Here is a 144,179-nt window from a genome sequence, read left to right on the forward strand (position 1 = left end):
ATGAGTGAGCGAGGAGCGATCCTGCGGAGGACAAGGGAGTAGCTGGGGGGCCGGCCGAGGAAGTCTAGCGCTTTCCAGACAAGGTGGGTGGATAAGAAGCGAGAGGGGATTCCTCTCTCCGCCTTCCCTTCCCTTCCCTTCCTCTCCGTCTGACTCAAGAGCGGAGGAAGGCTCCGACTCAACGAGACGACGAGCGGCTCTCAGGAGCAGAGACCGAAGAAGGGCGATCGCGGCGTTGCTTTTTTTAACGCATCCTCCTCAACTCTTGACTGCAACATCCCGAGAGCTCGGGGCGCCCTGCTCCGGCGAGGAGGGGCTAACGGGGACGGGGACAGGGCTCATCGCTGTCTCCTACCTCCCACCAGTCCACCCAGTGATGTCAACCATGCAGGACGCGGAGGGGCTTCTTTGTCTTGGCGAGTCTGCTTGAAATAAGGTACCAGCCAGAACGAATCGCACACACAACACGCACGCACGCACGCACGCACACACGCCCCATCGCAGCCCTGAAGCCAAGCCTCCCCCCCCCCGCTCCGCAACCGCCCAAGGTCCAGAATTTTCCCACTACTTTGTGGGTTTGGGGGCTGCTTAAAGAGAAGCCCCCTCCCTCCCTCCCTCCCTCCCTTCTTCTAGCGCCTTCTTCTTTGCTTATCCTTGTCTCTTCTCTTCCATACAGCAGGGAGGCTGAGCAAAGAGCTGCTTCTGCCTCCTGCCTCGGGATACGGACGAGTCCATCTTCTGGCGGCTGCGAAAGGAGCAAAGAACAGGAGCGGGAAGGGGCGGCGGGGGGAGAGAGGAAATCCGTAGATTTCCAGACAGCCCCCCAGCGCGATCCGGCGATGCCTCTCCCTCCACTTTTACTCACCCATTTCTCATTTAGAATATATAAGCTCTTCCCATTTCCCCGTGCCATCTGCAGGATGTAAAGGAGGGAACAGGCTCCGACACGCACACCTGTCTCCACAGCCGCCCCAGCCCACCCGGTGCCCCCACCCCATCGCTCCCAGTGAGACGCGAGCAGCCAGGGAGCAGCATGGAAACTCTGACTACGATGGGAACCCAAAGTCTCCAGCAGCTGGGCGCCCCATCCTTCCTACCCCGGCGGGTCTTCCGCATCTTTCTTTTGACCATCCGCCTCTTTTCCATCTACAACCGCCTTGCCAAAAAAGCCACTCGGAATCTTCTCCGCTTTCTCCGTCTTCCCCTCGAAAAGCAATTTCCCCTCTGAAGAGGTAACGGAGAGGCGGACTGAATGAATAACCACCACCTTTTTTAAACCAGCCACCGACGCATCCCAAAGAAAGCTGGATTGTACGCTCACTTCTCCTCCTCGGCCTGCCCCCCTCCGCTCCACCTAGCTAAGTTTGTGGCTCCGAGAAGAGGTTCTTCTCCCTCCGTGATCCTTGCGGCGCCTCCTGGAACGGCAGGGCTCCTCTCCGCCCAAAGGTCACCGCTCATCCTCTCCTAGGGTTTTGATCGCAGAAAATCCTGGAGCGGCAGCCTGCAGGGGAACATCTCCGTCCGTCCGTCTCTTTCTCTGAGCACCCGGCTGGGAAAATTTGCATCTCCCCCCTCCCCGTGTGTGTGTTTGTGTGTGTATCTGTGTGTGTGGAAAGGCTTAAGGGATCCCTGGTGATTGCAACCTGGCCGGTTTCCTTTACCACTTACCGGAAGTTGCTCCTTGTTCCCTCCACCTCAAAAGTCCGGGAGCGTGGCTGCTGATGCCGTGCCCGCATCCTCCGGGGGCACATCTGGACTGGCCAGAGCTGGAGACCAGATTCAGCAGTCCCAGCCGGCGTTGGCCTTTACCAGGAGAGGAGCCCTTGCCTTGCAGGGTTGGGTAGGGGCGCGCCTGTGCGCCGTTCTTCTGATGGGACCCAGGCCTCTCTGCCCCCCTTTAAGCATTTCCGATGGGACCCCCGCATACTCTCTTCCCTCCCGGGGCTTGAAAATTGCCGAATAACCCACGCGCCAGCCAGCCGACCAAACAGGACACTTCCCCGGGGCAATTTAGGAAGAGAAAGGTGGAGAGTGTGTGCCGGGCGCGCGCGCGGGCGCGGGCGCGCGTGTGTGAGTGGGGAGCGAGGTGAACTTCTTTCCCCAGCCAACTCCGCTTTCCTCTTGGCGAGGGGATCCGATTTTAGGGAGAGAGAGGGAGGCGGCGGCGGAGTTGGGAGAGTTGGGAGAAGCGTGGGCGGTTGGGTGGGCTCCCCGCGGCCTCCGCGCTCCTCGGTCCGCGGAGCTGGTCCCCGAGCCGCCCTCCGGCTCCTGGCAGGCGAGTCCGGGCTGCCTGGGGAGGTGCCGTTGATGGCCCTGCGCGCCGGGACAGCTTGGTTTGGGCAGGTCTTGCGCAGAGTTTGCCAGCTGCAGGCTCCGTGGTCCCGGCGCTCCAGCAGCCTGCTGTGCTTGTCTGCCTCCTCGGAGCCCGAGCAAGGGGGCGGCGAGCCGCTTCACCAGCCGCCGCCGCCGCCGCCACAGCGGCAGAAGCAGCCGCGACTTCAGCACCAAGGACAGCAGCCTCGCGGAGGGAGCCCCGGTCGCCCCGCGCAGCGCGCCTCGCTGGGCGGCTGCCCCTGCTGCACCCTGTCGGATCCGCGGGCAGCAAGGGGGGGACATGGTCCCCTCCGTGGGCCCTTCCTGGCGGCTATGAAGAGGCAGAACGTGCGCACCTTATCGCTCATCCTCTGCACGTTCACCTACCTGCTTGTGGGGGCGGCTGTCTTCGACGCTCTGGAGTCCGACCACGAGATGCGCGAGGAGGAGCAGCTGAAAGCCGAGGAGACCCGGCTCAAGGGGAAATACAACATCACCAACGACGACTACCAGCAGCTGGAGGAGATCATCATGCAGTCGGAGCCCCACCGGGCTGGGGTCCAGTGGAAGTTCGCGGGGTCTTTCTACTTTGCCATCACCGTCATCACCACCATAGGTGAGTCCTCCCGACGGGGCTGGAAGGTTGTGGGGTGCCAAGAGCGGGAAAGGACGTGGATGAGACAGGATGCGAAGAGGGGAAGGTCTTATGGGTGGGCTCCCAAAGTTTGGAGGCCTGGCCTTCTCCGGAAAATCAGAGAAAGTGATAAGAAGAGACAGATATCTGCGATCTGTTGCTTCCAAGAGTTTGGCTGTGTGAGATGAAAGGGAAGTATGCACTAAAAGATCCGTGTGTGTGTGTGTGTGTGTGTGTGTGTGTGTGTGTGTAGGCGTGTGTGTGGAGTTGGACAATTGTAGGATTTCCAGGCTTCCACAAGAAAAGGCTTAGAAGTCTATCCAAGGGAGGGCTGATTCCAAAAGTTGGGATACCAAAAGAGAAGTAAGTTGCTCTTTTGACAGTATGATGTCACTTGAATCTTTCTGCTTATACTTGTGGGACTTTCCCCCCTGCTCCAGATCAGGTTCCTTTACAGAATTGGAAGGAGTTTTGAATGTAGTAGAGAAAAGTGGCTGGGAATGAACCTTGCACAAATCTTTGGAGCAATTGCACTTGGAATACTGTGGTCATTTCTGGTCACCTTACCTGAAAAAGGACATTATTCAGTTGGAAAAGATACAGAAAAGGGCAACAAAAAAAATCAGTGGACTGAAACAGTGGCTACCACAACTGGGACTGTTCAGCTTAGAAAAAGGGTGAGGAAGAGGAGATATGCTAGAGGTGTTTAAGATAATGCATTGTGTGGAGAAAGTGGAGAATTTTTCTTCTCTCGCATAGTACTTGAACCCAGGGTGATCCCTTGCAGCTGATGGATGGGAAGTTTAGCACAGATAAAAGGAAGTCCTTCTTCACACAGTGTATTATTAAACTATGGAATTCGCTGCCATGGGAAGTGGTGAGGGCCGCCAATCTGGATGGCTTCAACAGGGGATTGGACAGAGTCATGAGGGAGGAGGTGATCTGTGGCTACTAGCCCTGCTGGCTATGTGCTACCTTCATTACCAGAGGTGGTGTGCCTGCATATGCCAGTGTCTGGGGAGCCTGGATAGGAGGAGGTCTTGCACCCCTCCTGCTGGAGGGATCCTGTGGGCAGCTGCTTGGCCACTGCATGGATGGGGTGCTGGAGTAGCTGGATCTTGCGTCTGATCCAGCGGGGCTTTTCCTTTGCTCTTATGGAACTTTTGCAAGGGAATTATGTGCTGCTAGTAGCTCTTCCACCTATGACTGGGGGACAGTAAGGTAATGTACGAGTTTTTAATAGGAATTCTCAGGGCAGGCGCAAGCAATCGTTAGTAGCTTTCAAACTTTAACTTGGAAGTCCGATGGAAAAATGGCATTTCAAGGATGATGATGATGAGTCAAGGTTTTAAAGAACTGCAGTCCAATGTACATTTACTTAGGAATCGCTTCTTTTGAATTCTCTTGGGGAAAGTGCATACAATGAGCTTCAGGTATCTTTTGAAACTCAGTTTCAACCTAGGGAGAAATAGCCATGATTTCTAATCTTCCAGCCACTTAATCAGGAAAGTCCTAGTGAACTAAACTGGAATCTCCACAAATAAATAGTTTGAGGACTGAAACCTACATTAGTATACTAGAACCCAAACAACTTGACAGACATTTTACTCTTTCTCATTCTTCGCTATGGAAATGGGGAGAATTTTCTCAGAGGTTTTCTTGACAACTGCAGTTGTAACAAGCCACTAAATGTGCTGCTTTTCTCCCATCTGCTCATACATTCTTTGGAGTGTGCACCTGACTTGGCCACAGCTAAAAACGAGACTTGCCAAACTATGAATAGCTAGTCCACTCAGCAAAATGACCATCAATGGAGAATTTGCCACTCCTTAACTTTATCTAGAGCTCTCAGAAATCTTTTAAACCAGTGCAGGGCAATTTGTGACCATCCATATGTTTTGACCTACAAATCCCATGATTCCTCATTGTGGAATTGCCTATGGCGGCAAAAACATCTGGAGGGGCAAAACCTGCTCACACATGTTCAGAGATGACAGTTTTGTTGAATACCTGAAGGAGGTTTGGCAATAGAGTATTTTGCTTGTGGTAAAAAGGTTGAATCTTCCAGTGGAAGTTTTCTTCTCCCTTACAGCAAAAGCCAATTTGATTGACTGACCAGTTCATCTCTAAGGTTCCCAGTAGGGAGTGCGGAAACAAACTTTGCAATCACAGCTGATGAATAGAAGCCAGTGCAGATAAATAGGGTGTACTAAATGAGGCCTAAAGAAAGAAGGAGCAGCATGAGCTGGCCAGAGAATGGCTAGTGAAGGAAACTAAGGCAAAGGGCAGAAGGTGTTGGGGTCAGAGGGGAGGATGTTTTGTTGCTTAGCTATGTAGACATCAGCAGAAATGGATGTTAATGATGAGATGAAGAGTAACCGACGGCTGAATCAACTTCTTTATTTTAAAAGACTGTCTCCTTTTTATGCTTGCAGATAACCTTTGTATGCCTCTAAACTCTGCTCTGTAGTCTCAGTTATAAAAAGTCTGTGTAAGAAGTGAGAGGGTAGACATTTTCCTGTCAAGTACTATCTAATAAATGACTGATGGTCTGAACCTTAACCATTGTTTTGGGTTTCTATTTTTATGGATTGGTTTTTCTTCAACAATAGGAAACCCAACTCCAGAAAAAAATGTATTTGCTGGACTTTTATCTGCATTGATCTTCTTGCATTGATCTCTTCAGTGCTTGCTTTATCACTTTCTAGTCTGTACAAATATTGTGTGTGTGTGTGTTTATTTGATGAACTAATGACAATGTCCCACAAGATACCCTGAAGGGCCACATAGGGTCAAATCAATGCAATAGTTGATTTATTAATTAGGCATCGGTTGCATTTTATGGGGTAGGGTTTGAAGTAATAGAACAATGTTGTGAGGAGAGATCTACAGAACTGGGCATGTTGAGCCTTGAGAAGAGAAGACTGAGAGGAGATAGGGTAGTGCTTTAGAAGTCCTTGAAGGGCTGTCACACAGAAGAAGGCCAGAATCTCTTCTTGGCCATCCCAGAGTGCAGGACATGGAATAACGGGCTCAAGTTCCGGGAAGCCATCAGGAAGAACCTCCGGATTGTTAGAGCAGTCTGACAATGGAACCCATGGCTTAGCGAGGTTGTGCGCTCTCTCACCCTGGAGGCCTTCAAGGTGCAACTGGGCAGCCAACAGAGAGGGATGGCTTAACTTGGTGTCCTGCACCAGCAGGAGGTTGGGCCTGATGGCCTTCTTGGCCCCTTCAGACTCTACTATTCTATGATTCTATAATCAAGAGAGGTGCTATCATTTAAAATATTAGCTCTTGTTATCACCAGTGTAAATATTATCCTGCAAAATGCTGTCAGTTTTTGTTAGAAAGTCCATTTTATGTTCGGAACTGTCAAAAATGTCATTTTTGCATTCAGATTTTGAGTTTCTTACCTGAGGCAGTACATTGGTTGCCGAACGGATAGCATGACACATGTATGGAGAATGTCTTCATCTGGATAAAAAGAAGAAAGGCATGTTTTCTATGGTCTCTGTTGTTTATCTTGTTAAAGCCTTTCCTTGCACTTCAGCTTACCCACATTCTTACAACAAGGTTTCCTCACAGAATTCAAAATCTAAATGGTTTTTATTATTAAGAATTAGCTATTTATAAGCACTGAGTTGGAGTCAGATTCACCCAGTGAAATATAAATCACGTTGATGTCAATGGGACAAGTCAGCCACAGCTTAGCTTCCGTCCCATTGATTGCAATCAACTCTAGCCTGTATGAGACCACGTGAAAATATATCAGCTATTTATCAGTTTTGGGTTAACGGTTATCTTTTTAAGTGTTATCTTTCTGTTTTCTTAATTCCAGTTCAGCAATTTTAGACCTGCAGAAAAAAAATATACTGAAGTTTTAAGAAAATATCCTGCAGTGAAATGAAGTGTGTAGCTTTGGCTGAATTTTTTTTGGCATTGTTTCTATTTTTAAACTAACCTTGAAGACATTGCTCTCTCACACTTTGTTCTCTCTCTTTCTGAAATCACCCCAGTACAATTCATGAACGATTCATGCTTCGTGTATTAACGGGAGACCCACAGTGTCTCAGTGGGGTAGAGCTGGGGGAATGTTTCTTGATATTGGAATCTGAAATGCCCTTGTTTGACATCATAGTCAATATGGCACTTCATTGTAAGATTGGCGTCTTATGAAAGTTTTCCAGGTAGGTGGGGAAGGCCGACCTCCAAGTAGTTTCCCAAAGCTGAGCTGATCCAGGTGCTGAATTTGACATGAGGCAACAAGAGAGCTGCTTAAATCTTCCTGATTGTTTGCTCAAAATAGTTCCAAGCCTGTCTGGCATCCAAAACATTCAGCTTCTTCCAAAATGCTGTGTGTGTTTTATTATCTATGGCACCTTTTAGAATTGGATTATCATTAAAAAATATAGGATGGCATCAGTGTGTATTATGCTACTTTACAGTATAAAGGGAAAAACCATGAAGGATGTTGCATTGTAGCTTTCGGCAGGGAATAAAAGAGAGTGCAGGGAAGTGCATAACGAATTTGAGCAAATACTTGTATTCTATTGTACTCTTGTTGAAGCTGGGAATCAACCATTCAAGGTTGCTGAAATTAAGGGTTAAGGACTGAAATGAATACTTCATGAAGCAAAACCTGCAGTCTTTCATGGCTTGGGGTCCTCCATGTGTTAGCCAAGTGAAGTTTCCTCAGCATGATGTTCTGTTCAAATGATGGGTTCAGAAGGCAACAGCCAGAAACAAGTTTTCCCCTGTGCTTGTCCCCAGAGGATTCATATTAACATATGAAGCTCTCTTGGGTATCTTTTGTGAGGAGTTGTAAGGCACCTCTTCTCTTTGGGCTTTCTATGGCTGTGTGACAAGCATCGTAGGGTACAGATGAGATGCAGTCCTCAGTTTTTAAGAGGTTAGATCTAGACTTAAGCAGGTTTAAACACGTCAAATAATGTGAGACTTAATTATTTAAATCACTACACCTGGACTATTTAGTCAGTAGTTTTTGAGGAGAGCTTTGCAGGAGGACAGAGAGAGATTTATGGGATCATATTTTGGAACTTTATACAGTGCTTAATATATTCTTATTTCATATCCCAAAAAGATAGCGGCAAGGAAATCTGTATTAAGCTCAAATGAATTTTGAGTTCTGTGACCTGCAGATTCCACAGCAGTCTGGATTTTTCCAAGTTGATAAATTTTGTGGACTTCTGAATTGGATTGGGGTTTTTTTTGGCACTTTGGGAGAGAATTTGTGCAAATTTGTACCAGCACCAGTGTGGATTAGTGCATTTGTGCAGTAATGATCATTTGTACTAATGCAAATTGTTGCTGTTAGTCGCGAAGTCGTGTCCAACCCATTGAGACCCCATGGACAACATTCCTCCAGGCCTTCCTGTCCTCCACCATCCACCGGAGTCCACTTAAGCTCACATAATGCAAATTAGCATTACTGTAAATTTGCTCACATACAGGAAAATTCCAGCAAAAAGTCTGATTCTTTCTATGAATGGATGAGGGAATGGATGATTGCTGAGAATCCACAAATTACAGGCAGAACATATATTTAGCTGTATATGCTCAGTATATCCCTACTACATTTTTACTCTGTGGGTTTGTCACTGAACATGTATTTCACAGGTGCCCAATCCCCAATCCCTATCAGGGCAGTATATTTGCTTCCACTCAAGGGTTTCCTGCATTCACATACCACAGATCTAAAAGAGCAGCATGTGAAACAATTCCACATATATGCTTGTGCCAACTCTGTAAGCTCTTTGATAGTCACAGAGTGCATTTCTCCTGGGAAAGCAGTTTTGGGATGGGGCAATCTGATGAGGTAAATTGCTGGTTGGATTAGGAATTCTTCCCGCCCCCCGCTCACCATACATCCATTGATTTCCTCCCTTCAATTCCTTTCCAATTCACCTTCTTTTTCATCAACTGGAAATCCAGCTGTTTTGATATCCTGGCTATCAGTAATGGAGCCAGGGCTGGACTTTGGGGCCAAAAACCGGGACCCCAAAACCCATTCCTGCTCCCCCTGCAATAAATACACTCTCTGAGCTGCAGGTGATGAGAACAATCAGGGCAGCAAAAGCAACCTTAATTTTTTTTCTTGTCATCGTGATGAGGCTTTGATTTAAGTGTTTTTAGAATGCAGAATTGTACATGCCCAGATGTGATGATGATGGTTAAGTGGGAAGCAGGGTTGGAAAACTGCTGCTCTTGTTCTGAGAGATCTGGCAAATAGAAGCAATTGTAAAAGCAGTTGCAGGTGGAAGGGTGGAGACCTATTTGCTCTTTGCTTCATGGTTGGTGATCAGCCAACTGCACCACGGTGGGCTCTGTAGGCATGTTAATGGCAAGAAATAAAACCAAGGTTACAAGTAACTCTCATATTTTCTGGACACCAGTTTCTCCCCCCAAATTGTCTTGTCTTATTGTTGTCTTGCAGCCAAGGTGTGGCACATGGGCATTTATTTTCATGAGTCTGCTGGCTATGTGCATTTTTGGAGTGAGTATTAACTGCAGGTTCAAGCTCAGCTGCGATTTCAACCATATCTTCTTGCATGGCGCATTCTGCATGTGTCAACTGTTCTATGGGTTGGATGTGATCCTGAGGTCTTTATTATGGACCACAATCCAAATTCTTCCAATAGCTGATTAGAGAGCATTCGGCTGGAAAGCCATGCAGATGGGATAGGACGTTGGCCAGGTTGTGTTTCTTGTTGAGCCTCGCTTTGTGCTGCTTGGGTATGAGTAATACAGTGGATCTGCCTTCGCTGCAGCTTCCATTTGCTGTGCAGAAGCGATCCAGTTCCACAGATATTGACTCTCCAGTTGCTAGACATTTCCTGTTCATCAGAAATGATGAAAGACCCTGGGAAAGTATAAAAGAAGTGTGTGTGGGAATCAGAAGGCTTTCTAGCTCAAAAGCACTTGCCCATGTTTGGGGATTCATCCAAACAGAGTTCATTCTTGCATGCATTAAGCACAAGTAGAAATTTTTCCATGTGGTAAGAAGTTTGGCTAATTTGTCAACTTCAGCACTGACACAAGCCCCGAGTATTTATTTCATTTCCAAAATGATCCTTCCAAAATAAGAAAGAATGTGTGTGCATTTTTGTAGAGATGTTCGTGCAAGCTGCTTTCTAATGTTTTCCTCCTGTCACAGTATAGAAAATATATCATTGTATTCCACTGGGAGTTTGAAATGTTCTCATGAAATTTTCATTATTTGGAGGTTCAGAAAAGTTTCCCAGAAATTAAGAGAATTTGTTTCTTTACTGCTTACTTCATTTGTTTTTCATTGTTCCAGTTCTGAACATTCTGAATCATGACACTGGCTTGTTACCAAGCAAACCATTGGTTCTGTCTCGGTTCCACCCCTGCATACCTTCATCAGCTTTTCCTATTCTGCTGCTGATAAGAAGTTCATCTTGCATAAGAATTGCATGACTAATTTAGGCAAAAGCTCAGCCATCCCACTACTGCAGTTTCTATCAGTTGCAAGTCAGAGGCTTTTGAATGGGCAGCAGCGTGGAAATATGGGAGTCTAGGGTATATTGCCTCTCAACATGGATATGTCATTAAGCCAGCCTGGCAAATAGCTCTTGATAAGCTTAGATTTCTTCCTCTCTCCATTGCTCTGTGCTGAGCTGCCCTTTCTCATGCCCTGTTTCTTTTGAGCTTTTCAATCATCTTTAGGATTTAGAGCAAGATGGGGGTGCCTGTTGGTTTCTTCAATACCGGCCCAGATTATTGCCCAGGATTGTCTCCTGGGATTGACAGCAGCTGTCTGAGGTCCCCTGTTCAAGGTCCTTCATCGAATCATAAGATTACTGACTTGAAAGGGGCCATCTGGGCCAGAAGTCCAACCCCTGCTGAGTGCAGAAATTGAGTTTAAAGCACCCAGGGCAGATGGCTGTTCAGTCTTTGCTTGAACACTTCCAGTGACAGAGAGCCCAAAGCCTTCATGTTCTGATTGCTCTGTCCACTAGGAAGGTTGTCCTGATGTTCCTCAAAATTTCTGAAACTTAAGTCCATTATTTTGCACCTCACAAATCAGAATGATAGAAGGTAGGAGGCATCCTCCATGCCATCCCTTCATACAGCCTTCTACGATTTGGTGCCCCACAGATGTTTGGGATTTAACTCCTGTAGTCCCTGACCATTGGCCCACAAGGGGTCCCAAGCAACTGGAGGACATCAGGTGGGCACCAGTTCCTTTTAACTGTAGTGGCCTTTTGTGTGCAGAAGCTGTGCTTTCCTGCTGGACAAGGCAAACTCCTGGTGTGTTGTGTGTGCTCTGTGTCCCAGCTCCAGAGAGCTTCTGCTACCTTTATGGATACCTGTGTAGAGCAAAGCAAGCAGGAAGGAAGCCAGACGCTGGCCAGGATCAGAGCTATGATAAGGAGGGACACACAGGTATGACAGTGGAGGCAGGCATGGGGTTGATCTCACGGCTGCTCTTCAAATGTGGCTGCATTCAGAGCCACTTGGTATGTGTTATGGACTGGGCTGGCAGGATCGCGGAGGGCTCAGAAAGAGCCAGGCTAGACTCAGGGTACCTGTGGGGAAGTTGGGGAGGCCTGTGGGTGGCTGGATAAGAATGCTTTGCATTTGAAAAGGGCATTCTTCAGGGACTCAAGATGGATCCACGTGGGTTGCATGTGGGGCAATATTTTGCATGGATATCCATGGGAACACAGCAGAAGCTGCTTCCCGCCTCTCAGCACTTGCAGGATTTTTGTTCCTGAGCATGGACGACTTGGGTCCTTTTATGTGCTGGTATGGAATTCTGCAATCTCGAGATACAAACAAGAACCCAGAAAGGTCCCTAGAGTCAAAGTGAGCAAGCAAAGTTCTGGAAGGCTGAAGCTTCAGGAACCTTGGCTCAGCAACCTTGTGATTGCTCATAAACTGTAAGAAAGCCAATCTCTCTTTCCCCTCCGCCCTGCCTCCATAGCACCCTCCCACACCCTGATCTGCAATACCGGGGGATAACAATATTAACTTATCTCACAGAGTTACTGTAAGGATTACTGAAAATCTTAGGGAGAACTTGGCTGCTTGTCTTGAGAACACAGAAAGCTGCCTTAGAGTGAGTCAAACCCTCTAGCTCAGGATTGGAGATATGGAGTGCCAGATCTTAAGCAGGACTCTCTTCTCCTGCTGGAGATGCCGGCAACTGAACTGGGACCTTCTGCATGGAAGTTCTGTCCTCTCCCACGAAACTGGGCCTGGGTCTCCTGATGACCCCTGAATCTGTGAATGTTCCTGAACTGAGGACTCCTGCGTAAGCATTCCAGGAGAGCCTTCCACTTGGCTTGCTCGATGCTGAAATCCAGTGGTGAATGGAAGATTGGAACCCCTTATTTCAGCTGAACAATTCCCTGGCATCTGCAGCTCTACTGGAGGTGCTGGGATCAAACCTGGGACTTTCTGCATGGAAATCAAGCCCCCTCTGCTCTTGCTCCTTCCTTCCCAATGAATTCATTTCCTCCTACCAGAGAACTTCAACTGTGGGGTGGTATAGAAATGAAATCTTCCTCTTCTTATTAGGAAGAACAAAGCATTCCTAAGCTGCAAAGAGGAGTACCCTGTTCAGGGTTCCTCTGATAGTCCAGAGCAGGAGTAGAGCTTTCCAAATTCACAGGGTAGAGGTGATTTCAGGCTGTTGCTGGTGGGGATGTGAAAAGGATGCCTTTTCATTCCCCATCTCTCCCCCTCCCATGCTAGCCTATCTTGGTCATGTACCAAGCCTTTAATCCCAGAACTAGTGCATTCCACAATGGTGTTTATTACGATTTCTAGTCCACCATTGAGGGTGGTGCGCTTTTGTTTTATAACTATCTCCCAGTGGGTTCTGGAGAATAAGAAAGGAGGCTGGGTCCTTTTTAATTTTCCTCCTCTAGAAACATCCCAGAAATACCACCGCCATGGGGTAGAGTTGTGTTAACCTCACCGCCTGCATCACTTCAACGTTAATCCGTTTTCTAGGGTGCTTACTAGAAAGAGTTTGATTTTATCAGTTTACCCACTGTGTATGACAGGTAACCTAATATCTCCCAATTTGCAATTAGCCATGGCCTGATTGGATAGACTCACCCAACCTGTCTGACTTCTGGTCCTTCTAGACTCAGCTTTCTTCCCTGTCTGTGTAGGCCCAATTGCTAGCAGCATCTGCAGGTTTTGGGATCTCCCGGGTCTTTTGTTGGTCGTCTTAGTTTTTAAGCATGCCATCCTATTTATGCTTAGACTGAAGAAGTCCCAGGACTCCCAGTGTGCCCCTCCCAGCAAAGCTGCCTGGGAAATGCTGGAAGTTGTAAGACATATTTTCTATGTAAACAATTACAGAACCGTGCCCTATCTTTTAAAAAACAAATGTACGTAGCTGTGTAGCCTGACTGTGCAAAGAACGCCATTTATTTTGGATCCAGAATTGATAGACACTCCATCTCGTGGGCTGGCTATTAGAAGGAATGATTAGTAACCCCTGCAAAGCCTGAGAACACATGTGCTGCTGTTATGTGCCACTCACCGAGAGAAGAGAATGATAGACACATGCAGCTTTTCAAAAAGATACAAGGGAAAGAAAATGGGATGCCATTGTGCCTGGTGGGATTTGAAGTGGCTCCTGGGTCTTCCAAGGTTGAAGATTCCTGATTTGGACAATTTGTTTGATGCTCCTATTTCCATAATGTATTCTGATTGCAACATCTGCTCGCTTATATGTGCCCACAAAATTTCGCTTTCTGTATCAGGGAATTAGGAGTATTTTGGGAATACAGTCTACAGGAATAGCTGCAAATAAATTGGTCCTGTCCCCGTCCCCCCTGCTTTGAAGTGAGCAAGTGTCAGATTGTGTTCCTACTATGGATACCATCACTCGATCATTTCTCAGGCTTTTAGAGGTGATAGCCATACTTGATTTAACATGACAGAACTCTAGTAAACACTGAATATTTCGGGAAGAGAATGCGAGGAGGAGATCGCTATTTTCCTCTTACTCCAAGAGCAACTGAAGCAACTAATGGACTGGATAGAATATGGTTTTCTTTGATCTTTCACATGTGTGGCCCAAGGATGACTGATGGTGGATTTAGATGGGGTGCCAAAAGCAGGTACCTCTGTAGGGCTTTCATGCAGTGAATGTCGTGCTTCATTTTCTGAGCAGCAGCTACCTTGGGCATCAGAAAAATATTCTGCTGTTCTAGCCATTTCCAACTTTCAGGAGCTCTCCAAGGACCCTCCAGGATCAGCATCCAGTGATCCCTCAAATGCAGATGCTTGTACTTTTATTTATTTATTCGATTAAAAAAACTGCATCCAATAGTCCCAACAGAGACTCTCTGGATGATCTAGATCCATGAACAATATTATACATGTTTATACAATAAATAGCAATTAAAAACTAATTACAGTGTAAACTAAAACCAATAAACCTTTGATATTAGTATTTTACAAAAAATTACTTGAACCTGGGCCCACATGTACTCAGAGTATATGCTCTGCTGGTGCAAACTTCTTCATAGGTTCTCAGCTTCTGTGCCAGACCTTATTTGTACTATGCTTGGGATCCTTGAAGTACCCCCTGACCACCATGGGGATGTTTGACTGATGATTTTAGAAACTCCTGCTCACCACCAACAACTAAACGAAACCCTTAGAGATTGGAAGCCCTACAGGGAGATCTAGTATCCCCTAGCTGGGGGGTGAAGAAGTCAAAGGAACTAACATTTATTTATTCATTGTATTCGTATTCTTTTCTTGCATGGAGCCCAAGCTGGCTTTCAAAATCCTCTGTGTACTCTCCATTTTTTTCCATCACAAGAACTTTTAGACTGAGATATATTGGCCCAAAGCCAACTTATGGGCTTCATGGCAGAATGGGGACTATGGGGAGACGATGGGGAGAGGTTGGGTGTCTTCAGTCCAAGTCCAACCTACAACACACTCAAATGATTTTCTAATGAAGGCCCCAGATATGGTCTGAAGGCACAGAAGGCATCTGCCCTGTCGAAGCTAAGCAGGTCTGTGACTGGCCTGAGCTTGGAGGGGGACCACCTGGAAACCACATTGTAGCTCCCCTGAGTTCCTTCATGGGAGGAAGGTGTGGAATAAATATAATAAATTGGTCTAGGTATATCATTAGCTTTCTAGCCCATGTTGTCTACTAGCATGTAGCTCCCAGGCCTTCAGCTTTGGCAGCCCTGCTCAGATCCAGGTGAGGCTTTCAACACTTACCGGAGACTATGCTTCAAGGTAAATATTCTTGAATCCATGCCTTTGAGGAGACTTTAGGCACCTTGGTTCAGCCTGCTCCATATCTGTTCCCGGGAGGTGATGGTGATGACTACGGAATGCATAAACTTGAAAGCCCCCAGAGTCTTATGTGTACAGTGGTGAACCTAGGTAATTCTAGACCCTGGACCCTGAACTTCATGGTCTTATGTCCCTTCCTTTAGAAAGCCACGTGTATTACTTCTCTTGTGAAGCGTGTGCTTACCATTTCTCCTCTCTCTGCTGTCCTTACATGTTTTACAACTGCTTCTACAACCCTAATACATTAAATAAATTAAAAGCCAGCCCCATCATTTGTCATCAAGCTTGTCCCAAGCTTTAAAGTCGACCTTTGGATTCCAATAATAGCATACCAGTTGTCTGGCTTCTGTCATGTTTGCTGACCTCCTTGGGTGGCACCGGCAGGACCTTGGCAATTGTACAATTGATGCAGCACCAGCCCAAGTGACTTCTACCAGCACGTCCTAGAATGAGCTGGTGTGACGTATTTTCCTGCAAAATCCGTCACACCACCTTATGCTGCAGGCATTGCTTTATGGCACAGCTGTGCAGGGGCTGCAGAAATTATCCCAGTGCAGTGACCCATTTGATCACTGCCCCCAGAAGATAAACATGTGACTTTGAACAGCAAAACATGCATGCAGGGGAGAAGAGGACTAGCCAGTGGTGCAGCTAAGGGCTAAAGTCAAGGTCCCCATAGCCCAGGGTGGGCCAAGGTGGCCACCAAACAGCCGTTTTTATCTTAAAAATATATCCCATCCTGTAACCCAGGGGTGCTTATTCCCGTATAGCTCTGTTTAAGCGTCAGGCAGAAGAAGTCGACTCCTGTAATCACAACAGTGTCAAGATTTAAGTGTAAGTAAAATGCAAAAGTGGGCATAATTTGCAGGGTGTTGCTCGGAGGAAGGTGTGGTGAAGCATGGAATGGCCCTGTGGGGTGGAGGAAGAGAAGGGGATGCACTGAGAGGGAGTGTGGCATAGTGGTGAAGAGCGTGGGACTGGGACTCAGACGATCCGGGTTCGAGTCCCTGCTCGGCCATGGAGCCAACTGGGTGACTTTGGGCCAGTCACAGACTCGCAGCCCAACCTACCTCACAGGGGTGTTGTTGTGGGGATAAGATGGAGAAGGAGAATGATGCAAGCTGCCTTGAGCCCTTTGTAGGAAAAAGGCAGGATATCAATCAATCAATCAATCAATCAATAAAATAAATAAGGGGATTGTCAGTTGTGCACCCCATAACTAGGGCCTTCTAAAGCACCTGCCTCTAAGACCATGCAGTCCAGGGTCTAAAATTACCTCCCTGCATCATTGGGATCTGCAATCCCAGGTGGGGTTTGGCACATTTGCAGGTTCGTTTTGCAATTCTGGTCTCACTAAGGCAGTAAAGTTCATTGGGAGTGTCTATAAGCACACAGACAGGGTCAGTCAAATCGTCAATGTTTTCCTGGACTTCCAAAAGGCCTTTGACAAAATCCCTCTAAAGACCCCTGAACAAAGTTAGCAGTCGTGGAATAAAAGATCATGCCTCTTATGGATCAGTCACTGGTTAGAGAACAGAAGGAAGAGAGAGTGAATAAATGCTCATTTCTTCCAATGGTCGCTGGGATGCGACCAGTAGGGTTCCACTGGATGGATTTTTAGGGCTTGAGCTTTTCAACCTATTTGTAAATACACTGGAATTAGGAATAAGTAGTGAGGTAGCCAAATTTGCCGATGGCACCGAACTATTTAAGGGGGTGGTTACAACCAGAAGGGATTGTGAGGATCCCCAAAAGAACCTTTCCAAGCCTGGAGAATATGCATCAAAATGGCAAACGCAGCTGAATATAAGCAAGTGTAAAGTAAGGCATGCAGAGGAAAGGAAAAAACCCATCTTCAAGTATAAGCTGATAGGATCTGAGGTAGCAGTGACTGATTGAGAAAGGGATCTTGGGGTAGTGGTGGACAGCTCATTGAAGGTGCTGACCCAGTGCTCAGCTGCTGTGAAGAAGGCAAGCTTCATGTTAGGCTTCATTAGGAAACAAGTTGGAAAAGACCTGTTCCAAGATCATATGCCCCGTATACAAGTCTTTGGTGCAACTACACTGAGAATACTGTGTACAGTTCTGGTCACCTTACATGGAAACGGACATTACTGAGTTGGAGAAAGTGCAGAGAAGGGCAGTGAAAACGAGCAGGAGGTTCAAACAACTCCTGTAGGAAAAGCAGCTGTAAGTGGGACTGTTTGGCTTAAGAAAAAATGAGTGAGGGGAGGCATGGTAGAGGTGTTCATTTCCTCCCTCTCTCTCCCTCTTGATGGGTCGTCCCATGAAGCAGAACAGATAAATGGAAGGACTTCTTCACACAGCACCAAGTTAAACTGTCTGACTTCATGAGATGTTCTGATGGCCACCCATCTGGACGACTTTCAAAGAGGGTTGGACAGATTCATGAGCGAGGAGGTTCCTGCTGGCTAAGTGCTGCCTCTCTTAGCAGCAGGGCTGGGCCTGCACTCACAGGGGTTGCTGAGCAGCTTGGGCAGGAGAAGGTCTTACGCCCATCCTGCTTGGAGGCTCTGTGGCCAGCTGGTTTGCCACCATGTGTACAGGGTGATGCACTGGGATTGGATTGATCCTGCATGGCTTTTGTTATGCCAATTCCAGATTCGAGGGACCTACCAGAATCCCCCCCCCCCACTTGGGTGCAGGAAAGAAAGACAGAAATACTCCCGGCTATTTCTTCACATATTGACCCAAGCTCAAAAGGCATCTGTTGAATCCCTGTCATTTCTGGGATTCAGCTTTTCTTTTCTGGCACACCTATAGCACCTCTTAGATTGTTTTTGCATCAATTTGCACCAGTTTTAATTTTATTAACTTAAGGTTTATTCTTGTTGATTATTTAGGTTATTTTTTGTATTTTAATTGTATTATTTTATTTATATCACCTACTGGTAATTTGATTGGAATGGCTGCCCAGAGAGCTTGATGCTAGTAGGGTGGCCTTTAAATAAATTTAATAAATAAAGTCCTACAGAAATCATGCCAAATGGCAGCAGCAAATTCTTTTTTTTTTAATATTCATCCAATTAACAGTCAAATGCTATCATGCCTCTTAGCAAAGTTTTGCCTTCTTGCTCTTATATCATAATCATCATTTCACTAATGTAAGCACTGTTTTTTTTTAAAGCCAATATCCCATTAGCCAGCTGAGCATTGCATAACTTTCTTAAGGCAAGCTTCCAAATATTAACAAAAGAATATGTAATGGTGCGAAAAAAGAAAAGAAAAGAGTGAGATGGAGAGGGAAAGGAAAAGAGCAAAATCCTTGCAGACCTTTTCTTTGCTGATGCAAACATGCAGGAAGAAAAAATGGAAAATATTAAATAATTTTACTGCAGCGTAATTGAATTGAATGCTAAATCTTTTGCCATAAATTGTTAAAACATAAACTGTATGAGCAGTCTTCTTCAGAATTCCCTTTCTTTTAACAATCATTTATTTCATAGCTTTTGTTCTGTGTATGAGTTTGTTTTTAGGAGACAGAACCACATGTGAACGACACCTTGGGATCTTAAGATCGTCTGCATATTAGCTTTATTATGCTGAGGGGGGTGACTTCTCACACGTTTTATTCTTTTAAAAATGTTATTACACTTAACCTTTGCAGAAACAGATTTCTAGTCATTTGACATAAAATCAGTCTCTGTTCCAGAGGATAAAAAATGGTGTCTACTTATCTCCCAGAACAACCAATGTAAATTCCATATCATCTCCAAATGAAGTCCTTGAATTTATCTGTTTCTAAGCTTTCATCAGCCCTTTGTTTATTGGAGGTGCAATTGAAGACTCTCCCCACTGAGCTCAACCTAATATTATTAGGTTCATAACTATGGGTACCATCCAGGAGGTTCTCCATCACCCTCCAAACTCCAAAGGTTATGGGGAGCCAATAGAAAGCCTCATCTGCTCTGCAAAAGAAGCAGAAACCCTAGTTTGGATGTCTATGTCTTTTGTCCCTGCTCATGAGAAGGAGGGTTTGAGGCACCACTTTTGGCTCCCTTGAAGAATGAGGAGTCTTTGCTGCTCCACTGTCCACCACCCGCAATGCCACCCCACCCCAGCACCTGCTCCAAAGATGGCCTTCTGACTGCAGGGCCCAGATGGCATGGAAAGAACTATACCAGCTGCAAAGGGGGAGGGAGGGCCTTCCTGAGATGGACCTCCTGCCACCATCTCAGAGGGCTTTTACAAAGTCCCAGTGGAGAATCCAAATTTTTGTATGGTCACCAGCCAGAGACTACCAGTGCTGGGTTTATGCCTTGACGTTCTTACCAAAATTTCATCTGCCTGATGTTCAGACTATGTGGTAAGACAATCATGAGGTTGATTAACTATCACATTCTCAAAATTCTTCATAACAAAGAGGCAAAGAAGTTTAAATTAAAATCAAATATGTGATTAAGTGAAACTAACAGACTGCCCCAACTGGGAAGTTGCCTCTGATAACTTAGCTTGTAAAAACCTGGCTTTGATATCCATATCCAATCATATTTGTGGTGCTGAATTAGGGTTGGCTCCTCTTTCATCTGACAGACTCCCCATTTTTTTAGGATAACATGGCAGGTTGACACAATATGGTCCTATCCATGCCATGAATAACCTTTATGTAAAAACAAAACAAAACTGGGACAAAGTGGGACTGCAAGATTGTTGCTGTTGTTGTTAGTTGCGAAGTTGTGTCCAACCCATCGCAACCCCATGGACAACACTCCTCCAGGCCTTCCTGCCCTCCACCATCCCCCGGAGTCCACCTAAGCTCACACCAACTGCCTCAGTGACTCCATCCGGCCACCTCATCCTCTGCCGCCCCCTCCTTCTTTTGCCATCCATTGTTCCCAGCATCAGGCTCTTCTCCAGGGAGTCCTTCCTTCTCATTTGGTGGCCAAGTACTTGAGTTTCATCTTCACTATCTGGCCTTCTAATGGACAGTCAGGGTTGATCTCCTCTAGGACTGACCGGTTTGACCGCCTTGCGGTCCAAGGGACTCGCAGGAGTCTCCTCCAGCACCACAATTCAAAGGCCTCAATCCTTTGGCGCTCAGCCTTCCTTATGGTCCAGTTTTCACAGCCATCCATTGCAACTGGGAAAAACATAGCCTTGACTATGCGCACTTTTGTTGTCAGGGTGATGTCTCTGCTTTTTAGTATGCTGTCTAGATTCGCCATAGCTTTCCTCCCCAGGAGCAAGTGTCTTTTAATTTCTTGGCTGCAGTTCCCATCTGCGGTGATCTTGGAGCCCAGGAAAATAATTAAATAATTATTAATTATAATTTATAATTATTAATTTAATTATAATTAAATAATTAAAGCAGGGATGTTGCGTCTCTTTCAGCCTGAGGGCCAAATACAGTGGCATTCTCTGGGCCCACATTCCCATGGTGAGTGGGGCAAAAGCAAAAGGGATGGAGCTAAAATACTAGCATATTGTAGCCTGAAGCTCTTCATGCCAGAACTAAGCCTCCAGGGGGCACTTCAAGCTTTCCAAATGGCGGGGACATAACCTAGGAAACCACCATGCGATTGACCTGGAATAGAGAAAGGGGGCTAGGCCCTCTGAGCAGCTGGATTTGGTCCCTGGAGCTGAGGTTCCCCACTCCTGATATAGAACCTACCGTTCTACACTGTATGGATGAAAAGAGCGTCAGCCCAAGCTGTATTGCCACCTGGGCCAGAACTGTAATGGCTACCCTCTAGCCTCTTACCAGGAGTAAAGCTTTAAGAGGTCTTCCTGCAGCTTTCAGACACCAGTTCCTGTCCTCATTTATCCCTCTCTTAAGTGTTGCCTGAAGAAGGAGGCTTTGTGTTGCTGGATGGCTCCCCCAGCCCTTCGTGGAGGTACCACTATGAGACTGGAAGGTCTCATGGGACCTCCTTTGCATGCCAAGTGTATCACTTCACTTATGAAACACACAGCTGCTCATGTAGTTCTTGCATGCTTTGCAACTGTCTTTACATTCCTGATACGCTAGAACAAAACCCACAAAACCAACCTGACCCAAAACAAACAATGAAAACAATTCCAGCATGTGCAGTTTTGTATTTGAACTCACTTAAGTCATAACAACCTCATGAATGAAAGGAGAGCTTGCTTCTGCTACCCGAGTGCTACGACACCTGCCCCTCTGGGTGGTCATTTGGGTGTCTTTGAGATGTGAGACCCTGACCTTTTGCCCCATGGTGCCACCCTAGTTGTGAGATCCTGCACCACTGGCCATGGGTGATAGATGCTGCCTTCTGAGGCTCAGTTTTGGCTCAGTCTGTAAGAACCTTGGAAAGGCTTGCGAGATCAGGCCACAGGTCTGTCCAGTCCAACACTCTGTACACACGATGGCCAACCAGCTGCCCACAGGATCCCTCCAGCAGGAGGGGTGCAAGACCTCCTCCTGCCCGGGTTCCTCAGCAACTGGGGCAATGCAGGTGTCCCACCTCTGCTGAAGGAGGTAGCACATAACCAGCAAGACAAGTCATCCCTGATAGCCTCCTCCTCCTCCTCCATGAATCTGCCTGGTCCCTTTCAAAGCCATCCAGATTGGTGGCCATCACCACTTCCAGTGGCTGAGAACTCCATCGCTTAACTGCATGCTGTCTGGAGGAGTCCTTCTTCCTATCTGTCCTAAAGCCCCCACCCATCAGCTGCATGGGAGGACCACAGGTTGGAGTGTTACGGGAGAAGGAGAAAAATGCCTCCCTCTCTACTGTCTCCTCACCATGTATTATTTTAAACACCTCTGTCATGAGGTGGTCATCCCATGCATCTCAGCAACTGGGGCAATGCAGGTGTCCCTTCCTTGCCTTTTTCCCAAGCCGAATGGCCCCGGTTGTTGGAGCTGCTCCTGATGAGGATTACACTGGCTACAAGATGTTTCGTTCCCCCGAAGGCCAGCTCCTCCCTTCCAGCTGATGTTGAAGTACACACTCTGCTGTGAACTTTGCTGCAAATGACACTGTCCCCACATTATCTCTTTCTTACCATGTGTCATCTTAAGCTTCTGCACCACTGAGCAGTTGCTATGGTTAAAATGAGATAAAACTCGTTCCAGGCAACAAATAGTTGAGACACAGCTCTCGCTTTGCCAGGGACACGTTGCCGCTTCAACTGCATGAAGCCCAAGAGCAGCACGCAAACAGCTGAGAGTAGCAATTTGCCGTTAATGCTTGGCTTGACCTTATTCTTCGTGGAGTGTATTTGTGTTTGAGAAATGAGAAGTCTCGCTATCAGATGAAGTCTGTCCGACAGGAGACAGGATTCTGCTCACTTGTGCCCTGGGAACCTCTGTGAGCTGCGGAGAACTCTCAGTTGGGCAAGAGTGGCTGGAGCCAAGAGTGGACAGAGCACAAATCCTTACAGGATGGATGTGTTCCCTCGTTCAGAATCCCAGCACCTGGAGACGGTGGCTCGCTATGGAGTCTGCAGTGGTGGGAATCAGGCTTCTGGTTTAATCCAAAGCAGGCTTGTTTAATCCAAAAACTGCACACAGCCTGTCAGTCACAAGCGCTGATGCTGCACCTGAAGTCAGGTCAGTGTCCAGACCAAAGCGAAGCCAGTTCTCTCAGTCCTGGCTTTAGGCCCAATTCAGACGATGACATCCTCAAAAGGGGTTTGTACGTGGATCAGAACTGCAGTACCCTAGAGAAGAATTTGAGAGCAGTTCTCAGGGCAAACTTCTTTTGCTGGTATTTTGGGAACTGCTGCAAGAAAGAGTGTTTGCTTTGTTTATTCAGGAACCATTACTCTCACTCAGAATCGGCTTTCTTTTGCCCACAAAGGTGATTTTATTTGATGTGTAGCATCACTGCGTGGTCCCTGATCGCTCCAGGAAATGTAAAGAGATGCGAGCCAGAAAAGAATTAACGGCACTGAAGCGGAAGCAAGTGGGGAAACAAATGACAGTGAACAGCCCTGGAAAAGCAGGGATATTAATATCATGAGGCAGTGGGGCACAGTGGTCAGAGTCCTGAACTGGGCCTTAGGAGATCCAGGTTCTAGTCCTCGCTAGCCATGAAGCTCATTAGGTGACCTGGGGCCAGCCGCTGACTCTTGGCCTCACCTACCTCACAGGGTTGTTGTTGTGAAGATAAAATGGGAAAAAAGAGAACCTTGCCGGCTGCTTTGGGTTGCTTGCAAGGGGGGAAAGGCAGGTACGAATGGAATAATAAAGAAAGGGATTAATCTCCCTGAATAATAGTGGGTGATCACTTGGCACAGTGCTGCTTTAACGTTAGCCTTGTGTATTGCATTTTATTGGGCTCTCTAGGCAGGTAACAAAAGTTAAAATGAAACAAACATTAAACACGCACACAATATTAATTTAAAAGGATAAAACCATCATAGCAATTGCTGTTGCTGTGATTTAGCACAGAAACATGGCAGTGACACAGAATAAAAGGGAATATAGGTAAAAGTTAAAAAGTCAAAATATTAAAGTACTGGGAAAATGAAAAGGTCCTCGCCTGGCCAAGAGAGATACCAAATAGGTGCCAGGAGCACCTCTGTGGGGAGCTAATTCCAGAATGGGAATGCCACAATCCAAAAGGCCCTTCTGATAATTCCCTCTTTACTTCCTTTGGAAGGGGCTTCTGGGGAAGGACTCCCAAGACAACCTCAGGTCCAGGTAGGTGCATATATATGGGAGGAGGCGAAAGATAGCAGGGTACCAGCCTCCTTAAACTGAAATGCCCAAGAGGGAATGTGGTTCACATGGTCAGTATCTTTTTCCTCCTACAGGAGGAAGTACTTACTTGCTGGCTGTGAGTGGCTTGGCTTTAGCACATATTTCTCAGTGGCTGTCCCTAAAATATGGCATGGCCTGCCTAGAGGGATATGTCAGATATCCCAGATTGCTACTTTTAAGAGGGAGTTAAAGACATAACTCTTCCCACAGGCCTTCCCAGATTGGTTCCCAGATGAGTCTTATTTAATATGCTTGCTTTTAGTTGAAATATTAATTCAATAATATTGTTGGCTTTAATGTCTTGCAAACTGCCCAGAGCCTATGGGAATGGGGCAGCATAGAATCATAAAAATAAATAAAAATATTATTTCTCTTTGAATGCCAGCACTCAGGTGGGGCCAAGGTATGGGGACTGCCTTTATATGGGTCTGCATTTTTTTGGCAACCTGGAAACCTGCATTTTCCTCTGATATTTGGAATTTATTTATTTATTAGATGTATAGCCCATCTTTTTCTTTTTCAAAGAACTCATTCTCTTCCTCCTGCTCTCCATATCCCCACAATATGTGCTAATAACCCTGTGAGGTAGGCTGGGCTGAGAGTCTGCGACTGGTGGTTTCACCAACCCATTTCATTGCCCTGTGTCTGCACCGTGTTCTGGTGGCCACGGTTGCAAATGCCTGGCAGGAGATGCTGATGAAAAGATTGGTCTGGTTATTACAAAGACTGGCCATTTGTTATTCTTGTTGTTGTCCCAGACAAAAACCCAGTAAGGCGAGGGCTTGGGGCAGTTTCAGGCGATCTAATTTGTTGTGATTCCTACAGGTTTACGTTATTGTCACATCAGCCACCATATTGCTGAGCCCACGACCGATGCCCACTGGACTGCAATAAACCCAGAAAACCCCATGGACCCATCTATTGGCACAAACTAAGTAGTCCTTTTGCAAGCCAGTTGTGTTTTGCGGCTGGAATAATGACAGCATTGCAACAAAAATTAAAATCATACCCGCTGAAACGGCATGAAAAGCACTTGGGTAGAACCGGCGTGTAATGTTTGCAAAGCTGGCAAAAGAGAGATTGTGAATCAGCCTTTGATGGTTGGATAGATAATGGGCAGGTTTGTGTTGTCAGGCAGCGGGAAGGCAAGCCAGTCAAAGGGGCAGGTGAGGAGGAGAAGGGAAGCCGAGGTCAGGGCAGATGAGGCGGCAGCAATGTAGACGGTCCAAAAGCGGCAATGCTGATCGAGAGGCCAGTCTTGGGGAGAAATGGAGGCAAGGCAAGGTGAGAACAGGAGCGACAGGGCTGCTGCAGCTGCCGGCAGAAGAAACTGGGAAGTGCAGATCATCGGCGAAAAACACAGAGCGGGAGATTCTGGTGCAAGCCAGGAGCACGCTAACTCTGAGCGGGTCCTGCATCCCATGCTTCCCACCTCCTTCTACATCCCTGGACAGTTTTCTCCCATGGGCACGGAAGCAGGCAAAAGGTTCTTGAAGGCCACTCTCTTCTATGGCCGTCGGGTGGAAATGACAACAGAGCCTTGAGAAGAGCACTTAAGCAGTACCGTGATGGGGTGTCCTTTGCCCCAGGCACAGCCCAGTCATTGCGGCTTTAGAGGAGCTATCCAAGGTGCTGAACTCCACCCCCAAAATAGGCTCACCAGCGTGGCGCACGAGGGACAGCTCCTATACAGCTCAGAAGACAAGCAGCAAGGGATGAGCGTCTCGCCTCACCTGAGAGGCCCCAGCCCTCTCTGTATGGCTGTCCACCTGTCATCCATCTGTCAAGCAGGAAAGGTTCTTCTAACTCTCTTAAAGAGAGCCACCTGGAGGAGGAAGGGGTGAAAAAGCCCTTTAACCATGGATGTAAAGGCCTTCTGGGTTGAGTGATGTGTGCAGTGTTGGATGACCCACGTACCTGTGGCTATCCCAGCTGTTGAGAATAGATAGGTAGGAAGTCAAACTGTTTAATGTTTTGGTTTTCAGTTTAGTTGGTTTCAAGTTAGTTTCAGCTTTGGTTTGGTTCTTCTCCTGGCCAAGGTAGTTTCAGGAAATGGTTTGGCACTGGTAACCCATCCATTCAATTCCAGTTCACATGAGAAAATGTCAATATGAAACATTTTCCTTATATTGACCATTTGTACAGGGCAAAAGAGTGTCGGCAACACATACTATAAAGCATGCCATGATAGAAAAAATAATTTTCTGTGGGGGCATCCAGATTTAAACATACTTAAAGCAGACCCATTGGAGTCAACGAGACTGACGTTATCCATGTCTAAATTGATTCCCTAGGGGCTAATGCAAGCATGGCTTAAGTCTAACCCCCAGAATTTAAAAATGCATACTTCTTGTATTTCTACCATACACCTTTAATTGTACAAAGAAAGCCATGCAAAACAGGTGAAGAACCGACCAAATCAAATCCAAAAAGGAAGGAAAGAAGAGAAAGGACTCAGCAAATAATCATAAAACTGTCAATGTGGTTAACTAACTCCAGATGTTTGGAACTTCAATTCCAACATTAAAGAAATAAAAAACTATCAACCTTAAACAAGTGGATCTGGGGAGCAGAGATATAAGTTCATTGTCATTTTAAAGTTCAGTTGGACTCATTATGTAAGTAACTCATTTCCCTCAGTTAACATCAAGCCAAAGACATGCTTCTCCGGTTGCTCAGATTCATTCTCTGCCCTCTTTCCTCCCTGTCCTTGTTGCCTCCTCGGACAGAATTCCGACTGTATGGTCACTGGGGCATGGACCTTTCCCACACTTTCTCTCTGCAAAGCCATGTGTGATGTTGATGCTGATAACAGTAGGACCCTCTAGTTTCTGTTTGTGTTTCCTGCACAAACATGGCCAATTGTTCATGGTTCATGGACTGAAATATGTTCTCCTGTGAGTCTTGTCTCCATTCACTTCCATAGGCCTTTTGGCCAGCTCAGGGCAGTGTTGTTCTGACAACGTGCTCTTTCCTTCCTAGCCCCTTTGGTGTGCCCAGGTCTGTGGCAGGCCTGCACCCCAAACCCCAGTCTTGGTCATCTCTGACTCCCCAAAATGTGGGCCTTGCTTGGCCTGGATGAACTCTGGTTACCATGTTTCAATTAAAATGTGGCACTGTAGTTATCCTGGCCCCACCTGAGTGCTTTCGCGATAGAGAGACATCCTCTTGGCTTGCTAGATGGACACAGTATGAACACGCCTCTGTGTTCACCTCCTTGACTAGCATCTTTATCAGTCCTGCTAATACTCACAGAGGAGGCAGCTGATGAGCTTAAGCTCTGCTGGCCAGCTGACTCAGGCTATGCCCCATTGTCTTGACCCCCTCAGTGGAGGAGAGACCCCCAGTCCAGGGAGGGACCCAGGGAGGGACAGTCCAGGGAGGGACCCCCCTCATCTATTTTGCCTTTCTGACTCCCTGCATCTAAATGTGCAATGGCTCCTGGGAAATCAATGTCTATGCTGCTCCCTCTGCCAATGATTCACGTCTCTCGCATATAATTCGCTGCATGATTGCCGTACGCTTTGCTGTGCGCATGTAATGTATACAAGCTTGCCGTTTCCATGTGCTCCAGTTTGGGACCAACCTTGCATGCAGCCTGACTCTGTATGTGCAGTGTGCGCGATCTGCCACTAAAGTACTTGGGGATGCTAATGAGCGTACTTGTATTTTGTTGCAAACCTGGGCATGGGCATAAGCATTTCCTTGGGATCCCAGAAACCTCTTGCTCCTTGCCAGGGCAATATGAGTTCCCAGGACTGGCAGGAAGGGATGGAAGGCTGGGAGGTGGCAGAGGGGGCATTCGTGGGTGGTCCACCCACCTCTTTCATCTGGAGTACTGAGTCTCTGGGAGCTGCCGCTGTACTTGGAAGGAAAGGTGCAGGGCCCTGGAGCCAGGGCTGTCTGAACAGCATTATGGGCCCTGGGCAAAGCAGTGTACTGGGGCCCCTACGACAACTACAACTACTGTTAATTTTGGAAGTTTTCCCATTTTCCAAGGGTTAACATACACAGATTAGTATGGGGCCCACGGGCAAGTGCCCATCAGGCCCATGCATTAAGACGGCCCTGCCTGGAGCTCTCCATAGCACTGGACCTCGATGCCCGGAGGAGCTGGATTTTGGCTCACACGTGCCTTGCCCCCGGCTGTCTCCCCATTTTGACTCTTTCAAGCTTGACTCTTTCTAAAGGAAGCATGACCTGAGGAGGCAAGGCCCTTTAAAGTCACGCACAAATGTTAGTGCAGACATTAGCATAAGCAGCGCCCGGTTTTGTCCCGCTCGCCTGAGATCTGGACTTTATCAGTCCCTAGTACTGCCCCAGCAGTGTGCTCCTGTGCAGGGGATTATAGCTATATCTTATAAATATCATGCACTGTATTATGTATTGTATTATATATTGATATGTATTGCATTATATATTATATAATTGCATATACCATAATTTCACTAAGCTTTGTTTTGATTTTGTATTACTTGCAATGACACATCATATTTCTTGACTGTATTGCTCTAATGTATTATTGTATTTGTTTGGAATACGTTTTTTTCTCTGTTGTTCTATTGTAAGCCTCCCAGAAAGCCCTACAGGCTACGAGGTGGCATACAAATGCAAGAAGTGCATGAAATGGACGGATGTACATCAAGAGCCAAAGGAAATACATCCTAGGTACAGATCAGAATGAGATGGGCTGAGTCTCAGCTCCGTAGCACCTCCAATGGGGCCACCAATCCCCCCTGACATCTGACCCAGGCTGCATTTCAAAGGTAGCACAGCTGTTCTGCAGGAGATGGGGTTGATTTCTTGTCTATCTTCTGCTGCTGCTATTGGCATATGCCCTGAAGCATAGGATTTGATTATCCTTCTCATTATCTTAGCGACAAATGTTATTAGGAGCCATAAAATTAGCCATAAAAGCAGGGGGATTACATGCATGTACCACCAAGGGAGATAATAGATAATTTACTAAACTGGTTTAGAACTTGAGATTCAGCCTTTTTGAAAGAGAAAGAGGGATTGAGAGAGAGATTCCTATTGATGCCTCTTGCACTCTCCAGTGAACACTGTGGATACGCGTATCCTTGATGTTCCTGCAATGATTATAGTGCCTGAGACGTGAGACCAGCTAATTTATCTCCAGATTTATTTCTGTGGTGTTTTGGAGCATACCAAACACTCCACAGATGCAATCTGGTTGTAAGCCTGTGGGGTGGACCTTTGTAGTTACCCTATGTTGCAGAGCTGAGGGCAAAAGAGAGAGTGGCTTGCCTCTGTTCTGGAGACTTCTGAATTCTGGACCGAGGAATAACTGAAACAGGGACTTCCTGATTTGTCGCTCTCTGCCAATCTGATGCACATTTACTCAGAAGGAAGCCCTGCCATGCTGCACAGGGGTTGCTTTTGTGCGGATGAGCAAGGCACTTTAGCCCCTCAGTCCAAATCCTATGCGCGTCTACTTTTCTCGCTGGGTTAATTGCAACCTCTTCCCAAGTAGATGCAAGATTCTCATTTCATCTACGTTGCAATGTCAGTCCAGAAAGCACACAATGGGTCTTTTGCCCCAGAATCCTACTCTAAAGTAAAATGGTGGGCAATTATGCTGTTTGTTTTTCTCCACTCTGGGCCCAGTGGGATCATTCAACCCAGGGTGGGGAAAAGCCCCAGCAATCTCCCACCCTCTGGGGTGGCTTTCTGTCGCCACTCTGTTTAAGTAGCTGTTCTAAGCAAGCCTCATTCCAATCAGAACAGGGACTCATGCAGAAAAAAAATGGGGGGGGGGGGCTCTACTAAGAGTGCATTGCTTTGATTCTGATACACTCAAGTCAACTTTCTGGGCTTGAAGCCCAAAGCTGGCCCCTAATCTGAAATTAGGGTACCAAAACCCCAACAGAAGAAATTTTCCTCATAGGTCAGAAAACTGGAGAATACCAGTCTCAACCAAGCTTGATGGCTGCCCGTCCACTTTTTTTTGGTATTACTGATTGCAGAAAAGAAGGGGTCCAAGAGGCTTCTCTGCTTCCAGGTGAAGGGAAGAGTGAAGCACGGGGAATGTGGTGCGTCCGTTTGGGTCCACACAAGGCAACAGCTGTGTTCGGCACCGAGCGCCGGTCTGTTGCTGCAATGACTTGCATGAACCAGTGATGCAGTCAATGGTCTGCTGGGCAAGGGCATTTATACAAAAACACGAGGCTCCCTGAATTATTCAGCGGGCTTGTGAATCACCCCATGAGAACTATTTCATAGGGAAAAAAACAAGAATGGTGTAATTTACCTCTCCTGTTCGAGGCAAGCTTAAACACAAATATCTTTAGGGTTTATTTTTTCCTTCTGTTGGCACTAGATAGAGCTAGGCTCGGCAAGCAAAGATGGAAAAAGAAAAAAAGAGAGGGCTGGAAGCATACTTCCATCTCAAAAGCGGCAGCTCAGATTTTCAGGTGGGTGTGCCGTGCTCTGGTTCTGTAACAGAAAGGTCAGTTCTCCTGCTACAAAATTGGCATTCTTGGTGCTGTGTATTTCTTGATTTCCCCAGAATAAAAGCTGGAAGAGGAGGGGCTCTTCAAAGACCAGTTTCTCCCATTCGTATCTTCCCAGGGGATCGTTGGCGTGTCAAAGCCATTTTTGTTGGGGACATGGGAGGGCGATTGCTCCCAAGCCGTGGAACTCCCTGCCAAAGGAAGCTGGATTCTCTCTCTCGGTGTTGTCCTTCTGCTGGCAGGCAAAGATGTTTTTAATTATCTTTGGTCTGAAAGCTAATTTGTTGGCCCGAGGGCTTTTCATTCTTTCATTGTTATGTTTTTAATCAAGCTTTACTGTATTTGCTATCATTTTAAGTGACTGTTTTATTTTAAAAAATGTTTTGAATTATTGTTAGCCACCTTGAGTGCCATTAGGTTTCGGTAGAAAGGTAGAATATAACTCAAATAAACAGATACTAATCTGTAATCCACCTTAGAAAGGACAGGATGGTGCTGGTTTGTAGGAGCAGGCTGGAATTGGCTTCCAGCTGTCTCCTGTTGTTCTCTTTCTGTCTTGTTTAATTAAAAATAATTCAAGTGTCAATGACAAGTTCTTTAACAAACAAAACTCATCCCACACACCCTTTTTAGCTATCTAAATGAATGTCAAACATTTCTGAAAAATCATGTCTTAGGTCTGGTGCACTAAACAAAGCCGTCAGTTCTTTGAAAATTCTCTCCAAGAAACCAAGCAATAAAAATAAAATGCCTGGATACAGCTGATTTCTAAAACAAGTGTCAAGCCTCTTGCAAGTGGAGAATAATCTATTAGTGCCGACGGATAACTTGTCTGCTGTCGGACTGGACTGGGGCTGATGGTGTCTTTAGATATAACCAGGGCAGTGTCTAAGAGTGCACAGAGAATGTTGGCCTTTTGGAAAGTGCTACTGGTTGATTTGTTTTAAGGGAATAAAAGCCTCCACTGAAGCTGAAGTATAAACAGGGTTTGATTGGATTACCGCTAGGTGGTCTGAACATCTTGCCTCTTGTCTATGCTGAACTGGCCTTTGTTTGTGGTGCCCTAGAAGGAAAATCCCCTACCCCCTTGTAATAAATAGCGCCCCTTGGCAGATTCTGTTTAGCACTTTTCCATCTGGCTTTCAAGGTTGTTCTTAGGCTCTTGCTAGTGGTGGATCCCTCCCCATGGTCAGGTCAGCATCAAAGAAAGGTCATAATGGACACCAGTGGCTGGTATCATCCTTATCCTCATCAGGATTAACCACAACTACAGATTATGAGTGGACAAAGAGCTTCGGCTGTGGGGAATACCGAAACCAATTAATGAATTACTAATGCATACCCTGAAAGGGGAAGTGAGTCATCATTGCCTGGAGAAGTGTATAACCTTCTGTAAGGGATGATACCAAGATGTAAAGGAAACCACAAGGTATCGGAAATATACCAAAGAAAAGTATTTTAGGTCTCCTGGGCTTTGACCTGTAGATATTTCATAGGGCGTAGCACCTGATCTTGGAAATACTAATGGTATCAAACAACGATGGTTACAATCGAGATGGAAGTTTCCTGATCTGTCTGTCTGTCCACACGCACACAGACACACATTTTCCTAATGCATATATATCATTCAGGATGCTTACATCAATCAGAATCCCATTCTCACCTAGTTATCATCATGAACCAGTAGAAGTAACAATAACAATGTAATATACATCTTCCAAACATGACAAACTTCCTGAATGTCGGTGATTTTTTTTTAAATCAAAAGCCAAATTAAATTCTTACCCATCTATACAGTTTCAGTTCAGTAGGTACTGAACAGTTCAGTAGGTACTGAACAGTTCAGTAGGCACTGGGGGGGGGTGTCATTTATGGTATAATTTAGTATTTATTTTATTATTTCCGTATTTATGTGTTGTGAGCCGCCCTGAGGCTTTGTTGCGATGGGGCGGCATAGAAATGTTTTAAATAAATAAATAAATAAATAAATAAATAAATATTACGGGATCGTACTGCCTAAATTTTGTATGGCCCTGCATATGGCAGTGGGAGAGAGAAGAGTGAAGAGCTTACTTCAGCTCATCAATTACCCTTCAGAGGAGAGATGGACATCCTTAGGGAGACTGCAGGGTAGTTCTGCCTCCAGACCTCCTTGAGGGCTGCTTCCCCTCTTTGGGGGGTGGGCAATGGAAGGGGGGCATTACAATGCATAAGCAACATGCCTTCTTCAGAAGGTGTAGAGCCTCCGAAAGGGTTGAATTTGGCTTCCAAGTGAACCAATGTTCATCTTTTTTGGTACTGGATGCCATTTAGCTTGCAATTTTTAAAAAGGGTTTTTGGAGGTACCCTCAATTTTGGGGAAGAAAAAGGGCCACAGTGGGGAACTGCAGGGACTGAAGTGTTGGTCTTCCACTAGAGGTTGAGGATTTTATACACAGTTCATGGTTGTATGTGAGGTGAACTTTATAACCATTTTGGCCTCCTAGTAAACTGAATTGAATGTGCTTTACAGTGGTGGTTCAATACAAATTGGCTTCTGTCACTGTTACTTCCCCTCCCCTTACTCCTTCTTTGAGAGAAGTAAAAGGCAGAGAGGGAGTGGAAGATGGTAGGCATGTCATGAGCAGAGCTGGCTGGAGCTGGAGGTCAGACTAGATGACCCTTCTGACTCGCTCTGTTTCTATGTTCTCTGTTTCTAAAAAGGGATAGTATGTGTTCCCACATGAAAAATTCACATCCATTCTAGTTCTGTGCTAGTTTAAGAGGCAAAAAACAGCAACTGGGAATTATAATTTGTCATAGAGAATAATGATTCTCTCTCTCTCTCTCTCTCAAAAAATCTCTCTCTCTCAAAAGATCTCTTTAAAGACCTGTATCCCTTAAGATGCAATACTATGCATTTTTCAGCTAGGAAGTCTTTAAACCTTGTGGTTCTTGTAGGTTTAGCCAGAACGGAGTCCCATAGCTGCCTGGAGAGTGCAGAGAATCAGAGAATAATAGTCAGAAGTGGCCAAGAAGGCCGTTGAGTCCAACCCATTGCTGGTGTAGGACACCCGTTACACCATCCCCCTCAGATAATTGTCTAGCTTCTTCTTGCATGCCACTAGTGTGGAAAAGCACACAACCTCTTTTGGCAGCTGGTTCCACTGTAGAATTGCTCTGACAGTTAGAAAATTCAGCCTTGTGTCTAGCCTCTTGTGCTGTGGTTCAAGTTTGTGTTCCATGTCCTACCATCTGGGAAGGGCTTCCTCCTTCTTCATGGCAGCCTTTGAAGCACCTGTAGAGTGCTATTATGTCACCTCATAGTCTTCTTTTCTCAAAGCTGAAAAGCCCAGCTCATCATAAGACTTATTTTCTAAGCCCTGTTTCATCTTGTTGCCTTCCTCTGAACTCTCTCCAGAATTTCAGCATCCTTTTTAAACCTGGGTGCCCAAAGCTGAAGACTGTATTTCAGGTGAGGTTTGACTCATGCAGAGCAGAGGGGAGTTTTCTCTCTCTACACATATATAGTCCTATGCCCTTAAAAACCAAAACAAAATAAACCAGAACTGCAGTCTCTAGTGTTCCTTTGGGAGGAAGAATGCTTTTGTAAAACTACTTGTCAGCAGTGTAGATTTGTTTCAGGAAAGAAAGAAAAGGCAAGGAAGAGGGAGGAGAGGGGGAGAGAGGGGATGGAGGGCGCACACGTGTGCTAAAATAATTAACAGCTACGGACTTCTGCTTTAGTGAAACAGTTCTCTTAATGAGAGTGAACAGCACATGAAACTCTTCTTGAGCTTGACCATAGTGCTTGTGCATATGGATGCACATAGTACAGTCTCTCTCTCTCATTTCTGTTTGTTCTTCAAGGGTGGGTTGAGATGTCCACAAGCTTAGTGGGCAGAAGGCCAGGACAGGTGGCAGCAGAAAAGATGCAGTGATGGCATGCAGAGATTACTCCGGTGCAAATGCAAGCTGGTGGGCCAGCTCGCTCCCAAGCTAGGAGGCTTCCTCCAGAATTTCTACGCCTACAGTTTCCGCCTCCACTGAGCTTTCCTTGGCATGGAGGAACTTGTTCCTGGATCCAGTTTGGACTAAGACTTGGACTTAGAGCCAGGAGAATGAGAAGCATCACAGAAGCACAGGGCGGTCCAAATGGTGCTTTCCCACGCTGCTGTGAAGACAAGCGCGCCATTTGCATCGGACAGCTTTGCAAGTGGACTGTGCTCTGTAGTGTTCCCAAGTCGTAATGTTTCCTCCCAAGTCAGTTCTCTCCCCCAGCCCCAGTCTCCCGCCACCTCCCCTCCATCCCCCACACTTCTGGTCAGTGTGTTTCCTTCCTTCCTTCCTTCCTTCCTTCCTTCCTTCCTTCCTTCCTTCCTTCCAGGTGATTCATCCCACCCAAACTTCCCTGCTGTGGGATGGCTGGAAGCACACTCACAGCAATGTATCTCATTTGGACTTGCTTGCATGCACAAGACTTTGGGGGCGGGACCCCACCTACTCTTCTGCTAGGTATAGATCTGGTTGCCAGAAAGGACAGCAAGTCAGGGAACAGTCAGTTCTTCCCCAAGGGTATAATCTAATAAACCAAAAGGAAGGAGAAAATTATAGATTAAAATATTTAGCTCCTTCATACTCACGCCTTCCTCTTCATTAAAATTTATAGTTAATGCCAGGCAAGAATAAAGAAGCTCTTTGGTGGGTATATATAGTCACCTGTGTTTCTAAAATTATCCCTTTTGCTCAGGATTTGTCAGGTGCAGAAGGATGTGGCCATTCCCATTCAGGTGCCAAATGATTCGTTAGCTCATGGGCATTGAAACTCGTTCAGTGCAAAGGCCAAATTAAGTTTAGGGAAGGGACTCTTTTCATTGGAAGGTAATTCCATGGGCAAAGGTGGTGGGGCAAAATATGGGCACATTTTACCTTAAAGCAATTTGGCCAGTCTTTGCCCACCTAATGAGAAGGAACAACTCACTGGAGAAGACCCTGATGCTGGGAACGCTTGACAGCAAAAGAAGGGAATGGCAGAGGATGAGGTGGCTGGATGGAGTCCCTGGGGCAGTGGGTGTGAGCTTGGGTGGACTCCCAGGATGGTGGAGGACAGGAGAGCCTGGAGGGATGTTGTCCATGGGGTCATGATGGGTTGGGCACAACTTTGCAACTAACTACAGCAAAAGTCTTTCGGGAGGTATTTCAACCATTCAGAAGTTGGGAAGTTTAGTACCAATGAGTAGTAAGCACTGGAAAGATGATGGGATATGTGGGAAGTGCATTTGGCCACATCAGGAATGGTTGGCTTTGATCCCTAGGCAGGCCAGATTTGGGGTAGTCTGAGTCTAGCTCACAAGCCTGAGTTTCTGCACTTGAGTTACAGTTTTGCTCCATTTCAACTGCAAGGCTGAGTTCACACAACACAACAAGCAGCTCTGTGTGGTTACCATGGTGCCCAGTTTTTTTTACCATGACCTACCCAACAGGTCATCAGCTGGTTTCTACATATTGTGATTTCCATCCTCCCTCCTCAGTCCTCCCACTGTTGGCATGTATCCCATCAGCCATTTTCACCTGTAATTCAGTCTCCAGGTGTATCACTCCTCTGTGCTGGCTACCTCTTCCTCATTGGTCCACACACAGATGCTGCAGCTGCTGGTACTGTTGCCACTCCTTCCAGGAGACTCTGTGGTGGTTGCAAAGCAGGACTGCGGAAACTATGACCCTGGGTTCAGACAACGGGACAAGGCATCATAGTACAGAGGAACCATAGAACAAACGGTTGTTTCTTATAGTATCTTGAGACTAAAGTATTTCAAGACTGGGTTCAAACAGCATGAAGATGAACAACGGTAAAAAACCATCAGGGCTTCTTGTGTTGCCTGAACCGAGCCATTTTGTCTCTAGGACAGTCTATTTATTTATTTAAAACATTTGTATGCTGCCCAGTTGTGCCACAGCACCTCTGCGGGGCTCACAACCACAAGATAACACATAATAAAAACTAGTAACAACAATAAAATACAGCAAAACATAGAAAACAAAGGTTGTATAAAAACTTTAAATAAATAAATAAATAAATAAATAATAGTTATTAGAATATTCAAGGAAGGTTTTTACCTGGTGCCAAAAAGAAAGTAAGGAAGACGCCAGGCGAATCTCCTTGAGGAGAGCATTCCAGAACCAGAAGCTCTTATTTCCTGTCACTTGAATGTGAGCCCCATTAATACATTGGCAGAACGGCTCGGATGTTATAGAATGTTTGTGAATATTCAGACGTCTCAATGGACTGCTGAGTCATTCAGTGGCAAACACAGTAACTGAAGGAAGTTTGTTTTGGATGGGGAAAATCTCAAAAAGGGTGCAGGAATGGATGGGGGCCTTATGTTGGGTGATAGCCAGAGAAGGAAGGCAAAGGAGTGAACTAGAATGAAATGTGGAATATTGTACTGTATTGGCTACACTCTGACAGAACTTTTTTTTAGTGTGCAGAAAAGCCCAAATAGTTGTGAAAAATAACCTGGAAATGTGACGTTAACAGCAGGATGATTAGATGAATGCAGTGAGATTGGGGAGGGATTTTGCAGGTCTTCCAGAGGTTATGGGCTGGATCTTCTTTGCTCACTGGTAATTTAAGTTTCTCAACCTCAAAACACAGTCTGCCTGCCTTTCCCATTCTGAGCCTTGAAAAGCAATTCTCACAGTTTATGAAGCTGCAGTTCCCAGAGGCAGAACCAAGTAGAGCAAGAAATGTGCATTTTGACACATTTGCTTAATTTAGGCACAGTTCTAACTGAGGTGGCAAAGGAAACCTGTTGCTCCATATATCTAAATGTGTTTATGTATCAGGAAGAAGCCAGATTGGAGCTCTTTCCTCTGATATGTGAGTTTTCAATGTGCATGTGTATATGTGCGTGTCTTTTCCCCATGTGGAAGCATTCAGCCAAATAACCCATCAGAGCTGACGTGGTTCTCAATGAACTGTGGTCCTAGGGATGGTGGGTCCTGTTGGGGCCCTTGGAGATGGGGGATGTCAGAGAGCTTGCAGTACCTTCCTCTCTTTCTGATGCTGTTGTGGTAGTTGAGTTATTTCTGGAGCACTGATGGAGAAAAGTGATGTCCACCATGAAAACATGGTGGCTGCAAGACATGACTACACCTGTTAAAGGAAACAAGGGCAGGCATCAGCAGTGGGTTCTACCAGGGCATTGACCACCTGAGATTCTGATGCTGGACGTGCATGCCTGACCTGAAACCCAAATCCAAGAACAGAGTTACTGTCTCATCTGCAGTTTGCATGAAAGAGAGGGCAGATCCTAACTTAGGTAAGGCAAAATTGGAACCTCTTCCAACCTTTAAGTTCTGCAGCATGGAAAGTCTGTGCAGCTTTGGTTCTCTTCAGCCAAGGGTCTCCTCAGCCACTCTGGTATGCCCGCAGCTGGAGTATTGTGTTGAGCCCCTGATTACTGGAGGGATATAGCAAGATTGGATTCAGTGCAATACAAGGGCCACAAGGATGGTGGCTGGTTTGTAGGGAAAGTCATATAAGGAGAGACTGAGGCAACTGGGTCTCTTCAATCTTGAGAAAAGGGGATCTGCTGGTGACATACAGGCATGTGAGAGGGTGTCACACGAAGGTGGGTGGAGACCTCCCCTGCAGAGGTAGGCAGGACACGCTCCAACGGAGCAAAGCTCAGGGAACCAAGATTCAAGGTGGATGCCAGAAAGCACTTCCTGATGGTTAGGACCTCAAGGTCATGGAAGGGGCTTCCCCGGGAAGTGGTTGAGGCCCCATCGGTGAGGGTGTTCAAGGATAGGCTGGACATGCACATGGTGGGCATGTCATGAGCGGAGCCAGGTGGAGGCAGGGGACAAACTAGATGACCTGGGAGGCCCCTTCTGACTAGCTTTGTTTCTATGTTTCCTCAGCCCTTGTTTCTCCTCAACCCTTGTTGGGCAATGCCATCAGAGCAATGCCAGGATTGTAGCAGTCACCCAGTACTAGAACCAACCAGAGACAGTCCATCCATTCCATGCTCATGATTTCAAGTAAAGCATTCGTTTTTCTGAATCCCTCTGAATGCTGCTCAATGTTTCAACCATCTTCCACTCATCCTCAAGATTAATGATTGCTCAGTTTTTAAGGCTGTGTGGGAAGCTGGCTGGTCCATAGGAGCTACTGAGGGATTCTTCTGGCCCTTGGAGGCAAGACTATGAAACTGGGCAAGGATAACATGGTTCTCTGAAACATGAAGCATAAATCAACTTGGGCTTTTGCACAGTTTGGACTTAGCATCTAGAACTCAGATGAACAATGCTTGTGATTTGTTTGCCATTTCCTTTGCTCTTTGGGGAACTGCTGTCCTCACTGAACAGGTGAACTTCAGTGTGAACATTGCTGTTCACAGACAACGGCCTGCTCATGGCTGGCCTTGATCAGGCACCTCAAAGCCATTTCAAAGGGGAAGGTTTCCTTTCCCTTGAATGCATGTCCTGGATGTCTTTGTGCAGCTGATTTTACGTAAATCAGGCCAACCTGATAGGTTCTCAACCCTGCGTATGTGTCCCTGTCTTATGCGTACAAGAAAAAAATGGAATATGTGATGTTCCAAAGCTGGTCCTGCCATTAGACAAAGCCTCTCTGGGGGGCAGATGGTGGGGGCGGGGGGAAAGCAGCAGCAAGGAATTGGTGGACCAAGCTGTGAGTACCACGAGAGTCACTCTTCACTCCCTACACCAGCCTGTTGTCCTCTGTACTCCTCTCACTAGAAGAAAATACGATTTAACAGCTAGACATGACATTACCTGGCATGTCACATCCATTCTTTGCTTATGGCAGCAGGAGCACTTGGGCCATCCTTGATGTGAGTCAGCTAACCCTTGATACATATGGCAACTAACTCTGTGGCTGTGGCAGCACTTGTCTGAGGTGTCAGGATGGGGTCTTGCCTTTTTGAGATAGGGCTAAATTTGATTAGAGTCAGGAGTGAAAGCTTATGGAAGAATCCCTTTATCCTTCCCTTCCCATTTAAGCCTTGCATGATTCTCTGGTCCCTGCTTCTCCAGGTGAGGGCATTTCCAGAGACAGGTGAGCCAAATAGATGTCTGAACCAGCCCTGCATTTCAAACCAATCTGAATGACCAGTTATCCATAAATTGTCCTCGTACAGCTGAGAAAGCTGATCCTGATTTTCCAAAAAAGAAGAAGAAATCATTGTCTTTACATACAGCTCTGAAAGCAAAGGAGATCTATTTTACTTCTGTGGAAACATCATAAGCTTGAGAGTCTGTGTATATTGAGATTAAAATGACACTACTTTCCCCCAGGGGGATGAACTATGATTTCAGAGCTCCCCCTACAGGCTTCAGGGAGAATGGGCACAACTAAACTGACCTGCCTGAACACCTGGCTAGGAAGAGAAATCCAGAGAGACCACAACAATGTCCCAAGCCTGTTTCCTCCAATGTCAGTCTCATTTAATTCAATGGGACATACTCTCGAGTAAGTGTGCCTAAGGTTGCATACTATGTCATCTGGTTTCATCCATATACTTTTTACAGCAAACACCAGACTGATGTGGCTAATCAAACAAGGAGGCTGGTTACTATTCCTAAGAGTCTATCTCTCTTTGGCTGGCAGAATAATGTGCTTATCTGTGGTGTTGATTATCTTACCTCAGACTTCTCTCTCTGTGAAAGCATGGCGGAAACCTGAGCTTTCTTAAGAAGCAGGTTCATTGCGCTCACTTGCATCTTGCTTCCTTTTTCTACATTTGATCTCTTCTGCCTGATAAGCACATGCAACTTGGCACGCTGATCTACAAGTGCCACTGGGCCAGACAGAACTGTTTCCCCAGTGCTTCTGAAGGAAATCTGTAGGAATGCTACCTAGAAAGAATCTAGTCCTACAGTCGTACAATCCCAGCATGGCTGATTCCCACCCTCCCATAGGCATAAGACTGCACCCTGTGAAATTCTGCAAATAGTTCAAATATGAATGCAAACCAACCTTTAAGGAGTGTGTGAACTGACTGATAATGGGAGATGGAGTGCTTCTAAAGATGGAGGTTCCATTTAGCAAGTAGTAGCTAATTGACATAGGCACCACCAGCTTGTTAAATCCCTGAAAAACAAAATGCTAGTCTTGAATGTTAAAGCCCTCGACGATGGAGGCAGAATATAAAATGGAACCCTGCTTCTCATTTGTCCCTGAGCAGAGCCTGAGACCTTCAGAGGTACTCCTCTGAGTACCCTTGCCAAAGGTCTTTAGGTGGGGGGCAAGGAGAGAGAGCTTTGACATCTGCTTTATGCAATTCACTCCCTAGGGAAGCTAGCCTGGTGCCACCATCTTTTCAATGCCAGGTGAAGCCCTTTATTTTCTCTAAGCCATTTTAGATTTGACAGCAGAGTACTGTCTGCTCTAATTTGTACAGCTCTTTGCTGACTTCTGTCTTGTATTTTATTCTTTTAGCTTTCTGTAATCCACACAGATAATGTCTATTACTGGGTAGAGTAAAAATGGAATGCATTAATTAATTAACTAATCATCTCAGAACTGCCACATTTTATGGATCCCTAAATCCATAGTCTAAAAACCTCACACAGCTTTTTAATGAGTTTACCATCAGGATACAAAGGAAGAGGCCTATGAGAGAAATTGGAATCAGTGTAAATTCAGGCAGAGACTCTGGCATGCTGGTCATCAACAATTCAGTCATGTCCAAACCTTGGCCACTCTATGGATCATTGCTCTCCCTGCCTCTCTGTTTCCCAGCGCTTCCTTCAGTGCCTTTCTTTATGGTGTCCACCAACGGGTGCTGGGGCAGCCCCTTCTCCTTTTCTGAGGCAAAACTGTATCAAAGATAGCTTGCTTTTGGGCTGTGCTGAGGCTGAAGAACTGGATGTGAGGTGTGTCATGCAGAAACTTTGTCACTGATGGAACATGGTCACAATGACGCTTCCTCTTGGGGGCGAGGAAGTTAACAGATGGGCTTGGTGGGATCCTCAAACATCTTAGGTTTGCGAACACAGTGGGAATTTTGAAGGCATGTTGTTGGTACTCTCACAACGTGGCTACCATGGTGCGCATGCCCACAAAACCCTCACTTTTCTGGAAAGTGAGATGATGAGTCTAGACGAAAACTAACTTGCTTAGGAATATAAGGCAGAGGTGGGATCCCAGTTCCAAAACTCCTTTTAAGCCCTAATAAAGGAGATGCTGAAGGCCTTTGCTTTGCAACATGCTACTCTCCTAGCTTTTTTTAAAACTGCAAACTTTAAAAAATGCAAAGTAAATCAGGATAGCCAGGACAGCAAGAGAGGCACCTTCAGGCACAATGGTGTCACTCCCCGTGCCAACGGGGTAGGATCTGGGGAAAGAGGGACAGTGCGCCATTCAGTAAGTCATCAACTGTTCGGTCTTGTCTGACTCTTGGCCACTGCATGGATCATGCCCTCCGTGCCTCTCTGTCTCGCACTGCTTCCTTCAAGGCCTCCACGTCCATCCCGGGGTCTCTCTTTATGGTGTCCAGCCAACGGGTGCTGGGGCAGCCCTTTCTCCCTTTCCTGCTGGTCACTCCCAGCAGGATGGACTTTTCGAGTTCTCATGACACGACCCAGGCATGGCAGTCTTTGTTTGGTGATCTTGGCTCCAAGTGATATTTTTGGCGAGGCTCGGTCTAGGACTTCTTTGTGATTTTTCCAGACCATGGGATGTGCAACAGTTGCCTCCAGAACCACAATTTGAAAGCATCCCCCTTACTTCTATCTGCCTAAAGAGACTCCAGAATGCAAAAAAAGAATAGTAATTTAAAAAAGATGGCATGGTCATCTGAGGTGAGAGCATCTTACCTATCATAGAAGCTCATTAACCGCAGAACCTGACATCACGTATGTGCATCACCGTAGTTTTGGTTACCTTATCACTCCATCTTTCCTCCTGCATGACAAGTGGTTCTCATGTTCCTGCAAATAAAGCTAACAGCTTCAGACAGGGTGGAGGACAGATCTGATTTACGTATCATTTCTGCATACTAATCATTAAGGCAAAACAAACTGATGCAACTGACTAATAAGCAAAGGTGATCACGGTTGTTCCTTTTTAGTTATAAAAAAGGCAAGTATGGGGAGCCCTGATTGAAGTACATAAAATACCCACCCTTTGTAGAAAGTGGATAATACTTGAACGCAGGGTGATTGCACGGAGCGAAATGGCGAGCGATCGAAACCAGACAAAAGTAAGCCCTCCTTGGTTAAATTAGGGAAATTATGGGGTGGTGCTGGGCACCAACTTGGGGGACTAGGGGATTAGGGCATGTCAAGGAGGATGAAGCTATCAGTGGCTTCTACTCAGAATGGCTATGTATTGCCCCCACGACCATAAGCAGGAACTGGAATAGGACGGTGCTTACTCATTTTCTTCCCATGGGTTTTTCAAAGGCATTTTCCCTGTGCCAGCAGGACTCTTCTTATGTGCGTCTTTTGAGCAGACAGGCAAGCAAACAGAAAGCCCAACTGAGCCAAAAAGCCAGTTGCTGGGTGCTGAAATCTGATTAAGTTAGGACTGTTTGTTGCCTATAAAGCCCCAGAAGACAAAAAGTCCTTTTTTATATGTCTCTGTTATTTTTCTGATGTCAGTGGTTTAATGAGAATTAATCTTGTTCACGATATATGGAAATTACATTTATTCACCACTCATTAGAAAAGCTTGCAAAACTGACCAGTGTAATATGAATTTACTGCTTTTAGGAGGGGAAAAGGGCCATTTTAATACGAAAATAAAAGAGACAAGACAGTTTATTATCATTTATTTTTAATTTGCTTCTAATTAAGTCAGCTCCTCCAACAAAAAGCCTGCCAACATTTGCTTCTATTGCTGCTACATTAATAGATGAAATCATAATGTTTTCTGTATTGTAGGATTTTTTTTGAAAGCGTATCAATTCCTCCCCTCCAACCCCCCTGAGATGAATGAAATTATTTCATGTAATAGATACCCTCATTTGAAGTATTCATGAGTTCATCAACAGACTTCTTTCTCCCCTTTATGCCTTGATTTGACTATTCAAAGATTGTCACAGCCGAATCTTAATCATAATGGAGATTATTATTCTGTGTGCCTGATGCATTGAAAGTTTGGCAGGACGAGATCATACAAATATCGATGACTGGCAGGGCATAAACTGAAGGATTCCTTCTGTTGCCTCTAGAGAGGTAAGATGGAAAAAGTGTTGCTATAACAGGGAGGAGAAAATCTATGGATCCAATAAAACTATTTCTCCTGGTAATGTTGCCAGAGTTCATAAGTAGTCAGCACATTGATCAAAACTCATCCATTCATAATACTTACCTGTGCAGACAGCCTGGACTGATGTATTGTGAATTTGTGTTTAGATTCAGAATTGATTGTGAGCTTTGGAACACATGTTGATAAGTAGGATCTGCTTTTCGGTTACCTCACCCCATAGACCACCACCAAAACTCGCTTGGAAGCTACCTTCTTAGCTTCTTCTCTCATTAGCAGTGGCAATGAAGCAGAGGACAACTTTGAAGGTCCTTCTTCCTATTGGAGATGGATGTGCAGACCTCAGATCATCAAACAGGCAGACCAACAGGAAATCAACCAATCAGAAAGGGGGCTTAATGTGGTGTCACATGATGTCATACTCCATTACATGACTTCAAACGATAGCTCCCAAGGTGCATTTTGAAAATGTGCCTGTGCAGATATTCAAAGGCACAGAACAAGAGTTCCTCCTAGATGAATTCATACAGTGATGAATTCCTTATTTTCTGCGTAAATAAAGCATTCACCTGGGATAGGTCCCTCCATGGCAAATTCATACAGCACTGCTGGGACATCTAGTTTGCAGTTCTGTTTGTTTGTTTGTTTGTTTAAAACATTTCGATGCCACCCCCATCACAACAAAGCCTCGGGGCAGCTCACAAAGAATACATAAATACATACATACATAAATAATAATATAACAATTAAAAAAAACCTTTAAAAAACCCCCGGTGCATTCTCGGTTAAAAATTTTAAAATCCTAATTAATTCAATAATTTAACAATTAAAATAAGTTTTAAATAAAAAGGTCTTAGTTTAACAGATGTCTGACACAGACAGTTGTGTTAGACCTGATTCATAGTCTGATCTTATGAGCTGCTCCTCTGGCAAAGCGATTATGTTGTGATGCTTGAGAAGAAAACAGTGCCGTGACTTCTGATACAAGCTGACCAGGTTCTCGCCTCCCAGACTTCACCTATGCCCTGCCTTTTATTCTGCCCGAATGTTCCGACAAAACCCTTGGCTCAGAATACATACCATGCAATGTACTTAAATATCCAGACTTGGAGCGAAAATACTTGAGAAGTGAATTTTTGTGGGAAAATAAATGTAAAATACATGTACCTGAAGGAGTGCTTACGTCCATATATGCCTGCCCGCCCCTTGAGATCAGCGGGAGAGGCCCTTCTCCAGGAGCCCTCCGTGAAGGAAATTAGGAGGGTGAGTACTCAGAGGAGGGCCTTCTCGGTGATGGCGCCCAATCTATGGAATGCGCTCCCCAGAGAGGTCCGCCTGGCGCCATCGTTATTTGCTTTTCGGTGCCAGGCGAAGACCTTTTTATTCAAATGTTATTTTAATTGTTAATATTATTTATTCATTTTATTCTTTGGCCAGGGTGACTTAATTTATATTGTTAATTTATATTGTTTTATTGAATTCTATTTATTTATGGTTGTGAACTGCCCCGAGGCTTTGGTGAATGGGGCGGCATAGAAGCCCCCTAAATAAATAAATAAATAAATAAAAAATATAAATACAATTCATAGACTCATAGAATAGTAGAGTTGGAAGGGACCAAGAAGGCCATTGGATCCAGTTCTATTAGTGCTGGACATCAAGTTACATCATACCTCTCAGATGACTATCCAGTTGAATCTTGCTTGGAGTTATTTATTTATTTATTTAGAATATTTATATGCCGTCCTGTCGCGAAGGCCTCAGGACAGCTTACATCAATAAATAAAAAATTTTATAAAACATAGTACAAATGTATTTCAGGTCCACCCTGGCTACAGATTAAAAATGTATTAAACCAATATTAAACGTTATTAAAATATTGTTGGACTAAAAAGGTCTTAGCCTGGTGCCAAAAAACAAATAACGACAGCGCCAGGCGGACCTCTCTGGGGAGCGCATTCCATAGATGGGCCGCCACCTCAGAGAAAGCCCTCCTCCGGGTACTCACCCTCCTAATTTCCTTCACGGAGGGTTCCCGGAGAAGGGCCTCTGCTGCCGATCTCAGGGGGCAGGAGGGCAAATACGGAAGAAGGCATTCCTTTAGGTATCCAGGTCCCAAGTCGTTAAGTTCTTCCTGATGTTCAGCCAGGACCTGGCTTTCTGGAACTTGAGCCCATTATTTCATGTCCTGCTCTCTGGGTGATCGAGAAGAGACCCTGGCCTACCTTTTTGTGACAACTTTGTAGAGGGCTATCCTATCTCCGCCCAGCCTTCTCTTCTGGAGGCTAAGCATGCCCAGTTTGTTCAAGCGCCTGTGCCATGGAGCGGGTAGAATGGTGGACTGAGGCTTGGGAGATCCAAGTTCTAGTCCCCATTTGACCATGAAACTCATGGCGTGACTCTGGCCAGTCCCAGACTCTCGGCTGAACCTTGTGAAGATAAGAATGGAGATGAGAAGGACTATGTAAGCCTCCTTGTGTTCCTTGCAAGAAGAAAAAGGGCAAGATATAAGTGTAATCAAACATAATAATTTTTCTGTGCAGATTAATGCCAAAGCAGAATGATATGGGCTTACAGGTGGGCCAACATCAGACATGGATTGGAAGGAAGCCTGTTTTGCTCCTCAGTAATAAAACCACGGAACTTTGTCACAGCTGCAGCTGCACAGCATCATTACAGCCTCTGAAATTACCTTTGACATTGATCATTATTCTGGTGCCTCAGCCTTTCTTGTTTGCTGCATACAAAAGCAACCCAGTTCTTCTGTCCAACTCAGAATCAGAGAAGCTGCCTTGAGGACCAGGCCACATCTTCACCAAGCCTGTTGTCTGACTGGCTGGCTGACTGGCTAGGGCTGGAGAAAAGGTCCTTTTCTAGGGCTGGAGAAAAGGTCCACAGCAGGCCACTGAAGGAGCCCATTTACCCTTTCTTTGATCTTAGTACTGGTGCAACAGCCCACAGAGAATGAGCCTCCTCAGTTCCTGAGCAGTGCTGGGATCTGGCCAAAGACTACAGGAAGTGTTTGGGGATGTTTAATTGGGGGAGGGGGGTAGCTAATAGGGAAGCCGACAGGGAGTTGCAGAATAATTTCCCCAAGTGCAATACTGGAATGACGGTTCATCAAGGGATTTGGTTGTTGGGTGAGAACTAGGAAAAGCAAGTTCTCACTCATGCAATATGAGCTGAACTTTCCTGTCTGAAGATATAGGGAAGCCATTTGCTGAAGTTGCAGAATGAGTAGATGAGGCAGAGTTTGAACCTCAGTCTGCAGGTCCATCTTGTCAACTTCCCAGGGTTGGATGTCACCGTTGCACAAAGCTTTTCCCAACCTTGGGTCGCAGATTATGATGGTTCCCAGCATCTCTAGCTGGTATGGCCAATGGTTAGGAAGGATGGGTGTTGTAGTCCAACATCCGAGGAAACAAGCTTGCAAAAAGCTGGACTAGAAGTCCGTTGGACTGATCCTGCAACCTATTTCTTATGCACTGCGGCACTCTGAACCCTGCAGCTTTTCTAGGTTTTAGGTTTCATTCTCAGGTTCCCTAGAAGCTCCTGTAATCCTGCAAAATCAAGTCATGTGTCCAGACAGCACAGTTGGGTGTTCAAGTGCTAATTGCTGTCATAGGCCACGAATGAAAAACTCCAGCCCATAATCCATTTTTCTGGTGGAAGAACTGGTGACTGGCAAATTACCTGATGTTCAAAGCAGCTTCTTCCGAAGCGGTTTGTGTGTGTTTGTTTTTTTGCGAGCTTAGTCTTATCAGTGACCACTTTGTCATAATGCATTATTCAATGAAAGTATCAACCATATGTGCCTCAAACTGCTATTCATAGATGGGGTGTGCACTCAGATGCTGCACAGTTCTTACAATGGGAATCAATTACTTTGCAGCGATTCTGCTCTTCACACCCCCAAATTTCATTTTATTTCTCCAAAGAGTTTCACTTAAAACACAGTGCTTGGCCATGGTATGAGCAATGTTTATCCGTCTGTCCGTCCATCCGTCTGCCCTCTCTCTTTCTTTCATATCTATCCATCTAGTATTAAAGTACTACTTGTGCAATTCTACGCAAGAAACTTGCACAGGATTGCAATGTAGCTGGGTAAAATGCAGAGAAAGAGAACAGGGAGAGCAGGGAAAAGGAATCAATTTCATACAGAGCCAGTCAAACAAGATTAAGAGTCTTGGTTGAAAAAGAGAGGGCAAAGTAGGGGATAAGATGGAAGAATGTGAGAATATAATTGAATCTGAAAACAGGGGCTGGAAATGTATACATTCATTCCTACCGTGCTTGACTCCAGTGCTTAATCTGTTGAAATGAAATGGGAGTAGAATGCATCCTTTCTTAGACTGATAATACCAGATGTGTGGGGAAAGGCAGTAGATAGTAAACAGAGAAGGGATGTGCTTTGCATGCCTCCAAAGGCAGCTCTTTTCTTCCTTGTTTTAGGGGTTTTGGGTGCTTTTATCATGAAACCAAGGGAAGGATGAAGGAGTTGTGTATGTTTAGTCTGGAGAAATAATGACATGGTAGTCATTATCTGATCTTTGGAGGACTGTTTGTGTAGCTGAAGGACCACATTTGTTCTCTGTTGCTCCAGAAGACGGGATCTGAACCAACAAGTGGAAATTATAAGAAAAGAGATTTTAACAGAACATTAATGATATAAGTTGTTTAACAGTGGAATAGACTGACTTGCAAGATGTCAAGCCACCCTGCAGATTACGAATTAATTCCACACCCAGTTAGCTCCAGTGATATTTCATTATTTAGAATTTCCAACTAATTCACAGGTACAATTTCAGCTGTGATAAATCAGTGGGACAAGCTGGTCATGGCTAAAGCCTTTGATTCAGTCGGATTCTTCCCTCTCCTTTGCTGTGCTTGAAACTGATCTGCACAAGGGAGTCCCATCTTACCCCCCTCCCCTCCATATCCATTAGGCTTCCTATTTTGCATGCGGAGAGTTGAACTTGCCAAGAGAAATATGGCCACGTAACCTCATGCTGGCCATGGATGGGAGGTTGTTCAGTTTAATCAATATTCAATCTATTGCACACACGCAGTAGCTGCAGAATCTCTCACCCCTGGTGCATGTGGGTTACAGCCCTGGGAGACAGCTTTGGCTAAGGGGAGCTGATTCATAGCCCATGACTGTAAAGTGGCTTAATGGAGCCCCACTGTGGAGGTGTGGGCTTCATGGTCTCCATGTAGAAGCAGTGTGTTCAGTTCCAGGCATCTCTCGGAAAGATCCAGGTAGCAGAGGATGGGAAAGACTGCGTCCTGGGAGGATTGCTCTGGATACATCTGGATTTAGGCTTCTGCTATGGAAAACAACTGATAGTCATGAAATACAAAAACAGCATCATGAAATACAGCAGGTTGTGATTGTTCTTTGCTTAGGCACGTCCCTGTGCCCGAAGACTGCCTTTTTTGTCTTACAGTTGTGCAATACTGTTTGTTAGTGTTTGAGGTGTTGGACTGGAAACCTGGGAGATCTGGGTTTTGGTTCTCCTTCAGCCATGAAGCTGACTGGATGACCTTGGGCCAGTCACTCATTCTCAGCCTCACAGAGTTATTGGTCTGAGGATAAATTAGAACGGAGGACTTCATAAGCCATCTTGGGTTCCTCACAAGAGGAAACCATGTGGGATTGTTGCTGTTAGTCACGAAGTCGTGTCCGACCCATTGTGACCCCATGGAAAACATTCCTCCAGGCCTTCCTGTCCTCCACCATCCCTCAGAGTCCACTCAAGCTCACATAGAAATGCAATATAGCAGCAACAATAAGGATGACATGATTAAAACCAGCCTAGAAAGAATATAGACTAATTGCAGGACCATCCTAAAATGCACATGCTTTGGATTTTTCCAGAACTCTTCATCAGGGTAGCCCTTTACAAGGGACATTTTTGTAAGATTTTGGTTCATGCTAATAAAAATTATGGGGCTTGGATTTTTTCCCTCATGGACCAACATGGTTATCTTGGCTTTTTGAATGCTCATTTGGAATTAGAAGTTGATGGTTCTGTGTAGATAGTTGTGTGCTCTATGAAGAGACCTACACAAGCTACAGGTTAGGGTAAAAAGCTTCTTTTTATTATTCTCAGCATGACTTAACTTCTTTTAGGAGTTATCAATGTAGACGGAGCTTAGGTCAGGGAAATATTGCTCTATTTTCTTGCTGTGAAATCAGAGATCACTCTTTTGTGGCATACTTAAAGTGGTTAGATCATGAGTTCAAAACACCATGTGTAATTTGAAATTATCAGTTTAGAATTGATATTTAAAGTTGCCATATACATTCTGTCATAGATTGGAAACTGGTTATTGTGCTTCTGTTTTGCAGTTGCATGGAAGGTAATAATATATTTTTAAAAGTTTGCCCATGTCCTTCCCACTGTCCTTGGGCCACAGTAATATTAGAAGTGCTTGTCAGTCATAACGGATTCTACCAACAAGCAGCTAAGGATCAATGGATACATCTATTTCTGTTCCATCTCACTGAAGCATAAATCTGTTCCATCCTATTCCTCAATTAATTGGCATTTTTAAAAGCACAAAAATTTGCACTTAAACCTGTATGCTCAACAGAGTAATCCTGTGGTTCCCCTAGAGACCAACCTGAGGATCATCTGGCTTTTTGGACTGGCATTCTCTTGCCAAAGGCCACGGACACTTTTATGCCTTGGGGGGAGGGGGGAATCCAACAGCAGCCCCCTTCTCCCGTCTCCTTCCCCATCCCTTCATGACCATCTTGCATAGGACCACGCCGACTGCTTTCCTAGGTCACAACAGTGACCTTGGGCAACTCCACAGAGGTCAAAAAGGGGACATTCCAGGGAGAGAGAAGGGAGAGGCCAGGAACTGCAGAAACTTGGAAGTTCTTGGTTGCCTAGCCCATTGTCAGACTCTCTTTACTAATGGCCAGAATGAATTAGCAGGAGTTGCAGGGAAGATTGAATAACCTTGAACCCCAGCATTTTTAGTGGTGAGATCACCTCGGCCCCCTGCCGTTACTTACGACAGCATGCTACTGGGTAGTGGTCTCCACCACCAATTACAAGCTTTGAGAACATATACAGAGTGTTTTATAGATCCTGAGTCACATGGGCCCAGCAGTTGGGCAGCTGATGACAAAATAAGGGGAACACAGTCAGAAGAAGGCGAGGGGTGTGCAGAGGGGGCTCAGTAACATGGCATTGGATTGCAGGAGATTAACATAATGATCATGGGATTATTGTGAGCGTTGGCATGCAAATGAAGGTGAGTGCAGTGCTGGTAACCTGGCAGCCTGAGCAGTTCTTACTGATCAGCAAAACAACAGCCCTGGCAGCTTCTTGGGGAAGCCATCAAGTCCCACTTCTTCAAGTAACAGCAAATGCTTAACAGTAACCTGGCTTGGAATTGGGGTGCTTTCTGAGAAAGGGATGCAGTTTGATTTTATAACACAACGGCACATATAAGCAACATTTTTCTGCCAGGATCTATCTGAATTTTCCCAACACCATCCATTGTCTGTAAGTGAGCTAAGAAGGTGTAGAGAGTTGTCAAGCTGTTTTCTGTTTGCCTCCACCCTCCTCCCAGCCTGCCGGGCATAAGATTTTCAGAGACTTCCAAGCCCAGGGACTTCCATCTATCACACTGGATCGTACCCCAAATGTATTTTCTCTCAAAACATGCGTATTAAAATGCCTTTTGATATTTTGAGTTGAAAACTGCATCGTAACATTCAGGAAGTGAGGAAGCCAGTACATAACTAAGACCTGATCCACACATTAGTCTGGGAAAAGTGGATCATGTAACTGTATCAAATTTGCAAAGATCAGATTCCTCATGCATCCCGCTAGCTGGTCACTCAGCACCCCCCATGTTACATGCACCTGTTGCAGATATTCTGTTCATCCTGGGGGTACCTAGGTCTAGTGAACTGGATTTCCGTTTTGGTTGTAAAGTTGACCTGGTGAAGTGTTATTCAAATGTGACAAATTTGTTCATGACTAAGAGCTGCTTCAAACATTTATGTATTGACATTATTTTCACTACAGATGCGCTTTCCATGTAGAAAATGAACCAACTGTCAAAAAAGGCCCTAAAGGGACATACTCATTTTGTCTAGGTTTTTTTTTTTTCATGAGGGAGGGCACTCAAAATCTTCTTAAATGTTGGGGAAAGAGCTTGGATGCTTGCTGAATATTTTATCCTTCTCAATTTTGTGGCCCATGTAAGTTATCAGAGTCAGCAAAAATATGGTTTAAAGCTTTTCCTGAACTCTGTCATTTCTCCTCCCAAGTTGAGATTTGTGTGTTGGAAGGAATTTCATAGAAAACCTTTCCCTCCGTACTAGAGACAGACATACCTTGTCAGAGAGAAACAGCATGTCGGCAGGATGATCTCGGCAGATTTGGTATGTTCTTTTTCTAAGTGTGTGGAGGGAATATTGAAACACTAATTTTCCTTTGACCATCCTAAATGGTATAGTTTAGGAGGAACTCTGATTCTTGATTTTGCGGATTGTAGAAACTGGTCCTCATTAGTCAGGTTGTGCCTGTAAGAACTGGAACGGCTGTCGGATGATTTGGTTCTTGGTCAATTCCATGCTAGTGGATTCTGCCATGTTTCCACCGTCCCTTCTAATGTCCCTTGGAATTCCTTCTGACAAGGTATAGGAGCGCTTTCCTAGTAATGAATCTGTTCATTAATACACTGCAGGCTTGCCTGGGAATTACAAGGCCACTGGGCATTTTTCTTCATTTGAGGTTTTCAAAGAGCCTGCATTTTTGTCTGAGTCAAGACAATGTTTCCATTAAATCAAAATGGAACAAAGATGCTCCCAGATGAAGTGTTCAGTACAGGCAAGGATCATTCAGACTTGATTTGCTTGAAATTATTGAGCAGTGCAGAGCTAACTGTAAGAAAGGCTTGACTGACTGCAAAATGGGATGCAAGGAAAGCCAATCCTTCAGCTACGGGGCCGGATGTGGTGCCAGCTTTGAGCACCCTAGGGCAGCTGCCTGGTTCCAGGGAAGCTAGGAGGGGCCACTGGTGCTGATGGAGCTCACAGCACCACTAGTAGCTCTTCTTCCTCTTCTTCTTCCTCCTCTTCCTCTTCCACCTAAAGCCAGTGACCGGGACTCTAGGCACTCACTGTATCTGTCACACATGAATGTAGAGCTAAATGTAGAGAATGTAAAACTCCACCTGCAATTTCACCAGTCCATTCGTGGGCCACCTTTGCAGTGGCAATCACTACCTTCTATTATGTTTCTATATTAGGGTGATTCAGGAACTGGAGGCAAAGCCCTATGAGGAAAGATTGAGAGAAGTGGGCATGTACAGCCTCGGGAAGAGAAGACGAAGAGGTGATTTGATAGCACTCTGCAAGTACCTGAAAGACTGTCACAAAGAGGAAGGATAAGATCTCTTTTTGTTCATTCCAGAGTGCAGGACACAGAATAATGGCCTTACGTTAAAAGAAACCAGATTTAGACTAGACATCAGGAAGAACTTCCTGACTGTCAGAGCAGTATGACAATGGAACCTATTACCTGGGCTCTCCCTCACTGGAGACATCCAAAAAGCATCTAGTCAGTCACCTGAATGGGATGGTGCAAAAGCAGAATTTGCATCCCGTGGCCTACTGGCCACTTCCAACTCTACTATTCTTTGATTTTTAGCCATGGCCACAGGCGAGAGCAGCAGCACAAAAGCGGCTCTTCCTTCTTGGTAACCCGTCTGTGATTTTGCTCTTCCTAGAATATTGCAGGAGCAGTGTTGCTCTGGGTGGGAGAAAAAGACAGCTGCCATTGCAGCCTGGTGGCAGTCTCTTCTCTCTTCACCCCACTATGCCCTGGAATGACACCGGCCTATTGTGCCTGGAACACTCTGGGTGAAGCAAAATGGTGGCTGGGCTGCTGAGCAAAGGACACCGTTCTTTCCAGCTGCAGTGGCTGGAAAAGGAAGCATGAAAGGAAGCTGCTGCTTCTGGAGGGGCAGTGTGGTGCAGTGGTTAGAGTCCTGTGCTGAGACACTCAAGATCTGGGTTCCGATTGCCGCTTAGCCGTAGAGTACACTGGGGGACTTTGGGCCAGTCACAGACTCTTAGTCTGACCTATCTCACAGGGTTCTTGTTGAGACGATAGAACGGAGAGGAGGGGAACCACATAAGCTCCCTTGGGTCCAAGAGGATGAAGAGTGAGGTATAAATCAGGGATGGGACGATCCCACAGAATCAGTTTAAATTCGGCTTCTTGGACTCCTTTCTTGTGCTTGGCCCTGGCTTAGGAAGCGAGCCAAGCTGAGCGGAAGGCCACGATTGCTTGTGCACGCTAGCAGGACTCCTCTTGTGCAAGCATGCTGCGTGGCACGTGCGGTGCAAACAAAACCTGTGAGGCACACTCACGGAAGAGGGAGGCGGATTGTTCAGTGTTTGCGTGGGCTCAGTTCCTGGGGGATGCCCACGTGAATGGTAGGCATGTCATAAGCGGAGCCAGCTGGAGCCTGGAGGGGTCAGACTAGATGGTCCAGGAGGCCCCTTCTGACTCCATCTGTGTCTATGTTTCTGTGATTGCTGACAGCCAAGTCAGACTTAGAAAAAAAGCGAATTGGAAGGGGTCTCCTGGGTCATGTGGTCTGATCTCCCTCTCCAGCCAGCTTTGCTCATGTAATCCCCAACATATTGTTGTCCAATCTTTCCTTGAACACCCTCCCTGATGGGGCCTCAACGGCCTCCCTTGAAAGCCCATCCCATATCCTAGTGGTCCTACCTGTCAGGAAGTACTTCCTGACATCCAGTCTGAAGCCTGGTTCCTTGAGCTTTCCCCCTTGGAACATGTCCTGCCCTCCACTGCAGGGAAGAACAGGTCATGGCCCTCCTCCACATGACATCCCCCCACATACCTATAAGTCACTAAAAGATCCCCTTGGAGTCTCCTCTTCTCCAGGCTGAAAAAACCCAGTTCCATCCATCTCTCCTCATAGCTCATCCCTTCCAACCTGTCTACCATTCTTGTGACCCTGCGCTGAACCGATTCTAACCTAGCTGTGTTTCTCCTACCATGTGGAGCCCAGAACTGGATGCAGCACTGCAGCTCTGGGTGCACCAGAGTCAAGGAACACCTCCCTAGATCTGGAAGCCTAGTGCTGAGACAAAGCAAGCTGGAGTTTGGTGAGCCGAACTGAGGTAATCTGATGGATTCCCACCCCAAGAGAGATTCTTCAGGCATCCCTAGTAATGTAACTCTTTACTACTAATCATTCTTATGATAAGACTGCCCCAGTGTGGCGAGGCATTTTGTCGAGGCCCTCTTCCCAGACAAAGGAAACAACCCTCTCTTTTGCAGACCTGAACTGTGCCTGTCCACTAAGGTGGCCATATGTCCTCTTTTATGGAGGCCCATCCTCTTTTTGAAGGGATGTCCGAGCCTGGACGTCCAAGGGGAAAAAAACCTCCTGGAAGGAGAGTTGCCAGGCTTCCAAGTTGCCTGTTTGAAATGGTACACTGAGCAAAGCCCCATGTTTCCCACTACAGTGGAATGTACTATATTCTCATTGCACTGAAATAATCATCCCTAAGTGTGAATATTTCCCTATAAATTAGCATAGGTCAATGTTATTCGGATTGGCGCAAGAAAAGTGTGGGTGGTTGCAAAGTGTGTAGTCAATTATTCAACCAGGAGGCCCAAACTCTTGGGTTCGATGTCTTTCTGTCTGTTCACCTTTGGGATCTTCACTTCGACCAAGCTCCATGAGAGAAGAGAAGCCCAAGCGTGTCTCAGAAGATGAGACAAGTGTCCGGAGAAACCAGCTAATGCTGCATCGCAGCATCTTGCACTCAAATATTTAGCTGCAGTTTCTCTGGCATGCGCTGAGTGACAAAGTTGGAAAAGGAATGTGATTCACGCAGTGGCTTATCGCAGATTTCTAAGCCGCTGGGCTGTTGGAAGGTAGAAGGAAAAAATTCAGTTCTTGACAACTTAATAAGTATTTTTGGGAAAATAGAGTGCATTTATCTGGACATTTCAAAGGAAAATCTCTCCTTCTCCTGTGCTTCATTCTTCAGGTATTTCTCCTTTCTTGGACTTTTTTTCCCCCTTGCACTTTATCACCAAAAGCAGAGCTACCCAGAATTGTAACTGTTCTTATACCAGCTGAAAATCATAATGATGAGGCTGAAGCTCAGCTCACTCAAATCCAGCATCCAAGATACTGTATTAAGCCTAGGAAGGGCTGCTTCACATATTTCAGGAAATAATGTCCCCATGTCTTCACAGAGAATATCATGGGATAGATGGAGGCCTCATGCAAACCACCAGAAAAGAGGAAATGCGTAACCAAAAAGGGCATCAATCTGTGTGAAATTTGCATACACTTATGCACGTTTAAGGATGGAAATGTAGAAATGTTACTGCATCTCCTTCTACCGTGGAAGGCTGCGGCTGTGGGCCTTGTTTGCTTGCTGTGCAGGCATTAACCTTGGATGGGAAATGACTGTTGCAATTCGACCTGAGGCCAGGATTGGGCCGGATTCAGATGCTTCTGATAAAAACATATCAGTGCAGGAAGAGCCCTGCTTGGACCAAAGCAAGAAGTCATCCAGTGCAGGATTCTTTCTACGCAGTGCTGCCTCCATGATCCACACACAGCTATGAGTGAGACAGCACATCTGCCCAAGCTCTGCAGCAGCTGGTGTGCAAAGGCACATTCCTCTGCTCCAGATCAGAGCATTGTCCTCTGTGTGGCCATGTGGCCACAGAAAGAGGGGATTGGGGCAAACGTGCTGGGCCAGATCCCTGAGGGGACGAAGCCCAGCACACATACAGCCTGTGATTCCAGGCCCACATCTCCCTGCAGCGTGTGATGGCTTCCACTGCAGTGAGCAAGGAGGAAACGCTTCCAGAAAGATTCCAGCTGAGTCTTTTTGTTCTGCAACAGGATTGAACGATGATCTTCCATCATGAGGGATCCACCCTCAAGCCCCAGTGGCCACGACCTGGGTATCTCATGTAGGAAATGCACCACCAGTGCATCTCCTGTTGGGATACAGGATTTCAGAGACGGCTCACCGCCCATGGGCAAGCCTCTTGCCAGTGCCAGTGTGGAGTCTCAGTCAATAGGGCTGGCTTTCGAGCAGCTGCGAAGTCTGCTGCAGGGGAGACACGGCCCCCGCTCTTGTCTCTGTATATTCAAATATTTTGCTCATGTTGGATACTTGTCCACAACATCCTCTGACAATTGACTTCCTCTTTCATATCTGACAGCATGGGATCGTTGCCATGAAAAGATAATGAGTGATTGATAATTACCTTCCCCTGCAGCTGAGTTTTACACATGGTGGAATTTAGAATATGTCATGGAAAGGTGCTTGGTAGCATTCATAACTCAGGTATTTAGTGGATGACAAACCAAAGCTTGCAGGATTTCATATTTGATGTCAGCCAAATTCTAAATTGCGGTATAGTCGTTGGTTGGGTTCTAGTCCTCACCTGGCCATGAAGTTTACTGGGTAACTTTGGCTGCTCAGCTTAACCTACCTCACAGGGTTGTTGTGAGGGTAAAAATGAGAGCAGGAGGACTGTGCTTACTTGGGCTCCTTAGAGAAAAGGCAGGGTATCAATGTAAAGAGTCAATAAAATGCTTTTGGGGAAGCTGAGCTGAATTTTCCCATTCCAAACCAGAGCAGCACAATTGAAAATGCCAGCAAATTTGAGAATGGTAATCTCAGTTCCTGTAACAGCATCTGGAGCACTCTGCTTTTCATTCCCTTTGCTGTTTCGTTCTATTTTGTTCTCTTTTCACTCTGCCTGCTTGGCATTCTGTTCGGCCCCAAATGTAGGATACACAAATGTGTGTCTTCTTCCAGGTTTATAAATCACTTCCAAGTAATACTTTATGCCTTCCCACAAACTCATCTTTTCATAATACTTTTTTGTACATTTCCATCTATGGTAGATAGAAATGTCGTATCCTCAACAAGAGGAAGGACTCTGCAGTCTACTGCATTCCAACAATTTAAAAGGTTTCAGTGAAGCCCCTTTCCAGATGCTGCTTGAGAGTTTTAGCACTCACAGGGTGAGGGGTGAAACACAGCCATAGATTTTAAACAGTGGCTAAGGGGCAAGAAACAAACAAAATGAGGAATAGTTCAATTCCCAGCAAGAGGGGAGGTTAACAGATAGGCACCCACAGAGATCAGGAAACTCTGGAAAGATCTAGGAACCCTCAAGAGCTGCGGATACCCTGTTTGATGGACTTTAGCCTAGGTGAGTGCAATGTAACCCATTTTGAAAGGAGCAACTTCATGAAGGCTCTCATACCAAGGGGTTCAGCAGGTCCCCTGGCGTTGAACCCTCCTGTCCACTCATTGAAAAGATCATTTCAGAACACAGTGGAAAGATGAATAGGTGACTAAGAAGCTCCTTGGAGGAAGGCAGAGAAGGGAGTAAAATTACCGCTTGCCCCTTGTCCTCAGATTGGCTTCAGATTTGAACAATCTTGCAAAGGAATTTCTGGAAACAGTTCAGAATTTTAAAAGAATGAGGAATGGACTGCTATGGGTAGATGCCATTTCCACCCATGCAAAGGTGACAATTGGTAGAAGAAGTGAAAATGGCGACACTTCACTGCATCTTATGGGAGTGTGAATGTCAAAAAACCGGTAATCCTGTGAGGCTGTGTGCAACCCTCCGAGCGTTGGGAATTAAGAACCTTCTATGGAGGGTGGAAGGAGAGCACAGACAACAGACATCTCCATGCTTCTCCTCCCTTGCAAGTTGCTTAGATGGCAGATTTGCCCCAGAATGCAAGGGGAGGAGGCGGATTCCCCTCCAGGAACCTGCCTCCTCCACTTCCCATCCACATAACCCCACTGAGCTTGCCCTTGTGACCTTGCTGCCTTGGCCAGGTAGTTCTTTCCACTCTGAACTGAGTTGCCACTGCGACCTTGGAGTGCGCTTCTGAGATTCGAGGTGGGACTCCAAATTATCCTATGGCCCTCTAGACTCTGTCTCAACAGGCATAGGATTGCACCCTAAATCTCTGTGTGCTCCGTATTTGTCTAAATGCAGATTGAGTGCTCGGAACACGGGCAAGGGAAGAGGAGAGCTGCGAGCCTTTCTGTGCTGTGGGCAGGTCTTCTGGGTGTTAGATGCAGGATCTGTGACTGGGTCTGAATCCCTCAAGTGAGCCAAGCTGCATAGACGTTTGTGTAAGATAACTAGAGCTAGTGTTGGGCAGAACATCATAAACTTTGATAGAAAACTCCTGGGAGAATAAGAATCACACCAAAGATGGTGACCTAAGTACTGCAATTCATGCCTATAGGTTAGGTCTGTAAAATCTTAAAGATGCCTGTTCTGCTGGTCGAGAAGAAAAGCAACTCAGATTTCTTCTCGATAGGCAAGCCATCCTTTCTGTTATGCTTCATTTCATCCTGATTGAACTGCATGCAGTGAAGTTGTCTTGCTTGTTTCCTGATTACAACTTTTTGTTGGTCTTGAAAAGCATCTGAGCAATAAATATCCAGTTCATGGGCCACTTGCTGTGCAGTCCAGTACCACCCCCATTCTTGGTGCCTAAAACATTTTGGTGGGATTTCTAAAACTTCTTGAGTGTGGTCTGTCTGTGTCATTGTATTTATTGATTCGGACCAGGTGAGGTGAGGGACATAAGCTAATTGAATAGAGCAGAATTAATTGACCTGTTTCATAGGGGCTATGGAAGTAGTATATCCGTAGTTTTCTTTAAATGGAACATTGGATTTTTATCTGTTGGTTTCATTCATTTTTATCTGCTTCTTTTATGGTCTTCAGTAAGGATGTCCCTAATTGTGTGGCTTGAGGCTGTTTAGAGACAAGATAGAGTATAAATAGCTTCTGTATAGACTGAAGTGCCTGATCCTGCCCAGTCATGGAAACTAAGCAAGTCCAGGTCTGGTTAAAATCTGGATGAATGACTTGAGTGTATGATTCTATGACTGTTGTTGTAAACCACCTAAAGAGCTTTGGCTACTGGTTGTACAGAAATATAATAACAATAAATATTATACTCGGAGTTGTGTTCAGAGATGAGTGTATCCAGGTGCGTCTCAGGAGCCAAAGTCTTTGTTCACCTTCCTCAATGCACATAACTACTCTGAAGTTCTCCACACTAGCCAACTAGGCTCATGGAAAGTTATGGGGACTTTCTGCCAGCTGAAATGCATTGTAGGATGCAGTGGAGGGAGTTATGATACAATCCTATGCAAAGCCCTACTGCTTCCAGCATTCCACTTAGAGGAGAGAAGGGGCAAGGGGTTTAATTCATGTTTGGATTACGATTTTTGGCCAATGCTGGAGACTTCAGTTTAGTCCTTGTCCAAATCATTGGGCATTTTCTTTTCTGAACCTCCAGATGTTATTCAGAGTATGTTCCAAGGTTACCTAAGGTAAAGGTTGTGCTGAGGGACCTATGAAAGTGAACAGCTGGTGCTGGCTAAGCAGAGCAGGAGTTCAGCGATAGCGTTTTTATCCTCGTGATGTACTTTCCCTTGTATTTTGTCAGTCAAGATAAACGAATGCAATGAAGCATTTGGAGTCCGTTGCCCTTCTATGGTCCACATACCTCAAAGCTTCCCTACTTACCCCTTTTAAAGCTTTTTCTGCAGACCCAGTAGAGCTACTGGGCTGCATCCCAACCATCCTTAAATGAAAATGAGGGTGGATACAGGTGACCCTCTTGACAAACGAGCTGTCGAGCTCTCTTCACACTTTCCCTACTGATGACCCTTTCGTGCTGCTCCGTGTTCTCACTTGGTGTAAGTGTAGCCAATGCAAAGGCTTCTGTCCAAGTGGCAATTTCTGCACCTGTGGACACGACTGAGAAGTGGGGGCTCCGAAGTTGGGTTCAAGATGGTCCTTTGATATTATTATTATTATTATTATTATTATTATTATTATTATTATTACTACTACTACTACTACTACTACTACTACTACTACTAATTTATATGCCATCCAATTCTAAAAGTCTCTGGGCGGCTTACAAAAGACAAAAAAACTAAGCAATCATCTATAACAAAAACACAACACACTGCATCCAAAAAATAATGATCAAATCAAGGATAAAACCAATTAACGGTTAAAATATTGGGAAAATAAAAAGGTCTTTGTCTGACATAGAAAACAATAAGGTGATGGTAGGCCAGGCAAAGCTCCCTGGGGAGCATGTTCTACAGTTGGGGTGCCATCACTGAACAGGCCCTTGTCCGGGCAGTGACCCTTCCTTCAAAGAGGGCTCCCGGAGAAGGGCCTCTGCCTCAGATCTCGAGGCAGGCAGGCACATAGGGAAGAACAAGGATATGGCAGTTGAATTGCGTGGGCACTAAAAGCAGAGCCAACAAACTGACAACCTCTTAAGTGGGAATGGTTATAGAAACATAGAAACAGAGTGAGTCAGAAGGGGTCTCCCGGGCCATCTAGTTTGACCTCTGGCACCAGCCGGCTCCGCTTTGATGAATGCCAGACCAAGGGGCTGGTTCTCAGTGCTGCAGCAGAATCAAGGCTCACAGGGTCTGAGTCTCAGGACAGTCTTATGAGCAGGCCAGTGATGCCATCTGCCCACCACCTCAGACACCCCTGTTCTCCGCTGTAAGGAAATGTGTTTTCCTTAACCTCTCAGGTGGCTAGCTCCTGAGAGGGCTATTAGCTTTACAGAAGGTCTGCCCTGAAGGAGATGAAAACTGCTAGAGGGAGTTGGTGGACTTGGAAGGAAAACGCTTCTTCCTGATGCTGGGAAAAAAAACTCCTGGAAAAACTTGATCTTGTGGGTTTTATGTTGTTTCTGCTGTGAGCAGGTTCCTTCCCTCTTTCAGGTTCTGAAAACCATCCTTCGAAATGCAGTTCTTTCCCTGAGACTCCACAGATAACAGAACTGTCAGCAATAAATAGCCTTTTAGCAAAGCTGGAAAGGGAAGCTTCTGCTCATATAAAGAGTTGAATCCCAACTGGAAACTTTCCCACAATCCTTTTCTTTCTGGTCCCACCCTCGGGGTGGCTCTCTCAGGTTGAGGGCCAGATGGCTTGAACAGCAAAGGCCTTCCAAAGTGAGTAACTTGTTTCTCCTGAAGCTTCCAAACTGCTTCAAGGACTGGGCCTTCTGCCTGCTTCCCCTCCTCTCCTGAAAACTCTTCCTCCCCTTGTGAAGTTGACTGATTCTTACAATCAGCCTGAGAAACTTCTCTGGGCTCAGTTGAAGGAGCTACTACGGCGTTGACTCCCCAGCCCCCCTCCCCCTCCCCCATCATCATCTTCTTGTGACTCCCACTGAACCGTCTGCAATGGGTGGGAGACCGGCTCACTCTCTACTGCTTTGGGCCATGTTGACTGGGCTCCAACTACAAGGATTCAGCATGGCTTGAGTGCAGCCCTTGAACTGTGGTTATTATTGAAACTTGGGTGATCGTGTTGTCTGAACCCAGCAAGCCATGGTGAACAACCCACAGTTCACAACACAATAACAAACCAGGGGTTCTCTTCAGAGGTTGTTTATAGTGAACAAGCCATAGCTTGTTAGCTCAGCTGTATTCAGACAACGCGTTAAGCCATGTTTTGACAACAATCCTTGGATGTGGGCTGTCGTGCTGTCCAAATCCATTTGTTGTGCAGCTCTCTTTCCTTTCCTTTCTCGTGCACTCACAGGTCTCTCCATGACCAAGGCCCATCATGCGACTCTCTGGTCGGCCAGTTCACTATGCTGTGGCCAACAACCGATGCTGATGATATTGGGATAATTCATTTGGCTCAACTATCCTAATAAATTGGCTACAAGTTAGGAATAAATGTGGTATGTAATGCTGCTGCTTGTGATGAGGGATAAGTATGACTCGCCTGCATTTTTGGAGCCATCCTTGGCGTGTGGCTATGCCTGCACGTCTGAATCACCGTGGCACCCCCAGTGGTTCATTCGCTTGGCAAGTTCAAACTGGCAGCTCCCAGAGACATTGGACCCTAGCACCAGTGAGGCAGATGGAAAGTGGTTTGGAGCCATTTGAAGGTGCTTGGCACATACTGGGGAAATGCCATTTAATAGGAACGAACGTTGAATGACAGGAGAGAGAAGGAAAGTGCAGCAAAGGGCATGGGGTTTCCTGAGCAGCTGTGCAGCCAGACAGCTTAGGGGAAATCCTTGGCTATTTACGGCAGATTATCTGAAGAGAGACTCATTCTGGCTTGGTGAGGATCTCAGACATTAGTAGGCTATTGTGCAATGAGCTGTGGTTCCTGTTGCTGCTCCTGATCGTCCGGCCCTGGCTCAGTGCCACCGTCTCTCCCCGTGTTCGCTATCAACGTTTGATACATTCATAATCATCGCTAGATATAGATGCATCTGTCTATTGAACAGGACAAGGAACAATTTCATGGAGCTCTGGTCTTGCTTTCTTCAGATGTTCAGGTCAGGAAGGAATTCATCACCTGTTGTTTAATAATGATTGCTCATTGTCAGATAAGAAGAATGGTGATCGTCTGTGTGCGGGGTGGCTTCCAAAACGCGTTCATGACAGAAGTCAGGATTGGAGCGGCAGCAAGCACGCTCCCATCCCAGCTTCAGGGGAAAACATTTGGGCAGGATGGATGTCATGCCCCCTCCCCTCACCGGGACATTTGCAGTGGGCAAGTATATTTCTATGCTTAAGACACCTGCTTTGGAGTGGTTGTTCTCCCTGGCTGGAGCAGCACAGGTGCTGTGGTTTGCTTGGCAGGGTGTCATTGTCTTCTCCAGAATCCTCACACAAGCAGCTTTCGGAAGAGCTTCCCCACCATGCGTCCAGTGAACCAATGAGTGGGGAGAGGAATCATGCTGTCTAGCCATGTGCCTGATGCATGTGCCGGCTACATACCCTTGAGGCTGCATGTTCAATGCCAGGTGGTTTACACATGTGTTGGTCTGTCTGTAAGGCTTGTCCATATGAATGAGTGCCCTGGACAACCGGGTTTCTTCCTGGGCACACGATCTCATTGCAGACTCCATGACTGTCTTTGTGCGTGGTGCAAATTCCATTCTGGAATGCTCTGTAGGGATGGTGGGGGTGAAAGCAAAGTGGGTGGGAGGCAGACACTGGAGATGATACTTGAATGCTGAGAAGTCTATAAAAAGCAGCCTTGGAGAGATAATATTTTATTTTAAAGCTCTCACTGCTACTAACTATGTGTTAGGAGAGGCATTTCATCTTCTAAAAAAGAGGGGGGATTCTGCACTTTATTGTCTTACCTTTTTTCTTTTCGATAGGAGTTTTGAACCATTAGCCAAATGGAAAAGAGCTGCATCCCACCCCTCTATGCTCACTACTGGAAAAAAAATCCATCTCAGATCAGATTCTGATTTGGGGAATCAGTTGATTTTGCAACTGCTATTATGTCAATAGTCTGGGACATATCCTGGAAGCTCATGGGACAGGAGCAGCTTACAGGTGACTGGTCAGCACAACAAACAAACACAACAAAACAAAAACAAAAAGCAACCCAATCAAATACAACAACCACAACCCAACAGCGAAAACCAAAATAATGCAAAAGTATTTTTTATTCTTGACACGTTTCCAGTAAAAACAAAAACAAAAAAAGATACTCTTTCAAGGGAAATTGTCTCAAACAAGAAACAAGAAAAGCTGTTTCATCTGTTCATCCACTCATGTTCTTCCTACTGCAAAGCTTCTGCATAGCTAAAATAAGGCAACAGACACCCTTAAAAGCAGTTCAAAAGTTGTGACTGCCTGAAAAAGGCAAAGGTGGGATCTTCTACACATATCTGGGGGTGGGGTGAGTCCTACTGAACTGAGTGGGACTTGCTTCTAAGATGACAGGCCTGTGTTTGCAATCAACCTGCTGCGAACATCAGCAAATTTCCCTTTAAGAAGAAAATTACTCAAGCACACTTAGAAGAAAGAATATGGTCTTGTTCCTGCAGAGCTTCCCCTGTTGCTCTCCTCCTCCTCCTCCTCCTCCTGCTGGTTTTGACCCCTGTTGCTATTACTGAGTAGGTTTATAGCCCTTGGTTTTAAGTACCCCAAAGACTGAAGTCTGGGAACTTTACCAGGAAGCTGTGATTGGGCTTTAAAGGCTATCTTTAGGATGCAAAAGAGTGTCTGATTCCTCTTCCTTTCCTTAACTACCACAGTTCATTGGCACAACAGTAATCCTGATGGCTCAGGTGCCATGACTTTGTTTGGCTTTGTTCATGGCAAGGATTTGGTTTGGAGGGGGGGTGTTTCAGGAAGGGTGGAGCAAGTACAGAACAAAGCCCCACGGTTGCTTTTTGTAGACCAGGCGGCACTTGGCCACAGAAATGTACAGCAGCTGTGCCCACACGTGGTCCTTTACAGGATCTGTGGACCTTTGCTACGCTGTAGTTGCTATGTGCCATCAAGTCATCTTCAACCTATGGCGATTCCATGAAAGACAGCCCTTCATAATGTCCTGTCCAGGACAGCTCCATTCAGCTCTTCCAAGTTCAAGGCAATCGGTGTCTTCCTTCACGGAGTCAATCCATCTCTTATTCCTTTCCCTTCCCCTTTCAACTCTCTCTAGCATGATTGTTTTCTCCAGTGAGTCTGGCATTCTCATGATGTGTCCAAAGTATGACAGCCTCAGTTTTGCCGTTGCTGCTTCTGGGAAAGCTCTGGGCTTATTTGATCTAGGACACACCTGTTTGTCTTTCTTTCTGTCCAGATTGTTCACCAAGCTCTCTTCCAGCACCATGTTTTGAATGCGTCAGTTATCTTCTTTCAGTTTTCTTCAGTGTCTAGCTTTCACACCCTGACATTGTGACTGGGAATACAGTGGTGTGAATGATCGTGGCCTTGGTTGACAGTGATGCATCCTTACATCTGATTCTCTTTTTAAATTCCTTCATTGCTTCCTTTCTAAGGCTCATTTTTCTTTAAATTGCTTCGCTGCAGTCTCCGTTTGAATTGTTGATTGAGCTGGGACAGTGGTGGCGAACCTATGGCATGCATGCCGCAGTGGGCACACAGAGCCCTCTCGGTCAGCACATGAGCCAAGTTGCCCCAGCACCACCCCAGAAGCCGAGCATCGGATAACAGCACACATAGGGGCCATGCGCATGCTCGGAAAGGAGTAGCGGTGTCAGGAGATGATGTCACGAGCCACGACTCATCCGAGCTTTCGCATGGCTGGTCAGTGCGCTGCCAAGGATGGATGGATGGATGGATGGATAGATATATTTGCTTAGACTGGCTGTTGAGTTGTTTTTTCTAAACTAAAGCCTCAGTATTCAGGTTTTATTGCAGTGTTGGCACTTTGTGATAAATAAGTGGATAATGGGTTGGAGTTTGGCACTCGCTCTCTAAAAGGTTCGCCATCACTGAGCTAGGGTATGCAGAATCTTTCACTATTTTGATTTCTTCATTGTTGGTGGTTATGTTCTATAATTCTTCTCTAATAATGGTTTTTGTTTTCTTAATGTTGAGCTGCAGTCCTGCATTTGTACTTTATTCTTTCACTTCCATCAGGAGTCCTTTCAATTGATGGTTGCCTGCTGCAAGTAATATGTGTCACCTGTATATCTTGCATTACATTACATCTGCCAATTTTCACTCCTTCTAATCCAACTTTAATATGTTCTGTGTACAGATTGAATAGATAGGGAGATAACATACAGCTTTGTCTGATGTCTTTGCCTATAGGAAACCATTCTGTTTCTCCATCATCCTTCCGTCTTGTCCATAATATGGGTTCTGCATCAGGACAATCAAGTGCTGAGCACAGCCGTTTCTTTCAGAACCATCCATAGCTTCTTGTTATCCACCCAAAGGATTTGTCGTAATCTATAAAGGAGAATGTGACCTTCTCCCAAATTCTTTGGTGAGCATCAGTAGCCAACATATATTTGCAATATGATCTTGAGTGCTTCTTCCTTTCTGGAATTCAGCCTGAACATCAAGCCACCCAAAATAAAAGTATTTTAACAGTCCTGACAAACAAAATGATGCTCCAAATAAGTTATGAAGTGCTGCAAAGGTCAAGCATGCAATGGAGTGGTTTGCCACCACATTTTGATGACAAATCCTCTTTTTAAAAAATTGTATCTTTATTGTTCCCCTTGTGTGGCCTGCTAGTGTGATTATGTGTGTGTCGGGGCTGGGGGCTGGAGATTTCCATGGGTCGACCCACCATTGCAAATCTCTGCTTACCTGGGAGTAAGTCTATTTGAACAGAAAAAGAAAAGGAAAGGGCAAACCTTCTCACCCACCCAACCCATCCCATCCCAATGCTCTGCGCAAGCAGCCCACTTTGCTTGCAAAATTGTCTCTGGCAGAGTATTCTTGGATGAGATCTCTGTCTGCATGCCCTGTACCCAGTTCCTACTGGTTAGGGCTGCACAACGGCACTTTCTTGCCCAGACATTTTCCCTCTTCTGCAATTTCCGCAGCCGGAGCTCAGCATCTCCGAGCTAAGATGTTGCTATTGTTCAGTCAGACTCAGGAGTGAGCATAATGTCCCTCTCATTTTTCAAGTTGAAATAATGCTGCATGAGGGAACATGGCATGTTGCCGGTTTGTCAGGCAGCCAGTCACTGAGAATAACAGTGGGGATCAGCCGGTGGTTCCTCAGAGGCTGATTGTCTGGTGGAAGGAGACTTTGCATGGCTGTGCTGTGGTCCAAAGCCTGGCACTGCAGCCCTGTCCCACCTTGAAGAGGAACACTAGGCTCTCTTTCCAGAGTGCAGAACATGGAATAACAGGCTCACGTTACAGAAAGCCAGATTCTGGCTGAACATCAGGAAGAACTTCCTGTTACAGTGGTATGACAAGGGAGCCCATGACTGATGCAGGTGGTTGGATCTCCCATGCTGGAAGCACTCAGGATGTAGCTGTTCAGCCATCGGAGAAGGATGGTTGAACCTGGAGTCCTGCACTGAGCAGGGAGGTGGACTCAGTCGGTTTTCTTGGCCCCTTCCAACTCTACTGTTGCATAATTCTATGAATCTGCGATTGATGTAATCTGTCCTGGTGGCCTGCATGCCTCCTTCAACCACCATCAGTTAGCACATGTATAAAGGCACATCACAGGAGAAAAGAGCCAAGACTCTGCCAGACAAGCTAACAATAAGTTATCTGCGATGTATGCAAGTTCAGAATGGTAATACAGTTTTCCTGGATAGGGCATGTACAGCAGAGGCTAAGACATCACTCATGATTATGAACCTGTTCCAATCCCGTGCCAGTTGAGATCATCAGAATCATCTATGCAGCAGTAAAGCTACAAATCTTTCTTGTTGTTCTGAAAGAAAGGTTGTCTAAGCACACTCATGAACTGTCTTCATTTGTCTTTATTCCCACGCCCAAGCTGAGATAATTTTGAGTTCTCTTCCTTTTTATGCAACCGAAGCTCCAACTGTTTCATCAGCTTAGTCAGACATAACCGGAGCAGATTTGGTTTTCAGGTTAGTTTGACTCTCAAGATGATTTAATAGGTTTGGTCTCTGGGCTGGATCAAAATGACCCAAGGGGATATAACCTAAGTAGGACAGTGAGGTGGGAGAGGGGTGTTTGGCTCATCTGGAAGAGTCCTATAGGTGAAGGGCTATGGCGGGCATGCCCGATCTCTTTTTGTGTGTGAGGAGAAGGTGGAGGCCGTTCCAAGGAAAGTGAAATTCCAGTGATGGATGAAGTGCTCAGGATTCTGTGTTTGGCATGGCTCACCACGACTCCGGCCTCAACCAGTTACCTGCTCTTAAACTACAAAAGAGGTTATTTTTAATCCATCAACTTGGACTCCCAGTTCAGACTTGTAGAAAAGGCAGTGGAGAAAGGCTCAGAGAACTGCTTTTGGAATGATTCAAGATTAAATTGCAAACAGGACCTGACTGATTAAATCAACAGGGCTGGGCTGTATTTTAAGGTGGCTGGAGGATGCTGGAAGTCGTGGACTGTTTTCTGCCTAAACACTTGTGCCTTTAATTCCTGAAGTCAGACTTATTTTTACACCTATTATTGTAGAGCTGGATATACCTCTTACCATAATTGAAAATGTTTAAGCTGTTTATAGAGAAATAGGTGAAAATAGAAAATAGAAGTACCCACAGTGTAACAATGAACAAAAGGAGCAGTGCATTCAATCCAGAAGGCCTGGCTGAAAATATGTGTGTAAAACTGGTGGCTAAACGTGACGTAGTTGGCCTCTCTCAAACCCTGAGGGGTGTGTATTGCCTACCGCTAAGCGGAATGCTTCCAGGTGAATGTACAACACTTCCAGGTTGACATATGACAGTGATCCACTGGTTGCTTAGCTCGCTTTGCTATAGATTCAGATACTCAGAATCTGAAAGAAGAAAACAGGGAGAAAATTCTAGCATTGCCTGTGAAAGAGGCTTAAGGGATGTCATAACTGTGTTTCTGTTCATTGTACAGTGGTGTAGCTTTACTGGTTTGTTGCTGCAAAACTCAAGCATTATGGCATAAGCTTTCAGGGACTGTGGTCCACTATTCTCTGTGTGCTTGAGTGTGATTCATTAAAGGTCTATTCTCACAGAAGCTGTTATTGTAAAGAAACCAGAAAGGACAGGCGTTGATCGAAAGACTATTTTGGCAACTGCCATGTAAAACTGTACTCTTGTGCTAAAACTCTTCTTTGGATTTGTTGAGAAGGTGAGTTGTTCCATTGATTTCTAAATTGCTTTCTCGAGAGGCTAGCTGGGAGAAAGGACAGTTCGGGCTACATGCTTGCGCATATCTGGTCATGTATGATTTGCACATTATTATTGGTTATGTTCACCTCCTAACCTTCCTCCAAGGAGCTCAGGGTGGTATACAGCTTCTTAGAAGCATGGAATAGAATCACAGAACAGTAGAGCTGGAAGGGGCTATGAAGGCCATTGGGTCCAAGACCCTGCTCAGTGCAGGACTCCAAGATAAAGCATCCCTGATAGATGGCTGTCCAACTGCCTCTTGAATTCTTCTAATGTGGGAGAGGCAACAACCTCCTTAGGTAATTGGTTCCTTTGCTGTATGGCCCTAACACACTTGCTCACAACAACTCTGAGAGGTAGCTTAGGCTGGGGAGTCAAGTCACGTGAGCTTCTTACCTAAGTGGAGATTGCACTTTAGTGCTATTCTGACCCAGCCTTCTGCAACTTCCCCATCTTCCTCCTCTCTTCTGTTCCCTCCCTTCTTTTTCATGGTCCCATGGTCTTTCGAAGCACCTGGGGGAGATGGCCTTGAGACAACCACCCCTTCCACTGCCTTCTCGATTCCCACATTCCCCATTTCCCAGCTGTTACCATCCCCATTGGAAGAATTGGTGCTACTCGGACCTTGGAAAGTGTGCCAAAAATAACTGCCTAGTCCACTCCCTATGAAGTCCTCCACCCCTTGTATTATTGCGGGGTGCGCAATTATCCTTCCAGTGCTGTAATTTTAGCTGTCAAAAGGACAGGGAGAGTCCATTTACATTGACCCTGCAATAAATTCCAAAAGACTGGTAGATATTTGAGAAGAATGTGCGTATCTGTAAATATTAAAGAACTTTCCATCTCAACATTAATCTGAATTATTACCTCCTCCCAAAAGGAAGCAGCCACTGGGCACTGCCAAAACATATGACTAAGAGAAACATTAGCTGTATTGCACCTCCAACAATTGGCTGATTTAGTTAAATCTTTATTGAAAAGACATTGTGGCATCCACTATACTTGAAACATCATTTTTTGCTGGATTAAACATAATCTAAGATCTGTTACCTCTTCTGAAATAGATGCCAACAAAGCACTCTGTTGATTGGGCAAACAGGGTTCTTCAGTTCATTGTTCCATTGTTGCTTTAGACTCCGTGTTCAGCAATATATTTGTTCAGCTATAATAGATATTTATATACATGGATTGTGGGTCAGTGTAGTCTCAAACAGTGCTTCTAATAACAAAGGGGCTCCGAAGTTGCACAAAGAGGTACAGGTGAACCTTGATTCTAAGAGATGTTTCACTTGCATGAAAAGTCATTCAACTGTAGCTTGCAAATTATTTTTTGCACACAATAGAGAGTATGGCAGGAAATGATAATCACGGCCTACAAACTAATCCATGTCCACCACAGAATGTTTCCTTGCCAACACTGAAGCTTGTGTTTGTTTCTCAGAATTAATTTTGCATGTGAAGATAAATCAAAGTGAGAATAGTTATGTAAGCAAGGGCTGCATCTCTCGTATTTCTGGGACCCTGGGAGGCAGCCTATCTGCTTTGGTACATCAAGAGGACAGTACAATCCATTTGGGGAGATGATCCGAGCATGGGAATTCCAAAACTGACCCAGGGAAAAGTCTAATATGAGCAAAAAAGACCAAAATGTAGTGCTAGTCAACAAATAGCCCCAGTGATATTAAGAGAGACTGGAGAAACAAAACCTACCCTGTTTAATCAAAAGTTGCAACTTTTTCCAAGGATATTTGTCGGGTATTAGAATCCCATGGGAATTTATGAAATGAAGCATTAAGTTTTGGAAATACTTGCCAGGTATAAATAGAGGAAAACTACATAAATCATAAACAAAGATAGTACATTAATTTTAAGTGTATTTAACCTAGCTCGTAGATGTAACTTTGAAGATGTTCATCTGTCAATGTCGCAGAAGATCTCATTAATCAGCTTACTCGAATTTAGTTTAATCATTTGAGATATATCACTAGGGAAAAGTGACAAACTGTGGGCAAAGTCTAAATAGCTAGTTAATTAGCACACTAAGGGGTATAGCATCCAACTGACAACGGTTCAGACTTTGACCAGTTAACAGACTATCTGAAATTATGAATCATCTGCATTAAAGCTGAAACAGACGACTGGAGTTTTGAGATAAACAAGATGTTTGTCATTGTTAATTCCTTATTCTTGATTGCTGCATGCACAGAAGGACTTGCATCTCCATCTCCTTCTGGAAGAAAATTCCATTGATTGGTATGAATCACTTTTCGTTTTGTGAGCATCTTCTTTCGTTGGATCAGTTTGCAGAATCATAGAATTTTGGAGTTAGATCTTGACCCCAGAGGTGGTGTAGCTCACTCCATACTCAATGTAGAAATGTTGCAATTACAACTTCTTTGAGAGATGGTCTTCCAAAATATCTCCTTTGATGGAGACCCCACCACCTCCTGGGGCAATTGTTTGTTGTGGTCCTTACTTTGAAATCCAAGGATATTGAGGTTTTTCTGGAGAAAACCTGGAAACCTGCAAAACCAAATGGGCCAAGTATACATTTCCCCTTCCCCTGGAAATAAACTTATACCTAAGAAGAGGTTAAGTGTCAGGAATCAGCCTTAGGCTAGCTATATCTCCTTGGTTCCAGGACAGGTCCTAGACTTTGTTGTACCTTGGCATGGAGTCACCAATGGGCCTGTCTGGAGGACTACCAAAGGACTTCATCTGAAATACCCTCTTTTACAAAGGCTGCTGGCTGAAGTCTGATCTAACGATAAAGCACCCTCAGAAGGAAAAGCTGGGCTTTGAGATTGCTCACCCATAGTGAAGACGTGGACAGAAGACTGGGCAAGGTGCACAGATCATCTGGTCATAGTCTTCCAGGACTGTGGATTTACTTAAATGATAACAACTATTTCTAAATTAGCATTGATGCTTATGAATTAGCACTGACAAATATTAGGAAAATTGGTGTCCTCCCTTGTCCTTTTTGGTGATGTTCTCCCTCTTTTATGGCAATTCATGAGCAGCCACCTTATTATCTGGTGCCAAGTGGACCCTCCAGTCCACCAGCACCCTTCCTCCTGGTGCTGCTGCTCACTGCTGATGCCCTCCACTGATATGCACTTCTAATCCACCCCACACTCAGTCAGGAAACCTGCACTTCCAGCATCCCAGGCAGAAGGCCTCTTCTTAATGTCCATATTCACCCAGAGAGAGCAGCTGTGCTTTTGGATGGGACAGAGATATTGAGCTCTGTTTCATGGTGGGCTTTGGTCATCTCAGATGCCCCAAATGCCATGCAAATGATCACATGTGCCATTCTGGGGGTCCAAAGATGGCAACCACCTGCTGTTGAATGGAGACCAGCATCACCGTTTCCCCCCAGGGCATTGCTGTTGGAAAACCAGCATGCCTGCAGGAGGGAAACTGCTGGTGGTGAGAGCTCAGAGAATGGCTGTGCTGTTGGCTCTGGCTGCATGCTGATGGTGTAGCGAGTAAGGTAGTGGTTTGGGCCCTTTAGAGCCCCGGATCCTTTGGCAGGGGCCCTATTCTGCTGCCTGCGATGCTGGAGCCACTGAACTCATGCAGGAAAGAAGAACAAGCTATACCTTGCGCTAACTTTTCAGCATACAGAAGCATGATGTATACAGCTCAACAGTATCTCATTCCCCACCCTATCGAAAGCACTTTAAAAAAATTAAGTAAGATCCTTGGCCAATAGTCAGACTGAAGCTGTTGCAGCTCGTTAGGGGGAATACATTAACAGATCTGACTAATGGCTTTCAAGGCCTCATTTGCTGACCAGTTAATTAAGCAAGCAACACAGATGATGGCACTGTTAATAATACTGTTCAATTACTGGGATGCTAAGTATTATGAGTCTTGGAAAACCCTTATCCTCTGCTGACTGACTAGGGGAAATCAGAGGGGCTGCCTTGCGGGAGGATAAAGAGAGCCTGTGATTGAAGATGTAGCTCGAAATTGAGAGTGCAAAGTAAGTTCGGACACTTTCCCTTTAAGCAAGTTGGAAGCTCATTAAGGGAGCGCTCCTCTCCTCTCCTCTTCTCATCTAAAGAACACTTCTTTGCAGCAATGGGAAGCTAGTTTTGGCATTAGAGATTCAGCATCATTAACAAAAAGACAACAAGTATGAGAAGGAAGGGACAAGGTAAGGTCTACCCTTGAGCTTTACCAGGGGTCTGAGGGGCAGGCATGGGGTTTGCACTTGTCACCACGAAGAGGACAGCAGCACCTACTCATTTGCCCACATCGTGATGTTGTTGACATGACTTGGGTCCTAAGAGATCACCTTTTGTGTGGGCCACTCTGTGTACTCCATTCAGCATTGGAAACCTTGCTCCAGGTGCAGGGCTGTAGCAGCTGTGCCACCGACTCCAAAGAATGTCTCCTTGGAGACAAGACATCAAATTCGGACAGTGTATGGATTCTGATTGTACTCCCAATCACAAAGTCAGGGTGTGAAAGCTGGACATTGAAGCAAGCTGAAAGAAGATAATTGATGCATTCAGAACATGGTGCTGGAGGAGAGCTTTGTGAATCACCTGGACAGAAAGAAAGACAAACAAGTGGATCCCAGAGCAAATCAAACCAGAGCTTTCCCTAGAAAGAACAATGACGAAAGAGAGGCTGTCATACACAGGACTCATTTTGAGAAAGCAAGACTCCCTAGAGAAGACAATCATGCTACGGAAAGTTGAAAGGAGAAGAAGGCTCTTCCTTAAGATCAAATAAGCAATGGACAAAGATGACTTGATGGCAAGAACAACAACAATGGATTCCAATAACTGACAAAAGAGGTTCTGTGGTAGCCAGGGGGAGGACATGTGGCGTCAGCACAAGCTGATCTTCACTTCAAGCAGCACGGAAGCTTGTGTAGCCCCAGGCAAGCGATGGCATGCCATACTTGTCAACTGCCACGGGAGGGGTGGACTAGTGTCTCTTGAGAGGCAGTCATGTAACTACAGCTGTGTGCAAACAGGCCCGTGAGCTATTGCACCCTATTTTTGAGCAGAGAAAAGGAAGCGGGACATCATTTTTCCAATGATTTCTCAAGAATGGGGTCCTCCATTAATGGTATGGCACTTATTTCTTCCCCCCTCCTAACATCTCCCTCCCTCCCTCCTGTTGTTTCTGTTGTTGTTGTTTTTGGTAGACTGGCCATAGAGTTGCTTTGTCATGGGCCTTAGCAATATTCCAAATAATTTGGAGAAGAAAATGGAAGAAAAGAGGGGAAAAAGAGAGAAAGGTGAGGGCTTACTTTGAGGATATACTGCAAAGTGGCCCTCTTTTTCTGGGTACCATCTTCTGAGAAATATTGACTTAGTTCTATCAGTCAGGCACTTCGATTCTTGGATCTCTGTGAATCCAGTGACCATCAAAGAATAGAATTTTACATTAAAGAAAGTACTTTGCCAGACCTAAAGTTCCATTTTGTGATAGAAGGGTATAGGAGGGGAGATTTATGAGCTGATGTATGTTTATGCTGACTTCTGAGTGAAAGGGAATAGTAATCCTTGTATTGTACCAGACGTGCTTACAGTTCGATAGACTTCCATGGCTGGGAACAAGTGGGGTCAGCAAAACCCGGTTGAACAATGCAGGTAATGGATTCACTTGGCTTAAATTTCCACTCTCTTAGATTGTGAATGTGTCTAAAATAAACTAAAAAAACCCTAAGCTGTCAGGAAGTGGCTTCATCTCAGTACTTAAGGCTTTATCAAGCTAAATGTCTTTCCCTCCCGGGCAAGAACACACACACACAAACACAAGAGTGCAGGGAATATGCATTGCTCAGTACAGATTGGATCCTCAAAGCTTCCAAGCATCTCGGTGATGCTCCTTGACCATTGAAATGCTAGGTTGAAAGCCCCCTCATTTAGTGCTGTGTTTTTGAGGCTGTGATGTGCCTGAGGGGATAAGATGGTAAGGAGCATCCACTATTATAAGAAAGCACTCCAATGGGAAAAGGGAAACCAGTGAGCTTACTCTAATCTCTGGTCCCTTGAGAGACAGAGAGAGAGAAAGGAAAAGAGAAAGAGACAATAAAGGTTTCTGCCACTGATTCCCCAAACTCAAAGATTTCTTACTGGAAAACCTGCCTGGATTCCCATATAACAGCTAAAAGGATGCTCACATCCAAAGGATCTTCAGTGATGGTGCTCAGAATCTAGGGTTTTATCTATGGGTCATACAGGTGAATCTTTCTTACATCATTTGCTTCATTACAGGTGAAGCCAGACTTTTAGAACTTTCCACAATGTATATTTTCTTACTGTCCCCTCATCCTGCTCTTACCCTACCACTTCAGCTTCGTGCTTTAATACAATCCAGGTCTTCTCTAGAGGAAGGAAGATCTGAATTGTGGGCCCTACACTTTTCCTAATGTGAAATGTTGGGAGGAATGTGGAAGTCTCCAGCTGAGAAAGGGCTGGAGAAACTAAAACATTTTGGTCGAACTAAATAACCAGGTGGCACTGCCTTTTTATGTTACCGTTGAGTCTATCCTCCAGCAAATGGCTGAAGTAAGTGTGGAGTTTGGGTCAAAGAGCAAAGGGATTCCAAGGGAACAAAATCAGTGCATATATATGCAAACTCAGGATTAGGTCAGTGGTGTAGGATGTCAGCCTCAGCAACATTTCCCATGATTCCTGATGCTCTGTGCAATGCTCTCAGTAGCCCAACGGGTGCGGCCAGGCTCAGCCTTCCCTGCTGTCGCTTGGCAACTTGGTTTAGGAATAGACAGGGCCCACCACAGCTGATGTGTTCACACTGGGGTGAGCCCAACCTGACACAGGAAGAACCTTTCCCGCCTCTATGCCACCTCCCATCCTGGCACCGTCATGGATTTCTCATGCACTGAGTCACCCCACTGAGACCTGTAGGATCACACACAGTGGACATGCCTCCCAAATGCATGCTCGCCCGCCATTTTTCAACCCCCTCCTCCCCCTTTACAGAACAAGCCCCATGCCCAGGCAACCTCCAGAGGTGCAATTAGGTTTTCAGGCTTGGGCTGGTAAAGGCAGTCATTTCATGGCAGGTTCTGGTGGGCGAGGCACATGGCGTATAACATCTGATAACCATTCAGTTTGTTTTCACTGTTACGGATGCAAACACTTCCCAGCAGGCAGATGGGCTGTTTGGCTGTTTCGCTGTTTATCGTCCTGGCTGTAGGTCGTAACATCCCAACCACAAAGGCAGAAACATAACATTTTGTATATGGTCAAATGGGTATGCTGTCATAACAGGCCAGATGCCCCGGGCATCAGAAATCAACACAACAGACAGTTCGCTTTGGAATGCTTAACAATCGTATGCTTTTCTGCCAGTGAGCCCCATTGAACTCAGTGGGGTTCAGTGAACAGACATAGCCTCGCTTTGTTTGCATACAGATGCTTATATAAACTGGCCCCAGGTAGCTAGAAGAAGAGCTGTGAGTAAATGGCTTTCCAAATTTCCATTCTATTCATCGGCAGATAACCCAGGGAGTCCATTTCACTGAATTTTTCCAGGCGGTGGAGAAATGCCCCAACGGTTTGTTGGGGATGGCTTCATTCTCCCTGTCTTCTTAAGAGTTCCTTCATGTTTTCTTGCTGCTGCTGCAATTGTGCTGCTTCCACAATTGTGTTTGCCACCCTGCCACTGTTTTGTGCTCTCTGAGATGCCCCAGATCTAATCTGAGTAGGTGAAAATGGCATCCACCACAAAAAATAATGGACGGCAAAGTGCCTTCATTTTTCTAAGCAGCAGGGTGAGAAAAGCATGTTAAAAGCACTCTCAGAACAATGCCTTGTGAGACATTTGTCTACATCCCATCCCCTTTTTCTAACGATGGGATTTGAAATGGAATATTCTACTCCAGAAACAAACCTGTCGGTTCAGAATCTCCTGAGCCCACCAAGAGTGGAACTGAAGCTGCTCTGAAGTCCTGTCAAAGCCCTTCATGGGCTCGCTTGGCCCCTTCACATCACCATTCCCAAAACATGTACTTTTGGGTATTGGACCAGTAGAGGCTATAGTTTTGGGTATAGACTCATTTCTAAGATCTGGATATTTACCTGAAGCATCTTGCTGTGAGGCAGGAGAGTTGTATTTCTCAAGGCCAGCATCAAGGGTAGTCATGCTGGGTTCCTGCTGAGGCCCTTCCCTCTGGTGGGGGCCCCCAAAGCAAAGCCTTCAGGACATGCTTCTTCTCTTCACCACCGCAATGTGCCTGTTCACTTGCCCATAATGCTGACCCGGACAATGGTGGTGTTGAGATGTCGCTGCCTCAGAGCTCTCTGTCTCTTTGCTAGCCAGTCAAGAAAGCAAGTGGTAGCCATGGTGTGGAAGCAGGTGAGGGCAGAAGCGAGTGGAGACAATGGTGGTGAGAAGGAAAACTCTCTGTGGGAGGTCTCTTCTCCACGGGCCCTCAAAAACCTGGAAGAATCAATTATAGAATTGACGATAGAATCAATGGTGGAATCGATGGCTTCTGCTTCCTCATAATGTTTTATGGATGGGGTTTATGAGGCTTATTTTGATGCATGGTTGTTTTAGGACTTCCCTTCAGCCATCAGGATAGAATGGAATACAAATCCAGATTTTTAAAAAAGAATAATTACAATATTCCTGGAGGATGAGAAAAATGAAGAGCCTGGCCATAGACATGAGGTTTTTCCTTTCCCACCCATTATGTGCCATCAATCCTAACATTCCGATTGCACCAGAAAGAGAAATGGAATGTTTGTAGCCAACCCATCCTTTACGTAATGCTTTGAATGTCTTCGATATTTTAGGGGTTTCCTCCTGGCACCACCTCTAAGTCTGTGGGAGGTCTTACCCTGGCACTGGCATCTTATTAGTGGATGGAGAAGTGCAGAGAAGAAGGCAACTAATGACAGTTTCAGGCTAATGGTGCATGAATGCAGTAATCTTAGTTGGTTATTATCGCCCCCAGAAAAGAGATGGGTCGTGACCATAATTGCTTAAATAACAGGGAGAAAACAAGTTTGTGATGAGCTTGTAGAGAAAGGTGCTTGGGAATGCTACCTCTCCGCTGCACTCTGGGAGACTGTATTGTAATGAAGCATACTTTCCACTGATGGTGCATGGAGATGATGTTAGCTGGAGGAATGGCCAGTTTTTCAAGTAGTTCATTAACTCATTATGACATTAGAGGTCAAGTAGTTTAACCAACAGCATCTCTCTTATTTCTGCTCTCACTTGTTCTTGTACTTGTTACCACTGTCACGAGCCCAGTCGTTTCACCATAATGTTATCTATATTTTGTCATCAAAATATTTGGATCTAAATAAATAAATTAAGGATTTTTTCATTTCATTTGGTTTCTATCCCACTCCACAGCTGAATTATCCAGGTGGCTTACAACGGTGCAAACCTCCCCCTCCAAAACAGTAAAAAGTAAATATCATAAAAACAAAGCATCATTAAAATAAATTTAAATAACTGAAATATGCAGTAAAACTGAAAAAATAAAATCACCTTGGATGAGTAATCCCCTCAAGGCCCTCAAACTGAATGTATCTGTAAAAACTTCAGCACAGAGAGCTGTCTTACCTGGTGCCGAAAAGAGGGCAGATTTGGTGCCAGGTGGGCCTCAATGGGAAGATTGTTCCATAGATGGGAGGCCACTACAGAGAAGGCCGTTCCCCTTGTTGTCAGCCTTGGAACTGGCATTCAGAGGAAGGTCCCAGAGGCTGAGCGCAGTGTCCAAATGAGTTGCAGCTGGGATAGGGCAGGGTACCACACTAGGAAAGTGGAAGGCAGAAGAAGAAAAGGACAAAACCCCAAGTCTTCTTGAACTCCTATCTCATAAATGATCATGAGGAGATGAGTAGTATAATTGCCTTTCCTACAAATCAAAGTCAAATCTAAGTCAGTCCTAGAGGAGATCAACCCTGACTGCTCCTTCGAAGGCCAGATACTGAAGATGAAACTCAAATACTTTGGCCACCTAATGAGAAGGAAGGATTCCCTGGAGAAGAGCCTAATGCTGGAAACAATAGATGGCAAAAGAAGAAGGGGATGGCAGAGAATGAGGTGGCTAGATGGAGTCACTGAAGTAGTTGGCATGAGCTTAAATGGACTCCGAGAGATGGTCCATAAGATCATAAATCATAGGATCAGAGAATCACAGAGTAGTAGAGTTAGAAGGGGCCAGAAGGACATCAGGTCCAACCCCTGCTATTGAAGGACACTAAGTTACACCATCCCATTTAGATGACTGTTCAAATGCTTATTGGATGTCTCCAGCAAGGGAGAGCCCACAACTTCCTCAGGTAAGAGTTTCCATTGTCGTACTGCTCTGACAGTGGGGAAATTCTTCCTGATGTCTTGTCTACATCTGGTATCTTTTAACTTAAATCTGTTATTCCATGTCCTGCACTCTGGAACGAATGAGAAGAGATCTTGTCCTTCCTTGTTGTGACAGTCTTTGAGGTACTTGTAGCTATCATATCACCCTTCAGTCTTCTCTTCCTGAGGATGAAGATGCCTAGTTCTCCCAATCTTTCCTCATAGATCTTTGCCTCCAGTCCCCGAATCATCCTTGTTACCCTCCTCTGTACCCTTTCTAGCTTTTCTGCATCTATTTAAGTTCTTGGAAAGATGAATTTAACATGGAGGAAAAGACATCCATCAGCTTCAAGATCCTTTCCATTGCTGGAACTGAATGTTCCCCTTTCTAGTGTTTTGCGCTTCCCAAGCTGGTGGTAGTCAACATTTTCAGAACCATTATCATAGGGCTGGATGGGTTTTTACAGTGTGGTTATTCCAACAGGGCTTGGGTAAAGTTTTCTGGATGTTCTAGATGTTTTCCTGAGCTTTTAAAGTAAGGAGTGTGAGCAGTCCCACCACCAGCTCCTGGACTTTCATGGTAGAATCTGTTTGTTTCTAACAGCTGTTCATTCTGTTTCTTTGTAGCTTGCACTTTTATCTTATGCAGTACCATGCTGATTTATGTAAGCCACCTTATGTGCTTTCCCAGGAAGGGCATTCCACATTATGAGTCCTTCTACTACTAATAATCCATGCCTTTTCATTGTATGATGGATTTTATATTCATTCATATGCACTCTTGTGTGCATTGTTTGGTCTGTATGGGGAAAAGCCGTATGATAAAGGCAGCAATATGCAACTGGGGCAGGGGCTGAGAATTTGGGTTTGCAGAGCTCCGAGGGAGTCTGAGCTATATTGGTTCATGAAGGGAGTTCTAGCAATCCATACTGGTATGTTCCACTGTATTTCTGATTGTGAGGAAACTCATGCATCCTAGATGGAGCTTCTCCAAATTAGGGAAGAAGGTGGTTGTTACCTGCAATGTTCTGGCCAATTCTAGATGATTGGCAACCCTGTTTCCATGATTGGGCTGCACTGTATGACTCAGGGAAGGTTTTCCTTATTACCACTTCTGTTGCAGATGGTTTGGGAAGTGGGAGTGTGGTCAAACACCCCACAAATAGCAGTCATTTCTGTGTGGGCCAGGATTGGAGCTCTGGCAAATTCAGGGTAGTACAAAGTGTGCTATACTTGGAAACTGAACTTCCTGTTCAAAACTTTTAGAGAAACTACCTAAGAACCTCATAGGAGTAATAGAGGTCTCACAGAGATGCAGCACCTGTACTTTTCGATGAACAAGGATGTTGTGTCAGCTCCAGGGCATATGCAGAGGTGTCTACAGCTGGAGCATCGGGAGCACGAATGATGGAGCTGGGTGGAGGTTTTGGTGAGATGCAATGCAGCCAGATGGAAACGCAGAGTTCAGCTACCCGGCTAAGGATAACAGGACCAGAGGCAAGAATGGAGTCAGATACTGCCAAGGCATGGCTGGACCAGAGGCAAAGGTGAAGGTAAAGCTGGAAACAAGCACAGGCAACAAACCAACAAGACAGGGGAGAACCGGAGGTTAAGGCAAGGTCAGGCAGGATTTGGCAATGGCGTGGCAGGTCCAGAGGCAAGGAACAGATAAAGACAGTGTAGACCTGGGGCAGCCAGCAAGGAAATGCGTGTTGTTGTGGCTAGACTGGGAAGGACTGAGTGGCCGTCTATAGCTCTTCCTGCAACTTCCAGCAGGTGCCAACCCCTGCAAGCAGCTATGGGCTTGATACCAGTCTTGCAAGTACTTGCAAGGTGAACCAGGGGACCTGGTACCGTAGAGCTGCAGTGCTCTGCAGAGCTTGGCACACTGACATATTTTATCATTCACACACTATAATGGACACTCCATTAAATGTAACATCTCCTCTTCCCATCGCATTTCTATCCCACCTTGTCTTCCTTGTGAGGAACACAGAGGGGCTTACGTAGCTCCCTTTCCTTCTCACAACAACAACCCAGTGAGGTAGGTTAGACTGAGAGTGAGTGACTGGCCCAGTGAGCCACCCAGTCAGCCTCATGGCCACATGGGAGCTAGAACTCTGGACCTGGAGCACCTTAACCACCACCCCACCCCACCTACCACCCATCTTGCCTTTCAGGCGCTTTTTGGTTTCTTATACTTTTTGTACAATCTTGGTACTGGGCTTCTTGCATGCACTGAGTCTTGTCTTCTGCCTCTGCAAGTTTGAGTCCCTTGGATTGATATGGATTCATTCATTCACATGACCAAGCTCTCATGCCTGTGATGCTGCCCTGGGGCAAAGTCACCCCCAGCTTGCATCAGGGGGCTGCACTTACTGGAACGCAAGCAGGTTACTTCATGATCAAATATTTCCAGGTGTAACGCAGATGCATTTACCTGTGAATAATCCCCACTGTATGCAGAAGGACCTCCTTCCGAATAAGTATTCATAGGATCATAGGGTTAATATTTCAGTTTAAATTCTGTTGTCCAACCTTAACTGAAGTAGATTCCCCCCTCTGCCCCCCAGGTAGAGAATCACACAGCAGGATTTGTCTATTGATCATTGGAGAGGAGAATTCAGTGTGCGTCTGTGCACAGTCGATTCCAACTGATTATTACTTACTATTCTGATTCTCCCAGAAGGGATATTTTTGTGTTCTTACATTCTTAAATAAGCTTTTCAGTGCATATTGTCCCCAGGTTGAAAGAAGCAGGATGACAGCTCAGCAGTAATATTACTCCACTGGCCAGAAAACGTCTGGGCTTGGGGAGTTTTGCTTTCACAAGTGATGCTTCCTGTTGGTGCAATGTGCATTGAGCTATGTTTCTAGTTCCTGTTTTCATCACTCCCACTAGATGAGGGTTAGACAACTTTTGGCCCTGCCAAGGTCAGGCGAGGTGATGGGCTGTGAACTGCACACACCTTCGTGCATTTAGACCACAGGAACCCACAATCCTCTGCGCACACCCACTACACACTCTGTCCTTCCCGTGGAATTTCATGCAGATTTTCTCAAATCAGTGCAACAGTTGAGAGCATCTTTGACATGTATACTTTCTTCTCCTGTTGATGAAAGCACATCTGTGTGCATTTTTCAAAAGTATGCCTTTTTCCATGTGCATTTTTTAGATGCAAGCATGCCGGTGATCACAGGCCGGGAGGAGCAAAGCTCGCTGTTTGATTTGGAGTCAGGCTGGATTGAGCTTTGCGGTGGAAGTTTGGTGATGAAAGTTTTGCTGAGTTGTGTGCTCTCAACAGGAGTCCTGCTCTGCTGGGCAACATAGCTAACAAGAATGATGCTCACTTTCCCCAGTGATTCTGTGATTATGCTGGAAACAGCAGGAAGAGCGTCGTCCCTGACTGTGCTCTTCACTAGCATAACTGTGTCTGCTGTAGAAATGGCACAGCATGGAGACAGGCACCTGGGAGAGAAGGCACCTGCGGCAGGTGTGTGGCTGCGGGTTGCCCAGCCCTGCACACACAACCTGAGCCACAGCGCTGTTTTCTATCAGATGACAGCTGAAGGATGTGTTTAGTAAAAGTGACTTCCCCTTCCCCTGCTTGAAAGGGGAAAGGGGGGTTGCTGATAAACGTACAGTTTTGTAGAGGCACTGTATAAATGCAGGTGTGGATAGATTTGAACAAGCCTTATGAAATGTGTTATGTAAATGCAAGGGGTTATTGTGCGTTTTTGCTATGCTACAGCAGAAGCTGAGTGCAGACACTTGTCGAAATGACATAGAGATAGTTTACTTGTCCCATGGCTAGTTGGCAATGGAATGGATAGAGGAAAGAGGCTGCTGTTGTTTATTCAGGATGCAAGATGGGCCAAGGTGCAGCTCATTCTTATGCAAACTGACTTTAAAATCAGTGTCTCTCTCTTTGGTGGGGTTTACTCTCATGTTCAGTGGACTCTGGGGGATGGTGGAGGACAGGAAGGCCTGGAGGAATGTTGTCCATGGACTCGCGATGGGTCGGACACGACTTCGCGACTAACAACAACTACAACTCCCATGAAACTGGCACATGGAATTGGTGCCAGATGGCCCTTCCCTTGCTGCACTAGGTACTATGAATAGTTGTGCTGGACTGCAATTCCCACCAGCCCCAGCCAGCATGGACATGGACTCTGCTGGCTGGGCATGATGGGAATTGTAGCCTGTCACATCTGGAGTCAGGGGAAGCTTGCTTAAAGCAAAGGCTATGGAAGTGTCTGCTCTGTTCCATCTGTGTTGCTCCCAAAACAAAAATGATGGATCACCCTGATTGCTCCTAGTCAGGTAGTTAAAATGGGATGCCTCACTCCACTACCTCCTGCAAATTTACCGTGGGATGCAGATGTCAGAAGCTGGCATGGAGAAAGTTGCTCCTTGAAAACAATAGAGAAATGAGCTTGTTTTGTAGAAAACCGCAGTTGGCTATCACTGAGCGAAATTGCCGTAAAGATGGCTAACTTGAATGGGTACTCCAGTTCCAAGATTAAATGAGACAGATCGGCTTTCTCAGCTGCATTGGCTTGGAGCTGGTAATGTCGCCGTTTAGCCTCCCTCCCATTCTCGGTATAGAATTTCATGCCTGCTGATCCAAAGGCTCATTTTATGGTCAGTGAAATATTGGAAAGGGCTGGAGAATTGGCAAGGGGAGCTGCTGGTTTGGATCGACCTTTGCTTGTCCCACCAGATGTTTTTGTATGACAACTGCCTCAACCCCTGATCCTTGTCCATGATAGGAGCTGCAGTCTGACAGGACCTAGGCTGGAGAAAGCTGGAGGCGTGGGTCCTAGGAAGAAAAGGAAGACTTGGTCCTATGCATGCGCAGGCAGGGAAAAAAGTCCTACAACTGCAAGGCATGGTGGGAGCTATAGGACTTCTTTCCGTCAAAAGGTACAGGATTGCATCCTTCTCACACTGCAGGTGGAGCGATGGTCCTGTCAGCTTGCCCTTGGGTCTCTAGATTAGGCTTCCAAATGATAGATCTGTCCAAAATAAGATCTCCCTCATCCATGGTTTGATCATGGATGAGGCAGCCCAGATACCACACATTTGTGAGAGCTTGGTAACAGGGTAGGCCGTTTCTTCCAGTCTGCCCACTGGGATGCTTGGCTCAGCACCAGGGTAGACCTGAAGCCTGGCTGTCTGGGGATGCTGTGGAGGTTCCACAGGAACCTCCTCCCTCATCTACCCAACCCATGTCCAGCTGAGTGCTTGCATCTTGTGTTGGGCCAATGGGACAGGTTGGGGATTTTGTTGGTGTACCACCCACTCCTGACCCAAGAGTCTCCCTACCTGAGCTGACAGAGGCTGCCACAGTTGTGATGCTGCGGACCCACAGGATGTTGTTCTTGGGGCACCTTGACATCCGTGCTGAAGGTACCCCCTCTGAGGTGGGACTCCATGACCACCATGGGACTGCCCAACATGTCATTGGCCCAACACAAGATGCAAGCACTCAGCTGGACATGGGTCCTGTAGATGAGGGAGGAGGTTCCTGTGGAACCTCCACAGCATCCCCAGACAGCCAGGCTTCAGGTCTACCCTGGTGCTGAGCCAAGCATCCCAGTGGGCAGACTGGAAGAAATGGCCTACCCTGTTCGCTAGATTGGTTTTTTTCAGGCAGGTATGGGGACGGCGACCTAAAGGTGGCACACTTGGATTGGTCCCTTTGTCATGGTCAGATCACTGACTGTTGAGAGTTAGACTAACACTGCAAGGGTGGGGGACCTATTAAAATTGTCTGCTCCCAGAGGCTAAAGGATTAGGATGGCTCCCAGACAGCCCTTGGGGTTTTCTGGTATCCCCATTGAATCCCTGGATGATCTCCGGAATGCAGAGAGGACTTGGCAGTTGACATGACAGCTCCCAGGCACTCTCACTGTATCAGAGCTCCAGTCGCTGCACTGCTCTGTGGGTGTGGACTCTGACCACATACGTATGGATGACATCCTCTGACAAAGTACATGAATCCCTCAAAACTGCAGTCCCAACTTAGTGCGGATACAAGGAGCAACTTAAAAGATGTTCAAGCTTCCCAAATTGCATAACTTTCTTACAATGCACAACTGTTCAAAGATGCACAGCTTTTGAAAAGTGCCCAGTTTTTCCCATTCAAATGAACCAAAGTCGGGTCACAAAGGAGAACAGGAGATGGATGACCCAAGCTTTGAAGTATGGTGGAGAATTCCAGTGCCCTTGAGTATTCCTCCGTATTTAGCTCTACACAGGGGCCCTGTCCCCTCTGGGATACACCAAGACTTTTCTGAAATTTCAACTTTCATTAATTTCTAAAGTAAGTTGTAGCCTATTTATCTGTACAAGCATAAGGGAAGCTGTGAAGAAAACAGTCTATCCAACTGCTTGCTAATAAGCAATGCAATTATATAGCTCTAGACATAATGGGAGCAAACGTATATTTTTCATTTGACTGTTCTAAATGTCTTGAAACGCAAGGCCTGTTCTCCAAGACAGGGGCTTCTTAATTGTGGCACCCTCTTGTGAAAACACCCTCCCCAGGCAGATTCATCTGGGCCTGTTTTCTATTTTTTTCCGAAGAAAAAGAAATTTCCTCATTTTCCCAGGCCTTATATTAAATGCTGGATTTTCATTCCCACTAGAATGTATGCGTTGTGGTACTTCTTAGGTCTTATTTGCAAACTAAATTTTGACCAGTGGTTGAAAAGCTTCAGGTGTTCAGGAGAAACTTCTAATTAGGATTTATTTGTTTTTTAAAATCTTGCTAGAGGCCTTCACAGCACTGAACAACAAGAATATTCAGTGAGGTGTTTCTCTCCAGCTGTTCAGCTTTGTCAAATACGGAAATTAAAGAACAATCGTGAGCAGCTGAGTATCGAAAACCCAGCTCCTGAAATCTTCATTGCAAGCATGCTATCTAAAAATCCCTTTAATTTGATTTTTAAAAACTATAATTGGCAATACTCAAATCTCACCTGAATCGTTCTCCAGTACATCTTGGATCTGCAGAAGTTCCAAGTGATAATTTTTATTATCCTGCAAAGCAAATGAAAAAGCAAAAGGCTCAGAAACGATTCTTCCCCCGCTCCACCCCCACTTCCCATTTGCAAATTATTTCTCAAGGCTTCATATTTTTTTCTGTTTATCCTCTTCCATGGAAATTCCATTTATAAATGAGGTTCTTGATCCAGCAGGAGCTATGCAAAATGTGCAGAAGTGCAATGCAAAACAAACTGACAAGCAAACCCTCTGCAGGGTGGAGATTGCCTGAATGTCCACAAAAGCTGCAATGAAACAGAAGCATAGAAACAGAGCGAGTCAGAAGGGGTCTCCCGGGACATCTAGTATGACCCCCGGCTAATAATGCGATTCTTTGCTCTATTACGGCTTGCATTCCTGGACTCTGTTTCTCTGCTTCAGACTGTGATGGGGAAAGGTTGGATGGAAGACTAGCTTCTGCACTGAAACAAAGTATTTCTGGATTCTGGATCGATGGCTGCATTGATGAGATCTTTCCTTGACACTTCTACCCCATCTTCTCATGGGCATGATCTGACCATAGCTGAGTACTGGAGTTGCAACTATTTAAAGATAAAGTTAGGCACAAGCTTAACTTCCCAATGTGTACACAACTATGAGGTTTTGACTACATTCTCTACACATTACCTAGGAGTGCATCCCACTGAACTCAACAAGGCGTTTTGGTGAGCAGCTACATACAGGACCCCTGCCATGGACAGTTCCTTGGAAGTAAGGCGACTTTGTTCGCTGCAGCTTCTTTTGGGGAAGGTGTGTAATGAGTGCAGTCCTAATTGTGTTCTGCTTCAACTGGCCATGTCCTTTTGACTGTAGCTCTTCCCCTAAAGCCTCCAGCCACTGGATGATGGGATGGGCACCACTGCAATGTAGATTCCCCTTCTGTAAGATTGACAGATGGGCATGAAGTTGGAGCAACATTATGCAAACGAAGCCAAGTCCTTCACGTACTGGTGAGTTCCAACTGCCTGGAGAAGCCAATGTTCTCCTCTCCATGGGGCAAGGATTTGCGGACATTGTGCCCTCGGCTCTCTCTCTCTCTCTCTCGTGACCCTTTTCACTCTGCCTCTTCCTTGCCATCTGCTTGGTTTGCTGACAGGCATTTCACTAAGCTGACTTGATTGACTCACAGTCTTCTCCAGCAGAAGCAGCCACCCTTCTTCTGACTAACGCTGTGCAGAGATGCAGCCTAGCTTTCCGCCCTTCAGAAGAAATATGCTAAGCTGAACGTCTGACCAGACAGAACAGAAGAAAGGAGAGCAGGGCTGTGGCTTCTGCCTTCAATTTCTGGATGCTCGTTCGGGGCAACGGTGGAGCTCAATGCAGCTTATTTCAGACTCTGCTCACATCCATGTGTGTGCCCCAGTGCCTTGAAAGAAGCTGGGCTGCCCCTACAATTTTGGAGGCCCTGGGACAAGAAACGCTCAACGGGCTTCCTCTCTTGGCGAGTCTGTCTTCTTACCACCACTGTCTTCGGCTGCTCATCCTCTTCCTCATCATTGCTCATGTGCACTTGTGTGACAGGTGTAGCGCAAGCTAGAAGGGAACAAGATGGCACTGGGATCTACTGGTCCTCCTCCACTTTCAAACAGAACTAGCCAGTGGGTAGTGAAGTGGCCAGGTTTGCTGGTGACACCAAACTTCGTAGGGGGTTAAAACCAAAAGGGATTGTTGGGAGCGCCAAAGGGTCTGATCCAACATGGCTTTTCTTATGTTCTTGAGCTGGGAGACTGGCCATCGAAATGGCCAATGCACTTCAATATTAAGCAAGTGTAGAGTAATGCATATGGGGGCAAAAAATCCCAACTTCAAGTATATAGCGATGGAGTCTGAACTCGCAGTGACTGAGCAAGAAGGGGATCTTGGGACAGTGGTGGAGATGCTTGAGGAAAATGTTGGCCCAGTGCACAGCTGCCATTTATTTATTTATTTGGGAGACTTCTATGCCGCCCCATTCGCCGAAGCCTCGGGGCGGCTCACAAACATAAATAAACTTCCTTAAAATAATATAAATTAACAATATAAATTAAGTCGCCCTGGCCAAAGAATAAAATGAATAAATACTATTAACAATTAAAATGACGCTTAAATAAAAAGGTCTTGCCTGGCACCAAAAAACAAATAACAATGGTGCCAGGCGGACCTCTCTGGGGAGCACATTCCATAGATTGGGCGCCACCGCAGAGAAAGGCCTCCTCCGAGTACCTACCCTCCTAATTTCTTTCACGGAGGGTTCCCGGAGAAGGGCCTCTGCTACCGATCTCAAGGGGCGGGTGGGCATATATGGACATAAGCGCTCCTTCAGGAAACCAGGACCTTGCCATGAAGAAGGCAAGATCCATGCTAGGCATCGTTAGGAACGGAGTAGAAAACCAAACTGCACTGATCTTACTCCTGTTACGTACATCCTTGCTGCGACCACATTTGGAATATTGAGTTCAGTTCAGGTCACCTTACCTGAAAAAGGACATTATTGAGTTGGAAAAGTACAGAGAAGGGCAAAGAAAATGATCAGGGGGCTGGAGCAGCTCCCCTGGGAGGAGTGACTATGAGAAATGGGATTAGATTCTGTTTAGATTCGGAAAAAGGTGAGTAAGGGGAGACATGACAGAGATGTTAAAAATATTGTGTGGTGTGCAGAAAGGAGAGAGGGGAGACATCTTCCTCTCTCTCCCATAACACTTAACACTTCATCCCATGAAGCTGATTAGTGGGGGAGGGGGTTGGGGACAGATAAAAGGGAGTCCTTCCTCACATGGTGCATAGTTAATTGATGGAATTAATTATAGTTAATTGATGGAATTGATGCTGCTGTGCGAAGTGGTGATGCTCGACAACCTGGGTGACTTTAAAAGGAGATTGGACAAATTTAATAGGGAGGCAACTATCAGTGTCTGCTAGCCTTGCTGGCCATGTGCTCCCTCCTTCCCCAGAGGTGGCCCGCCGGCATCCACCAGTTGCTGAGGAGCTGGGCAGGGGGAGGTCCTGTACCCGTCCTGCTGGAGGGACCCTGTGGCCAGCTGGTTTGCCACCATGTGTATGGAGTGCTGGGCTAGATGGACATTTGGCTGATTCAGCAGGGCTTATCTCATGCTCTTAAGAGGAGAAAGAACACCAGGGGGTTTTTTCAGTGGGCCCCTGCAGGGCTCTCATTTGCCCAACGATGTCTATCTTTGACCCTGGCGAATGCATCTCTCATGCTTCCTGGCATGCTGCTTCAGGCACACCTTCCCTTAATACCAGCTCTGATGAGACATCTAGTGATGACTGGGTAAACTGTTTTGGCAGGAAATCCACCCCACTTTCAGCTGGCCCTATTTGGGGTCTGATATGCCTAATATTAGCTTCTTTCATTTATAGGTCTCATATCTTTGGGGGCATGGGAATCTTGCTCACAGTCACACTTAGCCATGGGTTTTGTAGTGTTCGAGCTGGAACAAGTGTATGGTTGTTGCTATGTGCTGTCAAGTTGTCTCTGACCTATGGAGACCATACGAATGGAAGTCCTCCAGAATGTCCCGTCCGTGACGGCCCTGCTCAGCTCTTGCAAATTCAAGGCAGAGGCTTTCTTGATGGAGTCCGTCCATCTCATGTTTGGTCTTCCTTTTCTTCTTCTTCTGCCTTTAACTTTCTCTAGCATATGGTCTTCTCCAGGCAGTGTTGCCTTCCCATGAAGTGCAACTCCCCTGGGAGTTCCCAAATACAGTGAGATAAAATAAAGCCTTTTTTGTACGAGTGCCAAATGCCGCAAAACTTTCTGCAAGCAACCTACTTCAAGATTTGGAGCTTGCGATTAGATTGGCTTTATTGCTCGTCTGCCTTTTTAGTGTTTTTTTTACTAATTATGTTTTACATTTATGTCTGATCCCATCATCTTCTAGTCCCTCCCTCCCTCCTCAGGGCAAGGCAGAGACTAAAACTGATGTGTTTTGGGTTCATTCCTAGGCATGCTTAGATAGAAAACTGTCTTACAACTTCCAGAATTCTTCAGTCTGCATGACAGGCTGGGGAATGCTGGGGGTTGTAGGCCGTTTTCCCCTGTCTAAACGTGTACAAGTTTAGAAACACAGAAACAGAGTGGGTTAGAAGGGACCTCCTGGGCCTTCTAGTCTGACCCCCGGCTCCAGCCAGCTCCACTCATGACATGCCTACCATGTGCACGTCCAGCCTATCCTAGCACACCCTCACCGATGGGGCTTCAACCACCTCCCGTGGAAGCCCTTTCCATACCCTAGAGGACCTAACTGTCAGGAAGTACTTCCTGGCATCCAAATTGAACCTTGATTTCTTGAGCTTGGCTCCATTGGAGCATGTCCTGCCCTCCTCTGCAGGGGAGAACAGGTCTCTACCCACCTCTGTGTGGCACCCCGTCATGTACCTGTTTGTTGCCAACATATCCCCTCTGAATCTCCTCTTCTTCAGGCTGAAAAGATCCAGTTCCCTCAGTCTCGCCTCAAACGGCTTTCCCTGCAATCTGACCACCATCCTTGTGGCCCTACGCTGCACTGGCTCCAACCTGGCTATATCCTTCCTGTAATGTGGAGCCCAAAAATGAACACAGTACTCCAGCTGCAGGTGCACCAGAGTCATGCAGAGTGGTAGTAATACCACTACCTTTCAGTCTAGAAGCCATGCTTTGTACCTTTCTTTAATTTAGCTGTACCCTTTAATTTTGCTGCCCTTCCATTGCAAAGCCATAAGTAAGTTCACTATGTTACAGTAACAGTTCTTCTCACTCCATTCCAGATTCTGTTTTGGACAGGACTTGATGGTAATGCTATTTCCACTCACAGGAACTAAAACGCCTGGAAAAGTTATTGCTTGTAGGCTTCCCGTTGTAGTTTCTGATTAGCTCCTGTGGGGAACAGATGCTCTATTAGGTCTTCAGTCTGATCCAGCAGGGCCCTACTTATGTTTGGATGACCTTAATCGGCTACTCCCAGGCAGTGATAAAAAGTCTGGTGGTAAACCTGAACCAATCCCCAGCAAGGCTCGGCATGCATGTGGGAACGGCTGTTGCTGATTCAAGCACATGAGGTCATTTCCACTGAACTGGTAGCACATGAGGGAGTCATGAAAGAACATAGTCGGAAAATGCCTCCAAGGCTGATTCGGGTCCTCACAAACACGACCTCTTTCACTTCACTGGCTGCTTCACAGGTAGACAGAATTCTGAATTTCAGTTTCAGCTATGTGGTGTCTTAAAGCTGGCTGGTCCTCTGTGTTGGACACCTTAGAGCAGCCTTTCTCAACCTGCGGTACTCTGGATGTGTTAGATTACAATGAGCATGCTGGTTGGGGATGATGGGGCTTGTGGTCAAACCTTTCGGGAGGGCATCAGATTGAGAAAGGCCAGGCTTGAGTAGACCTGTTGTCTTGACTTGCTGCCTGTGTGCAGTGGTGTCAGACAAGCAAATTGATCCCAGAAACCCAATACTGGAGCAGTTCATGGTGGGAAGGGCTATCAATGGCTACTAGTCCTCATGATTATATGTGGTATCCAGTAGCAGAGGGGGTATTCCTCTGTCTCCCCTTGCTGGGCAAGAGGGCACTGTTGTGCTCATGTCCTCTTTGTGGGTCTTCTCTGGACAGCTGGTTGGCCTCTGTATGGACAGAATGTTGGACTAGATGGACCATTCGTCGGATCCAGCAGGGCTCCTCTTCAGTTCCTCGGACTCATGTGCGGATCCCTGTCCTCCCTTTAAAATATCCCAAATAAGAAAGAGACTCTGCCTCCTGGAGCATACACAAGGTCGTATGGTGTATGGAGCTCATTTGAGAGCCTCAGCTTTTCCGTGGAAGCTTCAACTGAAGGTCCTTAACTCAGTTTCCAGAGAGTTTGTCCTAAAGGACTCACCTAGCTCACACTAGTCAGACTGGTTGAGTCTCTCCAGTGTCTCAAAAAGGCATCTTTCCTACCTGAAGATGCTGAGACCTGAACTTGCAACCTTTTGCATGTGAAGCATACGCATTGCCAAGGAGAATAGGAGGGAAAGGGGCAAAGCCTTGGTACATCTGAAACTGGCAATAAACTGGAAGCAGTTGTGTGGCTTTCTGCATTTGCTTTCCTTGGCTCCCACCTCAGTCATGGAGAAGAACCCTCTCATGATGTTTGCCATCAGCTTATTGCATTCAGATGAAAGGCTCAGCTGTCCGGACAACTTTATGCCCAGCTGAGAGCGGTCTAGGTCTCACTTTAGAACCCAAGAGAATCCAAACAGGAGCAGAACAAAGAGTGATCTGGCCAACATTTTGTTCTCCATGAACTCTGGGACCAACCCGCTGCCTTTGGTTAGCCCACAAGCAGGACATGATGGCAACAGCATATTTCCAACTTGGGTTCCCCAGCAACTGGTGTACATAGGCATAGTACCTCTACTAGAGGAAGCCTCTGTGTTATGGACTAGTGACCTTCTCCTTCATAAATTTGTCCAAACCCTTTTGAAAACCTTCCAAATTGGTAGCTATCCCCTGGGACCTAATTCCAGAGTTTCGCCATGCATCCATTCTTCAGTCTTCTAGCCCACAGATGGTAGCCTTGGGCTTGTATAGAGTATGATCAAGCAAAAGGAAACAAGTCTTTCTGGATGCTGAAAGCATTGCTGGAGTTGGTTGCTAAGATCTAAGTCACCCTTTGCCCTGACTTACCAGAGGAAACAGTGCTAACATGTCACCTCCATCATGACATATCTCCCATCCCAATAGGTCTGAGCTCCGGCATGTTAAAATTTTAGAAGCAATTACTTCTTTGTCGTTATCTGTCATCTCACACCACCACCAACCCGCATGAGTAAGAAAACTCTGAGTCATGGGGGTTTGGCATATTTATTCTGCACCCTCTCACGCTGTTGTCAAGAGGAGAGATGGCCCATGGAGGAAGGCGGATTTCCACTGCCATAGCAAAATGGAGGAGGGTGAAGAAAAACAGCATTCTGTACTGACACCACTTCCATTCTTTTGAAGTGGCTTGAATTACCTGAAATTGAAATGGATTGAAAGGAAAGCACACAGAACTCTACATTCAGATTGCACAAAAGCAGAGGAAGAAGACCTCCTTGGCATTTTATTTTTTAGCCATCCAAGAACCAAAGATCTTTGGGTAGTGGACCGTACACTACAACATACAGTGCATACATTAGACAAATAGAAACAGTGCAGAATAAAACCAAGAGGAAGCCAAGAGCAAAGGACAGCAGCAAAGTCCTCTGGCTGTTTTCAAACCTATCCCTGTTGCACTCGTCCCTGCTTATTCTTAGCATCTCATCTGTGAAATTGGGACTATGCTACTGTACAATTGGGGCCTATGGAAGTTTGTGCAGACATAAATTACTATTTCCACTGAGCTTTTCCCCCCCAGGTGCGGAGGATTACAACCAGAGCTCCAGTCTTTCGTTTTATTTTTTTCAGTGCTGTTTACAGACCCTTCCCTGGCTAACTCTCTCCTCATCTTAAGCAGGACAGTAAAAATGCCATTTTCGGCTTTTTTAGTTGAACTGGCTTTCGATCCTGTGGTGTTAATGCCGGACATTGGAAACATGCTGCAATTGTTCTTGCTTGTGTCTGCATTTTTAAAAAGACGGTCATTCTTGTTATGTGATTTTACTGTTCCCTTTGGGTAGATTATTACAATTTGTTATTGTGAGCCACTTTGAGAGGATAAAAATGCAAGAGAAAATCATTTAAAATACGAAACCACTTTTTAACCGTGCAAGATTCTCAAGATTCTCCTTCCAAAGTATTCAGTGTAGGGAACTAATTGGGGCAGATCTTATGTTGTCAACGTCCACCCAAGGGAAACAGAAATAAGTCATGATTCATAAAAGGTTGACTACTCAGGTAATGGAAAGCATTGCTCACAGGGTGCATAAGGGAAGGCTCTGATTTCTATCAGTTTTTCATTACTCACTCACCTGTTTTGTCTTTTGTTTCTCCAGGTTATGGGCATGCCGCCCCTGGGACAAATGCTGGAAAGGCTTTCTGCATGTGCTACGCAGCTCTGGGCATTCCGTTGACCCTAGTCATGTTCCAGAGCCTTGGCGAACGCATGAACACCTTTGTCAAGTACCTCTTGCAACGGATGAAAAAATGCTGCAGGATGAGGAGCACCGACGTCTCCATGGAGAACATGGTGGCCGTGGGCTTCTTCTCTTGCATTGGCACCCTCTGCATAGGAGCAGCGGCCTTTTCCCATTGCGAGGAATGGACCTTCTTCCAGGCCTTCTATTACTGTTTTATAACATTGACTACAATTGGGTTTGGGGACTATGTGGCCCTTCAGACAAAAGGAGCCCTTCAGAAGAAGCCGCTCTACGTGGCATTTAGCTTTATGTACATCCTAGTGGGGTTGACGGTCATTGGGGCATTTCTCAATCTGGTTGTTCTCAGGTTGTTCATGAACATCGAGGAAGAGAGACGGGAGGCCGAGGAGCGGGCGTCCCTGGCAGGGAACCGCAGCAGCATGATCGTCCGTATCCAGGAGGATTCCCAGCACGGGCGGCCACGGTATAAGGCTGAGGTTACAGACCTGCAGTCCGATTGTTCATGCATGTGTTACAGGTCCCATGAATACACCAGCCGGGTTGTGTCCCACCAAAATTCCTTCAGCTCCAAGCTGAACCTCCAGTACTTTCACTCCATCTCCTACAAGATAGAGGAGATCTCGCCAAGCACATTAAAAAACAGCCTTCTCCCATCCCCTGTCAGCTCCATCTCGCCCGGGTTGCACAGCTTTACAGATAGCCACTGGCTGATGAGACGACGGAAGTCCATCTGAACGGATTTGTCTCTGGGGGTTTTGCTCTTTCATTCCCAAGACTGTTGCTTTTTAAAAAGAAGTTCCTCGCGTGAGTCAGAGCAAGGCTCGCGCTAACCAAGGAGATGCAGCAAAGGGAAAGTCATCCCTCCTCTGAGACTCAGCTCTGGAGCATGAAGCATGGACGAACCGTTTTCCAGCAAAGTATGCCTTACGTTTACCCACCTCGGTAGTCAGACAATCCGAGGTCCTGGGAAGAGGGTATCAAAATTCCAAAGTTGCACACACAGCTGGTAGCTTTTATGTGCCGCTGGCACGCTTGACCTAACGAACTCTTTCTTTTCTTCACAAGCAGGTTGCTGCGTGTGTGTGAGCACGGGTGTGTATGTGTGTGTTGAGCGTGTGGGTATGGGTGCGCACGCACAATTCCACTACTAGTGCCATGTGACTAACAAAAGTAGATATTGAAGTATCAGGTATGGGAATTTTTAACATAGGCATTCTTCCTTCGAAGAACTTGGTGTTTTGGCCTGCTCTTGGCTTCCAAAAAATGGGGAGGGGGAGGGGGAAGCTGTGATTCCTTTCTGTTTGTTGAGTCAAGCATGCGCTGTAACCAATTAATATACTGAGTGTATCATGATAAGTTTTTTTTAATGCTAGATTTTATTAGATTGTATTAATGTTTTTTTAAAGGAACAAAGCAGGAAAGGAGGATTGCTTTTGCTTGCCAGGACAAATCCTTGCAAAAATATATTTTAAAGAAAATACAGCATGCATTTTGTAAAACTGGTATGCATTTTGAAAATACAAGCGGAAAACAAAACCCTAGCAATGGAATTAATACTCAAAAGCAAATAATATGGATTTAAAAAATATTTGCTTTCACTCTTCGTTGTTGTTGGAATGATTTGCCATGCTTGCAGAACTATATCCATTTGGGGGGGGGGGTGTTTGTGTGTATGAGAGTGTGTGTGTGGGGAGGAGGAATGCTTGAAACAAAAAAGCATTTATTTTATTATTTTCTGGGTCTTAGTTTTAGTTTCATATCCTATTGAGGTCTATGTTATTTTTATTTATTCGTGTGTCTGTGTGGGTGTGTTTGTGAGTGTGCCAGCGTGTGTGTGGGTGCAGCATTGCCTGCCTAAGAATTATATTTTTGAGAATATTTGGACCAGGAAGGTTTACAGAGGTGGATGTATATTTTTCTTTTCTTATAGAAAAAGACAGGACATTTCCTGTTTTAAATATTATTATTAATAATAAGAGATTGTGTCTCAAATGCTTGTAAGTGATGGAAAGCCCTGGTTGGTCTCAGGAAGATTCCAAGACGGTATTTTGTGTTTTGGCCTTCTGAGAACCGGTGTGCAAGGACTGGCATTCTTTTGCTTGGCTGGTGTGGTGAATGGAAGCAACTGGAAATGTCGAAACCCCAATGCAGAATCCTAGAATCCTAGAATAGTAGCCTTGAAAGGGGCCAAGAGGGCCCCTGCATCCAACCCCCTGCTCAGCTCAGGACTCCAAGTCCAAGCACCCCTCCCAGATGGCCGTCCAGTGGCATCGCGGATGCCTCCAGTGTGGGAGAACCCAATGGAAGATGTGCTGAATGATTACATCAGAAGAGGATTGCTTTCTCTATTTGAGCGTAACACAATAGCAGCTCTCTGTCCTGCTCTTTTCCAGAAATGTAAGTGCTACGAAGCACGAACTTAAGGCTGAGTCACATCTATAGTCAGAAACTCCCAGCCTAGGACTGCCAGGGTGCTGTGAGAAAGAAGCTAATTTAGAAAGGAAGGGCTCAGAAGAGCTCCCTACCTGGATGGGAAGCTTGCATGTTGTGGCTCTGCATGATCCCTCTTTCTGGCCTTGCCTCCTTAGAACTGGTTCCAGTGCCAAGGGAGTAATTCTGCTCTAATTCTGCACTGGATGTAATAGGATCATCAATTTACTCCCTCTGCACAGATGCAACGATTACTGTCAAGGAGGTTTCCTGATGCACTTCTGTATGAGTCACACTCAGGGCATGCCTCCTTCTCATTAATCCATTGATTGCCAGTGCTATCCCAGTGTATGAAGCAGATGTCTGTTCTTTTTAGGAAGCCCAGAGTGGCTTACGTCAGACACCCATTATCTCCTCTCCAGGAATTAATCTGGTTCAAACTTCTTTAGCCTTCTGCAGATTGTGGCTGTGGCAGATCATTCATGCTAGTTTAGAGATGCAGGAAGGAAAAATAAATCTGCAGCCTCTAACTTATGCACGCTGTCATGAATAGCCTCCACCTCAGCCCTGCACACTCTTAAAGATGGCTGCAGGCATTTTGTCTGTGATATGCTGGATTTCATGTTAGCACTGAGCGGAGAATGTTGCCCCAAACTGGCTGCTCTGTTCACAGACCTGCCTTATGAACTTTGCATAATTACTCCTGTGGATTAGCATCCCATGGGTCAAGGCTTGCATGCAAAAAGGGGGCTCTCTCCCTGTCACATGCCCCTTGGAGCACAGTTGGGGGTTTCTGCTAAGTGCAGCTCAGTGACAGTATGGGGGAAAGTGAAGCAGGCTTAAACCCTTTGGTGTGCTAACTATAAGCTTAAAATGGAGATCCCTTTTGAGGAAAGGTTGAAGGAGCTGGAGGAAGTTAAGCCTGGAGAAGAGACAATGAAGAGGTGGCATGATAGCCAACATCAAATATTTGGAGGCTCTGACATGGTTGATGGGACTCAAGTTACATGGGTATTTCAGTGAAACAAAATTGGGATGATGTACAAGCAGATCTCCTCCATTAGCACAGATTAGATCAGAGGTCCCTTGGAAGTTGGAGATTCCATCCCTTCCCCCAGCAGATGCTAGAATTCCTAGTTGTGATGCTGCTCCACGTACGGGCATGATGTAGCTTCCTTCACCTTCGTTCCATTCTCACGGTTAAACTAAGTAGTCCACTTCATTCGCAAGACTCCTGGGTCACCCTTTCCATTGGGCTTATCCTGACAAGCTTCTGAACCAACAGTCTTGGCCATCTTTGCCTGACATTTCCCCGTGGTGCCATAGGCTCTTAAAACATAGATAGTGGTGGTTGTTCCGATCAGTGTGGGTGCTCCTGATTTCAAAAGGCCTTCTGCAGACTGTGCCAGCATAGGGCACTGGGGCCACAGATGCACACAGCCACAGATGCGCACAGCCACACGCAACACTCACACATGTGTAGCTCGCTCATTCAACTCATCCTCAAGGGTATGTCACAGTCCAAGCCTGGCAGGTAAATCCAATGTGTCTCAGTTCTCAAGTGTTTCCAGAATCTTGCCTCCCAGCTCTTATGCCTCTTCTAATCCATTTTCTTCTACTCTGTTAGCTGGTATCTTTTCAGAATAACCCAGCAGGAAAAATAAAATTCTCTAGGAATAGGGTCTAGGGTTTCATAGCGGTGGTGTTTCTAGAGCATCTTAGGAAGTGGGGAGGAAATTTTGAGCAGTGCTTCAAAGAGGAATTTATGATGGTGCCATTCAGCTCAATCCCAGAGAACTTTTCTTTCCCCCACCCCCTTTCCTGGTAACAGGAGAGCTGTGGCAGAAGGCTTGGGGTCTGTGTATACTTTACACTTCTGTTGTAAGGGCACTGTGGATTCATTATATACCAGTGGGGTGCAGTGGTGACCATGTTGGATTGGGACTCGGGAGATCTGGGGTTTAGTACCCACTCAGCTCACTAGGTGACTTTGGGCCAGTCACTGACTCTTAGCCTAGTCAACTTCGCAGGATTGCTGTGAGGATAAAATGGAGATGAGAAGGACGATTATGTAAACCTATGAGTTCTTGCAGGAAGAAAAAATGGTGGAATAGAAATGTAAGTAATAGTAATAATCATAATCATAAATGAGTGGGTCCAGAGGTGCTGGTACTCTCTTGGCAGTTGATTTTTCCCACCCGCACCTTGTTGTGGTTCCCAGCCTTCTTCCCAGACAGCCGTTCCTTTCAGGTGGTGTTTCGTCTCCTGGTCTTTCCCCCTTTACTTAGCTCCTGAGCCACAAACAAATATTGGAGGGATGTCAGGTTTCACATGAATATTTCCAAGTGGCCTTATCCTTAGCAGCCTCATTCTCAAGTGAGTGGCCTCATTAGAAACAAAAATCCAGATGTGCTGCAGTAGCAAACATCTGGAGGCCACCGGTTGGCCGATGGCTGATGTGACGGATTGTGCTGCCCAGCTACCCACAGATGGGTTTATGAGATAAATAACCTTTTTCTCGTACTATTCTTGGCTCTGATTCTGTTACAACCCAGCCTTGCCTTCAGTATGCTGGTGCAGAACACAGCTGGCATCCCCCAGTCTGCCTGCCTAGAGGTGTGTGGAGCAGCGAATGGGGACCTGAGCTTGAGGAAGACCAAAGGGGAGATGTGATGCAGCTGATGACCCAGGTTTGGTTAGATGGCAGCTGTGATCCCAGTTCACAACATTTGTGCAGAACCTGAGTTCCTCTAAGTGTGAGGAAGAGAGGATTGGAGCAGGAACATTGGCCAGAGAGGAGTCAATGTATAATGCAACTCAAGGTCTTCCTTCTTGCAGCGGCAGAAAGGTAATCAGTACTGTGGAAATGAAAGGAACTGGTTTCTGGGTGACTTGGGTAGATAATGAGTAAAACTGAAGGGGAATTGATTTGGGGGATAAGAAGGGTGGCAAATTATCTGGCTTGTTTTCCATGTAATGGCCATTCCTCTGCAGTAGTAAATGTGGGGTCAGAAGGGATGGGTCAGGCCACACTTCTGTCACGTATTCACGACTAGCTTTGGGCAAGCCTTCATCTGGTCCAATGTCCAGTTTCCAGCAATGCCCAGCCAAATACCTCTGGGAGGCTCAGAGGCAAAGCAAGTGTACAAATTTGTTCTTGGCCTGTACACCAAAATCTGAGGGACTCCTCCATAAATAGTCTTCTCTTTCTCATGCACCCATGTGTAACTTAATCCTTCTCTCTCTCTCTCTCTTTCTGAATAGCTGATGTTAACTTGCATGTTCTTTTCAGAACCAGATCCTGGGGCTAAAACAAAAACATCGAGGGTGGATGCTGGGTCTTGAGCCTTGAATCCAAGATTTTTGGAGCTTCCACAGTGGGCATAGCAAGATGGCACTATGCCCTGGAAATGTGTGAATGGACTCCATGCTATGTAGGATGACCTGACAGAGCTTGCTGTGAGGCTATATCAGCAATGATGACCTTCATGGCTGATTACAGGGCACCAACATTATCAGGTAGCTTGGATGTAGCTTCCAACTTTCCCTTGCCCAATCACTGAATAGCTTGTAGTCACATGTACCTGGTGTCGCTGACTCCAATTTTGATCTGTGTAGACATATATCTGACCCAGTACCATTTCCAGGTTTTTGAAGACCCTTGGGCAAAACGCCCTCAATGGGTCCTCTCCTTTAGTGAGTCTAACTTATCACCACTGTCAGCTGCAATGATTGAGCCTTGGAAAGTTGGTGGTCCATCCCTGAGTTCAGGTGTGGTTTCCAGGAATCCACCTTCTCCAAGTCAGGGTTATTTCTTAGGAACTGGTGCTGTGCTGCTTTTCCTCTTCATAGAATCATAGGTGGAAGGGGTCTAGAGCGCCATTAGTTCCAAATTCTGCTTAATGCAAGACTCATGTCTCCCATGCAGATTCTAACAAGAGCTGACCCCACTTAGCATTCAAGATTAGGCAGGATCAGGCACTTCAGGCTATATTCTTTTCTCGATCTACTTTGTACTAGTTCCTGTACACCTTCCCTTTCAGGATATGTTGCTGCTGTTATGTGCCATCAAGTCTTCTCTGACTTATGGTGACCCTATCAAATGAAAGCCCTTCAAAATGTCCTATCCAGGACAGCCCCATTAAGCCCTTGGTGGTAAATCCTTTTGGTGGTATTGTATGAAGATCACTTACAAAAGTGATACTGCTTAGAATTAGAACAAAAATTGAGTACACAGAACAAGAAATGAAAGCATTGTCCGACTAATGTGGAGGCCTGGGGAAGAATTATGAAAGAAGACGAGCAGATTGGAGGTTTATGGCAGAGTTTAACTTTGCATAATGTTCCTGCTAATATCTAGGGCCTAATGAAGGTATTCTTGTAAAGCCCTTTTCTGGGAGTTTAAATGGAAAGATGCTAGAAATTGTCCACTACACTAACGTTATGGACTTTTTAATGTAGATTTGAATTAGGTCCTGTTGTTGCCTGGGCTATTACATAAATTTAAACCAAAGTGTTGTTCATTTCAACAATGTGGAACACAACATAATTTCAGGAACCAAGAACATAGAAGAAAAATAGCCTGTTTAACAGCAACCTTTTAAAATATCAAGCTTGTTGTTGGGAAAATTAGAGGAGATAAAACTCGATGAGAGGCATAGCAGAGGAAAGCAATAAAGGCAATGTACAGAGAAATTGATTAAAGATTGAAGACAATCTGAAGTTCTTTCTCTTTTTAGCTTAAGTCTCACTAAACAAAAATATATTGGCCTTCCTGTTCATCTATATGGGATTTGCAAATAATTAAAGTGCAAATAATTTTTAATTATTCTGAAATTCCATCACAAGATGATAGCAGGAATGCAATATGGATTATGAATGATAATGCATGAAATTGGACCACGAATGCTGCTTTTACTGAGAATGCAAAGAGCTCATTTCAGCTTAATTGTTCAAGGATGTTGGTTTACAGCACAACACAATGAGGAATGGACTCGCTAGATTTCAATAATGAAATCATCTGATTTCAGTTTCTGATACCTTGAGTTAGAAACTAAGGTATGCATAGCTTCAGTAGCGCTTGATGGTGCAATGGCTTTCCTCTTGCCCTAGCAGGCAATGCAAACATTGGTTTCCGTATGAGATATCTGTTTCTGTTTTATTTTGATTAAGATTTACCCAGGTTGTACCTTCCAGATTGAATATGGCCTCCAACGCAGTCTGCATATTGCCAAATCTACAGTGTGATTCATAGACCAAAAATGTGTTAAACAGCCCATTTGAATTTGAAAATGTGCACCAAAAATGCATACTCTTGAAAAACACGCACAAATTTGCTTCAAGCAACAGGAGAAGAATTTAGGAAAATGCGCATGGAAATACACATGGAATTCCATGCAAAAAGAAATAAAAACAAGGCTCATAATCCCGAGTTGGAATAAACTTTGAGATGGAATCGAGGAACTTCAGTGAACTACAGCCAAGCCCCTGCACAGCTGCTCCCAGTCAGAGTAGACCAGTGATCTTCAACCCCATACCCACCAAATTGGTCTCCTACTTCTATTATCCCTACCCAATGATCATAATGTTGGGGGGGTGGGTGATGGAAATGGGCAGTCTGAGGCATCTAGAGAGCACCAGGCTGGGAAAAGCTGGTGGATAAAATACTGGGCAGGATGGACCAGCTAGTATCACTCGAGTGTCCTATCTTGGACTGATAGAGGCACTTTAAAAAAGCAAAAAACCCGGAGTTTGTATTTCTTGAATTGGACCGATGGAGTCACCTGATTTCATTCTGCTTTGTAGTGTCTTTGTTGCATTACAGGTGGAAAGGTTTGGCCACGCCCCAATCCAGCAGCCCTGCCAAATGGTACAGGAGATCCAGGAGGCAAATTCCACTGCCGGCAAAGTCTTCTTTGGTCCCTTCAGTAGGGGAGAACAGCCGACACGTGGGTTGCATGCATTTTCTCCCTCCATGGAAATGAATGGAGCTGCTGCCATGCTGCACAGTTTTATGTGAAAGCCAGAAGGTCCATAGAATGGTGTGCAACAACAGGGCGTGTAACTTGGGTTGCGGACTTTTGTTTTCAGCAGCATAAGCTAAGATCTGGGTTACTTATTTGTTACTGCATTCTGTCCTGCCTTCACCAAGGAGCACAAGACAACATGCAGAGCCTTCCCAAACAACTCAGTGAGGGAGCCCAGGCTGAGAACTGGTGACTGGCTCAGGGGCACCCAGTGAGTGTCATGACCCAGCAGGGATTTCAACTTGCATCTCTTTAGCCTCATTTCAGTACTAAAACCACTGCACCATAGTGCCTCTCAACTGGAAATATCCTCAAGGGACCCTTACGCCAGCCCAAACCCTCTTCTCCTCCCCTCCCTACTCTATGGCTGTGATAACAGATATTGTCACTAAGAAACGTCTGATTCCAGTGAGCTTCATTTTGGCTTAATGGTCTAGTCAACCTTTCTGAAGATCATGGGTGGTGCTGTGTTGTACGTCAACACCCTCTCCCTCTTTCTAGAAGAAGAATCCAAACCAAGATTAATAGTGCAGTCTCACTGGTAATTAATATTCACAGTTGTATGCCATGTTGTCTGGGCTGAGTTTGAGGAAGCACAGCCAATCCAGCAGAGTGATGGGGTTTATCATTGCTGGTTCTTTGTGAGTAGATTGAGTCGTAGCTCCAGTAATTGAAAATGTGCCCTGAAATGCATTCCTTCCTTGCCTAACTTTTTGATTGCATTCATCTGCTGGCGTTGATAAATACCCTGCTCCACACATGAAGGGCCTGCTGAAACCCACATATTTGCAAGTCCTGCAGGTGGTTCCTCATTAAAGAGCGGTTGTCACTAGCTTCATGCCTGGCTGTGTTTCACACCTGTTTGTTTCCAGCTTTGGCTCAGCTTGTCCTTTCAGAGGTGTAGGCTAATGGGCAGAATGGTTAACATGCCCCACTTCTCATTCTTACTCTGTAGTAATGAAGAGCAGATTGTTCTGCAAAAGCACCCCAGTGAAAGTAAATAGCTCTGCTAATTACTATTGACAGAAGAAATGTGCAGACGGGTTTTTGTTTAAAAGAGGAATTACAGTTTGCACAAACCGCTGCTCGTCTCCATCCACATTACCTCCATTTTAGAGGCGAGCTTGGGACCCAAGGAGAGCTTTTCTTTCCATTTCTGAGTTTAGCTGCTTCTCTCTCCTTATGGGTTGAGGTGGAGAGGCTACTCTAGAGCTAGTGAGACAGCACTTTCCCTCAAAAATATTATGGTTTGTCTGGATGATGATGAATTCCCAAATTGAGATTTACCTGTGACCACCTAAGGAGCACAGGGACAAGGTGAGTGCTCCTCTTTGGTATTCTAGCTACAGTACATTAACTAGCTTCCTGCATAGACAAGTCCCATGTGTGGGAGTGGCCTAGCTCCACAGCTCCAACATGGCAGCAAGGTGGGCTACTACAGGTTCCTCCTGCCCTTAAGGTTCTTTCAGCCACTGGATAAAGAGTTTCCTGCTGCAACTGGTATTCACCCTATCCTTCCAGGTAGGACATAATTGAGGCTTTCTAACAAAAAAGATTTATTATGTTAAAACTAACTGGATAGACTGGCTTTGAGGTAGGAAAGCAGAGCATGGCAAAAAGCAATGACAAAAGAAACAAGCCAAGATAGGCTACTGGCCATTAGCAAATGTGACTGGGTGGTAAGAAGTGGATTCCAAACTGAAAATCTCTCCTTCACTCCGAACTGAAAGAAGCAAACTTCACTTTTAAGGTGGGTTCTCCTGATTCAAAGTCAATTGCCTGGAGCATCTGATGCTTCTCCAGTGGTCCAGCCTGGGTGACCCCTTCTCATATCAGCTTGCTCACAGAACTTTCCCAAGGAATCTGGAACAGATTCCCAGAGACTTATTTTGGCTTATGTCTGAGTTCTCCAGCATTAGGAATCCTGCTGCTGCTTCTGGCCCCTCCTCTTCTTCTGAATCAGAATTTGGTTCAACAGTTTTTGAAAGAAGAGTAGATTCCATCCCCAACTTTCCAAGCTTTTACCGTTGGGGGAACCTTTCTGCTTCAATGTGTCTTTCTCTGCCAAGGAGACAGTTCTAAGCTTCATGCTCATCCCATGCAGGACTTAGAAAAGGCCTTAAATTAGCTCTAGATAAACTGAGCATCCACCACTCAAACATCATGGTGATCATCAGTACTGATGCAAAAGAACTCTTTCATGAAAGCTCGTTGTCTACTCTTTCTGGTATCCTTCCTGGAGGGGAACTCCTGAGGAAACTTATGACTCCCTGGAACAAAAGAATCCGCAAAAGTCATAATGTGCTACAAGGTGACTTCTTTCATCATTGTACATCCCAGGGAACAAATCTCATTCATTTCAGTCCCTTTGGTTTTCAGTATACTATTTCAGAGACAAGTTTAATGAACTGTTGGAGTACAGATAGTCAGTACAATGGGATATGGAAAAATGGGATGTTATAAATGGTTTTCAGCAGGCCAAAACACACAGAGATACTGTCTCTTTAAGGTGCAATTTTCTCTTTCAGCTGACTGTGTTGTGTCTACAAGAAGCAGGGGGAAAAGTGTTCACATTTTAACCCAGTGTGTTTTATACAGGCATTCTTGGATTTCTTCCAAAACAAACACACAAAAGGTGTTCGACAAGATTGAGAAGTGTTATACTCATTGTGGAGCCTGTAATTAGAGTGTGTGTGAGTGTGTGTCTGCACATGTGCGTGTTTGTTGATGTTGTTTCTCTTGACACTTTGGTTGCATTTTTGTACTTTTCACATGATGTTCTTTCAGTAAGGAATGCAAGGCAGCATTTTCAATGGCATTATCCAATAGTAAAACGTCTGGAACTTTGGTGATTTTTCTATGCAGTGCATAGAAGAATTGAGATAAAAAGGGGAATGATATAACGGTTCATAGACTATGCTGAACATCTGTCCCAAGGGATAAATTAAGAAAGAGTAGCCATGTCGGGGCTGGGCTGTGCATAGGATGCTGCTGAAAACGGCATTTCTTTTGTGCATTCTTCCCAAGTCCATGATAGAATTGAAGAATACTGATTGCATGGAGAAGAGCTAGGCAAGCAACAGCAAGACCTGTTTGGTGGGGAATGCTTCTAGATACTACGGAAGAAAGAGGAGAACTCGCCTTAGAGATGCTGTTCACAGTGGAATTCCTGTAATGGGCAGCCCAGTTTTTTGACTGCACTGTAAATATGGCCAAGAACCCCATGGCACCTAAAAGATTATTGAATTCACTGTGGTGGGAGATCATTTGTGCACTACAGCTGAAAGCATAGCACCATTGGAAGTGGGTTTTAGGGTTTCCCCTGAATTTTTCCGAAAGGTGAAATTTTGCCAAGTCTCACAGAGATTCTTTAATGTTCTTGCTCAGGTGAAACATCTGAGAGTTGTAAGGAAAGAGTTTGTGCAATGACTTGAGGAATGGTTTCCCTATTGAGTCTTCTCAAAATGACATTCCAAGGAAAGTTTGAAGATTTCCAATTCAGGTGAAAATCCAAGGAAGGGGGGAAACACAGTTTAGTAAGACTAGCAAAATTCTCAGGGAGATTTCCACAAACCCCTCTAGGACAGGGATGGGCAGCTTGTGGTCATCTAACAGGTTTGGCCTACAAATGCCATCATCCCTCACCCTTTGCTATGTATGCTAGGGCTGATGGGAATTGGTCAAAACATTGGGAGCAGGCCAATGTGCCCATTCCTGCTCTAGACCATGAAATCTCATGCCACAATCAGTTGGTTAGTCTTTAAGGTCCCACAGAACTCTTGGTTGGCCTTTCGTCCTGAAAAAGGAGATCTGAATGGAGAAAATGAAGTGTTTGCACTACTAAATCTGACATCAAGAGGTTGAAGAGCAGGCCAGAAACATCAAGTTGTCACAAGTTGAATCATGCTGATATGTGAACCAAATTAAATGATCATCATGTCTCAATTTCATTTCTTTTCTTGGCCTTCTCCATGTTGGGAAAGGTAGACCTCACACATGGCCTTCAAATGCCGTACTTGATTCAGCAGAGTGGCTTAACAGTCAGATGAGCAGAAAACAATGCATTGCAGCTTACCTAAAGAATGAAACTGTACCACACCAATGTTTACAAGTCCAAGTAGACAGCGAACCCCTGTAAAATATATGTAATTTATGCAAAGGATTGCATCTTTTGTTTTTGTAATGAATGCACTAAGCAGCCCTGTATATATTTTACAATGTCTTTACAAAACAAGAGAAAAATACAGAGAGAGAATCATTTACTGTAGTGTTGTAAAATAAATGCACTTTTTCTAATTTTTTCATTAAAAATCCTATGGCACGTTTTCAAATGCATATGACTCTTCTTATATAATAGATGGAAAGTAAGGTTGACTACCTGGAAACTGTGACTTTCATATATACTGATGGGAATCCGCTTTGCAGAAAGAGAATCCTTCTTCTATTGGTAGATGTGCATCATCATACAGCACAGCTGGAATCCAACAAGGCTCATGAGTTAGTGCACATGCCTTCTGTGTATGTAGTTTTCTCATTTCCTCTTCCATCAGCAACTTGGTTGTGATGTGTGGAATGTTGCTGTGGAAGGATCCCTTTTCTGGGGATGTGGAGAACTGTCCCCAGAGGGGAAAGACTGAAAACCCCCTTTGTGTTTACATCCAATGGAAATGTTAGTCGAAGGATGGACCATGTTCTCCATGCTTTCTGAGAAAGAGTCAAAGATTCACACTTCCTCCAACTAGCTTGCTTCCCTTTCCTGAGCAGGTGCATCTGTGCCTCTTGACCAAGAAGAAAACAGCAGCTGTTTGGACAGATTCCATTCAGCAACAGATTTATAAATCCTGTGCAGAGTCAAGAACTAATTTGTGAGTAGAGGTCCCTGAAGTATCCTTTAAGCCAGATAAGATAAAGTGGTACTATAAAATATATATTTATTGCTCAGAGGCTTCTGGAATAACAGAACGCTGCAATGAGAAAACGATGAAGACACATTATTGCGCACAATACCATAAGCATGATTGGAAGCAGAGTAGAAATAGTGGTTAGCATTTACTAACATTCCATTTTTCTTCCTTTTAATCAACAGACTTCACTGAGGTGCTGTAGTTACCTATCTGGCAGGCATGGTTGATAGACCTTAAGTGGTCACATTGGTAGACCCTTTGTTCTCTGCTGAATCACGCCAAAATTGTACTGTTTATAATTCCAGTTCAGGGAATTCATCAGTGCAATTTGACTGAAGCAGGAGCTTTAGACCTAGTCTTAACCCATGAACACAACTTCTGTACAGAACTCTAAGAGGACTTCTTCCTAATGTGGCCAGAATTGAGCTGATGTTAGAATCACCAGTGTGAAGATCTATCCTCTAAGCATTTTACTTCCAAATCTTAACAAATCCACTTGTGGTTAGCAATTTCGCTCCAGTTCCTTGAACAGTTGCTACCATATATAATAAATTATTGCCCATCTCATACGTTACAATGCATATTGTGGGCATCTAGTCTCCTCTCTGCCAGCTGCCTCATTTCTGGCTGGGTTTGAAAGGTGTTGAGGTCCAGTCAGCTTCAATATCAGAGGCTCTGACTTGGCTCATTCTTCATATTGTGTCCTGCTACACATTCCTCATCGTTGAATGTGGACATTGAGAATAAGAACTTCCACAGAAACATTTCAATTTAGTTTTTATGGAGAGAGAATTCCAAAAACCTCTGGTAGCTTTGTAATCTCTGGAATATGTACAGAAACAAATCAGATTCCCAGAGACCACCACTCATGACTCCCCCCATCTGCCAGTTTAACTCCAGTTTAACTCCAGCTAAGAAGTCTCAAACTAGCTGCTTCAATTCATTTGGCTCTGCCAATGGACTGTCTCTCTGCTCCATCTCCTCAGCCAGAATCTTGTCACTTTCTCCAAGCTTTGATGGGCATATTTCTCGGCTTCACTTGCACAAAAATTCTGTGTGATATATTACAGCTGCTTCGATATTGGAATTGTGGGGTTGGATTGAGTCCTTTCTCCAATTAAGCTAGTCTCTTACAACCCTACTGCCATTCAGAGATTCATGCCAAAATGAAACCATGTTGCCATCTGAAAATCGTTTATGGTATTCCATTCTTTTCCATGAATGGAAACCCACTGAGAAGAATTGTCCTCTGTCAGGAACATCAGGTCAAATGCAGCCCTCCATGCCCCTCCAACTAAACCTCGAGGCTTTTCTCAGGACACACCCCATTCACCTGGGCCATGCCTCCTCACTGGCTTTGCTTCTGCTTGTAGATATTGCTCATTATGCTCTGCTCTGGCCCCTGCTGCAAAGCTGATGAGGATACCTTGGAATGGATGCGAATATCTTCCCTGCTCATTGAGTAGGAGTTACGTCTGTAGCTCCACCCTCCTTTGGCTCTGTCCATGCCCACAAAGATTTGACCAAGGTAATGGGTACTTTGATAGGAACAAGTTCTGAGACCCTTGTGTTAGTGAGACACATGGTTGTAGGGCAGAAGCAATCCCGGGAAAGACAATATTTGGCGAAGCATAGAAGCTACATATGACCACTTAGTCAGGAAGCTGGAATAAGTGGCTCTGGATGAAATGGTCCCCTTGCAAGGGTAAACAATGCTTCTCTTAGTCATAGCTTTGTACTGGGAATTTTATTGATGGCTTTCTCATGTGCATATTTTCTTAATATTAGCGGATGTTTCTCAGTGCCATCTGTACTCCAAAACTTAGATATTGTTGGGAGCTTGGTTTCCCCTTCGCACATCCAAAGCAACAGACCATTCCTTTGCAAAAGTATATCTCCAAAGCATACCCAGTAAGCACAATCACCACAGTATGAATCTCTGGGCATGCAAAGAGTGCTTTATTGAATACAATCTAGCAACTACTTCCAAGAAATCTCCTTTTGAGTACCCCTGGGCTCCCTGTCTCTGGGAATTCCCTTTTGGAGGGCTGCAAGCTTCTTCTCTGGGTGATTCTAGTTGACTAGCTAGTCTCTCCTGGTGCCACATCATGGAAATAAGAGTCAGCTCCTGTCCCACACCCCCCCCTGTCAACTGTAGATTCTAGCTATTCAGAACATCTGGGAAGGACAGTCTTGGGATACACCCTTCTGCTCCCCCATTTCAATGCCTGGGGCCTTCTGCTCCTCATCTGACAAGGCTGAATATGTCTGACCTTGGAATGCATACCAAGAACAACCATCCTTTTTTATTCCCAACAGATGTGGAATAAGAGAGAAATGGCTAGTGAAACATGGCTACAGGCACATGTCTCAGTGTGGTGAGAATGTTGGACAGGGGACCTGGAAGACCCAGAATCTAGTCTTTTCTCAGCTATGAAGTTTACTGGCTGACTTTGGGCCAGTTACTCATACTCAGCTTAACCTACTTTGTGGGTTGTTTTGTGAGGAAAAATGGAGCTACCTGCCTCAGGGTCCTCAGAAGGGATAGAAATGCAACACAACAGCAGCAACAGCAACAACTTTATCAGACTCCCAGAACTGACTTTCTTTGTGGTGTCCATTCTCTTAACCCACATTGACTAAACTCAGCTTATGAGCAAGACATCAGCAGGTATTGCCTGGACAGGCCCACTGTTGTGTGCATGGACTCAGAAGAGTCCTTGGTGCACACACAAGAGGAGAAAACTTCCCATGAGAACCAGAGGGTTGATGAAGAGGTATTTCTGGTGCCAGGAGAACACACTTTACTCCCCAGCTGGACAGATGATGGGAATGAAAGTACAGGAGTATAAGGAAATTCAGGGGGATGCCAAAACAGAAGAGCATACAGAGACCAATTTGGTGGTTGATGAGGAAACAATTGCATCAGGTGATGATATGGAGGATGGGAATTTGAGATTGGCAACAGAATGATCAGCAGTTGAGATCAGCAACAGAAGCCCTCCTCCGGGAACCCTCCGTGAAAAATGTTAGGAGACAGAGTACCTGGAGGAGGGCCTTCTCTGCAGTGCCGCCTTGACTATGGAATGTGCTCCCCAGAGAGGTCCACCTGGTGCCATCATTATATGTTTTTTGGTGCCAGTTTAAGACCTTTTTATTTAATTAATATTTTAATATGTTTTAATATTGAATTTTATTATTGTATTTTATTAACTTGCAGCCAGAGTGGGTCGTCAATTTATTTATGTTCTAAGCCATCCAGAGACGTATGTATTTTGACGGCACACAAATTTTATAAATAAATGAATAAATAAGTGAATGAATTTGGGAGATAACGTAGCTGAAACAGTTCAGGATGTTCATTCTCGCAGACGTACGTGCAGATTGGGACAATTAGAATCGAGATTGATTGAGTGATGTGGGGAGAGGGGTCATGGTGACCTGCCTTCTGAGGGACGGCCCAGGAGGATTCAAAAGCACCATGTAGGTTGAACTTAATTAGAACAAGAGGACAGCTTCCTAGCTTACATGACAGTAATTGTAATACAGTGGAGAATAAAGACTTCTGTAGCCTCAACTGGAGTGATTGCTTTCATTGGGAAGGGGTGCCAGCCGCACGGCACCCACTAGGAATCTTTCAGCTCTCTGCCCATTCAGCAGGCTTGCTAAATCCTGAAACCAGGCTGCAGGGGTCTCCATGAGGGCAAGAGGAAGGTGAGGAGGTTAAGCACTGACAGGTTCCTATTCACTTGCATTGCTTTGTACCAGAATGGGACTCTTAAAGAATACACCACCAGGAGGCCTGCCTCAATTCCTTAGAAAGAACTGGGAAATATAGTCCCTGATATCATAACCCCAGAATTAGGATGACCTCTTCCGGCTTAAGCAGCCTGCCCCCACACCTGCCCAGGTTTCTACCATCCCCGCCAACATTTCTGTTCTTTCTCTAGCACATCCTTTGTTGGAGCACCTCACGCTCATCTGCCGGGTGCCCATTTCCCACTGGGATTCATCCATTTTGCCTGCCACATTTTGCCCGCAGCACTGAAGCCTCCTAGAGAGTGTTATGCTTTGACTCTCGTAAGCATGGATAGACATTAATCATTCAAGACGGCCGAGTGACGGATGGCAGGGGCTGCGGGACTTTTTCTGGGCTTTTGTTCTTGCCACAGCCAGTGATAAGCACTCACCGTGGCAGTAAGGACATGTTGATTATTAGTGTTGCTGTCTGATTACATGATTACAGCAGGAACAATAATACGCTGTGCAGTCATTTCGTGGTGGCGCTCGGAGTCATCAAAATCCCATTTATTGAGAGGCAGACAGTCAAGCCGGATGACAGTTCTGGCTTTGGGCAGGTGAAGTCACAGCCTTGCGAGCTGAGAAAATGCCAAGAGGCCATCGAGTCCAGCCCCTGCCACATCTTCTCCAGCATCGTGACCCCCAAGGACCAGGCTAGCTATTCAATCATAAAGCTGTTTAGATACAGAAGACTTGGAGGTCTTTGTCCATTGCCTGGTTTTGAGATTGAATGTCTACAGCACAGATGAGATTCAGTGCTTGGATTGGCAATGCAATCAAAAAATAGCCAGAGCTAGAAAGGACTTACAGGTGAATTGGTTTGAACTCTTGCTTTGGGAGGGGTCTTAGCAAATTTCATCTCCATTAGAGAGCAGCGGAAACCAATGTTGGGGAAAGAATCCACAGATGGAAGAAGGGTTCCATCAGACTCCCAGGTAACTCAAGCAAAGAAGCCATGCCCTCTCTTAAAAGGTAAGGAGAAAGGAAATGGAAGGATCACTAGCAATTGACCCTTCATAACAATCGCTTTCTCTCTCATCACCAGACTGTTTTTGCTAAATCTCGCCTAAAACAAGGTGAGATTTACTGATATTCTATGTATTATGTATGTATCTAGACCAACCAGGAGAAGCTTTCTTGGTGGTTATGCTGTGAACAGGATGTTAAATTCACAGCACCCAGATAGTGGGTGAGGAGTGATGCATGAAAGTCAACTCACTTTTCACAAAACAAGTTGCAATGTTATTGGTATGGATTATAGGATGCCTTATTTTGAGCACTGAAATTTGGTTTCCTCCCTGTGCAACTAGGCTGCCTTAGGGTAGTCTTTTATAGTTTGAGTCAAAATTCGAGCAACTTGCTTTTCCTGACCATTGGCTCCAACCTCTGGCTTGAACTGTGTGGTGCACCACAAGAAAAATGAGTGATATTTCTTCTGACATATCACACACTACGACCCAGATCACGTAGACATGGAAAAACAACTCCAACACTGACTTTTCCACCAAGTTGTCCATCAAGGGACCTCCACTGACTCTGCTGTGCATTTCCAATCTCATCTTTGTGGATTTATTGATTTTTCAGATGTATACCCTGCCTTTCAATCAAGGTATTATCCACGTGGCTTACAAGCAATGGGTAAATAATACAAGGCACTCAAAGACACACACACACAGCAGCCATGAGAACATGAGAAGAGCCATGCTGAATCAGACAGGAGGACTATCTAGTCCAGCATTCTGTGTGCACAGTGGTCAGAAGAAATCCTGAGAAGCCCAGGTTGGAATCCTCAACCAGCCCATTGTCCTCTCTGGCTAAAGGATGGGGCCAAGGTTCCTTCCTTCAAGGTTTCCTCTTTCTCTCCAGTCCCAAGGCAACTAGTCACTGGAACTGAATGTTGTTCCTGGCAGGGGTGAAGGAAGCAGACTCCACAGAATCACTCTTTGTCTGGTGAGGGTGGACTGGATGGGGCCAGGGTGGACTTCTCCTTGCCATGACAGTCTTCTGGGAGTTAGGAGGCACAACCTTTCCATCACACTTGTGTGCATTTTTGTGAGTATGCAGTGAAACTTTAGGTGTGCAGCAGCCCTAAGGGACATTCCTGTATTGCACAGACTGGCATGCTTTTCTCTCAGCTTAACCTACCTCACAGGATGTTGTGAGGAAGAAATTGCTAGAGGAGAAACTATGTAGGCTGGGAAGGAAAAACTGGAATGTAAACACAATGAAGGAGAAGGATTGCCCCAGTTGAAAATGCAAATAACATTTTGGATAAAGCCTGTCTGATTTTTAAAACACTTTTATGAACATCCTTCTCCCACCCCTTGAAAAGCAACTTTTTCTTTATTTCCAGATTACTGCTGTTTCCATGGCAATGTCCCAGTGTGGTACCAAGAATAGATGCCGGGGAAAAATATTAACAAGTTTCTTTGGAGTAATGAAAATGTTACGACAAGATCTACACAACAAAGCTAAAGTAATCATATTGGGGTGCAGGAGGGGAGAAAGATACTCTTCACCAGTGGCTTGACGTGAATGATTCACAGTTAAGATGTTTGGAAAGAAAGCTCTCCCTCACATTTTTAGACATCACTGCCATTATTTCATATTTTTTGCTGCCAAGCAGATCCGATGCAAGAGGTTCTTCACAATCAGTGCATTGAAGGAGATCAGGCAGCTACAGAGACACAAGCCAGCCTTATCTTGAGCGAGAAGAGACAAAGGAGTCTGTGAATGGATATTATTAGGTTGTGATAGCTAAATGAAATTGTGCAGAGAAAAAGTTTGCCACCAAATCACAATTCTGTCACACTTACGTAGGAAGTCAGGTCAGTCTACCCAGTCCAAGGCAAGTGGTATCTCAGGCAGAGAAAATCTCTCCAAACACCCACGACTTTAGCTTTAAGCAGGAAATGCCAGTGACTGAGCCTACCTGGGCCATGCCGTGGTTCCAAGAGCTGATGTACAAAAGTGTGCTTGGATAGGGAGACATTTTTCTCCGCCTCTCATACTACTAGAACCCAAAGGGGTCATCTCATGAAGTGCCCTGTTAAGAGATCCAGGACAGATAAAGCGACACACATCTTCACGCAATGCATGCTTAAATTATGGAAATCTCTTCCGCAAGAGGCAGATTTGGCTGCCAGTTTGGAGGTCTTGGAAAGGGGATTGGATGAGTCTGTAGAAGGGATGACTGGTGATGGCAGCAAGTCCTGATTGCTACTTCTGGGATCAGGTGTAGTGTGTCTATGAACAGCAGTTGCTGTGGAACTGGGCCTTCCTGACTGGCTTGTGGGTGTCTCATGGGCAGCTGGTTGGCCATTGTGTGAATGGAATGTTCAGCTGGAAGTATCTTTGCTCCGTTCTCACATGGTTTTTCCCATGTTAGCATGTTCTAACTTGCAGAAATGGCTCTGTGCCACTTGATGCTCCATGAGATCTCACAGGGTGTGGGATAACCAAAACTGGGGTGCACCATTACCTTCACATCTTGCTTTCCAGCTTGGCAGACATATCAGGCTATGCATGGTGGGAAGCAGGAAGCTTGGACTAGATGGTCTTTTGGTCTGATCCATAAAGTGCAGTGGGTCCATCTACCTCAATGGGTGGTGGCACAGATCCAACCCACAACTGCTATCTGAAGTTCTTTTGACTAAATGTGTCTGAGGTTGCTGAACCTGTGATTTTCTTCAGTCAAGGCACGTACTTTACCACTGGCTCCCAGGCCAACCTTGGATGTTTCAAGCTTAGAAAAAGCCAATTTTTAAAAAGTGCATGAGAAGTTTCCATATCCTTTATTCCTCATGGCTGCCAAGATTTTCTATTTGCCAAGGGAGATCTACCTGACAATCAAACCAAGGCTGCTAAGTTTGCTGCTCGGTGATAGCCACTGTTATTACTGAGAAACCCAAGACTCAAAAACTAGAAAACTTCCTCAAAATAAATGGAAACAGTTGAAATAGGGAGACACATACAGATGTTGGTAAACATCTGTTTTCACCTGCCTACTTCCTGCCCCTGTACGTTGGCTTTCATATCCCTCTTTAAGCTAAAGGAGTCCTCATTTCACTGTGTCTTGTATTTTGGAATCTTCTCGTCCTTCCAGATTTCTGTGCACGTTCTTTTCAGATATCTTTAAAAAAAGACCAGAACAGACCATCTGTAGTTGACAAACTGCTTCTATGGCACTTCTCAAATAAAGAGCTATTTTATTATTTCTTCCCTGCTACGTGCCGTTCGAGACACATCAATTAATTTAGACAGCACAGGTAAGAACGTTTCTGATGTGTAGAAGCCTGGCAGGTCGCATATCAGTATGGGCTGGATGAATGCAGTGTTTTGTTAAACACAGAACAACAGCAGGTAGGATATGTCATCTTCTTCTAATCAACACAGCTCTCAAAGGGAAAGCAGCAATCTCCTTGCCTAGACTAGGGTGGAGAAGACTTTTCCCGTAAGTGGAAGTTGAACATGGGGAAATAGGGAGCTGCAGATGCCGGTGGGGAAAGCCAGAGCTCCAGATGTATATATGTATGTATATATGTATATTTTAACTTATTGGTTTTGTCTATTGTTGTAAGCCGCCCCGAGGCTTCGGCGAATGGGGCGGCATAAAAATGTTTTAATTAATAAATAAATAAATAAATAAATAAATAAATAAATGGGCAGAATTTGCAGCAACATGCGACTGCACAATGTTTTTTGTCTCTTTGCCATCCTTCTCCACATTTTGCATGGGCTGGGGCATGTGCACGCTCACGTGTGCACACGCGCGCGCGCGCACACGCACACACACACACACATGCACACACAGTAGCAGGAAAAGCCATTTTCAGAGCAAGGATGGGCCTTCAGCATCTGGTGCTCTAGCTGATGCTGAGAAGCGGACCAAGAGCAGTGTGTGGTACTTGGGCATCAGGTTCCCACACCAGCTCTAGACATGTTCACTTGGTTCTCTGCTCTATCCTCAGCTACTCTCCAAACCTTCTTTGCTTATCTCTTCTTTTGTTGCAGGTCATCCTCCCTGGGACCAGGCTGTACATAAGGCTTTGCAATAGTTCAGTTTGGCTGTTTCTTTCTTCAGCTGCACATTCCCACCAGCCATTTCCCTCTCAGTCTTCACTTCCATTGGTCTCCTCCTCCCCTCTCCGACTTCCTTTCTCTCTTCATCAGACTCTGTCTTCCTCTTGCCCATGCACTCAGAGTTTCTCCTCTTCTTTAGCTCTGAGAATTCTTTAGATTATGATTCTTCTTTTGTTTCCTTCGCCCACATCTTCTGCCCTTTCCTCTTAGGTGCTTTTTCAGTTTCTCAGTCCACGGTCTAGCTTGTACCTTTCACAGCATCCCTGATCCTTCATTTCCCTACACTCTCAGATCACTTCTTAATCATCACCCTGATCCACAAAATTGCTGCTGTGCTGAGGTCAACCTGATCACTTCCCCTTCTCTCACGTAAGCTTCTCTTCAAACGTTCTGACAGTTTAGTTTCCTGAGCAGTTGAGATGTTCATGAATATTCTGTGCCATTACACAGTTCACGCAATTGGGATCAGAGACTTCATTGCTCCTAGCATGATACAAATACACCTAGACAGTGCCCAGTAGGGACTCTCCCATCAAGTATAACATTAGGTTGTAACATGAATGCACTTATCTTCCCTTTCCAGTCTCAGAGCAATATTTTACCCCCTGCCCCCACCTTTCAGGTGGTCTGAAATTACTCCACTTTTTAAGATCCAAAGGGAGAGCAGGTTTTACAGTATCTCCCAGCTAGGAACAAAAGGGCAATCCTTTCCAAGTGTCCCTGCAGGAATTAACCTCAGTTGACAGAGTCAGTCCAATGAGATAAAAACAAGGCAGAGTGAATGGTTCTAAAAAAAGCAATGTGCTGGAAGGCGACTTGTTCCCGAGGCTTGCACTCAGTACATTCTTTGTGTCAGGAAGGGAACTGAGAAGGAGTCTGCAGGGATACAAACAAAGAAAATGCAAGTTAAAATTGGAGTATACCGGACTCAGGTGGAGGAGAGGGGTTTGGTCCCTTTCCTCTCTGGCGGGCTTTGAAGAAATCAACACTCTTAACATTAACCTGCACAGTGGCTAAATGAAGAGAAGAATTGCCATATGAGCACAGGGGCAGGAATATATTCCAGAAGGGTTGCATGCTGCAAGCCCAGCATCAGGGCTGGCTTGGGGGTGCAGATAGCAAGGGTCAGGCGTTCCAAAGGGGCTTGTGTCCTGGGATCTCCCTGCTTGCCTTTGAAGGACCTGGCCAATGAGGGCACAGGGTGGTTTTTGGGTGGCAGAGGGCTTTGAAGTGCTGGGTGGCTGACAGGGGTCCATGCAAGCACTCCAGCAAGGGGTACACAAGTTCACTTGGCTCTCTGATCTGTACTGGAGCTGACCCTGATGCTGGAGAGCACAGAAAAGTTTCAGGGGCCGTGTTGTTTGTTAGCATTTGCACAAGGATGCTGGCATAGTCTTGCTGAATGGCTGATTAGAAACTTAAAGCATGCATGATTAGAAACTCAAAACACATTGTTTCTCCTCCTGCATTGGATACTTTTTTCCCCTACACAGCCCTCTGTGTACTTTGCCCTGAAAGGAAATAAAATTCTTCATCCAGAAGAGAACCCAAAAAAACAAAAAATCTGAATTCTATGAGTTGCAAAAATTAGAATCATTTTGCTTAGTGTTTAGTGATTGATAATCATGGAGAGGGGTAGTCAGCCATGTAATTTGGCTGCATAACACCTTTGGAATCTAGTATGACACCAGATACTGCCCGTTCACATTTATGCACATTTTTTGCCACCACATGGTTTTGAAACTTTTCAAAATGGCTAGCAACTCTGGGTTGATAGATGATGTCACCTCGGATTTGTCTAATCCTTTCTAAGGTTGCCAAAGACCTTGTGACTTGCATGGAATTTGTTCTGTTGGTCCTGATTCTGCCAGCAGTCAGTTTTATTGGGTGACCCATATTCTGGTTTTATGACCGAGGGAGAAAAATATCTATATACTTTCCCCCTTCCCAACCATATTCTTTCCCTAATTATTCTAGCTTTCCTTTAACCACATTTAACAAATATTGGGACGTAGCACATGTTCTTTCCTTGTCATAAAACAATCTGATGTTCAAAGGAAAAATGTGGATAAAAATAACTCTTGCTCAAAAAATAACATTGATTCTCAAGTTGAAAAATAACACACTTTGAGAAGAACCTTCCCCCACCAAATTGTCAGTGGCAAAATTACTCCCTTTTGCTGTAGATAACCTTCCCAAACTCCTCTGTGGGACAGAAAAGATTAAAACATAACTCACGGGGAATAATAATAATAATAAGAGTAACAATAAAGCATCTGTGAAAAGATTGCATCAAAGAAAATGTGATTTAAGGGCAGGTTTTGCCCTATAAATCTGTAGCAAAAATAGCCAAGTCTGGTAGTATGAGTGGTATGAAAAATGCATTCAGTTGAACTAGTCAGGACTTTGATGGCAGATTGGGCTGCTTTGTCTCACAGAATGGAAAAATCATACATATATACATCTGTATTAACCATAGGTAGGCTACTGTATGTTGTTATGTGTCAACAAGTCCTCTTCGGCCTGTGGTAACTGAATGAATGAAAACTCTCCAAAATGTCCCGTCCCCGACAGCAATTTCCAGCTCTTCCAAGTTCAAGGCTGTGGCTTCCTTGATGGATTTCATCCATCTCCTATTTGGTCTTCCCTTTTATCTTCTGCCTTCAGCTTTCTCAGGCATGAGCATCTTCTCCACAGCGAGTTTTGCCTTCTCATGATGTGTCTGAAGTATGACAGCCTCAGTTTTGTCATTGTTGCTTCTAGGAAAAGCTGGGGAATACAATAGCCTGGATGATCTTGGCCTTGGTCTCCAGTGAAACATCCTTAAACTTGATGAACTTTTCTAGTTCCTTCATTGCTGCTCTTCCTAGTCTCAGCCTTCTTTGAATGTCTTGCCTTTAATTGATGAATGAGCTGAGGTATGTGAAATCTTTCAAGGTTTCCATGCCTTCATTATTAACGGTGAAGATCTGTCATTCTTCTGTGGGCATGGTCTTTGTTTTCTTGGTATTCAGCTTCAATCCTGCTTTTGTATTTTCTTCTTCTCAGGAGTCATTTCAAGTCATTGTTACTTTCTGCCAGTAAGGCCTAAGGGGAGAGATTTCAAGGTGTTGAAAATGTCTATGCACCAATACTTTCTACCAAGTTCACCGCTCTTAGAGAAAAGAACGCAAGTGTGACCAAGTTGCCTCTAGTGCAGGATTCTCTTCACAGAGTGACTAAGCAGCTGCTTAGCAGGCTACCCGAAAGCATGGAATGAGTGCAACAGTATCCTTTCACCCATGTTCCTCACCAAGGGGTGTTCATGGGAAGCGCTGAAAATGGATGTGGTGTAGAGCCCTCAGGGCCAGTAGCCAACCTGTTCCTCTGCATTGCATTATCTTGTTCATTGTTTCTCAGTTGATTTCATCTATGCTCTGCAACATCACTGCATCGACAGACCTGATTGGCTACAGGAGGTAGCATCTTTGTTCCATTTATGTTGTGATCAATCTGTAATTGGGTAGAATCGTCAACATGTCTGATTCAGGAAGCATTGCTGTTTATCTCCATTAACGACATTTGCAATGTTTATTCATCTACATGATGCTTGTAGCATCCCTTCACTAAATGTTTTCAGAGCAACAGGCAATCTGATTCAGTGAACCGATTTGTCCTCAGTGACATCATCATGTAGCCACACCTGATTGGCTGTTTAGTGCCACTTTATTATTCCATGAATGATTTGATCCTTGATCGGTAGTGATTATCTATAAGTGTAACCCAGGAAAGGCGAAAATTAAAAAGAAAAAATAAAGTAACTGGGAAAGATGCTACCAAAGGATCAGAAAAAGATAGGGAAAAATATAGCATGGAAGTGAATGAAAAAAATAGACAGGTTGAGGAAGTCTATTTCTCCCTGATCTCATTGAGAACACTCTAAGAGAACAATTCTGCCAGCTGCGAAATGATGGTAGTTTGCATTAGCTGTTGTCTGTTGCTGCAATGTAATGTCTGCTGCCATTATGACAGATCCCCAGTGTTGCGGAGTACAACTTTCCCCTGGAGAAGATGCTTTGCTGTTGAAGATACACACCATACAGGAGCCTGTGGAAGTACCTATCACGCCCAGCCTCAGTCCTTCCATGTGACTTCATTACAAAAGCCAAGTGAGCCAGAAATTCATGCAGAGGTGGATTGGGATAGAGTTGTGGGTGGACACATGGAAAGACGGCAAGGACTAAAATTAGGATATTTGAGGATTACTTACGTCAACTGTTTATTGTTGGCTGAGACTATTAGCTCAGTATTAGAAAGGAGTTGCATTGTCAAGGGTCTCTAGGCCTTGAAGTGCCCCTGAAGACATAGCTGGGGATGTGCTAAGCTGCAGAGACAGGACTGGAAACGGGTCAAGAGCTTCACTGGGGTTTTGCTGAGGGGATAGCAGAGGTAGCAAGTGCCAGCCTCCAAACAACTCTGTGTCTCCTCTTCACTGCTGCAGCTTGTTCCATTGGACCAGACAAGAAACTAGCAGCGATTCGAACGACTGAGCATTAGAGTGGAGGCTGGTGGCTCCGATTAGCTTCTCTGCTCCAGGCCACCGTCTGAATGCATAAGGAGCTGTTCTCAGTGCTGAACACACCCTGGGAATGGGACTCCACAGTGTGTGTAACTCTTTCCAAGTTCAGCCTAAACCCAGAGTAGATACACCAGCTTGCACTGGTCTTATGGAACTGTTAGAGATTGCTTGGTGGGCTGGTTGGCCAAATAACGTTCACTTGCGAAACATGCCTAAATTCAAGTTTAACTAGAAGGAAAATGGATTGCATTCATTTCATGCTGATTAGACCTTTCATTATCATGTGAAGAAGGCACATGGTAAAAGGAAAGCTCTGAAATAATTACAAGAGGAGGAGGAGGAGGAGGAGGAGGAGGAGGAGGAGGAGGAAAGTATTTGCACCATCCAAGTGTTTTCCAGGATATTTTCCCATCCCACTGATTGTTTTGGCTGCAACTGGAATACTGATCCATTCAGCAGAGTCCTAACTGTATACCACGTTATTCATCTTACTCCTGAAATCTCACTTCTGTTCCTCAATCACATGGCAGCTTTTTGAGCTTCTTGTCGTATGGAATGGAAAGCCATTTGTGCTTGTGGAAAGCCACCTCTGGATTGCAGGGTCTGCTTTCTCCCCAAGTCCCTCTTGCAGGCCATTGCAGCAGGTCTCCCCATTAAGGAGGCCTGCTGCAATGTCCTTAATTAGGCTGTGAGCTTGTTCTCCATTTTGTCGGTTGCTGCATCACACTCTACATCTGTCTACGAGGCGGTGGGAAAGTTCTGTGAAATGTCTCCCCCTCCTGCTTTGCAGAGTCAAAAGTCTTTTGTAGCCTTTAATGGCAGCCTGACTTAATAATTAATACTTAGCTCTTGTACAAACATCAGCTAATTAATCCTCACAATGCTCCAGAGAGCCTTACCATCTCCATTAAGGGTGGCTGGGAATTAGGGACCCTATGAGACCTATTATTGCTATTATCGAAACATCCCTGCCGTGATAGAGTCTAAAGGCCGCAAACAGGTTAGCTCCCTCCCGGTTAGAAGCGGTAACATCAGGAAACTGCACAGACGTCTGTTTCACATGTGACTCTTTTCTTATGTGGTGATATTTGTTCGTTTGAAATACTTTCTGTTCTAGCTTTCCCTGCAGTTTGCAAACAATATTTTTTAAAAGAGAAAGCTAGCATGAAACCTGGAAAGACATTTCACCAGACAATACCAACTGGAAAATGGCAACCCTACAAAACAGCTGGTGAAAATGGTGCAGCCCACATGCTCACCCACTGAAAGAGTACATGAAGTGGCTCCTTTAGAAGTTCATTCCAGACTGGTGGGGTTGCCCCCAAAAAGGCCATGCTTGAATACCTGAACACTTGAGTCAATGGCTCCCACAGCATGGATTTTCATGCCCATTTTCATGCCCATCTAAGCGGCATTTTAACTGTTAGTATTACTAGATTTTATCTGGCCAGGGCGGCTTATTTTATATTGTATTTTTGTATTTTTAATTTAATGTTTATATTTATTGTAATTTATTTATAATAAATTTATTGTAATTTTATTTATAATAAAAAATATAATTACTTTTAATTTATTGTTGTAAGCCGCCCCGAGGCTTCGGCGAATGGGGCAGCATAAAAATGTTTTCATAAATAAATAAATAAATAATAAATGTTAATAATCGGAGTCCAATTCACTCCTCTTCCACCTTCCCTTCAACAGGGGATTCAAAGATGGGGCCTCGCCAGGCTTTATTTCATCAAGAGCAATACTGGCTCCAGGACTCTCTGATGCTGGCCGGAGCTGTGTCATGGATGGACTTCCCACCTCTGGCTGAAACCGAAAGGGCATATAACTGGCTCAACTCATCAAGTAGTTAGTACCCTCACACCCAAAAGTGTTGCATCTTTCTCCAGCCATCCATGAAAGTTTCTATTCCCTCTTTGGGGAAATATATGGCCCTCAGAAGGTGAGGAGGAAGTATTACGAGCAGAAGCAGCAGCAAAGGGGTTGCTGCAGTTTTTGAAATCTGTGCATCCATCCACGGTGCATCTCCTCCATTCTCCACCGTCCTTAAAGACACATATGGAGCCGTTATCCAATTTTAGTCTCATAAAAACCCATGCAATACACGAGCCAGAGAGATGCTGGATTGCCATAGCCACCCAATTAGGATTTGAACCCAAACATCCTTAATCCAAGTCCACAAGCTATTTGACAAACCACATGGCTCAGTGGGCATGCTGGGAATATGGCTTTCCAGTTCCAAGGTCTCTAGAGTTTGGCTCCCTCTTTCTTCATGGCTTGTGGCTCCTTAAACTGATTGAACAGTAACTGTTTCAACCAAAGGAAGCTGTAGGCTTTATCTGCATTCCCCGGCCCTTCTGGAAAGTGGAACATTGTGCGTATGAACAAAAGGGTGTATGTATTTTGTGCACATTTTCAAACCATACACATTTGTTTACACAATTCTCTCTGGGAAGAAACATTCCTATGCACACTCCTCTGTAATATAAACATATTTCTGCACAGTTTTTTACCATAAACATTTTGTCTGCATTTTTAGGTGTGAACTTGGATCACACATTTTGGAAATGTGCAGGTATTATTCTTATTACATTTCTTTTATATCCCACCTTTCTTCCCTCTCTTGTGAAGAAGCCAAGGTGGCTTTCATAGCTCTGTCTTATCCTCACAGCAACAACCCTGTGAGGTAGGTTTTGCTGGGAGTGAGTGACCGGCCAAAATCACCCGGTGAGCTTCATGGCTGAGTGGGGACTTGAACCCGGGTCTCCCCGTTTCCCAGGCCAGCACCTTAACCACCACACCACAAAGGCTTTGGTTCATGTACGGGTTTGGATAGCATTAATGCGATATGAAAACAACATGCAAATTGAACGAATTCCCCCGTCACCCCAAAACAGGTCGGCACTGTTGTCCTTTGTCACTGCCTCTTCCTCAGTGGACGTCACACTGAGGATTTGCAATGCCTCCTGGGGTTTCTTTTCCCTTACAAGAGATATATGGGAGCAGCGGATGGCCCTGTCAAAGCATCTCAGGAGAGCACCTATGTTTCTGCTTTTGAAGAGTCTATCAATAAAGAGGGCAACAGGACACACGCTCCTTGCTGTTGACACGCACCCCTTCCCTTTGCACTCTTTCTCTCCTCCACCATCGACAGGAGAGGTGATAATGCCCAGACAAACAAACTAAACCAACAGACATTATTGTATGTCCAAAGCAAAGCAAAGGGACTACTTCTGAGACCTCAGCACAGTGGCACAGGAGCAGGTGTTATCTTCTCCTGTGCTTTGTCTGACCTGTGATGGAGAGGCAGTGCCAGCTGACTGGGGAACGGGATGGGTGATCCACCAACCCTCTCCGCCTCCTCAGGCACCTGATACAGCCTTTTTTCTCTGTGTCTTGCTTTGAAACGGAGCCGCCGATTCCCCCTTGTCTCTTTTGTGCTGAACCCAATCCTTCAGTGCTGCCCTTTCTGACTAAGCCAGCTCCTCCCCAGAGCTTGAGAATATCAGAGATCCCCTTTTATTCTTTATCGCTCTGCCTGACACGGCTATGCCCCAAACGCAGCGAGCCTTTACAAATTATAATCCGATTTGAAAGCAATACTTATCAAAAGCAGTCTACAATGACTTACAATTTATAATCCCCTGGATTCTATAAAAATAGCTGAAGCATTAGATACCAAACCCTTTAAATTGTTCCAGAATGTAATGTTACAATCTGTCAAGGGCACTTTTGGGGAGGGGGGAGGGGAGGGAGCAGGGATCAAAGTCTGCTTCGTAGGCGCCTCTTTTTTGTAAGAAGATGTTGATTTCGAAGCTACCATGCTCTTTAGTGTTGCTCTTAAAGTGGTCTTCAAGCAGGGGATATTTCTCCACCAGGAGAGAAGCAGCTGCTGCAGGGGTCCTTTCCTGTTCCAGTTGGAGTGGAACCAAGCACACCTGGGAGAGCATCGGCTGCTTTCCTGCTCAAAAGTGCAGCTTCTTGCGGCTTTGTTTGTGCACATTAAGGAGCTGCATTGCATGTCTTTTGATATAACATCCCGTTTGCCCACCGGGGTAGAGACAAATGTAGTATTTTAAGAATGAATGAATGAATGAATGAATGAATGAAAGACAGAGAGAGAGAGAGAGAGAGAGAGAGAGAGCGAGCGAGCGAGCCATGAACCTCTCTGAACCGCAGTTATAAAAGTGGTCTGGGAAAACTTGCATTCTTATTCTATTTATTTATTTATTCACTCAATTTGTATGCTGCCCCACTAGCTGTAGGCTCTCTGGGTGGCTCCCATCATTAAAATCCATACAACAGACACAATATAAAACACACAAGACAATAGACAGCTCGCACCAATAACGCAAAACACATAAAGCTATCAAAATTCAATAAAACCAGGATACGCGAAATAAAATCAATAGAATATAGAAACATAACCCAGAGATAAAACAAGACTATTAAAATTAATATTGTAGCGTGTTGGCAGCAATTAACAAATATTAAAACAGCAATGACAAGGTCCTTTAATCAAAATAGCTATGGAACAGATGTGCTTTCAGTTGGTGCCTAAAAGCCAAAAGGGAAGGTGCCAACCATGTCTCTGGTGGGACTGAGTTCCAGAGAGTGGATGCTATGCTCGGAAAAGGAGTACGTATGGGAGGAGGCAAGTGTTCGGGTAACCTGGCTCCAAGCCATTTGGGGCTTTGTATGTTATCGTAAGCATGATGGGCCCTGGTCAGTAGTGGACCCAGGCAGGGGACTCTTCCCTGTCTGAAACTGAATAATCCTAAAAGTCCTTACATCTCTTTTTTCCTCCAGAGCTTCCCTCTGTCTGCTACCATTCTTACAAAAACAGAGTTCCAGTATGGTTCACTTTGAAAAGTAGCATCTGTCGGCATCTAAGTAGCATCTATTGGCTGGTGTCTATAACATCAACAGCAACTCATTTTCCCTGAACAGTTTTTTTGAGCCTTATGGTGAGGATGGGGTATGAGGAAGGATAAGTTGTTCAGGTAAGTGCCCTTGTAAAAAATATTAAAAAACAGATGGTGTATTTGCTGTGTGACAGGTGGGACATGCCTAAAGGTTGCATCACCGTCTTGGAATGGAAAAGCACTTGTCATTGCATTATCTTGCAGCCAGGGCAACTTGCCATGACGGCTTTTAGAATAGTGTCTTTGTCTTCACCACTCTGCAGGCCAGCAACTGGAGGGCAACTGGATCTTCACAGGGTGAAGACCTCAAGCACGAGGCGAATAGTTCCCCATCCAGCACTGTCTCGACTCTGACTGGGGGGGCCATTGTTGCCGCATCTTTAGGATTAATTGTGGAAAAACCAGATCACAGCAACTTCTGCCACCACTGAAACACTTTGGGTAGGGTTCATCGTTTGGGCTGAACCCTAGTCCTAAGATTCTGTGTTGCTTTGTATACCTGCTTTGGAGCTGCTAAGATGACTAGCACAGAAATACATTTGCCTGCTTAAAATGGCTGCTAATACCTGCAAGGCAAACTGAGTAGAGGAGCTTTTCTCATTGAAACAATTGCTGCTGGCGCAAGCTCACCAGTCCGCACAGGTTCCTCTCATTTGCCCCTCTCTGAATCTGATCGAAGCTGCAGAAACAGAGAGCAAGATGGAAAGTTCGCTGAGCATTCACCAACAGACAGTGTCTACATTTCCTGGCCCCAGGCAGTCTTGCTGACATGAATATCTGAGACATATTGGAAAGATATTTTCCCCCTTTCTCAGAGTTAAACATAGATGAGTAATTCTTACAGGCTTTAAAAATAGCCCAGGCATCCGTGTACCATCTGCACAAATAATATCACTAGAACCCTCCTGTCTTCACTTGCCTTTGCTTCCCTTTGAAATGGTCCTTGTGTCAACCATTTGATTTCAGGGTCAAAAATAATTACAGGTACAACGAGATTACAAGGCACTCAGTGTCAAATTATTCCTGAAGTGGCCAGCCTTTTAAAGTAAGTGTACCATTTGGTAGGTCTAAAGCATGTGATAATATTCCTCTAGCAGTCCCTGTACAGGCAGTACGGTTTTCTCTCTAGCACCTGTGTGGGGGACCTATAGATATGGGGCAGGGCATTGAGCCAGGTGAAAAGTCAGTTGGGGATGTGGGCAATTCATTTATTTTCTAGACTGCCCAACAGATGAATCTCTCTGGGCAGTTCCTAGCAGCATATTTTAAAACAATATAAAATATAACAATTAAAACAGTAACACAAAACTGAAAGCCAAGTAAACACAGAAAAACAAAATTGCATGTTAAAAAGATCCTGTTAAACTCTGCCTAACAACCAGAAGGCCCCAGGAACTAACGCAGCTTCTGGGTTTGCTCGCTCATAAGTTTAGGTTGTTTGTAACCTGGGTATTCATAACCTGGGGATTACCTGTATCTTCATTCAAAGGAATGCATGTAGGTCAGGGCCAGGGGTGTGATCTTGCTGCTTTTTCATGCAGGTTTACTCCAGGAGTGCATGGGAAATCCATTGCAGTTTGCATTTGAACAGATTCGCCATCGCCACCATCATCTCTATACCATCCATAGTTGAAGCTCTCTGGGTGGTTTGAGTGTCCTGCAGTAGAGTATGGTCTTTACCTGGCACCGGAAAGATCATGAAGGTGGCACCAAGTGGGCACCAGTGGAGAGCTCTTTGCATAATTGGGAGCCACCAGTGAAAAGGCTCTTCTCTTTGTTGCCACCATCTGAGCCTCCTTCAGATTGTGTGCAGAACTAGAGTATGATAGGTGGAACCAGACATTAAAATGACTTGAGCATCCCTTCTGTCTCCCTCCCTGGTTGGAACAGTTAAGGAGCTATCCATCCTTCTGAAAGTTTCAAGAATGGAGCTAAAACCCGGAGTGGATACACCACACCACTGACATTAAAGCAACCAACCTCCACTGTCCCAAGCTTGATGTCTGGCATCTTCGCTTAAACAGAACAGATAGATGGGGAAACCCTTCCTCGCCTAAGACCCCAGGAAGGTGCTTTCAAAGTAGATGATTCTAGGATGAATGGATGGACAGACAAATAGGTTGCTCAGATACAAGGCAGCTTGTTATTCATGGCACGACGCAGTACTGCACTGGAGGACTGGCCTAATTGTGGGGTCTCTGGTTATGAAGGACAAAGAGCCAACCCCATGCTCCCCCGCTCTCAGCAGGCCTGCAATAAGGTGGACAGTTTAATTTGTATCTGTCGGTGTAGCCTTGTGAAATCTGATTGTTATACATACACCACTAATCCATTCCGAGTTTCCATAATAATACATTTGTTGCTCATGCCTGTAAGATGGGCTGTGAGAAGGCAGCAGGCAGGAAAAGATTGAGGACTGGGAAGGAGCTGGACTTGAGACCCTCACAGAAGAGATGTAGGGTGGAAGGAAAGCTGGTCTGGGGGGGGGGGGGAGCTACAGGAGCATGTAGCAACAGACCCCACCCCAAGCTATGTCCAGTCACCTGGAAGGACCTAACAGGGCTTATGCTTGTACCTCGTAATGTCATGCTCCTCAGAATTGGGAGCCACCAAACACACCTTCAGAGGGCTCGGACCTGCCTCTGTTGCTGGAGGTGGCCTGCCTGCACACCCCGGCTGCTGAGGAGCTGGGGCAGGTGGAGGCCTTGCACCCATCCTGCTTGAGGGATCCGGTGGGCAGCTGGTTCAACACTGATGTGAATGGGGTGGCATCTTTGTTGGACCACTGGTCCGATCCAGCATGGCTTTTTTGAAGTCCTTATGTTCATTCAAATGGATGCATATAGGTCAGGGCCGGGGTGACTGCCACTGTGATCCGCATCCTCTTTCATGCAGCTGGACTCCAGGGGTGCATGAGAAATCCATTGCAGTTCGTGTTTGGCCAGGTTTTCTTATTTTATTTTTATTCTTTATTACATGTCTGTACCACCTGTAGCCAAAGCTCTCTGGGCAGTTTATAGCAGAGTATAAAAATGCAATAGACAAAACCTTAACAAGAATTAAAAATAAATTTAAAATAGCATTAAAAGGGCCTGGTTATCTAAGGGAATATCTCCAAACCCTAAGATCATCTGCGGAGTTCTTCCTCTGAGAGCCAAAATGTTCCAAAATGGAGGGTCACCATAGAATAGGCCCTCCTCCTCGTTGCCACCCCAAGCCTTTTGCTCAATTGGCACTTGGAGGAAGGCCCCGAAGGTCGAATGTAGAGTCTGGGTAGATTGGGGTTACCCATTTTGTAATCACTTGAACCAAATGCAGACCTGAACCCAATATGTGTTTGAAATCTGTACATTTCAGAACCTGAATTGTGGCATTCAGAACCTCCACTGCCACCATCTCCACCACAAAAACGTGTTCATAAAGTGTGCAAGAGATGTGCACTTTGAAAAAAATGTACACAAACCTGCTTTAATCAGTGGGAGAAATGGGTAGATTCTAAACATGGGTACAGTTGCTGTGCACAGGGTGAAAAATATACATAAGATATACACAGAGTTCATGCAGAAAATGGGGGAAAACTAACCTCACATCTGAGAAGCTTTGAGGGAGAACTGGTGGGCCTCCATGGAAAGAGTATTGTGTGTTCATGACTTGCACTGGCCTAAGCCTTCCATGTCTTACCACTTCTTTGCCTTCTTATATGAACAAGGTGACCTCTCATCTGGCAGCAGGTGTGGAAGGGCCACGGAAGAACCAGCCAGTTTAGGTTTCAGACACCAGCTATTGCTGCATCTCCATTATTAGCACAAAGCAGGTAGCGAGAGCTTCCACTGCCCCTATTTTGCTCCAGTGACAGCCATGTTGGGAGAGGACCCAAAATGAGAACTGTCACTCTTTCACAGTTGCACTGACCAAGAAAACTTGCCTTGGAATCTCTTTTCCGGCCCGAAGCATCCTGGGATGGTGTCTAGAAATGCAAGATGGGTGCCAGCCCCAGATGAAGGCTTTCGCATGACACAGAAGTGGGAAGAAGAGCTTGGATAACAGATGCTGCCATGGGCCACGAGCAGGAGAATGCCCCAGGGTGCTTCTCACATCATGGTTTTCCATATTTCATTTTTTGCTGGGAAGGGTTCACGTGGGCTTTTCCCCAGCTCTGCCACTCTCAAGTGTGCTGTCAACGCTTCATCAGTGCAAATGATCAAGAGTATGACGTTCTTCAAAATAGTCTCCAGAATGACACAGTGGAAAAATGGCTTTGCCAGAGACGCTTAAAAGCAGGATGAATGGAAAATGTACCGAAGGCAGCAATTGCACACTGTCAGTGGGAATGAAGTGCCGGCATTCTGAATTTGGCATCCAGCAGATGATGTCAGGTGGAGAAGACAGGAGAATCTTCATGATTATTCTGTATCCTTCACTGATGCTGTTCAAAAAGCTGGACACCATCGTGGTTCTCAGAAAACAACCTTGATGATAAGGTTGATGCTATAGTAATAGTAATCCATCATTCATGTGCAATACTTCAAAGCTGTTGAATCTCTTCTAGCCTGAGGGCTGAACTTTTGGGGACATCATCCTTTGGTGGGCAGGGCTGAAGCTCAAACGGTCAAAGGTCAAAGGAGCTAGACCAAGGCGCACCAAAAATACTGCTGGCAACAAAACTTTAGGAGCAGCTTTGCAACATATCCCAAACAGGGATAATATGCAAAAACTGAGAAACTGTCCAATGTTCTGAGGTATGAATCACCCTGGAGGAAGGGAATGGGACTTACTGCATAGTGGGCTGGATTTAGCCTGGCAGTCTGAAGCTCAACATGGTTCCTTTAATGGTGTGTGTGGCTCCAGTTTGGACTGTGCTCACCGAGCATGGGAGGGTTAAACTGCTTTCACCATCTGCTTCTCAGTAGTCTTCCTTCCCACCTGTGGGTTAGGAACCTTCCTGCACACCAGTGGAGACTTGCAGAGGCGTATGCATGTGGGAATTGGGAAGCAAACAGTACAGGGGAAGGTTTAATCTTCTCCTCCTGGTACACAGCCATTCCAATCCAAATCAGACTTATGTGTACTAACACCAGAGGGAAAAGACAGGACAATCCTCACCTCCATGCTTTGAAATTAATACAATGTGCAGTCTGACCAGCGGTAGGAATCAGCAGTAGGAATATCAACAGATGATACAGCTCTGCTAACAGAAAGGAAAGAACAGCTGGAGTGGCTAATCCTTAGAGTGAAAAATGAAAGTGAAAAATTTGAATTACACCTTAACATCAAGAAAGAAAAAGATAATGATGACTGCAGAGAACACACAGGTCAGAATGCAGTTTGACAATGGGACCATTGAAACAGAAAAGGAATTCAGCTTCCTGGGATCTCAACTTGACCAAAGTGGTGACCACAGTCTTGAGATCAGAGATTTGGAAGAAATGCAATGTCCAGCATGAATAACATCTGGAAGAGTAAAGGCATCAGCTTCTCTACCAATGCAGATTAGCCAACACAAGAATTTTTCCAATTGCCGTGTGTGGCTGTGAAACCTGGACTCTGAGAAAGGCACAAAGGGTGCATGCTTTCAAATTGTGGTTCTGGAGGCAACTGTTGGACATCCCATGGTCTGGAAAAATCACAAAGAAGTCCTAGACCGAGCCTCGCCAAAAATATCACTTGGAGCCAAGATCACCAAACAAAGACTGCCATGCCTAAGTCATGTCATGAGAGCTCGAAAAGTCCATCCTGCTGGGAGTGACCAGCAGGAAAGGGAGAAAGGGCTGCCCCAGCACCCGTTGGCTGGACACCATAAAGACAGACCCTGTGATGGACACAACCGTCTTGAAGGAAGCAGTGCGAGACAGAGAGGCACGGAGGGCATGATCCATGCAGTGGCCAAGAGTCAGACAAGACCGAACAGTTGATGACTTACTGAATGGCGCACTGTCCCTCTTTCCCCAGATCCTACCCCGTTGGCACGGGGAGTGACACCATTGTGCCTGAAGGTGCCTCTCTTGCTGTCCTGGCTATCCTGATTTACTTTGCATTTTTTAAAGTTTGCAGTTTTAAAAAAAGCTAGGAGAGTAGCATGTTGCAAAGCAAAGGCCTTCAGCATCTCCTTTATTAGGGCTTAAAAGGGGTTTTGGAACTGGGATCCCACCTCTGCCTTATATTCCTAAGCAAGTTAGCTTTCGTCTAGACTCATCATCTCACTTTCCAGAAAAGTGAGGGTTTTGTGGGCATGCGCACCATGGTAGCCACGTTGTGAGAGTACCAACAACATGCCTTCAAAATTCCCACTGTGTTCGCAAACTAACATGTTTGAGGATCCCACCAAGCCCATCTGTTAACTTCCTCGCCCCCAAGAGGAAGCGTCATTGTGACCATGTTCCATCAGTGACAAAGTTTCTGCATCTTACATCCAGTTCTTTGGTCTCAGCACAGCCAGTTGTGAAAGCAAGCTATCTCTGATACAGTTTTGCCTCAAAGGAGAAGGGGTCAGACACAACTGAATGGTTGACGACATTGCAGTCTGACCTTGAAATCCAGGCCAGCTCAGATTCTTTGTGTAACCAGTTCACTGCCATCTACACACCAGAGCCTCAGGAAGAGGCTTTGAGAAGACAGAGATGCTACCAGCACAAGCAGTCAGAAATTAATTTCACCCCTCTGGTTTTTCGAGGCCTTGGGCTTAGAGAGTCTTGCACGTGTGTCTTGGACTTGCTCTTTCCTTCTATGTACAGCTGTCTAAAAGTTCCCAGTAAGTGGATTAGCGTCGCTGAAAACATTACAGGCACTAATTGTAATCAATGTTGGCTTCTGTCGCTGTGTTCCCCAGTATTTATACTTTTAGATGCTGTCAACTAATCTGAAAATTTTACCTCTTTGGCAAACATTTCCTGCAATCATAAATTAACTCATTTTTCAGCCTTAGCCTGACATAAGTAGTTATGCTGTCAGTACACAGAAGCGTCAGTCTTGGCGGATCTTCTCCTGTATTAGAGAAAGAGCTTACACAAAGGGAGGTACACTTGGTCCATTCTTCAGCTGCTAGAACTAGGCAACATGGTGGTGGTTACTTTAGGATAAATGGGCCACACTTCAGTGGTTCACACGGGATCCAAGAGCTACTGGGAACCTTGTTACAGCCCTTCTTAAAAAGAAGCCTTTGTTGACTTCAGTGGAGGATTTATCTTTCTTCTGTCTATACCTCTGAAAAGAGGAGGGATTTTAGGAAATATGACACTGGGGGAAAGGTGGAAGCTACTCCTCCTGGAGCACTATGGTCCTGATCCAAATTGGGCCTATGCATGCATGCACAGCAGTAAGTGAAGCTGCTGCTTTTTGTGTGATTCCAGAACATTTTGTCTGGCCCTCATTCCACTGTTTGCATCTTGTGTTGGCACTCCAGATTATGGCTGAATCTAAGAATCTAAGGGTATCAAAGGGGGATCTAAGGGGACCCCAAGGATCTCTTCAGCCCAACATTCTGGTTTCAGCCATGGCTGGGCACATACTCTGGGAAAGAGCCGAGTAGGTGTGAGTTCATCAGCATCACTTGCTTGTTCATCCCTCTGGTTGATATTCTTACATTTCACGGATTGTGGATGTTTCTTTGAGCTGTCATGGGCTGAAAGCTGTTGATAGCCCTATCATTCATGAATTAATTGAATTTCTCCTTAATAGCCAATTTTTATGCATGTTGACCTGGAAAGAAATCTCACTGGAATGGTGTAGTCATAAATTTTGAAGTGCAAAATGCTCCCTGTAGAAGAACCCTTAAATTAAGGCAACCATATGGTTGAACGAGATCCACAAACCCATCTCAGAAAGTTTCATCACTCCCAGCACAGGTCTGAGTAAAGCAAATATATATTCACGGCCCGTTCTAGACCAAACCACTCCCAATTTGCATTTCCACAAGGAACCATATAAAGCTCATATCTCCCAGCTAGGAGAAAGATTACTGCTAAATTTAGGCGGAATACAGAATTTTGATGGTGCTGGAAGCCTGTTAAGCAGAAAGTATCTATGCTGAGTCTTGGCTGCATCACACTGCTGTCTCACTATGAGCCACGTGGCTTCCTTACTTCATAAGGCGAACAGGCTACCTAGTGTAATAAACATAGCATCAATGCATGCATGCATGCATGCATGCATGCAACCTTCCTTCCTTCCTTCCTTCCTTCCTTCCTTCCTTCCTTCCTTCCTTCCTTGCATGCTGTTTTTTAAATCAGCCCTAAAAATGAATACTCACATTGGCTAACAATGCAGGTTAAAATCAGCATCTTCATTTAAAATATAACACAGGAGAAAAGGCATTAAAAACACATTAAGAAGAAATAGTAAGCACCCAAACAAACCCCCACCCCCACACCAAGATCTGGGTGAAGAAGCTTCCGCTTTGGTGTGGCATGGTCCAGCTTTCCAAAACTTTCTTTGGATGAACACAGAAATTGCATGAGGTCCTTAAAAAGAACCTGTTCCAGTTCTGAAGGCGTGGGGAGGTGAACCCCCATGGAAAACCCATCTAAGGACAACGTTCTATTGTAAACCACAGATCTGGCCCATGCAGCATCATTTTTCCAGGACCTATTGGAGTGAATGGAGTCTGGAACCCACAGAAGTGAATGGAGTCCTTTGTTCCTGTGGGGACAAGGATCAGATGAAGTAGGGCAACACTGAAAGGGAGGAGGGGGATCAGCCCTGCTAGTCCACATTGGGCTTGCCCAACCCCACCCCCCGCCCCAAATTGGTTTTGTCCCTGCAGGCCTCTCTCCCATGCAAGCTTCATGAGGACCAGTGAAGGGGAATCTTCCCAGTGAACCCAGCTTGTTCTCTCCCTTTCTGACAGAATTCCTTGCTTCTTCCTTTTTATATTGAGTCATCCCCAGTGCAGCTCTCCCTGCTTCCTCCCTGCACCCCATTGAGTGGTCTCCCATAACTAGGAATATGTGAGCAACCTGTCTGGGGGTGGAAACCCAGTGAATTGCCTGAGCTTCGCTCCCTGGACTCCAGTCCGCTTTGCAGTGATCCAGATTTTGAGTTTCTGCTGAGCACACCCAGTGTCTGTGGGGTGCTGATCCTCACACAGTATGCAAACAATGCTCCTCTTTTGTGCTTGGTGCAACTACCACTGGCTGTGCTAGATGTGGGAGAAGATTGGCCACTGGGGTCACCGGAAGTGGTGCCTTATATGTGTGGCACCCCTCTTCCACTGGGCACAGTGGAGGTGACATTGGCTGCACCGGATGCAGAAGAAAGTTGGTTGCTGGGACGACTAGGAGTCATGTCCCACATTTGCTAGCAGTGGTCTTGGTTGCTGATTGCACTATCAGGAGTTCACAAACATTTGCAGACTTCCTCTAGACTTGGCCCACTTCTCAGGACCAGATGGAGCACAAGAGGAAGTCCACAGTTGCCAGAGGGACAGAATCCAAAAGGGTCCATCGCTTCCCTCCCCTCATCCTTCTTGGGTTGCCCAAATACCATCACCATCCTCAACCCCACCTATTGTAGAAACAAGGGCTACCTTTCTTCTCATTTCTTTTTGGCAGCCAGAAGTGCTTCCGATGGAAGCACTGTCTTCCAGCCAATGGCCTTTTCTGTCCTTGGGTCCACATAAGGAATAAAAGGCAACTGATGTTGGTATTTTACAAGGTAATTAATTTAAAAATCAAGAGGTAGCAGAATTAGCAGGGCCTGGGGTGAAGAATTAGAGAGAAAGAAAGAGGCAGAGGCAGTGACAGAGGCCAAGATCGTGTGAGTGAGCTATCAAGTGCCTTTTAATCATAGAATCATCGAATTTTAGAGCAGAAGGGGAATTTAGAAATGACTCTACCCACTGCAGGTTCTCCAATGCATACTACAATTGAAATATTCCCAAGCGGCACTATCTAACCTCTGCTTGAATACCTCTAGCAAAGGCGAGATCAACATCTCCTGAGAGCACCTGTTCACTCTTGAACTCCTCTTGGGAAATTTCTCCAGCTCTTTGGCCAAAATATACTTCCCTGCAATTTCTACCGACTGGCTGTGGTCCTGCCGCTGAAGCAACAGAGAACAAATCAGCTCCTTCTTCTGCAGGGCAGTCCTTCAGACTATCATTTCTCCTTTTAATCTTGGCTTCTCCAGACTAAAGACACCAAGACTCATTAAACCATTCATCAGACGAGTTGGTTTGTAGACACTTCAGCATTCTGGGGATCTTCTTCATGATGCTATGAGGCATTCCCTAATTGATGGTTGCCATATATCTTGTGGCAGATATGCCATATATCTGGAGAAAATCGAAAAGTGAAAAGCCCATTGGCTAAAATTAAACAGCTCTGTGGTCCAAGGTTGGTTTGTAAAGTATATGTAGGGCTGTATGTATCTTTTAAAACCTTCATTTCATGGATTATCAGATGCCTTTCATTTCACTGACTTGAAAGTATTAAATTTGTGCAATTGCACTCCCAGATATGTGCAAATCCTCCTTATAGAGAGAAACCCTCTCCCAACTGCATGCTTTAGTCTTTGGGGAAGTGTGTATCTGGGAGCAATGTAAAAAAATATATTTTTCCATAGTGTTTTATGACTACAGGGCTACCCTGTCCAGTTTTGGTTTAAAATTAATTTGTCCATCATGTAATTTGCCCGTCAACAGCACCTGAATAAAGACCTGAAAAAGTCCATTCGGGGTGTACAATCAAAAGAACATTCAGAATTCATCCAGGTATGCAGGAAGTACAGGTGGCATGCAGGTAGCCCCCATCTCCTACCAAGCTGGAGTCTGTACAAGCGGCTTTTATAACCCATCAGTTCCATACAGATTGGAGGAGGGTGGAGGATCAGGTTGCGGAGGGGCATGTACACAGTGTGCTAGACCCACAATAGGATTACACAAGGTGGACTGGACACAATACAAAAAAGAAGAGCCTTCAGGAAAGGCAGGCATCAGGATGTCTAAGGTGTGTCCCAGAGGACACGCCTTTCAGGAGAGGGACATTAGCATCTCTACAATGCACCTGAGAAGCAAGATTTGCAGTGTGGATTCCTAATCAGGTCAGGAACAGCACAAAGGGCCTTCGGGGCAGCTAAATCACTAGCACATCAAAGAGTCTTCCTCCTCCCTCCCTCCCTCCCTCCCTCCCTCCCTCCCTCCTTCCTTCCTGGCTCCGTTCAATAACTATAATTGTTCAATAACAATTCCTGTTATTGAATTTATTCAGTATTCAATAAATGAATACTGTCATTTATTCAAGGAATCTCATGAGGGTTTACAAAAATTAAAATAGCAGAGCAGTTACAACAATTAAAAGCCCCACATATAAAATGGAAAACTTAAAAATACTGTCAACAATTTTAAATCTGGGAAAATAAAAATGTTTTGGCCTGGTGCCAAAACGGACAAAGCCTTGGTGCCAGGTGTGCCTTTCTGGGAAGCACGTTCCACAATTGGGCACAATAGCAGAAAAGGCTCTTCCCCTTGTAACAGCTCACCTCTTTCAAGGAGAGCTCCTGGAGAAGGACCTCCACAAACGATCTTAGGATTGGGCAGGCTCATGTGGAAGAAGACGTTCCTTTAGATTTCCAACAGCTCTCTTCCTAAGCTGTGGGAGTTTTATAAGTCATCATCAGCAGCTTAAATTATAAGTATGAATCTGGCTTGATGTGCTCCCATCTACCAGTCCCAATCATCAATCTGGCAGCTCTGTTTTGAACCAAGTGCAGCATCCAAAGCATCTTCAAGTTCAGCTCCATGTAAGGCACATTACAATAGTCCAGACGGTGTGTGTTACCTTCAGAGGGCAGGCAAGCAATTAGCATGTCTAAGATGTACATGGGCAGTAAGACTTGCAACATGGATTCCTGATCTGATGAGAAATCCCATCTTAAGTCTAAAACTGCCCTCACAGGGTCAAGCTTTCAGCAGCCACATTATGGCAAAGCTTTAGCCCATTTTGTTTTGACAATTGCAAACCCGGGGCAAGATTCAGTCATGTAAGGTGACCAGGAGGGGTGCCGAGATCACCCAGTCAGAGTCTTGGACAGAATGCTGATGAGATGCACAATAGTTTGATTATGATATCTAAACTCTCATTGGCCCATCTCCATCCATGAATGCTGTTGGGTGGGCACCAGGCAGAAACAGGGGGACCAGGACACTCACGAAATGAAGCTGCTGGTGATGCTTTCACCTCCAGACAGTTTCTTACATGAACCCAAAATTGTTGCCTGCGTCTAAATTAGCACATGCACATTTTATGGAAATGTCTACCCTGTTCTGGACATGCACATGGTGGGCATGTCATGAGTGGAACCTTGATGTTAATATCTGATATCTATCAGAGGTAGAGATATAATGAAGTATTCTGTGTTTTGGGGTGAAGTTAGGTTCTATATCCCTCTGCAAGGACGAGGTGGGAAGGAAAATGGTGCCTGCCTTAATGAGCATTTATATAGTACACGAAAGAGAAGCCAGAATGCAGAAGGTCATGTGTCTTGTTCTGTGTGACCAAGGGAATGTTGGACAGGCATGTGTGCACTCTAAAAATTCTAATTATTCAATGTCAGTGCAAAAAAAAAAAAAGCTGAATTTTACAGGCTGCATACATTACATACACGGAGATGGGTAGAGACCTGTTCTCCCCTGCAGAGGAAGGCAGGACGCGCTCCAACGGAGCAAAGCTCAGGGAGCCAAGGTTCCATTTGGATGCCAGGAACCACTTCCTGACAGTCGGGACCCCGAGGGTGTGGAATGGGCTTCCACAAGATGTCGTTGAGGCCCCATCGGTGCGGGTGTTCAAGGATAGGCTGGACGTCCACATGGTGGGCATGTCATGAGCGGAGCCGGCTGGTGCCGGGGGTCAGACTAGATGGCCCGGGAGGCCTCTTCTGACTTGCTCTGTTTCTATGTTTCCCATTTGCCACTCTACAAATTGTCACCCTACTGGATAGGGTTTCTTATTGGCATATTTCTGTTCCTTACCTTGATAAAACTGGTACCTTCCTGGTTCTGAGACTGAATCCAAGCATTTCAGATTTGTTTTCTGTCTTTGCCCCTTGCAGCAAAGGCAGCTGAATGAATTCTTTTGAGCAACACAAGTCAAGAAAATGGAGAATCTGCTCATAACTATATAATTTAATGCAATGCTTTGTCATCTGTATGCCTTTGGATATATTATCTAAACCAACTTTTCTTGTTGTAAGAATGTGATGTAAGTAAATCTGAGATCCAGAAAGTTTTGTCCAGGTCTGGCAGGAAGGAGAATTTGTGTGCATGAGTATTTATGCTGGCAAAGCATTTCTCTCCCATTACCGACAGTCAAAAAGCAGAGTTATCTTTTGGCTTATAAATCCACTTTCTTTTGTTTTTATTATAAGTTTAATATGCGTCACGGATTTCCGACACATTTAGAGACACATAAAATATAAGCAGGCACACAAGAAAACTATAAAAGGCCCATATATATCTTATAATATTGAATGCTTTTTGGCTATAATACTGCAAAATAATTCTTCACTTCATAAATATCACTTGATTTTTCAAAATGATTTTCCAAAATGCAGGGATAATATTTTTAAAAAAAGCATCACATTAATGGCAATGTCAGAATGAATTGCTTTCTTTCTCGAAAACTGTTGGCCTTATGTAACTTCCAGCATCTCGTAGCCAGTTCTGGGAATCATACTCCAACTCATCCGGAGTGTACTAGGCCGAGGAATGCATAGAAATAGAAGAGTTTCTTTCTTTCTTTCTTTCTTTCTTTCTTTCTTTCTTTCTTTCTTTCTTGCCTTCCTGCCTTCCTGCCTTCCTGCCTTCCTGCCTTCCTGCCTTCCTGCCTTCCTTTGTACACTCTTCACAGCTAACAAAGCTCCCAGAACGGTTTACATCAAAACAAATAACAATAGAAGAGTACAGAATTTAAAATACTGTTCAGCAATTAATCACAACAATATATTACAATAAAATAGAATGAATAAAAATAAAATCCATCCATGATGGCCCTTCCACCCTTGCCTGGCCACACCTTCAATCTGCTGCTGTTCCACAGTGCCCACAAGGAATGTAGTGATGTTCTAACTATAATCACACTATGCGAATGAACAACAAATGGCAATACATAAATACAATCAATAAAATCATTTAAAACAATTACAAATCAATTAAATAATTATAAAATCATTAATTAAATAGACATTTTAAAATTCTGCTTGTTCAGATTCCACAAGTTGTATTTTGCATGGAGACACTGAAAGGGAGAGCAGAGCTGTTCAGTTTTCTGATCTTACTAGCTATTAAAAAGAAGCACGGCAAGGGATTCCATTTCTTTAGCAGGGATAAAAGGAGGAGAGGCCATATTCATAGGGACAGATCTATCACCGGAATAATTGCTTGACCACGGTTGCCACTGGGAAGGCTGCCCTGCTCCATATGCCTGTATTCGCTGTTCCTTGTTAAAGTTCTATATCCGTGGGTGGGCAAGATGAGATCTGCTGCTGTGGATATACCTTATGCATGGCGGCTCAATGGGAACCATCTGTCCATCATAAGAAAGGCATGGGCCTAGACTGCCAAAGGACCCAGAAGGTCCAGAGTTGAATACCCTGCCTCTCCAAGCCATTCAGGAAAACACCCTGCCAACCCTGGAAGAGCTGCTGTCTTTCCATGTTGACCAAACTGGACTTGACGGCTGATGCTTTGACTGAGTTTTAAGGAAGCTTCCTGTGTTCCTATGAACCGGGGAGGTGTTGTCGCTATAAATAATTGTAGTTATACACGGGGATCTTGCTTTAAAAGGTACATTTGAAAGGCATGCTGGAGAGGCCCCTGTGGCCAGCACACGCTTGCCTAGTGCTGCTCAAAAGGCAATGCTTTAGGTGGAGAAGCATCGCCCTTGGCAATGTCTGTAGCAGATGCAGGAATTGCTCACAGCCCTGGCAATGAACCAGGAATGCCCAACAGCCAGTGAGTCTGCAGACAAGCAAACTTGGTTCCACTTTCCAATACATCTGTCTTTACTTCTCAAAGGAGCTTTTGCAGAGTAATTAAGCACTATTGGCACCAAATCTTTGCCCGAGTTTATTCTTAGTTCCACGCTAGAATAAAGAACGGGAGTCTATTAAAATGACACTCACTGGATTAACTAGCAACAATGGACAGAAGTCCTGTTGGTGCGCAGGGCTCTCCTGCTTCCAGTGTTTGCCGATTTTCATTCATCACCTCTGTGCATCAAGCTGGCTCAACTCCCAGGACATAAGCAGAGGCAGCTTTTGTTTACTTCCAGCACAGCACGCAGGGAGATAGGGATGGTAGCCAGCCCTATGATATAGGAGGTCTCCAGTCTGCCTCTACAGCAAAGGTAGCCAAGGTTTTTGGCCGGGGGCACACTTGGCAATCGGAAGAGCTGTCCTGGGCACTGAGACAAAATGTCTGCCATGGGAGGAGTGGCAAGGAAAGTTACTTTCTCCAAAGACTGAGCACAAAGCAGAAGTACATTAAGCACAAATCTATTTCACAACATTACCAACTGCTGATAAGAAAATAAGCTAATTTGTTTTTTTCAGAGTTGCCCGGAGCTTTTGGAGGGCATGGGACACCTTGGTGAGCATCAAGTAGGTAGTCCAGGGGCGCATTGGTGCCAATGGGCTCCATGATATCTGCTCTTGTCCTAAGGCTGCAATTCCCAAAGTTTTAGAAGGTATCTCAAAATAAATCAAAGTATTGTTTGAAGATTCTTGCTCCCGAAGATCCTACAGTACAGATCCTAGGTGGGAAGCAGGAAAGAAAGCTTCTTCTCTAATTTGGAATGAGGATGAAGGGGTTATGAGTCAAGGCTCACTCTTCTGAGGGGGTTTTTGAGAGGGGCTCTGTAGACTTGGGGCACCCTATGGATATTCTAGCATGGCATTCCAAGCACCAGGGACAGCAAGGAAGAATAGACAGAATAACTGAGGAGAGGGAAGGACATTTAGGCAGCTTCAGGGCATCAAGCTAGAGGAACAAAGGGTATAATGATTGGAAGTTCTCATGGATCATCTCCCTTCTTATGAGTCAGTTGGAGAAGACCTTGTCTGGAGCATCACCATCTGGTGGCATCTAGGGATGGGCAAATGAATAAGTTTTGCTTTTTCAGACACTGAGTTTTTAAGATTTTATTCCTTTCTTTTTTAATATTGAAAAGAAAAGATTTCATTTCTTTTCTAATACTGAGTTTTGTGAATTTGCCAACATTCACTGTAACTGCACTACTCAAATTCAGTAGATAGACTAAATTTTGGTAAATTCTTATGAAAATATTGAACTGAAATCAAATTCTCACCAATCCCTAGGTGAGGCAAAGGGAGTGGGAACTAGGCACAGAAATTTCTTGGTTGTGGTGGCCCAGTACAAAGATCTAGAAGGGCCTCCCAGGAAAGGTGATCTGGTCACTCTTCAATGAACAAAACAGGGTGCAATCCAGACCAAAAGAGCCCTCACATTCCTCAGCCAGCCACGAGGCTGGGAGTTGGGGATTTGCCAGCTAGTGGTGCATGAAGCCTTTGAATTATGGAGATCATGTGTTCCGGGTAGTACTTCTCTTGATTGACTTAGGGCCAAACCTGTCTAAATGGCAATGGAACCAGTGACCGAGGGAGGTGGTGGGCTGTCATGAGGAAGTTGGACAGCCATCTTCTCAAGGAAGCTTTAACTTGGAGTCCAGCATTGACTCAACAGCCTTCTAGGCCCCTTCCGGCTCCATTATTCTATGATTCTATGGTGTGCCATGCAAAGAGGGTATTTTGAGTGTGAATCCCTCCTTTTCATTAACAACACTTGCAGGCTATTTGGCTGTATAATTTGCAGACTGTTCTGCCAATAAGCAATGGTTCTTTTTGGATATTCAGCAGCAGCAAGCACACCAATGGCTGAAGGCAAAAGGAAGTTTATTTAGAGGAAAAACTAATAAAGCAAGAAATCAATGCATGTCTCTCCAGCTACTGGGAACCCTGGCATCTTATCAAAGCAGATCAGATCAGCTGTGAATGTGACCCATAAGCACCTGTTCCGAACACTGCTTTGCAGCACCCACAGGGAGGTTCTGCCTTGCGAGGGTCCAAGGGGATCCTACACTATCCCCTTGATTGCTCGCATTCTGGGCAGAGTTTGAAAACTTCAAGAGTTTTTCAGCTGGTGGGAAAAAACAGCCTCAAGCATTGGCAGCTGGCCAGTCTAGCCTAGACAGCTCTCTTCTCAGCTTTGCTGCTAATAGGACCTTCACCTTGAAGTTACCTACCAGCCTCAAGCTGTTGCAGTAGCAACAGTGTTGGTCCTGGAGACTGGCTTAGCTGCCCAGCTTAATAATTAGGCCCTAACGGCACTCTAGGCATGGGCAAGAGAATCCTGCACACACCGACACGTGCAATGGTCTTTCTCATTTCCACTATACATGCGCGATGCATCCTTCCTATACAACTCGTATCTACACACCTGAAACCTGAGATTTGTCATGGATGCCCTTCTGCAAGCATCCCAGTCTAATGAGATCAGGTGTGGTTTCACTAGACATTCCCTGGTATCCCCAAGGAGTTTGTCCATGCCAGGCAGTGACACTTTTGTTCCCCAAGTGTTCAGGTCCTGTCAAGGTTTAATATTGTTTTAACTCCCCACATGTGATTCCTCCATCCTCAGCTTTCCGTTGATTTGTTCGTGCAACATTCCTCTTCCTTTGTTCTCTGTTCAAACC

The 144,179-nt window shown here is 45.3% G+C and overlaps 1 protein-coding gene across 1 annotated transcript; it reads left to right on the forward strand.

Moving 5' to 3' along the window:
- The first annotated feature begins 2,646 nt into the window (after positions 1-2,646).
- Positions 2,647-95,482, forward strand: KCNK9 (potassium two pore domain channel subfamily K member 9). The gene is made up of 2 exons (XM_044452866.1): positions 2,647-2,929; positions 94,644-95,482. Exons 1-2 carry the CDS (start codon positions 2,647-2,649, stop codon positions 95,480-95,482), a joined length of 1,122 nt encoding a protein of 373 aa, XP_044308801.1.
- Positions 95,483-144,179: the final 48,697 nt, after the last annotated feature.

This window comes from Varanus komodoensis, unplaced genomic scaffold (assembly GCF_004798865.1).
Source record: "Varanus komodoensis strain SLA01 unplaced genomic scaffold, ASM479886v1 scaffold75, whole genome shotgun sequence".
Lineage (NCBI taxonomy): Eukaryota > Metazoa > Chordata > Lepidosauria > Squamata > Varanidae > Varanus > Varanus komodoensis.

Excerpts from the sequence above, each read along its gene's own strand:
- KCNK9 (XM_044452866.1), top strand. The coding sequence starts at position 2,647 with ATGAAGAGGCAGAACGTGCGCACCTTATCGCTCATCCTCTGCACGTTC. Across the intron at positions 2,930-94,643 it reads CACCGTCATCACCACCATAG|GTTATGGGCATGCCGCCCCT; the intron begins GTGAGTCCTCCC and ends TTGTTTCTCCAG.